We start from the raw sequence: 121,896 nt of genomic DNA, 5'->3' as shown, positions 1-121,896 counted from the left end.
AGCAATAACACCCCCTTCCCGGGCGAATTGGCTTTTATTGCTCTATAGAGTTTAGAAAAATAAAGGTTTTGACAAGTTTTGTTATGTTAAATATTGAGAATCAGCCGTTCATTCAGATCACTGTTTTGTGTCATTATTATTGCCGGTGATTCTGATGTTAATGTGTATCTTTTTCACTTTATTTCGCTCGCCTTTGTCCAGTTTGAGGATTTGCAGTAACTATGGGCCGGAAGGAGGAATATATTTGCTGGAAGAAACAAACCACCAACATCGCGGACAGTTTCCAGTTAATACATATACTGGGATCGTAAGTAGATGCATCTTGAAAAATGTCCCGGGGTAGCAAACCAATCTGAATTTAAAACGGTAACGCAGCAGGTCAAGAGGAACAAACGTTCCAGGCTGATGAGCTTTCAGTAAAACTCGGAGGCAGAGTCAGTAGCTGAAAGGTTTAACTGGATTTCTCTCTCTGCAGACCCTCTCTAAGTGCTTGGAGCATGCTGCGTTTTATTTAGGATTCTACCAGCCTCAGTCCAGATGCGCCAGTGCCTGTGTGGTGGGTACAGCTCAGGTGCAGTGACAGTCTTTATCTGTATCCTTGTACCTTCTGTGGTTGTTTATTGGCATCACCTTCTTCCCAGAAGGTTGGCTGCCCTGAATCTCCCACCTCTTGCCTCTCTTGTGCTGCCCGCACACATTCCACAGAGGTCAACTATCGTCAGTCCATTATTCCCATTTTCCCCTTGCATCCTTCTCCTTTGTTTTTCATAAATCAATTTCCTTCCAATAATTATCTCTAAAAAGACCAAAATGTTGTATCTTCTGCCCTTTGATATAATGCACTAATTTCCTCATTTCTCCAGCCATTTCCAGCACTTCCTCATTCGTCTTTCTGTGTAGGATTTGTGGAACATTCTTTGATTTTATTTTATTTATTATTGTCACATGTATTACTATACAGTGAAAAGTATTGTTTCTTGCGCGCTATACAGACAAAGCATACCCTTCATAGGGAAGGAAAGGAGAGGGTGCAGAATGTAGTGTTACAGTCATAGCTATGGTGTAGAGAAAGATCAGCTGTCCTCCTGTATGTCCCCATCTTGACCACATTCAGTTTGTCAATAGTCTCTTTGTTGGTTATGTCTCTGAGACGTATATCATAGAATCCCTATAGTGGCAGAAGGAAGCCATGTGGCCCATCAAGTCTGCACCGACTCTCTGACAGAGCATCCCACCCAAGCCCTATACTGTAACCCCACGTATTTACCCTGCTAACCAACACATCTTGGGACGTTAAGGCAATTTAGCATGGCCAGTGTGCAGTGAGAATGTGCAAACTCCACACAATCACTCAAGGCTGGAATCGAACCTGGGTCCCTGGCGCCATGGGTCAGCAGTGCTACCCACTGTGCCACTGTGCCACCCATAACATAGATGACAAAATATAGCAACTTAGCAATCCTTTCCTATCATTTAGTCTCAGTTTTTTGTACTTTTCCTTGTACCTACAAGCACTTAAAAACATAGTCAGATTGCCGGAGGCAGATATTCTCAACTGGATTGCCCTAATCGTGGACGCTATTGAATATAAATTGGAGTGCAGAGCTATCTTGTTTAAATGATAATCTGTTGTAATGTAGGCAATATAATGGTATTCCACTGTTAACCCATCCCGTAAAAGATACACTGCTCCTTCAAATGCCAAATTAATTCTTATTGCTTTTGAACACAAAAATGACACTTTTCAATACAGTTCACCTTCAAATGATGAATCAATCAGTTTATAATTTTTTGGATTTGATCTGTACAGATGTCTGTCCATTAACAATAAACACATTGCTACCTGGTGTGAATGGTCACATGTCAGGAACATGTCCTGCTCGATGGGTCAGCCCTGCTCAGCCTTGCAATATGTCAGCTATAATCAATCCTCTAAAATCTACTCTATCTGTGTGGCATCGCCCCAATATTGAGAAAGTGAGGGAAGATCATTGCAAAATCCCTGTCTCCAGTCTTCTCTTCCTGGCACATCAAATTTAAAGAAATCTAACCTTTTCAGGGTGCTATCTCAATAATAGAACGTCTTCAAAGTAACTCTAATCAGTGTAGAGAGCAGGGGATTTATGAAAATTGACTGCAGATTATTTCCTGATAAACCTGTATTAAAGATGTCAGTTGCCATTTATCCTCCTCTTTAATGTCACCATTAATCGGGAATTAACAGGCAACTGACATTATCCCTGACTGGCAAACAAAAACTCATTAGAATTTTAAAGGAATTTGGGTATTTATATTTTTTCTAAACTGTATCGGCCAGGAGTAATTAGAAGAAGGCAACCTAATCTGAAGCTTCGACGGACTGCTGCAAACTGTTCAAATGTTGTTCTTGAATTAATCCGAAGCTCTTAATTAGATTGCAAGCATATTACCACTTCCAGAGGCACAGAAACTTTACCTTCGCCCTTGAACTTGAATCTGCTGTGTCTGACTGTCAGATGTTTTCATTTAATCCCTGTGTCACAAGGACTCCTTCAGACTTTTGCCTTATTATCAGTTTTGCGGACGAACAATAATTCATAAAATAAAAATCAAAGGGATCAAACATCTTACAACAAACACATTGAACTGTCATGTAAATGTGTAGTTTGGGAGTTGTTGACTGTTGATTTAGGTAGCTCTGTAGAGGGTATGATAAGTAGTGCTCTGGGTCGCCAGGTCATGTGAGGACTGTATAATATTTGTGTGAGAAATTCTACTTAAACCTAAATATTAAAAATTCTTTATTCCTCCTTTGAGATTCAATTTTTCTCTGATAGTTGATTTTCCTTTTTGCTGTTGTTGAGACGTAGTAAGTACTCAAGATCAGGCCTTTCTCAAATGCTTGTTTTTTTCATCACTGTTTTGAATTTTCTATATATTTGTGTTTATGATCACATGAAAACACAAGCAGAAGAAGTACGTAACAGCTAAGCTGTTTTTGGATAATATACAATGCATGCTGGTATGAATGTCATTCATGTGTCACATGTTATACTGGAGATATGCATCCTTGAAAGACATGCACTATATTGGAGCAGTGGTACACATATCAGATCAGGACCTACAGATAAATACAAATCAAGCAATCCAGTTTTGTACTCAAATTGACTTCTTCCCAAAATTAATGACATTTTTTTCTAATTAATGACACATTGGGGTGTTTATTGGCCAAATTGGATTTGTCCATTTTCTGGACAGAACATCCCAGGACAATTTTCTGCTTTGTCAAGAGGATGTCTGTGTTGCAGCTAAACTGGAATAGTTTGGCTTGAGGGGTGGCTAGTTCTGGGGCATAAATCTTCATGTAAATCAGTAGTGGGCAACCAGGCGACATGCTGCCCATCTGGATTCTGAGTGTGGCCCACGGGACATTTTGTTGACCATTGCCCACAAGTAGGCTTGCCACGTTCCACTGATTTCTGTCTGTGTATTTTTTTTTCCTACCGGTATGACTGAAGTGATCAAGCAAGGGCAAATGAAATGAGATGTGTGCTGATTGCACACAACATTGACTACGAAAGCCACCATTTAAAGTTGATGATAGCTCTATTAATTTTTAAATGATTAAGTATTTTCTGCACTCATTATGAAATGTTTGGCAGGTATTGAATCTTATTCATGGGGTCATAGTTAGTGAACAAGCCAGATATTGAACTTGTGGCCCACTGAAATGAAGGAATGCCACACATGTAGCCCATTCACTAGCCAAGGTTGCCCATCGCTGTTATAAATACATGGAAATCTATTATGTATGCCAGTATATGTGGACATATTTCGGTAGACGTAGATCTTTCCCATTGCTGAAGCTTGGTACTTATGTTGTTTAATGAATAGTTTGTTCAGTTTCTTGCCATCTTCCAAATGTTGCCCTTCTACGCGACTACCTCGTTGTTGTGCCAGCCTTGGTCTTCAGTGCTGCAGCCAGGATATTTCTAGGACCCGGTGGCACGGTGGCACAGTGGTTAGCACTGCTGCCTCACAGAGCCAGGGACCCAGGTTCAATTCCGGCCTCGGGTCACTGTCTGCGTGGAGTTTGCACGTTTTCCCCGTGTCTGCGTGGGTTTCCTCCGGGTGCTCCGGTTTCCTCCCACAGTGCAAAGATGTGCAGATTAGGTTGATTGGCCATGCAAAATTGACCCTAGCATTGGGGGATTAGCAGGGTAAATATGTGGGGTTACGGGAACAGGGCCAATGTGGGATTATGGTCGGTAAGACCCAATGGGCTGAATGACCTACTTCTGTACTGTAGGGATTCTATGGATTCTATGACCCACGGCCTTTGTACATTCAACTGTTTGTAGACATGGGGGTGGTGGGGAGGGGGGCAGAAGATGGTGGTATAGTGATAATGTCAGTGGACTTGTTAACTAGATGCCCAGGCAAATGCTCTGGGTACACTGGTTCAAACCCATCATGGCAGCTGTTGGAATTTAGATTCAATGAATAGATCTGGAATTAAAAACTAGTCTTGGCAATGATGACCATGGAACCATTGTTGATCATTGTAAAATCCATCTGGTTCACTAATCCCTTTTAGGGAAGGAAATCTGCCATTCTTACCTGGTCTTGCCTATATTAGACCACAAATCCACAGCAAATGGCCCAGAAACCCAGTCAGTTCAAGGGCAATTAGAGTGGACAACAAATGCTGGCTTTGCAGTGATGCTCACATCCCATTAAAAAAATCATAGAATCCTTACAATGCAGAAGGAAGCCATTCAGCCCATGGAACCTGCATTAACAACAACCCTATGCAGGCCCTATCCCCATAACCCCATGTATTTATCCTGCTAATCCCTCTGACACTAAGGGACAATTTAGCACAGCCAATCAACCCAACCTGCACATCTTTGGACTGTGAGAGGAAACCAGAGCATCCAGAGGAAACCCACGCAGATACGGGGAGAATGTGTAACATCTGCAGACAGCCACCCGAGGCTGGAATTGAACCGGGGTCCCTGGCACTGTGAGTGCTAACCATTGTGTCACTATGCCGCCCTTACACTAATAAAAAAAATCCTCATTTCAATGGTGTAGTCTGTACTGCCTGTATAAATTATAACATTTGTGTGGCAGTAAATATAGCTGTATTTACTTTTAAACAAATCTACTAATAATATTAATAGCCACTCATGTACACACCATTAAGCCAATTTCTTCAAAAACCAAATGAGGACTCTGAAGGGTTGCATTAAACATGGACAAACGGGGATACATTTCCACGTTCGCCACATGGCCAGAAATCTGACATTGCAGATCATTCATCTATCATAGAATCTTCCTGATTTTATCCCTGTGATATCAATGAACGAAAAATGGAGTGGGAGTCTCTAACATATGACAATATTCCCACATATGACCGTCCACACAGTGAAGACAAACATTATTTCATAGTCTTATAGCTCTAGCAAATCAACAAATGAATTTTCAAATCATACTTATTCTTGGCTGAACAGTGTAGACATCAGTTCAAGCTTCCCAGTGGTACAAAGAATGTGAATCACATTCTTCCGCATAATAAATCTGATGAACTATTCTGTTATCTACACATGCAATATGAAATGTTTCTTTCATTCCTGCAGAGGAGCCTTTTCAGAAGTGTATTTGGCAAAAGAGAGGGCAACTGACAAGATGGTAGCTTTGAAGTGTGTTCATAAAAACAACAACAATGCATTAGAAACTGAAATTGCGGTTCTGAGAAAGTGAGTAAGATTACGTTTATTTCACTTACGTATCGCTGGCAATCCATTTCTAACCTGCGTCACTTAAACAAGTGCATTGGAGCAATCGCAGGACGATTGCAATGGTTTTACTCTATGTTTTGGGTTTCAGGGTCAAACATGAGAACATCGTAGCCCTAGAGGACATCTATGAAAGTCCCACTCACTTCTACCTAGTCATGCAATTGTAAGTAGGCATTTGAACCCGCTTTACATCATATGAACTTCTTTCTATGATTTATACTTCACATCGTTTCATGAATTACTATGGGTGGGATTTTACAGCCTTGCTCGTTCCGAAACCGTAAAATCCTCCCCGAGGTCATCAGATCTTCCATTGTCCATCCCACGCCCGCTCCGATTCATGTGGTGGGCAGGGCGGTAAAATTCTGGCCATTGTGTCAGTGATGAATGGCACGGATGCAAATGGGAGCACTGTGTTTTGCTTTGGCAACAACCACAGTAATTTGAATTTTTATTGTGCCTTTAACCTGGCAAAACATTCCAAGGTAACACCTTTAACAAATTTGACACCTAGCTACTTGAGATATTAGGATGGATGACCAAAAGCTTGGTCAAAGAGGCAAGTGAAGAACGTTTTAAATAGGAGAGAGAGAGGTAGAGAGGAGGCAGAGAGGGTAGAGTCGTAGAGTCATAGAGGTCAACATCATGGAAACAGGCCCTTCGGCCCAACCTGTCCATGCCGCAGGGATGGAATTCCACACCTTGGGGCTGGACAGCTGGAAGTGTGATACCATGGTGGAGTGGTGAAACCCAGGCATGCGTAAGGACCACAACTGAAGGAACTGGTAGGATCTTTCTGGAGTTTATCCCCAGAGGATTAGCTGTATGGTCTATTGGAAGGAACAGGGATAGCATTTCATTTCATGCTGCCACTGGAGATCCTGACTTTCTGGAGGAGCATGTCAAAAGTTTGAGCATGAGCAATGCTTGATTTTCTGATTTAAATCTTGCATTGCATGTAAACAAATGCCATTATGCATTCCTGAGAGGCAAGATACCCTCCAGCAGCACAGTGTTGTAAAATTATCCCTATCTGCATTACCTGGCAAAGTAATATTTGTCACTCATTGTGGTGCCATTTTGAAGTTGGTGCTGTGGAAGTTAATGGATGAAATTCTCTATGTTTGAAATGCAGTAGGCAGCCTGACAGAAATTGACCAATACACCAGTGATACCAACAGTAAAACCTATCATTTATTCAGGCTTTTGACAGTTGGGCTTTGAGAGTGTACCAGCCATGTGTAACAATACTGTGCTTTTAAGAAAGATATTTTAGTCATGCTACTGGGCTGAATGTGTTTACTAGCCTTTTCCATTTCATCCGAGCCATTTTGTCTGGATCCAGCAGCACTGCATTGTTTTAGCAGCAGAATAATTGATCTTAATTGATGCAGTGTTTGTTTTGATCTGAATTTATGAAGGGTTCAGTTGTTTTGTGTTTTCCCCTGGGATATTGCAGAGTGGGGCTTAATCAGGTTGATTGACAGGTAAGATCACGTGACAGGCTAAAAATAGATTTTCATAGAGAACTCAAGGCAGTCTGGTTTTGAGATTTTTAGAGAGAGATTGCTTTCTCGGTATCTCTTGCTCTGTCTGAAGTCACAACTGGAATCTGCTAAGAAATAGGCCTATTTCTCTAAGGTTCTACATTGGGGCGGGGTGGGGGGGGGAGTTGGGAGTGGAACTTCTCTGGAAGTTTCTGCATGTGAATTATAAATCAGAGATCTGTCTGGATCACTCTCCAAAAGTGTCAAAAGGCTGGAAATCTAATACCTATGTAAGCATCTTTAGTTTCTGTGCAAATTGGTTCTAAAGATGGGATTTATGTCTGTGGGGGACACTGCGAAATTGGAACAAGAGAGATAGCCAGCTGATAAGAATTATATTTTGTCATGTTTAAGTATTTTAATTGGTAAAAGTTATGTTAATTCTTTTTGTTATATTCTAACTGCGTCCTTAAATAAAGTTTATTTTGATAAAAGCTTCCAAATGGGTCACTTGAATCATAGCTGGAGTGAAACACCTTATGCTCACCCTAATGCCAAAATCAAATATAAATGTTAGGGTCTGGGCTAACTTCACAAAGTACCTTGGAGTTTCTGATCTGGTCTTGAACACATGGCTCAGTGGATGCCCCCCTTGACTTCTAGCCTAAATGTTTTGTTTCAAGTCTTACTCCAGCACAATATTTATGCTGACACTCTAGTGTAAATACTGCACTGTTAGGTGTGGTATTTCAAGTGAGGTGCTCATTTGAAATCCACCATCCCTAAAAGTGGATTAACTGATTATTATCACATTTGTGTTAATGGGAGCTTGCTGTGCACAATTTGGCTGTCATTTCTATTACAAAATCACGATGACTTCGTGATTTGGCTGTGAAGTGTTTTGGGAGTTTCTGAGATTGCAAAAGGCACAATGCAAGGCTATCTTTTCCCTTGTATCTGCAAGATTGTTATAAAAAGCAATGAAAATAGTGGATTCACTGGTGTAGGTGTATCTGTGTAGAATTTCCAAAGAGATCTCCAGTTTCTCTTCGTAACTTTGGTGGGAAATTACAGAAGCTGCAGAGAAACTACGTAAATGTTCATTGTGTGGATTCTCTGGCATTTCTGCTGAAGTTGTATTTGGAAATCAGGAGAATCCCACTTATAAGTGACTGGCACTTGTCTTTGTGGCATTGTGAAATTGTTCTAATACCAGAGTTCACAAGCAGATAGATCTCACAGGACTTATCACTCTAAGCTTCATTGAAATAGTAACAATCGGACTAGAGAGTTGCTGATTGAGATTCACAATCATGGGGAAGGAAGGTCACAGTTAAGGATGTTTTGCCAACACAATGTTGTTGACTGTGGGAGAATCTTATGAGTGATGCAACATTTCAGCATTATCATCACTGCACCTTTTGTGACATCTGTGATTCCTGCAGGAATGTACCTGCTGCAACCTGAAAGGATTAACCTGGTCAGAGGATTCCGTGACATGTTCTGCCAAGGAATAAAACAATTGTTTTACATATTGTTAATTGCAAACACACTCATTGTGAGCGTGCATTCCATTGCGTTCTGTTTCAGACTGGCTGTTATATTTAAAACATGCACATTCATATTTATTTCCAGTGTGTCGGGAGGAGAACTTTTTGACAGAATTCTAGAACGTGGAGTTTACTCAGAGAAAGATGCCAGGATTCTGATTCGACAGATACTCGATGCTGTGAAGTATCTTCACGACAATGGAATTGTGCATCGAGACTTGAAGGTATTGATATGATTTTGCGACCAGAATAACTTTGTTCACCTAATTGCTGCAATATTTATTCATTCATAGCCCAGAGAGATATGGGCCAAACTCAGGCAAATGGGACTAGTTCAGTTTAGGAAATCGTGTTGGCCTGGATGAGTTGGTCCAAAGGGCCTGTTTCCGTGCTGTATATCTCTATGACTCTATGTGGAATTTTACAAGAATGATTCTAAGCTAGTGTGAATATGGGAGAGTTGCAGATCCATTTTTTGGGTGGGTTTTCACACCCAATCTTGTGCACATAGTGCATGGAAAATGGTCTAGACCATTTTTAGCTGCTGCAGGCAGTGGGCTGGGCTTAATTCACCAGCAAGCCTGCAGAGAGAGCTATTGCACATGTGTAGACCTCTGATGTACGCATGCACATTATCAGCAGCAGAGGTCTGACAAAAAGAGAGAACTGTCAAGCCCCTGCTGCTGCAGGAACCTGAACAAACTCCCTGCAATCGCGGGGGCCCACGGCCAATTGTGAGCCACACACTGCCCAACATGCAGCCCCCACCGCCCATCGTGCCCCCCCCAACGATCACGATACAATGTGGCAGTGGGCCATCCTCCCCCCCCATATCGATCAGACCTGCAGAATGGCAGCAGTTCCCCCCTTCCTGTCCCTGATTGGGCCACCCCATCAGCCCTGCCCCAAAAGCCCTGCCCCATCAACCCCGCCCCCATAACTCCCGTCCCTCCAGGCCCCACCCCCATGGGCCCTAGGGGGCCTCAATTGCCTCCGGTTCTACCGGTGAGGGCAGCAGCGCTGTTCCCCATTCATGGGGAGCAGGTGTTTTCCTCTCCGGAGAGAATCTCTCCCAGCGAGGTCATAAAGGCAAATGAGCCCGGACAATTGAAAATTTATTGAAAAATAAAAATAAAATAAAAATTGGAAGTCCAGCACTTGTAAGATTGTGAGAGCTGAGAAATTGGGCGTGATCCTGGTTTCCCAGCACTTGCGCAGTCTGCCCAGTGACTCTATAGCACAGACCTTGTACAAAGGCAAAAACCACGTGGGTTTTCCTCGGGTGCTCCGGTTTCCTTCCACAGTCTGAAAGACTTGCTGGTTAGGTGCATTGACCCGAACAGGTGCCGGAGTGTGGCGACCAGGGGAATTTCACAGTAACTTCATTGCAGTGTTAATGTAAGCCTTACTCGTGACTAATAAATAAACTTTACTTTAAAGATCTGTATTGGTTTTATCTGAGGTAGATCTTAATATCCTGAATATCAAAGCAAACTACATAAATAAAAACGTAAATTTGAAATAATAACAGAAAATGCTAGATATATTCAGTGAATCCGGTAGCATCTGCGAGAGAGAGGATCAGAATTAATGGCTGAAGTTTTCCCAGCCCCTTGGTGATGGCCTTGGAGAGAGGAAGGCTGGAAAAGTGGCACAGTTTGACATTGGTGGGAGGGTGGGAGAGGGGTAGTGCCTGATATTCTCACCGCTGCCATTGACATGAGAAAGTTGGCAGATCGGCCACCTGCTGGGCAGCTAATTAAGTCACCCAAGTGGCCACATGCCACTCTCCACATCATGGCAGGTGGGCCCAGTGAAACCTGGCAGCCTCCGAGCAGGTCCTGTGGAGGACCCGCCTCTGTGGGAAATCTATGGCCTGTGGAAGAGCCTCCAGATAGGCAATGGCCACCCTCGCTGGAATGATGCTGTTGGCATTGTGTTTCCACCTTCTCCCCCCATCCAGACATCAGGGTCCTTCCCGAGCTCTACTTATCTTTTATCAAAGATGCCTGGCCACTGAGGAGCCATCACCTGCTGATGTAGCTTCAATGGCCTGCATTAGTGGTGGCGCTGCTGAGCCGCTGACCTCTGTTTGGGACAGAAACGCCCATTTAATTGGCTTCTGAAATAACTGCTCAGAGGCAGGTGTTCCTTCACCAGATTCCCTTTATTTGCAAACTCTATTCCACTCCTAGAGTGCTTCAGGTGAAATTCAAATGGACCTGACACTCCCATATTTACATACAGGCCAGACTCCCTGATTGGGCTGGCAATTATAACCAATCTTTTCGGCCAACCAAATAAACTAAATCAAATTAAAATGGGCAGCTCCCAAAAGCAGCTTACCAAAACAGAGGACAAAGTAGAAAGGAAACTTAAAGCATCAAATCAAAATGTGATTAAAGGGGTCAATAATGCATCCTGGTCCCTGTGGTGCCCAGCGGGCATGGAAGGCGTTAACTGTATCCTCGGACATGGCATGCTCCTTCTCCAGGGATACCCGGCCGCGAATATAGCTGCGGTAGAGAGGCAGACAGTCAGGTCGGACGACTACCTTGGTCGCCCACTGGCTGGCAATTATGACCTCAATCAGAGAGCTCATACCCCAAGAGCCCAACCTCATGGGTCTTGTTGAAGTCATTACAGCTTCCACCATTATCCCTGAATCATGATTCCCATGTTGACAATATCAGCTAGATGTTGCTGGTGTGGGAAATGGGAGTAATGCCAGAAAGGTGGGGCATGCTTTTCCCTGAGGTTAGTTCCTGAGGTAGGGCAAAATAGAGTGAACGTTATTGTACATCTAAATCTCCTACACTTGGCAGAGAGTTTTTGATTCATTCTTCAGCAGTAACATCCTTTATCTTGCTAAGCACTGAAATCATATAGAAAACAAATCCATAAAATAATGTTGATCATCTCATCTTTCAATGTGAATTCCCCACAGTGAAACAAGGATATAATCCTCATATCTTAAAACACGGGATATTCCTTATTCTTTTTGGAACTTTCTCCAAATGCAACTATTTATTTTTCAAAGTATTCAAATAAATATTATGGTGTTCAAAATGTGGCCTCACCAATGATACTAAAGCAGGAGAGGTTATTATACTATTAATAATGTTACAATTTCTTTCACAGCCTGAAAATCTACTGTACTACAGCTCTGATGAAAACTCCAAGATTATGATCAGCGACTTTGGCCTTTCTAAGATTCTGGACATGGGTGTGATGTCTACAGCATGTGGTACACCTGGCTATGTGGGTAGGTGCAGCTGTTCTGTCAATTGAATTATAGATGGTAAAACCTCAGTAGCTGTGAATATCGTGATAACTAATGAAATAAGAATGTTACATCTCTGACTCTGAGGTGACATCATCACTCACCAATCTTTATTAAATGTAGAAAATCTAACGCTTTCTTCTCATATCAATTTTTTTTTCTCAAGAATTGAGCTATCTTTGGAAAGAAAAAAGATTCCATTAAAGCAATATTTCCTCATGAGAACATTTTAAGGGGCTTTAGAGTCAATTAGTTGCTTTGAAGTGTAGTCATTGTAATGTAGACAAATGTTTACATGACACAGATGGATGGCCACGGCAATGTTCATTCAGTCTTATGAGTCACGTGAAGGGCCAGTTAGCCCTGTTGGCTGGACGGCTAGTATGTGGATCAGCTTAAAGATAATACCACGGTATACGATCTCTGTTCCAGCTGAGGTAGACTTGGGGTCTACCTCCTTGCCCAGCCCATAGTAAAACATCATGGCGCTTTGCTGTGGTCTGGCAAATAACCTCCAAGGACCTGCCTTTGGACAGAGAACTCAAGAAGACGAAGGTGAACTATGTCCCTTTCCCATGTCGTCAAACTGCCTACACTGTGATCCTGTTCTCTGATTAGCTGAACTCATGTTAGTGTGACCTGATATTTATAGCAATTATGTATGAGTGGTAGGGGATCCAACTAAGCACCGTAGAGAGGAAGATTGGGGAATGGTAAACAACAATTATAATCCAACAGCAAGCACACTGGTGACTCAGAGCTGCACAAAATCACATTGCCTTCCTCTGCTCACATTGTGTTAAAATAGGGCAGACTATAAAATAGGACCTACCTAAAGTCATGATTAATTTAACTTGCAGACAAGTTTTAGTCTTAAACAAGATAAAGCCCCTCAAGTTATATAACCAAATGTCTCTCTCTCTCTAATGGAGACAGATGCCTATGACCCTTTGTGGACTATGGTTAACTGCTTACTTACTTATATTGATAAGAAATCTATTCTGTTTGTTTCAGTTTAAGCAACTCTTCAAAGGAACTAATACATTTTATCTCTTCGAAGCCCCTGAAGTTCTTTACCAAAAACCATATGACAAAGCAGTTGACTGCTGGTCCATTGGAGTAATTGCATACATTCTGTGAGTATCTTAATATATGTGTAGAGTTTTGACCTGATATCCTTAGCAAAAACATTGTTCACAGAACAGATATGGGCCACCATATCAGTTGGCCTTTGAAATTGACCATTGAAAATACAAACCTCACATACAACTGGCTTTGAAGCCACTAAGAGTCTTCATAGAATCCCTACAGTGCAGAAGGAGGCCATTCAGCCCATCACGTCTGCACTGATCACAATCCCACACAGGCTCTATTCCCATAACCCCACATATTTACCCTGATAGTCCCTCTGACATTAGGGTCCATTTAGCATGGCCATTCAACCTAACCCGCACATCTTTGGAGTGCGGGGAGAAACTGGAGCACCTGGAGGAAACCCATGCAGACACGGGGAGACAGTGACCCAAGGCCGGAATTGAACCTGGGTCCCTGGCACTGTGAGGCAGCAGTGCTAACCACTGTGCCACCTTGCTGCCCAAGTCAATACAAAATCCACTGGTAGCAATCTTGAAACTAAAGCCTTCTATGTCTGACACCTTTTTTAAGCTTAGTGTCTAAATACGAGTAAATTAGTTGGATTAGCCATGGTAACTGTCTGGGGTTATGAGAATAGGGTAGGGAGGTAGTGGTGATGGGGGGTGGGGGGGGGGAGGTGGTGGGGAGGGGGTGGTTGGATAGGAGGACAGTTAATGCTTTTCAGGTGAGTTGGTGCAGAATCGATGGGTTGAATGACCTCCTGCACTGTGGAGGTTCGGTGGTTCTATGGCAAACTCAACCCCTGATTGATGTACAGTCCAAATGATTGACTCAATAACTATGTGCTAAATTTGCTGTGAGGTTTCAAAATCCATCCTATCATATAGTGGCTATCCAGCCAACATATCAGTGATCATTCTTAGAATGGTGGTTGTGATCCTTTGACATTACTTGATAATCTGGAGTTTTATTTGAAAGCTGCTCTTCAAATGACATTCATAATATGTAACTGATCTGCAGAGAGATCACAGTTATTGATGATCACAATCGACTGTGAACAAGATCATGCATTGTCAAAAATAAAGCAGTGGCATGCCGTTTAAAAAATTGCCTTAAAATTTTCGATCAAATGAAAAAAAATCCCACAAAATCTATCAAAAAGCACCACTGTTTCCAAAAGCTGTAACTCAAAACCTTCATCATAGAAAGTTAACAATTCAGAGGGAGACTGTTCGGCCTGCAGTGTCTGTGTTAGTTCTCTGAAAGATCAGTTAGATCCACTCGCCACCCTACCCCCATACCCCTTTTCCTTTCAGGTGCTTATCCTGTTCCAATAATAGAAACAAGCCAAAATGAACTATGCTAACAATGAGAAATAGTTTATTTGGATGTCAAAATGTAACTCAAAATAACAAATAATGTAAAATTAGTGCAGTGCATATTTTCGAAAAAACTCTGTGATTTTTGAATTCACTGGCGACAAGAACACGTCAGAGGCTCGGAATCCTGTGATGAGTAATTCATCTCACCAGCTAATCGTCTCCTCCCCTCTCGTTCTGGCCAAAGCCTGTCCACCATCTATAAAGCCCAAGACAGGAGTGTGATGGAATGCTCTCCACTTGTCTGGATGAGCGCAACTCCAATAACACTCAAGAAGCTCAACCAGGACAAAGTAGTCCGCTTGATTGGTATCCCCTCCATACACATTCACTCTCTCCATCACCAACTTACAATGGAAGCAGTGTGTACCATCTACAAGATGCTCTGTGGCAATTCACCAAGACACCTCAGACAGCACCTTCCAAACCCATGACTGCTACCATCTAGAAGGACAAGGGCGGCTAATACATAGGAATGCTAGCACCTACAAGCTCCCCTCCAAGTCACATACTACTTGGAAATATATTGCCGTTCCTTCACTGTCGCTAGATCAAAATCCTAGTACTCCCTCCCTAACAGCACTGTGGATGCAGCTACACAACATGCACTGCAGCGGCTCAAGAATTCAGCTCACCACTGCCTTTTCAGGAGCAATTAGGGTTGGGCAATAAATGCTGACCTAGCCAGCAATGCCCACATCCCATGAATGAATATTAAAAAAACCCTAATTGATTTATAAAGAAAACGAAAGCCATATTCTAGTGACTTGGGACCACAGTCAAAGATGACTGCATATGTGCATCTCTGTACTTTCTTCATTCCAAAACCATTGACATGAAGACAGCCAGCCTGCAAAGCTGCACCAGGAACAATTGCCTTGACATAATATAAATGGGGACCATCTCCTATCCCATAAACAAAGCATAAGGTAATCATCAGGGTACTCAAGAGGGTGGAGACAAACCATTAGGTATAATCACTTGGACAATGGGGCCCTGGTTGAGAAAGGAGTTCCCAGTCATGATCTAATCAAGTTACAACTGAAATCTGCTAGCTGGGATACGGGACAGAAGGGGAGAGAGAGAGGATCAGTCAACACTTTGTGTACTTAAGCACATGTTTGCTCTAAAGATCATAACAGCAACTAAGACACTGAAAGACCAAGGACGGATTTTATGATCTCACTCGTCCCGAAACCGGAAAATCCTGCTTGAGGTCAATGGACCTTTCTATGGTCTGTCCCTTGCCTGCTCCGATTCCTGTGGTGGGCGGGACAGTAAAATTCACCCCTAAGATCCTGAGTGTTCTCTTTCTCTCTCACTCCACCCAACTTAGAAGTTTTGAACCCAGTCTTCTGATTTTGATTATCCATGTGCGAGAGACGTAGATTTTTTAAAAGAAGTCAACTGCACAGCTGTGACCTTCATGCAAACAGATAAATTGTCTCTCTGGATCATTAACTGCCTCAGTGCTAATCCAGAAGGACAACCAAGTTCAACCTGAAGGCAGCAAACCCACCAACCTTCAAGAACCATAATCCCTTTAACTTTACTGGACTTAAAATTATTTATTTGTTTATGTGCATGTATGTGCGAGCATGTGTGTGTTGTGTGAAAGTTGGAACACTTTAAAACATATTTTATTGGGCTGGGTTTATTACAATAAAAATGATCCTTTTCTTTTTTCAAAGAACTCAAGGAAACCTGTCTGTTTGTATCTTTTATGGCCATAGCAAGCAAGCAGTTGAATACTCACTCAATTGGCAAACATATTCTTTGAAACAAAAACCCCCTGCTGCAATCAACTGAGGAGTTGGAAACAAGGACAGCCATTTTGACCCCTCCTCACTTGATCGTAACAAAATGTGAAGGTGACCCAGCAGGCCACGCAAGGTCTTTTTAAACATGAAAATAATGTTTTTAACAAATGGTTTCACAAAAAGTTTGTTCTCGTTCCAGCCTCAATCTTTCCTTCAGTTAGAGTCATACAGTTCTGCAAAATTCGTACCACATTCATGTCAGAGATTTCAATTTGGATTAATATTGAACATCTTGGTGTGAAATCTTTGCTGCTTTTAGGGAGAAATTTTTGTTTGCCGGTCCTTTAATTTAAACGCATTTCAATGTAGATTGAGTTGTAAATTGGGTGCAGTGTGACACTGAGATACCAATTCAGAAAATGGGGATATAAAATTGATACTTAAACTTGGGCTCAGGTTAGGGGGGGTGGGGAGGGAGGGGGTTGATAGGAGGAGCCACTTTAAGCAAACGTGTGTGACAGGAAGCTGCTGTGAGTGGATCAGGATTGAAATCACTGGAGATTAAAATTGGGCTGATTGTGAAACTGATCCAGTCCTATCTGCTCCCCTGCAGGTGGGGATGCCTCCCTGCATGATGTCCAGTTATAATTTCTCTCCTGGACTTTGAAACATTGAACAGTTCCTTTCCAAACATAAAAAACTGACAGTATATTTTGTGTCCACCATGGTCACAACACAGATGATTGAAACAAAGAATTTTGTTTTATTTTTACAGGTTATGTGGTTACCCTCCTTTCTATGAAGAGACAGAGACTAAACTGTTTGAGCGAATTTCAAAGGCTGACTATGAATTTGATTCTCCATTCTGGGATGATATATCTGAACACGGTGTGTGAACGATACAAGTAAAGGGTGTATATATCTTCATACATTGAATGACTGTGATGTTCTATCCCATTAGAGAAGGAGATTTTGAATGGGGCTGTAAAGATGAAGGGCAAAATTCTCCCAGAAAAATTCTAAGTGTTAAATTCGTGGGAAAACTGGAGTAATACACCCTGGCTTTTTCAATCGGAGTTCAGACTAGAATCTCCCACACTCTGTGCACTGCAGAGGCCACCAGCGTGAAGATCATTATAAATCAGTGGGTGGGGCCTATTCCCACCTAGGAAGCTGAAACTAGCGACATGCACAGTGGCCCTGAACTGTCAGCCTCCCGTTTGCTGCCCAGCTGTATCGCTGGTCAGCCCGGTACCCCCCCAGTGCTGCCCTCCCAACACTCCCATGGCCCGATCGTGGCCCCTCCCCTCGGCCATTCATGGACCAACCATGACCCCTCCCCATCCCAGACTGCCCCGATCTCCAGCCCCTCACAACCCCCCCCCAGTGCATCCCGGACCCCCTCCCCGACAGACCCCTATCCCCAGCCCGTCCCGATTGCTGGCCTCTCTCCCACCCCCACCAATCCCTATGCAGAGAGGCAGCGGGACCCCCCCACCCCACCAATCACCTCCTCGGCCATGCCCCCAATAGGCCCCACCCCAGCAGAGGAAAATAGGCACTAATTTCTTTGTCTATTTATTTCCATACCCATTGCTGAGGCACTTCGTTGTAATAAAAATCAAACTGCTTATGATCAAATTTCCAAAGTGTGTTAATGTGCCAGAAAATGATCCATCTTTCTTCAAGAATTGAGTTTTCCTAAAATTGGCTTTCCCAATACATTGGTGGAATGGATGGAAATAAAGAACAAAGAATGATGAACAATACAGAACAGGAACAGGCCCTTCAGCCCAACAACCCTACGCAGATTCCTAGTCCTTATTTAGACCCACTACTTACTGTCCATAAGAGGTTTCTATCCCTCTGTTTGCCTCCCATTCATGCGTCTATCACAATATGCTTTGAACTTGCTTCCACCACCTCCACTGGCAGTATGTTCCAGGCACCCGCTGTGAAAATCTTTCCTCACACGTCTCTCCTAAACTTTCTCCCTCTCACCTTGAACCTGTGCCCTCTTGTAGTTGACTTTTCCAACCTGGGAAAAAGTCTCTGACTATCCACCCTGTCTGTGCCTCTCATAACTTTGTAGACCTCCAGTCTACCTCCATCTTTCCAGTGAAAACAATCCGAGTTTATCCCACCTCTCCACAAAGCTAAAATCCTCTGGACCAGGCAACAACACCTGGTAAACCTTCTTTGCACCCCTCTCTGAAGCATCCATGCCCTTCTGAAATGCAACAACACACTGTCAATAAGCTCTGTTATTGAGCTGGTGAGTGGATACAATAATGCTGTCTTATTACCAATTGTATTTCATTTCTCTTTCCTCATTTCCACAAACAGCAAAAGAGTTTGTCAGGCACTTGCTGGAGAAGGACCCAAGAAAGCGGTTCAGTTGTGATCAGGCATTACGACACCCCTGGTAAAATATTTTAAACATGATGGCTTTGAAAAGAGTGTGAACTGTTTTAATTTCGCTAAAAAGATTATGAGGGGCATGGACAGGGTGGATAGGCAGCCGCTGTTCCCCTTAATTGAAGGGTCAGTTACAAGGGGACACAAGTTAAAAGTGAGGGGTGGGAGGTTTGGGAGAATTGGAGGAAAAACTACTTTACCCAGAGGGTGGTGACGGTCTGGAATGCGCTGCCTGGGAGGGTGGTGGAGGCGGGATGCCTCACATCCTTTAAAAAGTACCTGGATGAGTACTTGGCACGCCAAAACATTCAAGGCTACGGGCCAAGAGTTGGCAAGTGGGATTAGGTGGGCAGGTCAGGGCCTTTCTGTATCAGTACAGACTCGATGGGCCGAAGGGCCTCTTCTGCACAGTAGTATTTTGTGATTCTGTGATAAATAACTGTAAAGAAGAGAATAATGTAAAATTAATATCGCATATTATAATTGTAGAGCATTAATATCGGCTTTCATTGAATAGACCAGGTTTCGTGACTTTCTGTAATGCTGTATGTGAATCATATCCATTCATCCCCATTCATGTAAAAATGATAATGGAGAGTATTAAAAAATAGAATGTATTAGAATTCAATGTGGGGGAGCAGTTTTTGGTCCGAATTAGAACTTCACGGTTTGCATCAGCTGCATTTTATGCGGAGTTCCTGAAGCTCCACAAAAGATTTGTATTTCTTAGACATGCTCCAGCATCAAGCTAGAATACATTAATGAAATACAATGCGCAACCCCCCTCCACCCCCACCCATCCTTATCCAGCCCTTCATGCTAGTGGGATCTTCCAGTCCCCCTGACGTGAAAGGAGACCTCAATGGCTCACCAGCCCCGTCGCGGGTTCCCAAGACAGAGGAGCGAAGGCTTTAAGAATTTAAAGATTGGCTGAAATTGCAAGAGGTGAAATGTGCTGTGCAAAGAATGAGGATGCATGAAGGGAGGCAGCGGGACCTCATGACCTCCCTTCAGTATCACCTCCTGACAACACCGTCAGATGTTCGTCTTTATTTCTGACACAAAACCTTGTTGCAGAGATCTCGAGCATGGTATTAACCGCGCACAATGAGGTTTTGTTAGTGTTTTATCAAAGACCTGGACAGTATAGTGCAGCTACACAAAAAAGAAATAAATACAACTGTGAAACTAAAGGAAGGAAAGGTATTTGCAGTGGACCTGTGGACAACAATTAGTGGAAACTCTGATGTCAAATTGTTAAGTAAACATTGTTTAAAGTTTATTTATTAGTGTAACAAGTAGACTTACATTAACACTGCAATGAAGTTACTGTGAAAATCCACTAGTCACCACACTCCAGCGCCTGTTCGTGTACACTGAGAGAGAATTTAGCATGGCTAATGCACCTAACCAGCACATCTTTCAGCACTCGGAGGAAACCCATGCAGACACAGGGAGAACATGCAAACTCTGCACAGTGACCCAAACCGGGAATCGAACCCAGGTCCCTGGCGCTGTGAGGCAGCAATGCTAACCACATTGCAAAACTTAAAATGATTCTGCAAATCGCACCACCAAACTATCTCCAATAATAAGCCAACAATGTTTGCGGGGGGAGAAATGTTGATTTAAAAGAGGATCAATTGATTCTTGTTCGTAATGGTAATCTGATGCTTTGCGACCTCACCTACCAGTTTGAATTGTTTCTCTTTGATTTTTGACAGGATTGCAGAGAACACCTCTTCATTACGTGAGAGCTATCGTTCTGTCAACATTCAGCTTGCCAAGAACAATGCAAGAAATAAATGGAAGGTGAGTTCCTGTGGAATACATTTCAAAACTGTTGTTAAACCTGCCATTGTATTGGTTTTGCTAATTTCATTACACAGCGTTATTGCGTGCATTATGTGCACATTTCGTCATTGCTCTATCCTTTCAACCTGTGTATGCAATTCAGAAAATATTCAAATTTTTTTGTTATGTAATTTTGCAATCTGTGCAAAATAATAAACAGGTTGTCCGTCCAAGTGGATCTTGTGATTCAGATGATAAAGAATCCTAACTTACCATAGTTACAATTTAAATGTAGCACAAGGAGGATGTGGAAAAGGCACAGCTTGAGTTTTGACATCAAAATGGATCTTACTGGTGAAGCAATAGTTGGAAATGGAAATGGTCATTTTAGATGCTTAAAGAAACCGTACTTTAAAATCAGGATGACAAGGATGAACTTTTGCCACCATTGTATTTAAAGAAGATGATTTGAAAGGAGGCAGCTAACCTGGGATACCAGAAAGGCAACTCTCCTGAGGAATTAAGAAACGTGTAAATTCTAGCACAGGAAGAAGTTACTACACTGAAATTTTCGACCACTTTTGGCAGCAGGTTTCACACATTCCTTTCTTCCTTCTTTCTCCCCATACTATTTTACATCCCTGTACAATTCAGTATCTGTTTAAATGTTGTAATCAATATAGCATCAATCATCACGGTGACAAAGCATTCATCAGGCGGTTAACTTTTCCAGTGATGATGTTTATTCCAATCACTCTAATATGTGAGAGAGTTTGTTTTCCTCAGAGCTACTCCCATCACCGTTAATGTTATTCCTTCACTCTGGTGGGAGTGATGCAGCTTTGTTTGGATATTAATGTGCCACTGCAGGACATACTCAGTAAATTGAGTATAAGTGTGAGATTAAAGATGAATGAAATTCTCTCAGTCATATTGTGTATATGTTATCATTGTGGTACTGGTGAGCACTTTCTCTTCAGCCTGGTCTGTTCTTTCTTCGGAGTATCTTATCCAGTGTTGATTTCTGTACCTTGTGACTCATTCAATCTTTTTCTGTTTCTAACAGCAAACAATCAACATTGTGGCAATAGTGAACTATATGAAAAGGTTACAATTATCTTCAGAGCAGGAATCACAGGCGACCATTTTCAGTTACTCCCGGAGTGACTCCAGACTGGCATGTTCACAGGTGTCTAGAAATCTGAAGCAACATTTGGCCACAAACGTTTCAACAACGAATGGGCCAGCAACATTGGACCCATCAACAAATGAGCCGGCAACCCTGGAGCCATCAACAAATGGGCCAGTAACCCTGGAGCCATCAACGAATGGGCCAGCAACATTAGTGACTAGCAAAAGTATCAAACAGAGCACGGCATCAAACTGTACTGCAAAGGAACCCCCTCACCAAAGGACTAGTGAAACTGCATTAGTTTGTGTAACATCCGGTGTGAAAAAAAGCAGTGGACCATCTAAACAGGACAGGGCTGCTCGCTGTGCAGTAAATGACAATGTGCGCATTGAGCCTACCACGAAAAGAAAGCAAGCAGAGGTCCCTAGTGCCACAATCAAAACTCTTCCACCGAGTAAAATCAATGGTAACGACCAGTAAGTAGTGCATGTTTTGCCCCTATTGTTCACAATGCGAATTGATTTTACTGGCACGCCCGCCCCGAAATTGGGGCGTGTGAAGCTCGCAGAACGGCATTTTCTGTTGGCCTCAGGTGCGATCTTACAAGCCTCGGGTGGGCATGCCAGTAAAATTCCAGTCTGAGTTTTCTTAAGGTCGCTGAGTTCATTTTTGAACATCGAAATGTGTGTGATAATGAGGTATCAGTCTGAGGCTAAGGCTCCACCCTCTACTTTCAGGCTTGCTGCTTGTCGTTACCTCTCCTGGGGAGGTTTCTGGGCTCTGCTCTGTCCCCCTACACTGAGGAAGGTAAATGAGAGGGAGATTCCTAATAGGTTGCCAGTAGCAGAAGCTTGGGACTGGTCATCCATTTAATCTCCTGTTTGCAGCAAGGACATGACTTGATGATAAAATGGCAGAAAAATAAAGGGATTTCTCATCTTGAATAAATACAACAATTTGCTCACAATACCCCCTCTCCAAAATCATGAAACATACACTGAAACTTTGGGATTTTCCGGCCGTGCTCACCCCAAGGCCAGATCTCGCACCCGAGGCCAACAAACCTTTGCATAGTCTGTCCCGTCTGCTACGATTCCTGTGGTGAGTGGGACGGGGATATCTTTGCATACTGAATATAGAAAATGTTCATGAGGAGCACAGAAAGTAAATATACTGCAGTTTGTGAGTGACTTATTCTAATTCAGAACCGAGTAATGCTATGCATCTGGCTCCCCTATACTTCTGATGTGGAGATGCCGGCGTTGGACTGGGGTAAGCACAGTAAGAAATCTCACAACACCAGGTTAAAGTCCAACAGGTTTTATTTGGTAGCACAAGCCACAAGCTTTCGGAGCACTGCTCCTTCATCAGGTGAGTCGGAGCTGTGTTCACAAACAGCCCTGTACACAGCTCCCACTCACCTGATGAAGGGGCCGTGCTCTGAAAGCTTGTGGCTTGTGCTACCAAATAAACCTGTTGGACTTTAACCTGGTGTTGTGAGACCTCTTACTATTCTGTACTTCATCAGGAGCATTTGATGCTGATCCCAAGGGGGCGATCTTACCAAAAAAAATCTAAGTCCAGGACAGGCGGGAAAACAGGAGAGTTTCAGATCCGTTTTTTGGCTGAGTTCAAAGCTGCTATCTTATCCACTGAGTGCAGGAAAAATCAGAAACGGTTCCTTGCCCGTAGGGGGAGAGGGAGGGGCTTAAGCCACCTGAACGCTGGCTGAGAGCAGCAGAGGGCGCCATTGCACATGTGCAGACCTCTATAGCAGAGACCTGTCAATCAGCCTCTCCTACTCTCAGCCAGCCTCCATGGCCTCCACAAAGCACCCAACCTCATGATGCTCCATCAATCGAGCAAAGACTAGTTTGAATGCAAGAACAAATAGGCTTTTATTAGCAAAAGACTTGGAGCACACCCATGCCGATGAACTGGTCCAGACTGAGGCAGGGGGGTGGGGAGCTGTCGCCTTTATACCTGGGCCGGGGGGGCGGGGGGGGGGAGGAGTCTCAGGTAGGGCCGGCAGGGATGTGTCCAGGCATGTCACATATACAGGTAATAAGCTAACAGTGGTTTACCACACCTCACAAACATAGCAACTCCCCCAGCTACCGTGGGGGCCCACAGCCTGTCGTGACCAACCCCACCCGCCCAGACTATTACCCCCTCTCTCCACCCTTCCCACAGTCAGCCGCTCACCACCCCCCTGACAATCGGCTGCCCAATCCCCCCCACCATGGCCAGCCCCAATCATCCCCCTCCCTCCCCATACCGATCCCAAAGCAAAGTCGCTGCAGGTTCCTCCGAACCCCCAGTAGGTCCCACCGCCTCAGGCCCCACCCCTTGGCACTGCCAAGGTGCCTGGTGGGCACTGCTAGAGTGCCTGGTGGGCACTGCCAGGGTGCCAGGCTGGGGCAACCCCCTTGCCCCTGACCTCCTCAGAGGGGTCTCAATGGCCTCTGGTTCTACCAGTGAGGCCATCACGACTGGTGCCCGTTGCTGGGACCAGCTGTGATTCTCACCGGAGAGAACCTCTCCCAGCGAGGCTACAGAGGCAAGTGAGCCCGGACGATAGCATCCCAGGCTCATTAAATCAATGTAAAAACAGTTTTAATTGTATTTAAATAATCTATTTAGCCTTGCTCTGGAAATCCAGCTGAGCTCACTGGATGTCGGTGCCGGTAAGATTGCGTGAGATGAGAAATAGGGCGCGAACCTGATTTGTCAGATCTCATGCGATCTTGCCAGTTCACCCCGCCCATTGGCCGGTGGGGTGTAACGGTGAGATCGCCCCCGTATCAGATGCATTCTTTGCCGTTTATCCCACCTTGCCAAACAGTCAAAAACTGTTACCTCCAGAATGTTAATAGTGCTACATAGATATTTAGGAAATGCATCAACTATATTTTAATCTTTGTACTTTGTGGAAGTGTCATCCTTCCTTCCTGCAACAATTTTCCAGCACACTTTGTTAACAAAAATCCTGTTTATGAAACAATGTCTGACTCAAAGCAAAAACCCAATTAGTTGGTCCATGGTTTTAAATAGAATGTAATTCAAAACAAAAATAGGCAAATTGGCTGCTGGTTTTATGTTAATGGCTAATGGATCAGTTCATCGTTAAATTTAGGGCCCGATTTTACCATTTTCATTCTAAGTGCTCAATCTGGGCGTAATGCAGATCCGATTTAGAAATCTGCTTTTAGGCGCCCCCATATGCACTCAGCCTGAAAAAAAAATCACGGGTCCCATTTGTGCTGTGGGCGGGGCTTAGCACGGCCAAAATGATCGGAGCCCTGACCTGCACATGTGCAGTTAGAAAAAAATTTGAAAAAGCGCGCTCGTGTCAGATCGCTCCCAGGCCACAGAAAGCGGAGAAAGCGGCCCGGGAGCGAAAAGCGGGAGTGATGGCTCCCACACACATCGTTGTCCCACTTATCCACCCCCCTCCACTACCCAGACATCGCTGTCCCCCTTATCCACCCCCCCACTACCCACACACATCACTGTCCCTCTTATCAACCCCCCTCGCTACCCAGACCGATCACCACCCCTGCCCCCCTCTCCCCCCCCCCCCCGCAAGGATCACCCGCAGAGTGGCAGTGGACCCCCGCGCCCCCACCAGAGATCAATCTGCCGCCCCCCACCAGTGAGCGATCGGGCCTCCCCCCTGCACCAGAGATACATCTTACCCGCCTCCCTCCTCCCCCCCAGACAACGATCTGACCTCACCCCCCCCCCGCCCCAGAGAATGGTCTGGCCTCACTCACCTCTCCCCCCAACGAGAGAATGATCTGACCTGCCTCCCTCCTTCCCCCCACCACTGATCTGAGTCAGGGAGCCGTTGGAAGCTCTGAACTCGCTCTTCAGCAGCTGGAGCGCCCGAATCAGACTTTTATTCAGCAGGTCCATTACAGCGCGGTTCCGGATTGGCAAAAGCTGTGGTAAAGGGGGAAATGCTGATAAAGTTGGGCGGGCAGTTCATTAATTCAATTTAAATGCATGCAAATGCATTTAAATCGCCGTTGCACCTGTTTTGGGCGCGAAGCGGATCGCCGCCATTCTCGGGTTTCGGTAAAGTGGCAATCTGTGCAGACACGGGCGCAGATCGCGTTAATGGCCTCACACCCGACTTTACCACGTTTCCGCACCCGAAAACAGGCACACCGCAATGGTAAAATCGGGCCCTTAGATTTCCATTCAGGAGCAGATGAGCAAATGATTTTGAGCTGAATTGGAGTCAGTAATAGTGTTAGTGACATCTTGTGGCAGAATATCAATACTGCACTAACTATTTATTATACTGAAAGGGGCATCTTTAATCAGATTAGAATCATAGAATCTCTACAGTGCAGAAGAGGCCATTCAGCCCATTGAGTCTGCACCACCACCCCCCACCCCCCCAACAGAACACCCTACCTTATGTCCTTAACTCCATGCATTAACCCACTAATCCCCCAAGCTACACATCTTGGGACACTAAAGGGCAATTTAGCATGGCCAATTCACTTAACCTGCACATCTTTGGACAGTGGGAGGAAACCGGAGCACCCGGAGGAAACCCATGCAAACACGGGGAGAATATGCAAACACCACACAGTCACCCAAAGCTGGAATTAAACCCGGGTCCCTGGCGCTGTGAGTCAGCAGTGCTAACCACTGTGCCACCTTGCCACCCAACATCAACACTCATTTGACACATAGGTCTGGCTAATACTCAAAAGGACTGGGTTCCTGGTTTTCGAGATTTTCTTTCATACGTTTGTTGAGTAAGAATCAAAGTCAAACAAAACAAGAGTTCATATCATGTATTTTGAAGGAATGGAAGGAATCCAGATTGAACCTAAGTTGAGATGAAACTATCATTAATAGAATGTGTCTTAATATCCACCAGTTTCATAAATCCATCAACACTGCTTACTAACTCACTTTGAGTCTGTTTGATCTGATCACTGATCCTCAGATATTTTACTCAGGCAAAAAAATCATCAGTTTGTTACAAAGTACTCCAATTCTCACAGGATGATTACAGTAATCAGAATGCAGTGGCACAGAAACGTTTTAGCACAGACTCATTGAAGAAGCACTCAAATCACTTGGGATATGCTTTTTCCATTATCTCCGAATTCTGTTCAAAGTTAGGGATGTAATGTGAAGCTTGTCTGATTTAAATGTTGCATAGTGGTTTTCTTTTTTTAACCAAAATCTCCATCTTTCACCTTCTTGACAGATTAACTTCACATCCCAAAGTGATTTCAAAGAAAAGGCATAACTTAAGGACCAGTGTGTGCTTCATTATGTAATATTATTGGAACGTGCATCCGTAAGTAGTTAAAGTTGTGTATGTGAAGTATTGCAACAATGGAGACAATCGTAACACATCCACTCATAAGAAGATGGTACATATAAATCTCAGTGGGGTTCACAAGTACATAAGCAAGGCAAATCATATCAGCTTCCATTATGAAGTCACAAAATATAAGTGAAGCATGTTTTAAATCAGAAAGTGAAGTAGCAAGGACAGTACTTACAGCACTTGGTAAATTTGACTCCCATTTCAAAGGCTCAAATTTGAATATTAGTTCTTTCATATTCTTATTCATGTTTCCGATGAGGGAGTCTTTATCAATTCATTTATCTTGTCTGCGGGAGTGTCGGAGAACCTTGCAGAGAGACACACAAAGCAGGGCGGCATGGTAGCCCAGTGGTTAGCACTGCTAGGGACCCAGGTTCAATTCCTGGCTTGGGTTACTGTCTGTGTGGAATTTGCACGTTCTCCCTGTGCCTGCATGGGTTTCCTCCGGGTGCTCAAGTTTCTTCCCACAGTCCGAAAGACATGCTGGCTAGGTGCAATTGGCCATACAAAATTCTCCCTCAGTGTACCCGAACAGGCGTTGGAGTGTGGCGACCAGAGGATTTTCACAGTAACTATCATTGCAGTGTTAATGGAAGCCTACTTGTGACAATAATAAAAAAATAAACTTTAAACAGGATGTACCTGTACTTTTCAAATGTGGTGTGTGGCAGGCTAGCTATGTATTGTTATTGAAAACAAGTACAGACGTATCTATGGGAGGTGGGGCGAAGGGGAGGTTTGGGGGGGAAATTTTGGTGCGGGGTAGGGTGGGATGTTTTATTCTTCCTCAGTAAAGAAGGAGAATGGACGAAAGACTAAAAGAGAAAAGAAATGCCATTACCTGAGGAAGCAATTCAACCTCTTTTCTTTCCTTAGGAAGGATTTATTTTCTTTTGCTACCATATTAAGGTTACCTGACAATGTGACTTAGCCCCCATATTAATTCCTATTTCCTGATGACCCAGGGAGTTCAATTTCCATGGGACTGTGTGCTGTTCCTGCACATCTTCTGCCAAACAGATGAACCCCACTGAGATTCACCCGCCTAACAGCTTCTTATCAGCAGATGTATTATGATTATCCCCTTTATTGAAATAATTTACATTCACAAGATGAAGAAATGCTTTGAATGCAAATAAATATTTTGTGTTAACAATATTAATCTGCTTTGTATTTTGTAGATATAAAGATATCCATGTGCAATGTATCAATTACTTGACCACACCTGTAAATTGACCCTGTTTTTAAGATCTATTAAAAAAATAATAATGCCAATGGAATTATATGTCCGAAATTCAGCCCTTCTCTTATTCAATTGTTGACTACTTTTTCATCTTAACTCCCTATTTCATCATCCTGTAATTCAGAATTCTTCGTGATACAAGTAAGTGCGATATGGCGTGGTGGCTCAGTGGTTAGCAGTGTTGCCTCACAGTGCTAGGGACCCGGGTTCAATTCCAGCCTCAGGTCACTGCCTGTGTGGAGTTCGCACATTCTACCCCGTACCTGCGTGCGTTTCCTCCGGGTGCTCCGGTTTCCTCCCACAGTTCAAAGATGTGCAGGTTAGGTTGATTGGCCAGGGAATTAGCAGGGTAAATATGTGGGGTTGCGTGAATAGGGCCTGGGTGGGATTGTGGTCGGTGCAGGCTTGATGGGCCGAATGGTCTCCTTCTGCACTGTAGGAATTCTATGATTCTATGATATAGACAGGTATAGGGTTATTTATCCAAAGAAAAACTAATGACATTTCATAATGGCAGGTCTAAAGTTAGGTGAAAAGTTATCATCTTTGTTAATGCAAAAAGGTTGAATTAAGTGCTTTAGCATGTGTTGATAGCGTTACATTATATTTTCCCACTTTGTTTTATAATGCACGTAATTTATACTGGCATAATTTATATATGGGTGTTAGCATTGTTACTGAGGACCTAACATCAGAAAATGCAAATGTCTGTTACTAATGTCCAATCTTATATGACGTGCTAACTGTTTGGAAGTTCTTCTAACCAAACTATATTCTTTATACTAGGTGGAACAAGCGGATGTTCAATAATTTCTGATTTTCATGGAGAGAAAACAATTGTAAACTCATGACTATAAAAGAAGATATTTTGGAGAAGTAAGCAAGGGGATGAACAACAACATTATAGGGGTTCACCTAGTGGCTGGTGCTCCTCATTATGTTGGAGATAGCTGAAGGTTCAGAATGAATAAAAGAAAGTTATTGAAATGGAGCATCCCATTAAATGAATGCACAAGATTGAATTGGACTGGGTTGATTGTAGCCAAGTTGAGATTTAATGTAAAATCTTCCTCAAATATTCAATTTAATTTGTTGTGTTAAATGTATTTTATTGAGCCATATCACTACAGTAGCAATATGGCTTTGGATATACACTACATTATTCTTTCAACAGCAAAGAAAGTACAATTGTGAAACATGTCTAACTTGCATTTTTTTTAAATTAAGAAACAAAATAGTGCATTTATGTGTGATAAGTGAAAAGCATTCACATTGAGATTCAATGGGAGTTGGTTCAGTCAAGTACCCAAAGCCACTGGCTTATAGTAGCTTTGTGACAAACTTGTGATTGATCAGAGAAACTTAGCATTACTCACTTGCAGGAGTGCTCATATTTACAACTGTGTTTAGCCTTACATCTTTGAGTCACCATACAAACATTGTAATGAATTGAAAATATGATGAAATGCTATATACATTTATTGTACTTAACTTGTATTATATAGTCACGTGACATAATAGTTATAAAATTTGTGGAGTGGTATTTTTGTATTTGTAACTACACTACTTGTGTGTCCAACAGGCCATCATAATAGACATATTGGACAGAATTCTCCCAAAAAATGACTAAGTTGTATAATAGTGGGGGGTGGCGGGGTGGGGGCGGATCGGGGGTGGAGGTGCTGGCTAAACATGCCTGTGAGCCCGGCTGCAGAGCACTCGGGTGCCGTTTCGCAGGGACGTCCCAATCTCAGAGTGCACTGGGAGACCCCCCCCCTTCCCCCACCGACATCGGGACCATCCCTCATCGGCAGCATTGTCCCCCACCTCTTCCCCAACACAGGTCATCAGCATCGGGGCCCTCCTGAGGGATCCCCCTGCCTGACCTCCAACATGTCTCCCCATCGTGACCCCCCTGCATAGGCCCCAACCTGGCCCCACCCCCTTGGCACTGCCCCTGGCATACTGGCAGTACCCGAATGGCAAACTGGAGAGGCCCAACTGGCACTGACGGGGTGCCTGGTGGCAACTGCTGTGATACCTGTTAGGCACTGCCAGGTTGTCCAGTAGGCACTCCCAGGGTATCCGATGGGCACTGCCAGGGTATCTGGTGGGCACTGCCAGGTGGACATTGAGCTTCCATAGTCCTCTCGGATAGAGAATTCCTAAAGATTTACAACCCTCTGTGCAAAGAAATTTCTCTTCATCTCAGTCCTAAGTGACATATGCATTTATTGTACTTAACGTGTATTATATGGTCACATGACATAATAGTTATAAAATTTGTAAGTGGTATTTTTGTATTTGCAACTACACTACTTGTGTGTCCAACAGGCCATCATAATAAATATATCGGACAGAATTCTCCCAAAAAATGACTAAGTTGTATAACGGTGAGGATAATGGAGTAATCTCCGCCAGTCTCTCAGGCATGCTCTGTGTGGGAGGTCGGGGTGGTTGCTGGCTAAACATGCCCGTGAGTCCGGCTGCAGAGCACTCGGGTGCCATTTTGCAGGAGCATCCCAATCTCAAAGTGCACTGGGAGACCCCTGACCTTGCCCCACAGATATTTATTTTGAAGTTGTGCTTGCCTGATTCCAGACTCTCCAACCGAGGGAAACACCTTATTTGCATCGACCCTGTCTGTTCATTCTAGTATTTTGTGGGTTTCAATGAGATCACCTCTCATTCTTTGAACCTCTGTGGTGAAGAAGAACAACTTTATATGCCACAGCAAAACCCTCAATGAACCATTCAGAGTTTCAGCAGAATACAAAGATCAAAGTCGAAATCCTGGCATATCTGTATTTTAATCTCCGTTGATATGGAAATGCACATTCAACTGGTTGAATCACAATTTACAAATGGTGCAATAATAATGAGACATGGGTGTATCAGTTCAAAGATTTGTACAAGTCTCATAAATGATGCAGTACCTTATATTCTTCAACCATTTTAGGATGTCTTGCATTCTAGACCAAGTTGTGCCCATAGCCACACAATTCTCCAATCATTTATCTGGGTAATAAATTTGTGGAATTTATAGAGATACTCAGATTAACATGAATCATTTTGTAAAATTAAATCATTTTTGTTATACATTGTTTTCAAGATGAGAGAGAGGTAGAAAAGTTGTTCAGGCGTCAAATTTAACTTGCACAAGAATAGGCTTGCGGCTCAGAAGTAAAACAAGCACTGTGGGCTCAGTTGCCCATTAAATAAAATGCACAATATTATTTTCCTTTATCAATTAAAATGAATCTGCTTTGGTTGCTTTGACAATCAGGGCTTGCATCCACTGAACTGGTGACAGTGGGCATGATTCTCCCAAGTACTTTTTGCAGGCTGAAGCCATTCACTTTGAAATGATGGATTTAATTGTCTCTCAAAGTTGCATCTTGTACTATTAATTTAAACAAGTTAATTATGTTTTCTCAATAGGCATCCTCTGTGTGTTGAACAAATCAGTGGCAAGTATTTTACCTGGGAAATATTTCTGTAGCTATAAAAATGAAAGTCTGTGAAATGAAATTTGATTTTGCATTAAAGGACTACAAACAAGTATTTTTAAGCAAATCTCTTGCGGTTTTGTTAATTTAAGATCTATGTTCCCCTTTTCTGTTCACAGTTCAAGTCATATAATTTACTTATGGCTACACCATTTATTCCTCTCAGGATTTCAAAAATCTAGAATCGTAGAATCCCTATAGTGCAGAAAGAGGCCATTGGATCCATCGAGCCTGCACAGATAACAATCCCACCCAGGCCCTATCCCCGTAACCCTACGTATTTACCCCTGATACTAAAGGACAATTTAACAGGGTCAATCCACCTAACCCACACATCTTTGAACTGTGGGAAGAAACTGGAGCACCCAAAGAAAACCCACACAGACTCAGGGAAAACGGTGCCTGGTATAGGTGTCTAGGTGTAGGTTATGTCACCATTCAATGTTCTTTTCTTCAATGAGAACAAGTTCAGGTTTATGAGTCCCTTCTCATTACTAGAAGTCATAAGACCACAAATCAGCCTTATTCTCCTGAGCCCTCCTAACGTATGAGTGGCATTTTAAAGGTAAAATGCCCAAAATGGCACACAACAGGAGCTAATTCCCACTCAAGTGCACCATTTGCTGGTCAGGAGTGTTAAAATATTTTTAGGTTCTCAAGTGCCCTTTGAGCTAAGCTGCCGCATAAGATTTTCACTGTGGTTTGTCAGTATCTGGCTAGCTGTAGCAGGCAGCCGGTCACCAGGGAAGATCTGATGAGGGGAGGAAGCAGATGTTGGGGGTTTGATGTGAATGGCCAGTAGTGGACCAGAGCATTTTTGTTTGCCCGGGGGTGGAAGTGGAGGGAGAAAAGAAACCTATCTTTATGGTGAAATCTCCAATCATAGAATCATAGAAACCCTACAGTGCAGAAAGAGGCCGTCTGGCCCAACGAGTCTGCACCGACCACAATCCACCCAGGCCCTACCCCCATATCCCTACACATTTACCTGCTAATCTCTCTAACCTATGCATCTCAGGACACTAAGGGGCAATTTTAGCATGGCCAATCAACCTAACCCGCACCTCTTTGGACAGTGGGAGGAAACCGGAGCACCCAGAGGAAACCCACGTAGACACGAGGAGAATGTGCAAACCCCACACAGTGACCCAAGCCGGGAATCGAACCCAGGTCCCTGGAGCTGTGAAGCAGCAGTGCTAACCACTGTGCTACCGTGCAGCCCCAATGATCCTGTAGAGATCAATGCCCCTTGATGCCAAAAAAAAGTTGTTTGCTCACTCCTCCATTTTATCATGGCAATCATAATCAATATTTTGCAACCGGTGTAGGACCCCAATATACATCTCTAAACTCCCCCTGATCTGCTTTTGGGAAAAGTATCATTGATGATTTACAGGCTTGTCTAGAAATTGATTCAAACAAAAGGGCACACAAGGAACCCGCCAAATGTTCTCTCCCCAGCAGCTAAAAACTGCCCCAGTTTTCCAAATATACCATCGTCGTGTATCAGAACAACTTCATTGTAAAGCTTAAAAAGTCACATTTTAGTGATGTTTGCAAATAATTTCAAGAGTCCCAGATTGCATACCAAAACCTTGTGATAAGTTATCATTTATTGAATTACAACAACATTGTGTCTAGACAGTTTCTCAGACAATTAAAATTGAAAATAAAGGCTCTTATTTTGCAGCCTGGTAAACCTAAGTCTTATTTTTATTTTCTGAAATTGGACTCATTAAAACGAAAAGATGGAAATGTGCAAAACATGTCTGTCAGGGTATTCCTTATTCATATTCGAGGACAAAATTGTTTCCAAGTGGGGCTGAATCACTTATTCCTCTTGAATCTCAGACCTAAAGGCCCAATAATCTTCAGACATGAAGTTGACCATCAAGGAAGTAACTTGTCTAAATCTCATGCAAAGCCCATGAATAGTTATGGTGTGCATTGGTCATAGTATTTCGCTTGAGATTCAATGTATTCCTTGATTTTAGTCACTTGATTCTGATAATCTTCCAGTTGAGCATATTTCATCTCCAGTTGCTTATTTCCATTTGCAAGGTCTTGCTCAATTTCTAAAATGAAAAAGAAAAGTCAAAATGTCAGGGTTATTGTTGGAGTTCAATCCATCAGGTATTAATAACTGCAATAATGTAAATTAAACTTCTTTTTTAATAAACATTCCCTTTAAGTGAATTCTTGTACCAACATTCCTGTTAGCCACTTTGCACAGTTAATTCTTGAGTTTCTGATAAAACATTTTAAGATAGCTATATCCATTAGAAATTAAGCCCTCTGTTTGGTGGTGCCCATTTCTTAATGAGTTTAGTTGATCGATCTTAAGCTTTCTTTTTCTTTTTTTGAATGCAGCTGTTTTTGGCAGGATAACATTTATTGCTTACTGGAGGGTGGTTAAGAGTCAACGACATTGAGGTGAGCCTGAAGTCACATCTAGGCCAAACTGAGTAAGGACAGCAGGTTTCCCCCAAAGGACATCCATGAAATTGACAACTTCAGGGACACTTTAACTGATGCCAAGATTTTTATTTTCCAGAATTAGTGAAAATACTGAAACATGTTTTTTAAAGTTTATTTATTAGAGTCACAAGTAGGCTTGCATTAACACTGTAATGAAGTTACTGTGAAAATCCCCTGGTTGCTACACTCCAGCACCTGTTCGGGTACACTGAAGGCGAATTTAGCAAGGCCAATATACCAAACCAACACATCTTTCAAACTGTGGGAGGAAACCGGAGCACCTGAAGGAAACCCACGCAGACACGGGGAGAATGTGCAGACTCCGTACAGACAGTGACCCAAGCCAGGAATCGAATCTGGGTCCCTGGCGCTGTGTGGCAGCAGTGCTAACAACTGTGCTGCAGTTGTGACTGGAACTCTAGTCTAGGTCTCTGGGTTACTGGTATAATAATATGTCCAGTACGTGCTGCATCATGCCATTTAAGGAGAGGCGATAATCAGAATGGCCATTCACAATACAATGACAAAACCTCTGAAAGGCTCTCACTAAAGTTTGAAGTCACAACTGACAATTTCTGTCGCAGGATGGATAGACCTGCCTCTTGATAGCTCTGGTATTGGACTGGAACAGTTATGGCCCAGTAAGTATGCTCGAGCCTGCAGGACTGACTGATGATAGCTCAAAAAGTACAGCCAATCAGGTTATGCTGACATTTGCTGTGTCTCACTCATGCAGTGCTGTTACAATGATACGCTGTGATTTGGGCGCTTCTGAGGAAGCAACCAATATCAAAGCCCATGAGATAGTCACATGTTCAAGTCATGTCATGACGTCGGCTGTCCTAGTGTTCTTTGTAAATTGGAACCATCTCATGTGCTATTCGTCTGCCAAAATGATGTGGTTAATCCCTGTACGGAGGTGATTCTACAGCTACTGGAATTTGGGTGCGGAACATTGTGCAGTCTGTCAGTCCCCCAATTCTTACAAGAAAATTCGGACAAGGGTATTCCCACTGAAAACCCCATTGGTACCAGGAAAGGTTCGGGGCCAAAACTATCAGAATAGTTGGCGGGAAAATCTCAGTGCCCACAAAAAAATCACAAAAGTAAACAAAATTATTACCCTACCCTGCTGGCTTCCTTCAATTCCAGCTTACCCTCTATGTTCACATTATTTGCACTGGACATCCCAGGTATCCAGCCTTGTCCCATATCCCTATTTAAATTAAATTTCAAACTTTTGCAGTTCCAGCTTCTGTACCAACCTTTTTTGAAAATGTATTCTTTTTTTCACAGATGTAGATGTTGCTGGCAAGGCTAGTATTTGTTGCCCACCCAGCCTTTGAACAGTGGCTTGGTAGACACTTTGCTGAGGGCAGTTAAGAATCAACCACATTGCTGTGGCTCTGGAGTCACATGTAGGTCAAAGCAGGTAAGGACAGCAGATTTCCTTTGCATTAGTCAACGAGATGGGTTCTTGCAACAATCGATGATAGTTGTCACGGTCACTTTATATTCCAGATTCATTAACTCATTTAAGTTCCACCAGCTGCTGTAGTGGGATTTAAACCCAAGTCTCCAGAGCACTGGCCTGGGCCTTTGGATAACTAGTCCAGTGACATTAGCATCATGCCACCTCAACTCCTACTGGAAGGTTGAATACAGTGGAAAATGGGTATGGATCATTCCTAACTGATCTGTGCCAAATTTCAAACATTTCGCTTCATTGCTTCTTTCCAAAACATATTCCAGAGCGCTAACCAACTGGGCCGAATTTAATCTTGGCAATCGGGGTCTTCCACACAAAGGAAAACTGGCAGAATTCCCACATTGTGTCCATGCCCATCAGGTACTCAAATAACCAGCATCAGGCATTCCCTGTCGGCAGATCTGAGGCCAACAGATATATATTGCCGGCAGCACCCTGGGGGCAGTGAATGCTACCGGTAATGCACCCAGAGAAGCCGAGGATCACCGAGAGACCCAGGTCAGTGGTAATGAGGGCGAGATGGGGAGCATGAGGAGGAGGTTGCCAGATGAGGAGAGCGAGGGCAGGGGTGTGGCAGGGCAGGGTGGCATGGCGGCACAGTGGTTAGCACTGCTGCCTCACAGCGCCAGGGACCCAGGTTCGATTCCGGCCTTGGGTGACTGTCTGTGTGGAGTTTTTGCATGTTTTCCTTGTGTCTGTGTGGGTTTCCTCTGGGTGCTCCAGTTTCCTCCCACAGTCCAAAGTGTGCGGGTTAGGTTGATTGGTCATGCTAAATTGCCCCTTTGCGCCAGAGGGACTAGCAGGGTAAATGTGTGGGGTTACGGGAATAGGGCCTGGGAGGGATTGTTGTTGGTGCAGGCTCAATGGGCCAAATGGCCTCCTTCTGCACTGTAGGCAATCTGTGGTTCTCTCAGTGGCTTTCCCCTTCCAAATATCGGATCTCCCAATTGGGCACAGGATGCCCTTGTAACCCACTCTGGGAGGCTGCGAGCAAAGCCAACAGGGTTCTCAAATGGCAAACCCCTGCCTATTATTGGTTGACTACCAGTGGCGATGGTCTGGGGCCATTGCCCACTTAAAAGCTTAATTTAGCATCCGGGAGGGAAGGCTGTCTATGAATCTTCCCACCCTAGACTTAATCGGTGGAGGTGGCAGGGTATCCACGTTCAACCTCACATCCATGAAATGGAGTTCCACTATAATATTATTTATAATGAGTTTGCAACACTTGTGGGCTCCCTTCACCATTTTTGATCTTCTCAACTAGCTGTTTCTTTCTAAACTGGAATTGAATGATCAGCAACATCAAAACAATTTGCCCACAACACCACAACATTACCAACTGACCTTTTCACAAAATCAACCTGACTTCAGAGTAAATGATTTCCAATAACTTACTTCCAATCTCCTGCATCCTCTGTTGAACATCTTTAAAGTAATAATCAGCCTCGAACCGAACTTTATTTACTCGATCTATCAGCTCTTTTGGCAATGATTCCGGAACCTTATTTTGTAGTTCTTTGTACAAGGAAATAAGATGTTCCAGATCCTGAACAAGAAGCAAAAAAAAATAATAATTTCAACACATTCCCTCTTGAGCTTTAGAAACACACAAGACATACAATGCATACTGGAGTTCATCACTTCAACTGGGCAACTGTTGTTGGTTTCCCCTCTATATCGCAGTTTCTCAAAGGTTGTGTAGCTTTAAAAAAGTAACCTAAACAAGCAAAAATTGATAGTCATCAAATCATTTGAAGTCCAGCTTGTCGTTTTCATGGAGTTTATCATTCTTGTAGTAACTAGGGGTGGGATTTTCCAGTCCTGTGGCCCACTCAAAATCAACAGACCTTTCGCTAGTCTGTCAGATTTTCCATCCTGCCCACTACAATTCCTGTGGCGGGTGTGGTCAGAAAATCATGCCTGAGAGTTTTGCATAGTTTCAGAAATTAAATGTCCCTTTGAAATTATATTCTGGTAGAGTCCATATGGGTACGATTTTAACTGTGCAGTTAAAGTATTTTTGAGCGAGTTAAAATCTTGCCTCATAAATTGCAACCAAGTATTATAGATCCACTGTGTATAACTGTGATTCAGATCATGTCTTTTATTTGACACAACTCTCCCCTCCCTCTCTGTTCTTTAATGCTCACGTTCCCCACCTTCAGTATCATAAAGATGAGGAGACAGAGAACATTTACCATTTTAAAAACAAAGCAGAAACTCCATATAATATTATTAAGATTGTAATGCAATTCTGACTAAATTAAATTATGACACAAAGCTAGTCAGGCTGTGGGGAGTATCCATGGAGGCTGCAAAGGGATATAATTGGTTAAGTGAGTGAGCAAAATGATGGAACCCAATGGAGAGAAATGCCAAGTTAATCATTTTGGCAGGAAAAATAGAAAAGCAGAATAGTTTTTAAAAATGAGGACTGAAAATGCTGGTATTTAGAGGGATCTTTGTATGTGAATTACAGGAATCTAACTTGCAGGTACACCAAGTAATTCGGAAAGCAAATAATATGTTAGCCTTCCGCCTGGATTCTCTGATCTCGTCTGCCTCGCTACCATTACCAGTGAGAACGGAGAACTTGGCACTTAGCCAGATCTTCATTAACAGCAACGGAACTGGAGAATCCCAGCCACGAGTATGACCGGGGAATTCTGGCCTTTATTACATAAGGATTAGACTATAACAGTAAAGAGGTCTTAATGCAACTAAGTAGGATGGTAGGGCTTTGGTAAAACCACACCTAGAGTGCTGTGCACAGTTTAATCCTCCTTACCTGAGGAATCTGTCTTATAGCAAGTGTATAAATCTTCACTGCACTACTTCCTGGAATGAGGGGACAGTACTTTGAAGGGAAGTTGAGCAAACTAGGTTTATATTTTCTACAGCTGAGAAGAATGAGATTTGATCTCATAAAATTGTGAAAGGGGATTGACAGGGTGGACGCCGGGGGTGGGGCAGGGGAGGGAAGGAGTTTCCTTCCAGTTTCCCTTGGTCGGCGAGTTGTCACAGGTTCAAAACAAGGGTATAGTCATTTGGGATCGAGAAGAGGAGAAGTTTCTTCCCAAGGCGGATTGCGAATCTTTGGAACTCTCTACCTAAGAAAGCTATGGATGCCCAGTTGTCTTGTGTATTGAAAACAGAAGTGAATAGATTTTTGGATGCAAAGGGAATCAAGGGATAGTGGACAGTGTGGGAAAGTGAGGGAGGAGATCAGCATGTAGAATAAGCTCAAAGGAATGAATGGCCTTCTCCTGCTGCTGCTTCTTATGTTCTTATCCTGGTGTCAATTGAAACCTTGTATGTAGATACTACCTGAAAGTGCAATCATTTTATAGTTGATTTTTAAAACTTTTTTTTATCAAATGAAACCTGTCCTCAGCTACATCACATCATAGAAAGGGACAGGAAGCGTCACATAGTGCACTTTGTTCAGATGACATTAAACAAATTTCATTCCAATAAGCAACAGAAAATCTTTTGGCATTTATATAAAGAATAATTTGGGACGTAGACACATTGTTAAAATATGAAATTAAAGCTAACAAGAGGCTGTTTGAAAAAGACATTTATCAGTTTGCAATGGAGGCCTATTCTGTGTACTCCTGGATCAAGATTAGTAGTTTAGTTGGACAGTAAAAAAGTTCTATTAGCTTAGCTATTCGATGCAGACTCGATGGGCTGAATGGCCTCCTTCTGCACACCAGGGATTCTATTCTATTCTAAAATTGTGAAAGGGGTTTGACAGGGTGGATGCTGGGTGTGGGGTAGGGGAGGGAAGGAGTTCCTTCCAGTTTCCCTTGATCGGCAAGTCTAGATCGAGTGGTCACAGGTTCAAAACAAGTGGATGGTCATTTGGGATCGAGAAGAGAAGTTTCTTCCCATGGAGGGAAGAATTAAGAATTAGGCACTAGAATTAAATACATAATAACAACATGTGAAACAGAATAAACCCCATTAAAATATTTGTTGTTATCTATGTAATTCTATGATTATCTACCTGTTCGGCCCTGTCACCCATGCTTCGTGAATCAAGAGCTCTGGTTTCTAATGTTGTGGCCTTCCTCTGATTAAGATCATTTTGTCCCTGCAGGTTGTTGATTCTATTGCTGAGGTTCCTTAGTCGATCTGTTATTTCCTGCAGATTAGTTTCTGTGTGAGAGAGCTTGTCCTCAATCTGAAAAACAGGTACGATATGAACATGTTATTGTCAAAACCCAAAAACAGAACCACGGACAATTATTATTGCACTGTTCTTTGGATTCCACATTTAGAATACAAGTTCTCTGTAATACCAGCAGACATGGTTCTCATGACAGAATTGCAAGGCTTCCTTGCAAGTTAGGCATGGTGGGAAAAAGTGACTGATCGCCTCTAATTCCGAATTGTCCTATGTTCCCTTACTGTAACACACCAAAAACAAATCTTTGACGTACCTAGACCTTGGTGTACAGGACACAATTTCAAAATTTGCAGAGGATGCAAAACTTAAAAACATTGTGAACTGGGAGGAGGATAGTGCACAAGGACAAAAAAAATAGAAGCAAGGATACAAACGTCCAGAGAATGGAAGATCTGGACTGATTTTTGTTCCACCACAAATAGATGTCAATAAAATAATGATAAATGAACCACATGCTCATGTGTGGTTTGTCAGTAATGTAAATGGTAAAATACTTGGTTTGTGATCAGAATATTTTGGGGTTCAAATTCTGAAGCTAATCGTCAACGAAATTCATCTGCTACAGTCTGCTGAGCTGCACTGGGAAGGGTCAAAAATAAGGTGCTCCGTCACTAAAGTGTAAGGAAAGAAAAATGTTTGCTCAGTTTAATCTCGGTTTGTGTAAACTGAGCATGGAGCAATATCCTACAATCCCTACAGTGCAGAAAGAGGCCATTCGGCTCATTGAGTCTGCACCAACTCTCCAACAGAGTATCTGACCCAGGCCCTATCCCCATAACCTCCATAATCTACACATCTTGGGACACTAAGGGGCAATTTAGCATGGCCAATCCATCTTACCTGCATATATTTGGACTGTGGAAGGAAACTGGAGCACCCGGAGGAAACCTGCGCACACATGGGGAGAACATGCAAACTCCACAAAGACAGTCACCCAAGGCCGGAATTGAGCCTGGCTCCCTGGAGCTGTGAGGCAGCAGTGCTAACCACTATGCCACTATATTGAGGGGAAATGTGGAGACATTTGATAGTCAGACAGTTGGTGTTCACTATCAAGGAAGAACCTGTGTCATGGTGAGGAAGAAAATACCAAAACATTTAATTACATCTATTTTAGGGCTGACATAGTGCAGAAATATTACTGTTATTTTAATTACAGTTGAAGGAGCTTTGAAATTATAACATGCTTCATCTACCTTTGTGTTTTTTGCCTGGATGGTGTCAATAGCCTCTCTGGCATCTTCAATCATGTCATCCACAATCTTGAGGGTTGTATTGGCATCTGCTAGAGCATTCTGTACTTTGTTGATGTTACCCTTCACTCTGCTAGCTCTGTCCCTGGATCACAACAGCAATGGATGAAGAATGAGGACATCTTAATTTGAATGTACCTTTAATCATATATCAAAGATAATAGAAACATAAACTCTTTAAAGAATAGAAAGTGTAGAGAGAGCCCTTTCAGGATTGAAGCTTAACTTTAGGTGTGTTTTTCCAATTTTGATGATGCTGTGCCTTTAAGAAATGTATTTATATCATGCTTCTTCTGAGGGGTATGTTTAAAATTCAGCTCTGGTTTACCAGGTATTGACCTGTCTGCAGTCCAGGCAACTCCATGCTGAGAATGCAGGAGGATAACTGCTCCTAGATAATGGGGTGTTTGTTTTAACCTGAGCTAATGCATTTTTTGCTTATTTTTGGTTTCCCCTGGAGCAGGGCTTTGATTAGGTTGATTGATAAAAGACGGAGTCATGTGAAGGGAAGGAGCTAAGATTACAGAGAAAAAAGAATAGTTTTCTGCTTGATCTTGAATGAAGCAAGAGGTGCTTTTCTCTCTCTCTTTCTGGAGGCTGTTGTTTGAGTGTCAGAAGACAGGTGTCTCCTTGTATCTCTGTCCTGAAGTGTTCAAAGGCTTGAGGACTGGCAGCCCACGTACTAGCATGTAAGCCTGTGTTTTTGCTAACCGGCTTTGAAGAGGTGCTTTAGTCTATGAGGAATATTGCTTAAATTGGAACTAGATATATTAACAGTTAAGAATTGTATCTTGTCATGTTTAACTATTTCAATTGGTAAAAGTTCAGCTAATTCATTCTTTATATTTAAACTGTATTGTTAAAATAAAGTTTGTTTTGATAAAAGCTTCCGAGGGTGTCAATAGAATCACACCTGGAATGAAACACCTTATCCTCACACTCACGTTAAAATAAAAAAAGTAGTTGGAGTCTAGTCTAACTTCATAATATACCTTGGGGTTTATGATCTGATCCCTTACACATTTCCTACCTTATTTCCGATGACTTGCTAGCAAGGGCAGTATATCAAGATGCAATGCAATTTTGAAGATTATTGGTGAATGAATTTATATTGAAATATATGTTATTCCAAAAGAACTGAAATGTTTAAAATCACCTTCATGCAGGAACACATCAATTGGTTCTAGATTTACAGTGGTGAAGCACAAGAGGTTTGTCTCTCTCTCCCAAGCCTGATGATGTTTAAAATGAGATTCACTTAGTACCTGGCTTCATTTGCATCTTCGAGGAGAATCTTCGCCTTGGCAACATCACCCTGTGTATTTGCGAGTATTTCAGTTACATCAGGAATTCCAGCTGCAATGTTTCGTAAACTGGCGATCTTATCTCTGATGGTAACTGCATCAGTGGGAAGTTGGAGTGCGAGAACATGCTCACTAATTCTTTGAATTTCATCTGGATCTGCTTGAGTTGCTGTAAAAATTGAGCGATATGTAAATCGACAATGCTATTATAGCACCTGTTAAAATATCAATCCACCCTGTAAACAACATTAAAGCTTCATGATTTAGAATCACCCACCCTTTGGTCATGGTCAAAGATACAGGTCTTGTTTCCCCATAACTATCTTTTGCTATGAGTTCTTTCACAATCTCACACCACACCGAGTAAAGTAAATCTGAAGTGTATCTTAAGTAAATAAACTCTACAAAGTTGACAACACTGGAACCTCAAAATGGCTGTTGATGACCTCAACTCAATTGTATGATCATAGAGTCATAGAATCCCTGCAGTGCAGAAGAGGCCATTCAACCCATCGAGTCTGCACTGGTTCTCTGAAAGAATATCTTACCCAGGCCTTCTCCCCTGCCCTATCCCTGTAGTGTCATAGAGTCATGAAGGTTTACAGCATGGAAACAGGCCCTTTGGCCCAACTTGTCCATGCCGTCCTTTTATTAAAAAAATCCCGAAACTAATCCCAATTGCCCGCATTTGGCCCATATCCCTCTATACCCATCGTACCCATGTAACTATCTAAATGCTTTTTAAAAGATAAAATTGTACCCGCCTCTACTACTACCTCTGGCAGCTTGTTCCAGACACTCACCACCCTCTGTGTGAAAAAATTGCCCCTCTGGACACTTTTGTATCTCTCCTCTCTCACCTTAAACCTATGCCCTCTAGTTTTAGACTCCCCTACCTTTGGGAAAAGATATTGACTATCTACCTTGTCTATGCCCCTCATTATTTTATAGACCTCTATAAGGTCACCCCTCAGCCTCCTACGCTCCAGAGAAAAAAGTCCCAGTCTATTCAGCCTCTCCTTATAACTCAATCCATCAAGTCTTGGTAGCATCCTAGTAAATATTTTCTGCACTCTTTCTAGTTTAATAATATCCTTTCTATAATAGGGTGACCAGAATTGCACACAGTATTCCAAGTGTGGCCTTACCAATGTCTTTTTCAACTTCAACAAGACGTCCCAACTCCTGTATTCAATGTTCTGACCGATGAAACCAAGCATGCTGATTGCCTTCTTCACCACTCTGTGCACTTGTGACTCCACTTTCAAGGAGCTATGAACATGTACCCCTAGATCTCTTTGTTCTGTAACTTTCCCCAATGCCCTACCATTAACTGAGTAAGTCCTGCCCTGGTTCAATCTACCAAAATGCATTACCTCGCATTTGTCTAAATTAAACTCCATCTGCCATTCATCAGCCCACTGGCCCAATTGATCAAGAAACCCCAAACATTTACTATGGTCAATTCACCTCGTATGTACATCTTTGGACTATGGGAGAAAACAGGGGACCAGGAGGAAACCCACACAGACACGGGGAGAACTTGCAAACTCCACACAGACAGTGACCCAAGGCCAGAATCAAACCTGCATCCTGCAGCTGTGATGCAGCTGTGCTAACCTTTTTTGTATTTCTTTGTCAGTGGAGCTGTTAACTGACAAGAGTGAACAGAAGAATTCACTCAGTGTTGCCCACTAATATCAGTAAAAATATTTTTTATTACGTGTGAGTTCTCGAGTTTCTATTGGCTCAGGTGCAACCTTGGTGGAATGAAAAGGGGAATATGTAACATTCAAGTAGGAATGATCAGCATTACTGATCTTCACTTTTCAAAGTGATATGCTCACATCAATATAGCAGCTATGCAATTGAATGACAGCATGTAGTGATAATGCTGTTTACTCAATCTTACTGTATTGCACCTTGCACTAAAGTCCAAGCTCACAATGTGGCTTTGTTAGTCGAATTCCAATGTTTGCGATAGACAGATCATTCATGAGTTTTAGCATAACTCACTTCCTGATTTGTGACAGTAGAATCAGTTAACAGGTATTGGGTGGGATTCTACGATCTCGTTTGCCCTGTCACTGCTGCCAGCGTGAACGGAGAATTTGGCGCTCAACCAAACCTCCTTTCACTGCAGCGGGACTGGAGAATCCCAGCCTCGGAGAATCCCGGCCGTAGAGTACAAAGGATGAGGTTGCGGAAGAGCACTGCACGCAAATTGTATGCTAGCTCTAGACAGGAACCTGCTTTTATTCCCCTTGTGACACAGTGTAAATCAATCAAAATAAATTAAATCAAGGTTTTGGACAGTTGATCACGTACATGTCAGGAAATCTTTGACTGTGGCAATGAGGGCCTTGATGTCTGCAATGTTTTTTTTCATCTGATCATTGGCTGAGACAATTTGATTTTTCAAACGCAAGGTGTTGCTTTTCATTTGTTGTGCTTTTTGATCTGTATTTTCAAGCTGAAAGTAAGTGAGCGCAGGTTAAAATACAGCACATTCTCCATCACTGAGGCTTTCACAACCAGTATCAATGTTAACACCTTCCCATTAAAAATAGCCAAATATTTATAGGAATATTGATAAATAAAAATTGAAATATTAATAAATAATGAGCCAAATTACATATAACTGCTGCCAAAATTTAATTATTGAAAGTAAAATTTCCAATATTTCAATTGTCCCACAAAAAATTGTAGGGAAAAATTATGGCAATAATTAAACCTACATATAAAGTAAAGTTTATTTATTAGTCACAAGTGAGGATTACATTAACGCTGCAATGAAGTTAGTGTGAAAATCCCCTAGTCGCCACACTCCGGAACCTGTTCGGGTCAATGCACCTAACCAGCACATCTTTCAGACAGTGGGAGGAAACCGGAGAACCCACGCAGACAAGACTCCACACAGACAGTGACCCAAGCCGGGATTTGAACCCTGGTCCCTGGCGCTGTGAGGCAGCAGTGCTAATCACTGTGGTACCGTGCTGCCCACATATAAGAATTCCTGTGCTGTTTCATGTATCACTATAATTTCTGAACATTTTAGGAAATGTTTTTACCCTCTTGGCGAGTTGTGTGATTCTGTTGGAGACATCTGGTATAGAAATACTTCCTCTCTCGGCATCTTCAATAGCTTTCTTGGCCAGATGAAGTGTCCCCTGGCAATTGATACCTTCGCATGTCTCTGGACAAAGATCGCCTGGACACCTTTCTGCAGTGCAAGGTTCCGTCCTAGAGCCACCACAGACCTGGAGACAGATCATAATCGTATTAGTTGAAAATCGTAATATATCTTCATCAAAAATAATCTGCATTAATAAAATTTAAAGCAGGTTTTATGAAGTCCTATAAAAAAAACCTACCAGATTTTCACAGCTCCTGGGTGTGTGAGTACAGTCGAGCTGCAGTACTACAACTGTTAGGAATTACACAGAACCTAAGTGTGAATCTCGGTGAGGTGCAGTGACTTGTGGCAAGGTTCCGCAATGTGCTAATGCACCACTTTGATATTGCACAGGGAGCAAACTCTTGTCACCAATTAAACAATAACGCTGTATTTCAGTAATGGAACTGTTTGATGTTGCACAACCATTTCTCAGGCCAAATGACAAAGTCACATTTACAGCTAATCTCAGGACTGCTCCCTCAGGTAGCAATTGTCTGGACTCCCTTTGAAATTCTAGAAATACAATGGGGAGGCGATAGCCTAATGGTATTATCACTAGATTATTAATCCAAAAACTCAGCTAATGTTTCGGGGATCCAGGTTTGAATCCCTCCATGGCAGATGGTGGAATTTGAATTCAATAAAATAAATTTGGAATTAAAAATCTACTGGTGACCATGAAACCATTGTCGATTGTTGGAAAAACCCAACTGGTTCACTAATGTCCTTTCGGGAAGGAAATCTGCCGTCCTTTCCTGGTCTGGCCTACATGTGACTCCAGAGCCACCGCAATGTGGTCGACTCTCAAATGTCCTCTCAGGGCAACTAGGGATGGGCAATAAATACTGACCAGCCAGCGACATCCCCGTCCCACAAATGAATATAAAATAAAATGGTTTTACACTGCATCACCGCCCTGTTGAAATTGAAGTCTTTGTAAAGAATAAAATACTAATGCCGGAATTTTACCACCTCGCCCGAGGCTCGTAAGATCCCACCCAAGGCCAACAGAGAATGCCATTCTGCGAGCCTCACCCGCCCCGATTCCGGCATAAATCGCAGATCAACCCAAATGTAATCAGGGATGAAGACAGAGAAGGCCTTCTGTGATGTTATAATTTTGCTGAGGCGCAAAATAAGTGGATTATATAAGAGGAAAATTATATTTAAATACACATTGGCTGGGAATTTCCACTCCTGTTTTTCGGGTGTGCTCTGTGACGGGGGCGGAAAATCTTTCGGGAGGTTGAAATCGCGTTTCAGGTCGATATAAAAATATGATGCGATTGACTCCTCTCCCTGTGAGTGACATAGCACACTTCTTGATGTTCACCATCAGGAATAACGTTTGAATCCATTATGATCTCACTATCAGGCTTCTACGCCTGAAGCGTTCCATCCCCCTGCACCACCCTGTAAGAAAATCCATTCACGGTCTGTATGAAGGCAGAACAATGTGAAACCTGACTGCTCTCCCAGAGCGTGCATCTGGCGAGCAGACTTCCCGGGGAGCTCAGATGAGTGCATCACTCGGGGGATGGGGGGGGTGGTCACTGCCAGGAGGCAGTGCTGATGGCGGGGAGGGAGGGGATGCATGGGGTGGGTGGGGTGGCGGGGGGGGGTGGTTCCTGGTGAATGATTGTGCATTGGGCAGCCTTTGAAAATGGCGCCCCGATGTTGGAGGGACTAAGTTGCTGATGGGATGGGCTCTGATTGCCAGCGTTACATCATGGGACCTGTCCCTATATGTTATTGAGACTCAGTGTTGAATGATGCGACAGAATACTTGGGTGGGACTTTACAACCTTGCTTGGGCAAGATTGTAAAATCCTGCCTGAGGCCAACTGAGATTTCCGTTCTGGGCACCTCACCCACCCCAGAATCGGGTGGGCGAGGGGGTAGAGTTTTCGCCATATGTTGCCATTGCTACCAAAGGCTTCAGTCCTGCTTTTGCTGCCTGTTATCGGTCTTTGCCAATGCCCAGGGAAATTTTGCCCAGAGTGAATTGTTGGTTAGCAGAGTTGAAATGTAAATGTCCAAGGATCCTTAAACTCAGATGGAAAAAGGAAACCTACACCTTGCAAATGCTATGACATGTCTTAATTTGTCAACTTTTTTCCAGACTTAGTTGTTTCAATTCACTTATAACAATCAGAGAGGTCATAAGTGAATACGAACGGACAATCCCACATCCACCATGGCTACAAATTCTGCCCACGATCACAAGTCTTTTCTTGTGCTAATTCACATGCCCCATTGTTAACTTACTTTGTTGATGAGAGGGTTTACATTGGGAGACTTCAGACCATTCTTCAGCTTCTCCAGTTTATTCCTGTTATCTGTGTTTACATGTTTAATAAGTTGAGTTGCAGTTAACCGAGCTTCTCTAGATTTAAGAATGACGGGTTCCACGGCAACAATCCTGTCCTTTGCTTTTCCAGACCGTTGATATGATGACAGAATGCTGTTGAAAGTACCTGGAGGAAACATAAACCATCGGTCACTCTGATCTGAATACATTGTGTACGGGAGAGTTCAGGAGACAACTTAACATGTTCAGATAGATTTTGTACAATTATTAACCGATCCTCTTCGTTTTGTAAGTTACCTTCTCTGGCATTCCTATAGGCTTCCTATCCACACGATCCCGCAGGGATTCTGGGCAAGCACCATATTCCCTAATATTGGTCAATATTGTTCAAATGGTGGCACAGTGGTTAGCACTGCTGCCTCACAGCACCAGGGACCCGGGTTCAATTCCGGCCTCTGGTCACTGTCTGTGTGGAGTTTGCACGTCCTCCCCCTGTCGGCGTGGCTTTCCTCCGGGTGCTCCGGTTTCCTCCCACAGTCCAAAGATGTACGGGTTAGGTTGATTGGCCATGCTAAATGTCAGGGGGATTAGTAGGGTATACATGTGGGTTATAGGAATAGGGCCTGGGTGGGATTGTGGTCGGTGCAGACTCGATGGACCTCCTTCTGCACTGTAGGGATTCAATGATTCTATGTTCATCTAAAGAGTTGGGAGGCAGCGAGATCGAGATGCAGGAAGAATCTCCTCCAATTTTCCCTCACTTTAGTGAAAGCCTCCTCCTGCTGCCCTGGCTCAGACTCAAAGCTCCTGTTAGGAGTCATAGAGTCAGAGGGCGGGATTTTTGGCCTTGCTCGTCCCGAAAGCGGAAAATCCCTCCTGAGGTCAACAGACCATTCCATGGTCCGCCACTCGCCCACTTCGATTCCCGTGGGAGGCGGAATGGTAAAATTCTGGCCATAGAGATATGCAGCACGAAAACAGGCCCTTTGGCCCAACTCATCCATGACGACCAGGTTTCCTAAACTGAACTAGTCCCATTTGCCTGTGTTTGGCCCATATTCCTTTAAACTTTTCTCATCCATGTACCTGTCCAAATGTCTATTATATATTGTAATTGTACCCGTCTCTACCACCCCCTCTGACAGCTCATTCCAATAAGCACCACCTTCTGTGTAAAAAAGTTGCCCCTCAGGTCCCTTTTAAATCTTTCCTGTCTCATCTTAGTTTTGGACTCCCCTACCCTGGGGGAAAAGACCTTGACTGTTCACCTTATCGATGCCCCTCATGATTTTATAAACCTCTAAAAGGTCACCCCTCATCCTCCAATGCTCCAGGGAAAAATATCCCAGCATTTGCAGCCTCTCCTTATAATTCAAACCTTCTCTGACCCACTGGCACATCATAGCAATATCCAGTCCCACAAGATGCAATACCTTTAAAAATATCCCTATTTTCCAAAGCTGCAACTTCAGGTTTCAGTGTGATTTCAGGTGTGCCTGTTATTCTCTGATATTTACCATGTACCTTAAAAGTTTAAAGTTTATTTATTGTCACAAGTAGGCATACATTAACACTGCAATGAAGTTATAGTGAAGATCTCGTAGTCGCCACACTCTGAAGCCTGAAGGGAGAATTTAGCATGGCCAATGCACCTAAACAGCATGTCTTTTGGACTGCGGGAGGAAACCAGAACAGCTGAAGGAAACCCATGGAGACACGGGGAGAACGTACAGACTCCGCACAGACCCAAGCCGGGAATCGAACCCAGGTCCCTGGCGCTGTGAGGCAGCAGTGTTACTGTCAAAGTGAGTTTTGATTGTGAAAGTTTACCAGCTGTTTCAGTCTGAGTGTGTGGATCTCACAGCCCAACTCCCAATACTGTCCTCATTTAACATCCGCACACGTGCACCTTCTCCTGGGACTTAACAGACAGTGAGCGTTCTGCAGCAGAAAAACTGGCTGATTTACTGTTACCTTCTTAGCCAGCAACAGTTGATTGAGATTAGCTAACTCAGCACAAACGTGGATCAACCTGGAACCTTCCGGGTCCCTATGAATCAACCCCTTCTTCTAATCTAAACCTTGCCTTGTATTCATGATGCACTCTGACCTTCCCATTTCTGGCTCTAAATGATCTGTCCTCAGCAAAGACCTCAGCTTCACCCCCTTAATACCCCCACCTCAATGAGTTTTGAACTGAGGACAACTTTGAGTTCTTCTTCAATCCTCTTTGCCTCCCCACTCACTTCTTTGGCCATTGTTCTTCCTTCACCTGGGCCTCTCCCTCTGGCCACTTACCCTCTTTAAATCTTTTAATTGAGAACTGCTGAAGTGACATTCTGCACTCTCTTGTTTCCTTCTCTATGAACGGTATGCTTTGTCTGTATAGCGCGCAAGAAACAATACTTTTCACTGCATGCTAATACATGTGACAACAATAAATCAAATCAAGTCAAATTAAAAATAAATCAAATCTCAAGTTCTCTCTCCTCCCTTCAATCACTCTAACCTGATACTCTCCTACCCTCCTGGTCTGTTCCACACTGTTGTTAACCATCAAAGTTACAACACCATCTAAAATGACACAAAAACAGAAAATGCTGGAGAAATTCAGCGGGCCTGATAGCATCTGTGGAGAGAGAATAGAAGCCAATGTTTCGAGTCAGGATGACCCTTTGCCAGAGCAGATTTAAAATGATACTTCAGTCTGAAGCTATCTGCACACATGTCGAAAATCAGATCATTTACTGCAGCAGAATGCCAGCGTGGATTCACCTTGTGTGCCCTGTGAGCCTTCATTGATGAATATCTCCATCTTTTCCTTTGTGCTCTGCAGTTGACTGTTGATGTTTTCGATATTATTGTCCAAGACATCCATTTCATTGCTCAGGTGATAACTTTGATCCACAATATTGGAATCAGGTTTGATCCGATCAGCTTCCATCCTGCGTCCAAATATAAACAAACAGGTTGAGGAATAAAGTCCTGGTTTTACTGTGACGCCGAAGCGTAGGGAATGGTGAAACCCGGATTCTACAGAACCCTGACAAGTATTATTATGGAATTCTCATATTTGTACTTTTGGCTCCGCGGGTCTGATCCAGCTCCTGGAATTTCACCCACCCGAGGCTCATTAGATCCCGCCCGAGGCCAGCGGAGAATGCCGCTCTGCGAGCCTCACCCGCTCCTATTTTAGGGTGGGCGAGATGGTAAAATTCCGGCTAGCAAGTCAGAGCCTGAACATTTTGACTTAAATCAGACTGATCATTTCATAGGTCAAAGCTTGATGCTGAGTCAAAAGCGGGAATCAGTCTAGATTCAGATGTTTCATTCGGCATTGCAAAAGGTGGAGGCCCTTTGGCCCATTGAGCCTGCTCTGCCATTCAATGAGATCATTTACCTCAGAGCCACTTCCTTGCACTATCTTGATGTCATTAGTCTCCAGAAACCCATTGATTTCGAACATGCTTGATGATTGAGCTCCCACATCCCATTGGAGTAGAGAATTCCAAAGATTCGCCACCCTCTGAGTGAAGAAATTCCCCTTCTCATTTTAAATGGCTGGTCCCTTATTCTGAGACTATGTGCCCTGGTTTTAGAGTCAGCAGCCAGGGGAAACATCCTATCCACACCCACCCTGTCACACCCCGTGAGAATTTTGGAAGTAAAGGCTTGTCGCCTTTCCACTGCACTTTAAACAAAGTCACGGTTAGGAAAGTGGATCCGCACAGCAACGCAATCTTAAAAGCAACTTCAAATATCAGTGAAATGCGTTATTAAATCACTAAATGTCTTGGGTATTGCTGAAAAAAAGAGACGTACGCTGGAATTCTACCTCCCCGCCTGCCACAGAAATCGGAGCAGGTGAGAAGCGGACAATGGGAAGGTCTGTTGACCTCAGGTGGGATTTTCTGGTCTCAAGTCGAGCAAAGCCATAAAATCCCACCCATACTATCCAAGAGTTCACTGATTAGGACAGCACTGTCTCTTTACAGCAACACTACATTTCTGTACCATTAGCAACTGTACACATATTTCTACTACAGACATAGTTACAACATGATCCTGGGGATACATATCTCCAGAGTAAGTTCATTATTTTTGTGCATCTTCCCACTCATAAATCTTATAATTTATTTATACTACATTAAAAATGAATTTATATCACCCCTTTTGTAACTCCAGCGTTTCGTGGTTAATGAAGTACTTCTAAAATGTGATCACTGCTTTCATGTAGAATAATAGAATCCCTACAGTGCAGAAGGAGGCCATTCAGCCCATCAAGCCTGCACCGACAACAATCCCAGCCAGGCCCTATCTCTGTAACCCCACGTATTCACCCTGCTAATTCCCCTGACTCTAAGGGGCAATTTAGCATGGCCAATCAACCTAACCCGCACATCTTTGGAGTGTGGGAGGAAACGGGAGCACCCGGAGATGCACAGACACGGGGAGGACGTGCAGACACCACACAGAAACACACCTGAGGCCAGAATTGAACCTGGAGCCAGCAGCAGTGCTAACCAATGTGCCACCGTGTTGCTCCTTTATCAAACAGCAATAGGGAATCTTTTACACACATCTGAGAGGCAGGGAGGGCCTCGCTTTAATGCTGCCTCTGAAAAATAGCACCTCTGACAGTGCAGCAGTCCCTCAGCACTGCACTGAAGTGTCAGCCTAGGTTATTTGCTCAAGGAGCGGAGCTTGAGTTCAGGACGTGGTCCGTTAATTCAGGCACTGAGAAAAGGATGAGAGTGAGTGATCAGTCCCTGTCAGGTAGAGGGTTGTTTACACCGAAGTGCCCCCAAAGAATAGAGTAATAAGGTGAAAACCAAAATCCTGCACTGAAAAGAAGGTAAATCTGCAGAAGTACAGAGTGACAAATAAATTAACATTTGATCAATAATTCATCCATCCTACCTGAGTTGCTTGTAGTTGTTGTACACCTCTGTGACTGTGCTGTCTGTCACGGCTGGGTTGTCAATTATTGCCTGTACCTGTTTCAGTTTATTATCGAGGGTACCAATCTCAGAATCGTAATGATTTCCCACTTGAGCTGGCAGCTTTATGTTCACCAGGGCTTTGTGTCGAATATTTAAGGTGCGTAGTTGGTTATCCACAATCTGGAAACATGGGTGACACTGTTTGCAGTTCGGAAAATCGGCGCAGTAACCACGGACCCGCTGGCACTCGTTACAACGCCGCCCCGTAAAGCTTGCGCGGCACAGGCATTGCCCAGTACTCTTGTCACATCGGCCGGTCTCGCTACCACTCTGGTCGCAATCACATCCTATCAAGACAGCAAGTTTCAAAGAGGATTGATTCTTGACATTCAATTATGCTACATCCATGTTAACACACAATCGTAACATCATCAAGACCAGATCAACATGGTGGAGGGGGGGTTGGGGGGAGGGGGGGGGTGCGCAAACCTGATTTAATTTCCAACTGTGGTGGCACGGTGGCACAGTGGTTAGCAGTGCTGCCTCACAACACCAGGGACCCGGGTTCAATTCCGGCCTTGGGTCACTGTCTGTGTGGAGTTTGCATATTCTCCCTGTTTTTTCTCTGGCTGCTCCGGTTTCCTCCCACACTCCAAAGATGTGTGCGTTAGGTTGATTGGCTATGCTAAATTGATCCTAGTGTCAAGGGGATTAGCAGGGTAAATATGTGGGGTTACGGGAATAGGGGCTGGGTGGGATTATGGTCGGTGCAGACTCAATGGGCCGAATGGTCTCATTCTGCTCTGCAGGGATTCTATTCTATGACTTACATTTGCAAATTTTCCCCCTTTGTTTCCATCTATTTTGGGGCCTTCAGGAGTGGGAAATGGGACAGGTAGTTGTCCCAACACCCCCCCTGGGCTCTGCTACTACTTCTGAAACATTCTGTTAGCCGTATGACCAAGATTCAATAATGTTACGAAATGCATTAGACGTATTCTGTCAGCAACCTACAATGTGAATACACGTACCGATATTTGGAGGATGCATTTAAATGATTGTTTAATGGCATATTTGTTGTTTGGGCGAAGCTATTCTGTTTAGTATTGCTATAGAGACAGCAAGGGATTTAAAAATTAAAGGGTTGGGTGAAAAAGAGACATATTAGAGGGTGTAATGAGAAAACAGGAGATTGGAAGGAGTCTTGATGATTTGTGTGAAAAATAACACCAATACAGATTTGATGGGCTAGGGGTTCCTGCTTCTGCGCCTGCCAGGTAGTTATCTACTCATTCACGGTAATGAGGGGAATAATGGATGATAGAATTTTACCAATGATTCCTATTAATCTGAGGATTCAAGTTTGAACTGCAGCTCTTAATCTAGACCCCTAGATGGAGCTCCTGTGCAGGCAAAGACAAACCATCAGGGAATGATTTCCAATGTTGCAGCCCAGACGTGTTTGTGCCTACTAGTCTCACAACACCAGCTTAAAGTCCAACAGGTTTATTTGGTAGCAAAAGCCACTAGCTTTCGGAGCACTCGCTGGAGTCTTGATGATTTGTGTGAAAACCAGAATTAAAAGATTTAGAATAGTGAACTGGAATGACAGAATACAAATATAACACAACGCAAGAGAGAAATCTGAACGGGCTGAGTGACCAGCTGAGAACATAGGCCTAACCTTTATGACTTCAAATCTTAAATGTTGCACTTACCTTCTACATGACAGAACATGATGAGGGAGTGGGGTATGTTAAATTATCCAGAGAGTGAGGGGTGCAGGGGATGGTGGGTATGGTATATGTGTTCATCATTGGCGGAATCCTTCCATTTGATCACCATTTTGGCAGTGATCTCCCTGTCTCTGCCTGATGTTTGCTTCTCTCCAAACTGTAGGATTCTGTTTCAATCTCTCAGCACCTTCCGTCTATACTTGCCTTGGCTAGTCACAAGCTCTCTGTGTCTCATTAATTTCTTTTAATGTTTCATATTAATATCACCTCAGACATTTAGCTATCTCCTGTTTCCCTTTTAAACACCTAACAGTTTGTTCTCTACTTACTTCCAGTCCTGTTTGTGTGTGCACATATGTTTATGTGTGTATATATATGTTTATGCATGTGTATATGTTTATGTGTACATATATATTTATGCATATGTATATGTTAATGTGTGCATATGTGTTAATGTTCACATACATGTTTTGGGTGCATGCATGGCTATGCGTGCATATATAGTTATGTGTGCATATATGTTTGTGTGCATATGTGTTTATGTTCACATGTGCATATCTCTTTATGTGTGCATATATATTTATGTATGCATACCTGGATCTGCATCTGAAGTGTTGTAATGTTGTAACCTGCAAAGTTATGGACCAGGTGCTGGAAACTGGGACTAAAATGATCGGCTAGTTGCTTTTTTTATCTTTCTTTGGCCAGTGCAGACATGACGGACTGAATGGCCTCTCCCTGTGTCGTAACTTTTCTTTGGTTCTATGGTCTATGCGCTCTGTATAGTTCAATACAGAGGGTAGGTATAGACCATAGAACCATGGGTCAAATATTGAGAAATGGATGGAGATCATAGGCCGAGGTACTTGATTTGATTAATCTATAACACTCCAGTGTTCACCATTGAGGCTCCATAACAGCTTTTCCTGTTACATTGTGTTAGATAAAGTGAGAAGGACCTGTTTCAAAAATCTACAGGAATTCAGAAGGATCTTTTAAAGTTTTTTTACTAGTCACAAGTAGGCTTACATTAACACTGCAAATGAAGTTACTGTGAAATTTCCCTAGTCGCCACATTCTGGCACCTGTTCGGGTCAATGCACCTAACCAACACGTCTTACGGACTGTGGAAAGATACCAGAAGCAACCCACACAGACACAGGGACCCAAGCTGGGAATCGAACCCAGGTACCTGGAGCTGTGAGGTAGCAGTGCTAACCACTGTGCCACCGTGCCAGGACAGGACAGTTAGACGAAAAGATCTGAAGATGTTTCAGTCAGGGAAAATATATTTGTTTTTAATGAAAAAAGGCTTGCGATACTTACGTACACATTCTGTACCCAAATTGTAATAGTTGTCTGGACATTCTTGTAAATTTGCACTGTCGCATGTTCTTCCACTATTCGTTGTCCTGCAAGGACACTGTCCTGTGACCTGGTCAGGACAAGGTAGTAACATATCAGTATTCTGTTACATCTAGCTTGGGTGAAAAGACCTCAAAACATGCACTTTCTTGGTCTAAAGGCATACTGTAGGCATTGTGTGCAGGATGGCACTGAACATATCAGCAAGATGTCATCAGAGATCATCCAAGATAAAGCTGCTCTCAATCCCAAGAATAAAACTGTACATTTCAACCAACATTGTCAGGGCACAAGCCCATGGATGTCAACTAAAGATCTCAGATTGTGTTAGGTAAGGTTCCTGTTAATGGGATGTTAAAGGTGCTATGTAAATGCCAGTTGCTGTTGGTGCTTAATTGAGTCGCACTTGCATAGTATATTGCATATCCTACATGCTCTAAAAACTGGGATACAAATTATAGAAACATAGAAATTAGAAGTAGGAGTAGGCCGTTCAACCCTTGGAGCCTGCTCTGCCATTCATTTTGATCATGGCTGATCATCGAATTCAATATCCTGATCCCGCCTTCCCCCCATATCCCTTGATCCCTTTAGCTCCAAGAGCTATATCTAATGTCTTCTTGAATTCGCACAATATTTTGGCCTTAACTATTTTCTATGGTAGTAAATTCCACAGATTCCACCACTCTCTGGGTGAAGAAATTTCTCCTCACCTCAGTCCTAAATGGTTTACCCCTTATCCTCAAACTATGATCCCTAGTTCTGGACTATCTCATCATCAGGAACATTCTTTCTGAATTATATCAGAGTATGAATAATCTGTTTAGTGAATCATATATCAAAACATATTTTAGGGAAATATATTGGTGTAAATTACATTTCATAGCTTTACACCTATACCAATTGCATATACCCCTTTGACGCAGTGGGTAGCATCCCTGTCTCTGAGCCAGAAGTTCTATGTTCAAATCCCAGCCCAGGACTTGATGGTCAAGGAAGGTGCGTTCATAACGTGGACACAGGATGAGTATCAAAATCCTTCCAATGCACGCCAGTGTCAGGCAGTAAGGGTGGGAGAGACTCCTGGACACCATGCTTGATGTGGAGTGGCACCCCTCCAGCTGTAAGCCTCTAGCGACAGACTAGTAACCTGTTCCAGGAAAAATCTCGCTATGGGAACAGCTGAAAGTCTGCCTTGTGTGGGAAGACAAGCAGCTTCAATGTTCAATGCCCTATGAAACCTTGGACTTAAGTTCGTGACTCGCTTTCCTCTGCCTGAAAATATAGCAAGAGTTTTAACAACACCAGGTTAAAGTCCAACAGGTTTATTTGGTAGCAAATACCATTAGCTTTCGGAGCGCTGCTCCTTCGTCAGATGGAGTGGAAATGTGCTCTCAAACAGGGCACAGAGACACAAAATCAAGTTACAGAATACTGATTAGAATGCGAATCCCTACAACCAACCAGACCTTAAAGGTACAGACAATGTGGGTGGAGGGAGCATTAAGCACAGGTTAAAGAGATGTGTATTGTCTCCAGACAGGATAGCCCGCAAGTCCAGGAGGCAAGCTGTGGGGGTTACTGATAATGTGACATAAATCCAACATCCCGGTTTAGGCAGTAAGGGTGGGAGAGACTCCTGGACACCATGCTTGATGTGGCACTCCTCCAGCTGTAAACCTCTGGCGACAGACTAGTAACCTGTTCCAGGAAAAATCTCGCTATGGGAACAGCTGAAAGTCTGCCTTGTGTTCAGTATTCTGTAACTTGATTTTGTGTCTCTGTGCCCTGTTTGAGAGCACATTTCCACTCCATCTGACGAAGGAGCAGGGCTCCAAGAGCTAATGGTATTTGCTACCAAATAAACCTGTTGGACTTTAACCTGGTGTTGTTAAAACTCTTACTGTGTTCACCCCAGTCCAACGCCGGCATCTCCACATCATGAAAATATAGCACCAGCCAAATCTGTAACTCCTTGCAAAAAGAAAATTTCAGAAAGTCGTTTCTGTTTCAGCGCAATCCCACACTCAGCTGGCCTTGCAGAGACACCCACGTCGTGTGAACAAATAATAAAAAAATCCAGAAAATTAATTAACAACAGGAATGAGACAGAATGCTGCTGAATTTAAACATGGTTTTAGTTGGAATAGTTAGTAGCATTTTCAGTGATGCGTACCGCGTCACAGCGCTGGCTGTAAGAGTTTCTGGAATCACAGCTACAAGGCTCACAGCCAATTCCTCTTCTCAAGTTCCAGTAGCCCTCGGCGCATCTGTCACAGTTTGAACCGATCACATTTGGTAGGCAATTACACTGGCCGGTGGTGGGATTACAGCTGCCACTATGTTGGGACCCCAGTCCATTGCATTTGCATTCTGAAAAATAAAGCAAATCCTTACAGTGTTCGCCTGAATATATCCTGTTTTTCCGACTTACGGGCCGGATCTTTCTAACTTGTGCTGGGCATGATGTGTGTGGGGGTGGGGCGGGTGGGGGGCGTTGGAAAATCAGGCAGGGAGGAGGGGAGTCTGATGGTGATACCAAAGCCTGCCTCATTTACATTTTGAACATTATGTTTTGACACCAAGATGGGGATGTCAATTTTGGGGAATGGACTACTTTTAGCTTGTTTTGCTCAGTGCTGGCATCAAACATCCTGATGTCTGTAGTAGAATTTTCCAAAGTACAACTCCCTCTGCTCTTCCTGAACTATGTGACCTAAACTCAGAAGATTATCTTCTCTCTACTGAGATGTCAGCTGTAGCTCAGTGATGGCATTTTTGTCTCACTTTAGAAAAGTGTGGATTCAAGCCCCCAGACCAAGAAACTAGAGCGTGTAATTGAGGCTGATACTGGGGGAGAGCTGCGATAAAGGATACCAGTTACAGACACCACGGCACCGACAAAATCCTGCAATGGAACATGATTAAAATACATTTCTTAAAGGCACAGTATCGTCACACTATGCATGGTCATAGCATTATGCTAAATTTTTTTGTTATATTTTAACTGTGTTCTTAAATAAATTTTGTTTGATAAAAGCTTCTCAGTGGGTCACTTGAATCATTCCTAGAGTGAAATACCTTATGCTCACCTGTACCAAATTCAAATGTAAAATTTAGGGTCGAGGCTAATTTCATAAAACACCTTGGAGTTTCTGGTCTGGGTCTTAACAATAGGTTTGGGGCGTCCTGGAAATTGCAGTAAATGAAAGTTTGACATGCTTGTATATATTTTTTAAGCAATATATTGGTGTAGAACATTCTTTACTAACACTGATTCGGATGCTATGTGGAATTCACTTACGAATGCAGGCATCGATTGCTGTAATATCGCGTTGTGGCCTGCGATAGAATGAGGGTTTGCATTTCTCACAGTTGTTTCCCATGGTGTTGTGCTGGCAGTCCTCACAGACTCCACCACTGATTCCTCCACTGGCTCGGTACACCTCAGGATCAAAGCGACACTTCTGGGAGTGGTTGTTACAGTTGCACTCTGCAGGAGAAAGGATGAAATGCAAATTACAGGTAAAAGCTGCAAGCGGTCATGACATGAATGTACCAAACCGTAAACAGAGCAGTGCACGGGATCTTTGTCGTTCCATCCCCCTGACCGGGAAACTACAGTGCCGGGACAGCATGCTTAGGAAGCCAAACTCCGATCAAAGACCCTGCCAGTGTCTATAGTATCCCGACAATCCAGAAATAGGCCATTTGGCCCATTGAGTCTGAACCGACTCTCCGAAAGAGCATCCCACCCAAGTTCACCTCTCCGCCCTATCCATGTAATCCTGCACATTTACCTAACCTACACATCTTGGGACACAAAGAAACAATTTAGCATGGCCAGTCCACCCAACCTGTACATCTTTGGACTGTAGGAGGAGACGGGAACACTTGGAGGAAACCCACGCAGACACAGGGAGAATGTGCAACTTCCACACAGACATTTGCCCAAGTCCGGAATCGAACCAGGATCCCTGGCTCTGTGAGGGAGCAGTGATAACTGTGCCACCGTGCCTCCCCTACTGTCCTATCTAAATAAGAAGATTTGTTATCACCAGTTACGTGGACTACTTTCCAATACAAAATTATAGAAATATACCACATGATTTAACTGTATACGTAACTGGAGTTTATAAGTGAACAATTTACAAATCTGTTCTCTCACATCTGCAATTCAAAAGGATGATTTTCCACTCATCGATTTTGTTAGCTGCAGATGCAGGAGTGTTTGTACCTGACTTCCAGGTGTGCGCTCCTGGTGTGCGAAGTTTCACAACAGGAGCAAGAATTTATAACATCACCCCTAAAGCAGGATATAAAGGATAAGAACACATTGGTGAGAGGAAGGGAACTAGTCAGGAGAATGTGTTAAGCATAGAACCAGGTGTTCAGTTGGAGGATGGGCTTGAGAGGCCAACCATATAATCCCCACTCCCATAGTCAAATATTCGATCCATGAAAGTATAGCCCAGCACTAGTTATCGGCATTGTTATCAGATGAATGATTAATGCTTGGCAATCTACTATCCCCTTTTAAAATACTCTCGGAAATCAGCATCATTGCCACTCTCCTCTAAATCCGGGAAATTCTTCCTGGGGATCACACAAAGCAGGGAGGCTAATTAATTACTCACTTTTGCATTGGTTGGCATTGTAATCATCAGCTGGCTTCCAGGGTCGGTCATTATAGAAGCTCGCGCACACCTCACAATTCTTCCCTGCGGTATTGTGCTTGCAGACACATTGATCTTGAATCTAAAAGAAATGGACAGCGCGTTACTGACAACACCACTTTAAAAATAAAAACAAGTAGCAGAGGCCAAATTCTGGAGTGGGCTTCTGCGTAGGTTTTTCAATTATTTGAAAACATTTAAACTCCATTACGATATAAACTCATGGGCAGAATTCTCCAGCACCCCCACCCCACGGTGGATTTTCCTGCATCTCGCCATTGGCAGCCAACGGGTTCTCCCGGTCCCACCCAAGTTGATGGCAGTTTACATTCCTTGCCTGTTGTGTGGTGGGAGTCAACTTCATCAGAACCGGAAGATTCCGCTGGTGGGAAGGGCTGGAGAATTCCGCCCATAAAGCGGAGCGTTGAACTATTTGAGTCCATTTTGATTTGAATCATGTTCTATTTAGGGTCAGCCTTGTTCACAGGACAAAAATCAGATCTCTCGCCAGGTTATGCTCTACATTTCTATCAGTGTAATCCTTCTTGAGTGCAAACTGAATGCCCTAGAATGGTGAGATATTGGCATGAATTTCCAACCTCGAGAATTAAAGATAATGGGAATTATGTCTTGGAATAATTTTTACTCCCTAAATTGTTCTCCACTCATGTCCTTATTGTAAACAGAGTGGAAGACGTTAATTTCAAATCATAGAATCAAAGAATCCCTACAGTGCAGAAGGAGACCATTCAGCCCATCGAGCCTGCACCGAGAGCAATCCCACCCAGGCCCTATCCCTGTAACCCCACGTATTTGCCCTCTGACATTAAGGATCAACTTAGCATGACCAATCACCTAATCACACATCTTTGGAGTGTGGGAGGAAACCAGAGCACTCGGAGGAAGCCGATGCAGGCACAGGGAGAACATACAAACTCCACACAGACAGTCACCCGAGGCTGGAATCGAACCCGGGTCCCTGAGGCAGCAGTGCTAACCACTGTGCTACCATTCTTCAATTCTCAAACAGCAACAATTTGCAATTATATGGTCTCTTCATTAACCCCAGAGACTCTGGAGAAGAAGAAAGGGGTGCATGCTGAGCCTGGCAGTGGGTCTTAGGAGATGGCATTGAAAGCTTGTGGAAGATGAGGTTTTCAGCTCGCATTGCAAGATGGAGAGAGAGCTAAAAGAGATGAGTATCTTTAGGAAAGGAGTTAAGCTGAGTAAAGCTCAGAATTGGTTGTGACAGGGATGATCTGAAGGCTGGAATAAGAGAGGTGAAGGACATGGGAGAGGTGTAAGGCTGGAGGAAGTTACAGTGAGTTAGAGTTGTGGAGAGATTTATATGCAGGAAAGAAGATTTTAAATCTGACACATTGGAGGATAGACAATGAGGTAATTCGAAACTAGCAACTGCTTGTTAAAGGAATTGTAACCCTACATTCAGTATTGACATAATGCTGAGTTTGAACATTTACCACACCTTCTACAGAATTGACATAGAAATCCTATAGCATGATTAAAAGGAGTAATCGATGCTATTGAAAAAATATGAAGGATAAGGTTTATGTTAACTTTCATAGGCTACAAATGGCATTCCAGGTGGAATTGGGTTTCATATTCCTGTTCCTATACAATTCTCTCAATCTTATTCGTGCATCCCTGTGAATTTCCTTCCCAGTTCTGGTTTGTGACCCATGTGAATTTTCTGAAATAACATCCAATTAAATTGTTCTGTACATGAAAGCAGGGCAGCAATCAGTACTTTCAACAAAGGTGTACAGTAAAGATTGTCCGTCTGTAGCTTTTTTATGTAGTATCTTAGGGATTCTCACCATTTTTCTGGGTCCTTGTGGAGATTGCACAGAGTTGTCTTCCGAGGTGCAACTAGATGCATGTCCATTACAGAAGCAGCTGCCTTGAACCTTCATGTCATACACAGCATAGAAGTGATTGACATTATGAAGCTCACGGGATAAAGTTGGCTCGTACAGTTTCACAAAATTAATCCTCAGGTTTGTGAATGGTGCCATGTCTAAAGATGGAGAGAGACGATGTTTGTTTACTTAAAATACAGCAACATTCTTGTGATTCTTCTGGATGTGGTGAAACTATAATACATTTTAAATCATGACTGTGAGTGCAATTTATTGTTAAATAATAGTCCTTTTGCAAATTTTGAAGTATCACTGAATTATAGAATCCTACAGTGCAGAAGAGACCCATCGAGTCTGCACCGACTCTCCGACAGAATATCTTACCCAGGCCCTCTCCCTCCACCCTATCCCCATAACCCCACACATTTTCCATGGCAAATCCATCTTAACCTGCATATCTTGGGACACTAAAGGGCAATTGATCATGGCCAATTCACCTATCCTGCACATGGGACGACATGATGGCACAGTGGTTAGCTGCCTCACAACTCCAGGGACCCTGGTCCAACTCCAGCCTTGGGTGACTGTGTGGAGTTTGCATGTTCTCCCCATGTCTACGTGGGTTTCCTCCGGGTGCTGCAGCTTCCTCCCACATTTCAAATTTAGCCATGCTAAATTGTCCCTCAGTGTCCCAAGATGTGTAGGTTCGATGGATTAACCATGGGGTTACGAAGATAGGGCAGGGGAAGACTGCTTGAGTAAGATATTCTAGAGAGTCGGTGCAGCTTTGATGGGCCGAATGGCTTCGGCATTGTAGGGATTCTATGATTCTATGATCTTTAGACTGTGGGAGGAAACCAGAGCAGCCGGAGAAAACCCACAAAGACACGGGGAGAAAGCGCAAACTCCACATAATCACCCAAAACCAATTTCAAACCTGGGTCCCTGGTGCTGTGAGACATCTGTGCTAACCACTGTGCCACCATGCCGCCCATGTTCACCTTGCCACCCACATCAAGGCATTTAAACAGACTGTACAAGTTCCTCACACTGAGTGTACAAAACAAAAATGATTGTAAATATCTCCAATAGTAGATATGTCCGGTGTACACCTCACTTTCTGTTAATATTTGTGTGTATATATCTGTTCACGAAGAGTACTGGTATATTAGACAGCATCTCTGCCAATGCAAATATGATTAGGAACTCACTATTGATAAGTAGACATTCTAATTAGTCTGATTACTGTATCTCTGTACGAAGGCATCATAAAACTCAGAGTTCATTTAAAAGTTGAGAGATCATATACACTAATTGGAAGAATTAGGTCGAAGAAGTTCCTTACTGTTAATCTTGTCACTCTTGGTAGCACCGATATAATCAGTCAAATTGAGTGGGTTAAATGCAAACTGCAGTCAAAAATGGAAAGAAGGAACACAATTAAAATGCTTTGTTTAAATAATGCTAGTTTTCATAGGTTGTAACTTAGCAACATATTCAGCAAATAGAAGTGCTGATGTGCCTGACGTTCAGTCCACTGATTTACATGTCGCAGCTTATACGCCAGCAATGTGTTTCCCAGCTGAAAAAGGATGTGAATAGTTGGAAAGTACAATGAGAATCATGGCTGTACCTGATCATCTGGTGCATCTTTATTCCGGGGCTGTACCCGACAGCGCACATCGTCAAAGCTGCGAGGTTGCCCTGTTGGGATTTGAGGGAAGGAGGCAGAACAATCATCAGCAATGTACTGGTATGGTTTCCAGGTTTGACCAAAGTCTGTGGAGCGCTCAATCATCATGGCTGCTGGCCGTGGAGACTAAAGGTAAAAATAGATCAGAAAACATTAGAAACATTCTCCTCTCCATTAAAATCATTTGAGCTCTGAGTTGTAAGGATGAATACATTTGTGTCAAGATAAACAAGCTTATAATTTCTGATCATTGTGTCACACTCCTAGTCATTCCCTGAATTTATACAATCCTAGAATCCTACAGTGCTGAAGGAGGCCATTCGGCCCATCGAGTCTGCACCGACCACAATCCCACCCATGCTAACGTAAATGCATGGGGTTATAGTCTGATTACTGTATCTCTGTACGAAGGCATCATAAAACTCAGAGTTCATTTAAAAGTTGAGAGATCATAAACACTAATTGGAAGCATTAGGTCATAACCCCATGCATTTACCTTAGCTAGTTCCCCCTGATACTAAGGGGCAATTTAACATGGTCAATCAACCTAACCCGCACAACTTTGGAAGGAAACCAGAGCACCCGGAGGAAACCCACGCAGACACGGGGAGAATGTGCAAACTCCACACAGACAGTGACCCAAGCTTGGAATCAAACCCAGATCCCTGGCGGTGTGAGGCAGCAGTGCTAACCACTGTGCCACCGTGCCACCCAAATTTGATTTGATTTGATTTATTCTTGTCACATGTATCAGGATACAGTGAAAAGTATTGTGTCTTGAGCGTTATACAGACAAAAACATACCATTCATAAAGTGCCCAGGGGAGAAGGAAAAGGAGAGGGTGCAGAATATAGTGTTGCAGTTACAGAAAGGGTGAAGAGAAAGATCAGCTTAATATATGATAGGTCCATTCAGTCTGATGGCAGCAGGGAAAAAGCTGTTCTTGAGTTAGTTGGCACATGTTCCACACTTTTGTATCCTTTTCCCAACGAGTATGCTACCTAAAAGTAGCCTGGCTAAATGAATCAAGAGATGCAACTGGGAACATTAACTCAGTCAGTGGTGGAAGAGGAAATCAGCATAAGTCAAGGAAGGGACAGCATTGGTGGTGGCCTATAGCATATTACAAGTTAACTGTAACAAACAAGGGCACAAAGCAAAGAAAGTGGACCAGAACACAACTGGAAGTACAGAGTAACAGCAATAAATGAATATGCATATTTAGCACTATTCAGAAGGGTCAAAATTTTTGGTTGCTATTATCTGAGCAGTGAATACAGAATCTAGAAACCATTGCTTTGAATTTCACCGATTTTCAGCGAAAATTACCTATCCTCTGCGTTTTAGATATGTAAATGTTTTGACTGGGAGAGCAACAATGTGAGAGCTGGGATTCCTAAAGATCTGAGTTTGTCTTCCCACCTCAACTGACATTTGCACTTCAGCCTCCTCTAACCAATGGTGTTGGCCTTGAATATCTGTTAGATGGAGAGCAAGTTGGTGACTCCTCACGCTGAGCAAATGTGAGAAACCTGGTCAAGGCAATATCAATGAATTGCCTGCTATTGTTCCATCCTACTATCCTGCTGAGAGCCATATAACTATAGGAAGAAAATAAACAGTAGAACACAAAACACCCACATGGCAAATATATTAAAGAGCGTGTCTTACCTTGAATCTTAGAAGAATATCATTAAGTTGAAATTTCCCTTCCATGTCTAACTGTATATACACTTGATCCTGATCTGTAAATGTAGCGATCGAGACAGTGTCAGAAGATATCAATGAAATATATTACAGCACAGATGTCATTCACCATATCTTTTCCGTACTAGCTCTGCCAGAATGATTTAAAATGTATTCCCTCTGCCGACATTCTTCCCTTGATCCAGTTTTATACATAAAACTGCAACAGTCTCCACCATTCCCCGTGGTAAATTATTCCATGTTAAACTAACCTAAAAAAATATATTTTTCTTCACGTTCTGAAGAATTTCAAATTGATGATTCCTCATCATAGACTCATAGGCCAGGATTTTCCAGCTTGCCCCGCCCATCGATGGACAGAGCGAGCTGGTAAAATCACGTGACAGCTGAAACTTTAGGATCATGCCTGATTTCTCGCGATCTTATGAGACCCAGATTTCCGGCACATTTAGCCTCTCACTGGCAATGGGTAAGAGGCTGAGATAATTAAGATAATTTATTCTAATGTTAATTTACATGTCTTTAGTGTGCCCAGTGCTCAATTGTCCGGGCTCACTTGTCTTTATGGCCTTGCTGGGAGAGGTTCTCTCTGGTGAGGAAAACACCTGCTCCCCATGAAGAGGGAACAGCCATGTTGGCCTCGCCGGTGGAACCGGAGGCCATTGAGGTCCCCCGGGGAGGCCGAGGACAAGGGGGTTGCCCCTTGAGCAGTACCAGCCTGGCAGTGCCACTCTGGCGCTGCCAGCCCAGCACCTTGGAAATGCCCACTGAGCATCTTGGCACTGCCCCCTGAGAACAATCACGACCATCTTCCTTTACACTCGGAGTGACTCCTGACTCCAATTTTACTGAGGTTGCTTGATGCCACACTCAGTGATGTCAAGAGCATTCACTCTCACCTCACATAGGAAATATTTTGTTCATTTTTGGACCGAGGATGTAATGAGTTCTGGAGTCAAGTGGCCCTGATGGAAGACTAACTAAGCATTGGTCAGCATTGGTGATTAAGTACTGCTTGATAGCACTGTCGATGACACTTTGCTGATGGTTGAGAGTAGACTAATGGGATGATGGGGCATGATCGGTCAAGTTGGATTTGTCCTGCTTTTGATCTGTGCTTAGTCCCATTGCCCTCTGTTACTATAACATTCTCCAGCTCTAGAATCATATGAGAAACCTCTGGCCAGCGGCTCCACTTTGAGGCCCCTTTGTGCTTTCCCTCTGCATCAGCAGCATCTAGCTCTCCCAGTGAGACTGCCAGCCCTGTGGGTCCTCCCATTGGGCCTCCCCACCCCTATCGTTAATTGGATGATGAAAACTGAGGCAGCCTGAGATTCCAACCAATGAATCCCGAATTTGGAGATTTCTTACTGTTGACCCAATGATGCATTCATTCATCTGACCAGTTAATTTGGCTCAGATTTCTTCTTATCTCACTGAACTTTATCTTTTCCAGTCAAAGTCTGTTTTTTTTCAGTTGAGTGTGATGTCCTTGGAGGTGTGACTTGTGTTGACAGTTTGCCACAATTATTTAAGTGAGGCCAGAGGACCAATTTCTCTCAATCCATGAGCCTTCCTGCCCTAAATGCCGAGATTGCTCCCTGCAGCCATTTCCCATTTACAGACCAGCTCAAAATAATTTCTGGTCCATTGCGTATACATCTGTTCAGATGCATTAGCCATTGAACTCACTGTGTGTCTGAGAATTATCGAAGCTCAGCCAATGAGAGTGAGCAGGCTTCAAAAGTTAATCAGCTTTAGTATTCCAAATCATGATCTTACTTGGCAGCGTGATGCTGCCCCTGTTCTATCCATTCCATAGGGAAGTCCTCATGGGCTTTCACAGTTTCCAAGATGGTCAGTGAGTGCACTGACTTGGAATCATAGAATCCATGTGGTGCAGAAGGAGGCCATTCGGCCCACCAAGCCTGCACTAACAGCAATCCCACCCAGGCCCTAACCCCGCAACCCCAAGTATTTACCATGTTGACTCCCCCTGACACCAAGGGACAATTTAGCATGGCCAATCAACCTAACCCACACATCTTTGAACATGACTTACAATGGGATCTTATGTTACAGTATGGTGAAATCTAAACTAAATATTTGGAAACTAAGCTAACAACATTGAACTTAAAGTTAATAAGTTGTCTGCTACAGTGCAGGGCTTTGGAGTACTGCTGGCTATTCCAACAATTGCACCCACTTCAAACATGATCTCAATCTGATTCTGCTTCTAACAGGATCTTTTTGGTGTGAGATTGTCAATATAGGAATATAACTCTGTGAAAACACGATGCCTTATTCACTGTTCTCCTTAGATGAAATGAAGTGCTAATCTTACCATTTTCAGATTGCCACCAGCTCCTCAGTGCACCTGAAGAAACCACATTCTTAATCCGATAGCTGTTTGTGAAATATACAGGATTGTATTCATTCCTAGAATCACAGACGCAGCACTGCAGTACCTCCTGAGGCAACAAAGGTAAAGCCATTTCAGTGGATTGTTTCACTTTTTATTCTGTTTTTTTATTCCAGACAGATGGTAAAAAAGACAAATGTTTTATTCAATCTTTATTGAGTTTTCTCCTTCAGCAAATGTGATGTTGGCTCAGAATTGCTGTAATTCATGAACCATTAGTGCGCTAAAGTAAACAAGAATTGGTTTGTACTTTTAACCTGATGATCCTTGTATTACAGGAATGTTGCAATAGTCAAAGATGGGTTTGTGAGTTAGATTTTTATCCATACAATTCTACAGTGCAGAAGGAGGCCATTCAGCCCATCAAGTCTGCACCGACCACAATCCCACCCAGGCCTTATCCCCATAACCCCATGCATTTACCCTAGCTAGTGCCCCTGACACTAAGGGGCAATTTAGGATAGCCAATCCACCTAACCTGCACATCTTTGGACTGCAGCAGGAAACTGGAGCACCCGGAGGAAACCCACGCAGACACGGGGAGAACGTGCAAACTCCACGCAGACTGTGACCCAAGGCCGGAAATTGAACTCAGGCCCCTGGTGCTGTGAGGCAGCAGTGCTAACCACTGTGCCACTGTACGGATATTTTAAGTAGTTAACTGTTCCTATTCTATATTCTTATTGGGGTGAGCCTATTCAGCATTTCACGCCTCTCAGAGTTTTTATGGAAAATTCTGATACTTGAGCAATATTATCATCAACGTGAAATTAAAGAATTGTGGGGTCATCAACTATTCCAAATCATCTGCCCCAAACCTGATAAATTGCTGATGCATTTTTAAAATATATCTGCATGGCTCCCAGAAAGTGTTTTTCTTGTATCTGTACAACACACTTATGGCTTGCATATACTTTTTTGCAAAGTAATTTGGATGACCTCCCTCTGTGGATTGCCATCTTGCTTTGGTGGAAAGGCTTATGTGCTCTGAGACCCCTTGAGAGATGCTGTTGGGAGCTACATGCTCCTGGTAGAGTCACCTCTGGCAGCATGATTGATGTGTGTAGGGAGGAGGTGGGGGGGAGGGGGGTGGAGGGGAGGGAGTGCGGGTGCAGAGTGGGTACCAGGCAAAATGTAATCCAAAAAATTCCTCACCTATAGAATGGGTGGAGGAAGCCTATGTGTCTGCTTGGCTGCAAAGCTGGAGGAATGCCGCAACAGCAAGGTGGCTCCAGGCATCCTGTTTTAACACACCACCAAAATCTGGCCACCAACCTTTCGAGGTGGTGTGGGCAATGATGGTGCCCAAAGGTGTCCTCATTAAACAAAGTCATGTGTGGTCAATTTACAAGTGTTGAGGTGATGAAGAATTGGCGACAGGGGAGGCCTGTGAACCTGGGAGTAACGAGTCAAGAATCTTTACACATACACAGATTTATGGAGGTATTTGGACACCTGTATTCGGACAGAGGTGTCCTTAGGCAGCAGCATCCATGACTGGGCACTCCTCTTGAGGATGCCTCTTGCTCATCCCAAATGGGGAGGGGGCTAGAAAAAGTGCCCTAAGCAGAGACTAGGGAACCACCATCTACTGGTTCACCATCTTTTTAGTCAAAAAACTAATCCTATCTCAGTAATACCTACGAAGTTCCTGTCAAGTTATGTTCGTTTATTGAGGATAGCTCGAAGAAAAATATACAACCTTTGTTTTACTATTGCTCAGATGGCGTTTTATTGAAAGTGAATTCCCACAAATGGGAGAGTAAGATGGTGTGTGACGTGGAGGAGAACTTGGTGGTGATTAAAGGCTCGCTCTACCACATTGCTGATGTTCGTTTGAAGGCAGATGAGGCAATACTTGGTCCTGTTATTCGTGGACATACCCAATTTTCCCATTGCTGGGTAGATGCCACAGCTTGCTTAGCTACACTAGAATACTTTGTTTTGGTGCACAAGTATTCAGCATTACATCAATCAAATGGTCAGAGTTTATGCTCTTCACTGTGTTCAGCATACTCAATCACTTCTTAATGTTCCGTGGAGTGAAACAAATCATTTAGATACTGGTATCTATGATGGTGAAAACCTTGAAAGGGGTTCAAATAAGATCGCCAACTTGGCACGTTTGAATGAGGATAATTACAAACCACTCAGCCTTCTTACTCGCGTTTATATGCTAGACTCCACCATGGTTGAGGATGGGGATGCTTATGAAGACCCACCTTTAATTAAGAACAAAGAACAAGAAAACTACAGCACAGGAACAGGCCCTTCAGCCCTCCAAGCCTGCGTCAATCATGATGCCTGCCTAAACTAAGACCGTATGCACTTACAGAGTCCATATCCTTCCATTCCCATCCTATTCGTGTATTCGTCTAGTTGTCCCTTAAATGCTGCTATCATACCTGCTCCCACCACCTCCTTGGGCAGCGCGTTCCAGACATTCACTGCCCTCTGTGTAAAAAACTTGCCTCGCACGTCTCCTCTAAACTTTTCCCCACCCACCTTAAACCTATGCTCCCTAGTACTTGACTTTTCTACCCTAGGAAAGAACATCTGACTATCCACTCTGTCCATGCCACTCGTAATCTTGTAAACCTCTATCAGGTCACCCCTCAGTCTCCGTCATTCCAGTGAGAACAAACCGAGTTTATCCAATCTCTCCTCATAGCTAATACCCTTCAGACCAAGTAACATCCTGGTAAACCTCTTCTGTACCCTCTCCAAAGCATCCACATCCTTCTGGTAGTGTGGCGACCAGACTTGTCCACAATATTCTAAATGAGGCCTAACTAAGGTTCTGCACAACTGCAGCATGATTTGCGAATTTTTATACTCAATGCCCCGACCAGTGAAGGCAAGCATGCCATACGCCTTCTTGACTACATTACTAGCCTGATTAATCAGCAGCATTTTTGACTAGAAGTGATGCAGTTAGAGACCTGATCCATAAATTACCTGGGACCTTGGGGAGCCTATAGTTCCCTCTTGCTTTCTCCATGGCTACTCTTTGGCCAATCCGAGTTGACATAGAATCATAGAATCCCTACAGTCAGAAGGCGGCCCTTCGGCCCATTGAGTATGCACTGACAACAATCCTACCCAGCCCTATCCCTGTAACCCCATGTATTTACACTGCTAATCCCATGACAGTAAGGATTACACTGCTAATCCCATGATAGTAGCACTTTCAATCTACGTAACCTGCACATCTTTTGAGTGTGGGAGGAAACTGGAGCCCCTGGAAGAAACCCAAGCAGACATGGGAGAATGTGCAAACTCCACACAGACAGTAATCCGAGGCCAGAATTGAACTCGGGACCCTGGCGCTGTGAGGTAGCAGTGCTAACCACTGTGCCACCAATTCCCAATCAATCAGCAGCCTTTTTGCCTGCGGCATAAATTATGATCATTTGAAATTTGGCATTCTTGCGCTTGTCCTGATGAGTGTAAGAATCATAGAATCCCTACAGTGCAGAAGGAGGCCATTCGGCCCAAGTCTGCACCGACCACAATCCCACCCAGGATCTATTCCCATAACCCCACATATTTACCCTGCTCACCTCTTGACAGCAGGGTCAATTTAGCATGACCAATCAACCTAACCTTCACATCTTTGGAATATGGGAGGAAACTGGAGCACCTGGAGGAAACCCACACAGACACGGGGAGAATGTGAAAACTCCACACAGGCAGTGACCCGAGACGGGAATTGAACCTGGATCCCTGGAGTTGTGAGGCAGCAGTGCTAACCACTCTGCCACCGTGCCACCTCTAGTCAAAGTGGAGAATGTGGGCATCAATCCCACTACCTCTCACATGCGAAGCGAGTGCTCTACTGTTTGAGCTAATTCCCTGCGGCTACTATGAGGCCCATCGGAGTTGACATAGAATTATAAGATGAAGGCCAGAATTCTCCAGCTCTTCACATCCAGCAGCGCACCCTGCCTACAGGTTTCGTGGCGGTGGGGAGGGTGACATCAATGGGAATTTCCATTGACAGTGGTGGGACCAGAGAATCCCACCGCCAGCAAGCAGCATGCTGCCTTCCACCGCCAAGAAACACTCAGCTGGGAGGCCAGAGAATCTTGCCTGAAAGATTTCTGCAACATGTCTGACTTTTCAGTGAATTTCAGTTTTGCTGATTACATGGGCAAGAATTGCAGACAGCAATTTCAGCCAGTTTTATTTCCAGACGGTCATGGTGAAACATATTGAAGAAAGTTTAATCTTTGCCCTATAACGTTAGTGGCAAGGCCATTTAAGCTTGCCACTCCATTTGACTTGCTTCCAATTACAGTGATAGTCTGCTGAAATCTATTTGTTCATTTTCTATAAAGCAACTTTGCCATGGGAGCAGTGAACTAGAGTGCCTCAGACAAGTAATTCTAATGCTCAACTTATCTCGTGCAATCCAATTTTCATAAAGCAATGTTAGGGCATAATTGCTCAAGAGGTTAAATGCGCCTACGCTTGTTGAAAAGCAGAGTAAAAGGTTAGTCTGAGCCTCCTGTGGGGGTGCAATCATTGCAAGTATTTTTGTTACTGCAAAACTCATTCCATACTCGCATGCTGCCTCTTGGTTTTTCCCTTTTGAAGGGATCTACTTTGAGTGAGCCTAGTTTCTTACAGTGCAACAATGTCCTCATTGAACCTTATAAGTCCTTTGTCGATAACATAGAGAACATACATAGAACAGTACAGCACAGAACAGGCCCTTCGGCCCACGATGTTGTGCCGAGCTTTATCCGAAACCAAGATCAAGCTATCCCACTTCCTATCATCCTGGTGTGCTCCATGTGCCTATCCAATAACCGCTTAAATGTTCCTAAAGTTTCTGACTCCACTATCACTGCAGGCAGTCCATTCCACACCCCAACCACTCTCTGCGTAAAGAACCTACCTCTGATATCCTTCCTTCCTATATCTCCCACCACGAACCCTATAGTTATGCCCCCTTGTAATAGCTTGTAATAACATGTGTCATCAACCTTCAGCAGGTCATCGACAAGGCCCTGGCACATGGTCCTTATGTTCCAATTTACAATGCAAATGACTGCTTTTGTTGAGTTTGTCTTGCCTGGTGCACAGATTAGCAAAGCCGCCTGAGAGATGACTATCCAAAGCAGACCATGATGAGACAGCACCTAACTGACTGGGGACTTGCTCAGTTTGAGGAGGATGGTAGCTTTCTATTGAAACATGATCATCGCTTCCACCTTCGGAAGTAACCTTTGGCGCTTGTGCCCTATGCCAGTTGAGCAAGAGATTATATATGATAATTGTTACTTCCTGCATTGTGCCAACTTAACCATGAATCTGGAGTGTCGTCTCCAGAGGCAAGATACCAATTTCTTTCATTTGCTATTTGCGGTGATTTTCCCTTTAAGGGCAATACAACAGAGTAATGGTCACCTGGCCTGGGATTCAGAGTGGTGAATCACTCCAGGGGAAGGAGTTTCACCTGGACAGAGGTATTCTAGAATTAGCTGCAAACATGCTGCTGCTCTACACTATCTGTTAACAAATCTCTTGCTGTTCACTGATGAAGTCTCTGAAAGTACACCATTATACTATTCATAGAATCGTAGAATCATAGAACCCCTACAGTGCAGAAGAGGCCATTCGGCCCATCGAGTCTGAACCGAGTCTCCAACAGAGCATCACACCCAGGCCCTCACCCCCACGCCATCCATATAACCCTGCGCATTTACCATGGCTAATCCATCTAACCTACACATTTTTGGACACTAAGGGGCAATTTACCATGGCCAATCCATCTAACCCGCACATCTTTGGACTGTGGGAGGAAACTGGAGCACCTGGAGGGAAGCCGTGCAGACACAGGTAGAACGTGCAAATTCCACACGGTCACCCAAGGCCAGAATTGAACCCGAGTTACTGGCGCTGTGAGGCAGCAGTGCTAACCACTGTGCCACCATGTGGCCCACAACATAGTTCAGCAAAATTGGGGAAGATTTTTCATGTCACATCTCTCATAATCTATATGTGGATAACTACATCAAAATCAGCAAGAGTGAGGAGTAAGCTCAGTGGTCAGACCTAACCCACAGGATTTCTGCTGTCAGATTATTAACTTGAACCATGATGCCAGCATTTTAATGTGAGCTGTCTTCAGTTGCTTTTTTAAAATTCATTTAGGGGACATGGGCATTGCTGGCTGACCAGCGTTTATTACCCATCCATAGTTGCCCTTGTTCAGAGGGCAGTTGAGAGTTAAACACATTGCTGTGGTTCTGGAGTCACATGTAGGCCAGACAGAGTAAGGATGGCAGATTTCCTTCCCTAAAGGACATTAGAACATAGAACATTACAGCGCAGAACAGGCCCTACGGCCCTCGATGTTGCGCCGAACAGTGAAACCAATCTAAAGCCCATCTAACCTACACTATTCCAATATCATCCATCATTAGTGAACCAAACGGGGTTTTTCCCCACAATCGACAATGGTTTCATGGTCATCAATAGATTCTTAATTTCAGGTATTTTTTACTGAATTCAAATTCATGTCACATCTCTCATGCCATGGCAGGATTCAAACCCGGGTCCCCAGAACATCAGTTGAGTTTCTGGATCAACCATAGAACATAGAACAGTACAGCACAGAACAGGCCCTTTGGCCCACGATGTTGTGCCGAGCTTTATCTGAAACCAAGATCAAGCTATCACACTCCCTATCATCCTGGTGTGCTCCATGTGCCTATCCGATAACCGCTTAAATGTTCCTAAAGTGTCTGACTCCACTATCACTGCAGGCAGTCCATTCCACACCCCAACCACTCTCTGCGTAAAGAACCTACCTCTGATATCCTTCCTATATCTCCCACCACGAACCCTAAAGTTATGCCCCCGTGTAATAGCTCCATCCACCCGAGGAAATAGTCTTTGAACGTTCACTCTATCTATCCCCTTCATCATTTTATAAACCTCTATTAAGTCTCCCCTCAGCCTCCTCTGCTCCAGAGAGAACAGCCCTAGCTCCCTCAACCTTTCCTCATAAGACCTACCCTCCAAACCAGGCAGCATCCTGGTAATCTCCTCTGCACTCTTTCCAGCGCTTCCACATCCTTCTTATAGTGAGGTGACCAGAACTGCACACAATATTCCAAATGTGGTCTCACCAAGGTCCTGTACGGTTGCAGCATAACCCCACGGCTCTTAAACTCCAACCCCCTGTTAATAAAAGCTAACTATAGGCCTTCTTCACAGCTCTATCCACTTGAGTGGCAACCTTTAGAGACCTGTGGATATGGACCCCAAGATCTCTCTGTTCCTCCACAGTCTTCAGAACCCTACCTTTGACCCTGTAATCCACATTTAAATTAGTCCTACCAAAATGAATCATCTCACATTTATCAGGGTTAAACTCCATTTGCCATTTTTCAGCCCAGCTTTGCATCTTATCTATGTCTCTTTGCAGCCTACAACAGCCCTCCACCTCATCCACTACTCCACCAATCTTGGTATCATCAGCAAATTTACTGATCCACCCTTCAGCCCCCTCCTCTAATTAATAAAAATCACAAAGAGCAGAGAACCAAGCACTGATCCCTGTGGCACTCCGCTTGCAACCTGCCTCCAATCCGAAAATTTTCCATCCACCACCACCCTCTGTCTTCGATCAGACAGCCAGTTACCTATCCAATCGGCCAAATTTCCCTCTATCCCACACCTCCTCACTTTCATCATAAGCCGACCATGGGGGACCTTAGCAAATGCCTTACTAAAATCCATGTATATGACATCAACTGCCCTACCTTCATCAACACACTTAGTTACCTCCTCAAAAAATTCTATCAAATTTGTGAGGCACGACTTGCCCTTCACGAATCCGTGCTGACTCTCCCGGATTAATCCGCATCTTTCTAAATGGTCGTAAATCCCATCCCTAAGGACCTTTTCTATCAATTTACCAACCACCGAAGTAAGACTAACCGGTCTATAATTACCAGGGTCATTTCTATTCCCTTTCTTAAACAGAGGAACAACATTCGCCATTCTCCAGTCCTCTGGCACCATCCCCGTGATGTGGAGATATCCACATCACAGATATCCACACACATATCCACTCCATCTGACGAAGGAGCTCTGCTCCGAAAGCTTATGGTATTTGCTACCAAATAAACCTGTTGGACTTTAACCTGGTGTTGTGAGACTTCTTACTGTACCATCCCCGTGGACAGCGAGGACCCAAAGATCAAAGCCAAAGGCTCTGCAATCTCATCCCTTGCCTCCCAAAGAATCCTAGGATACATTTCATCAAGTGATAGATCAACCATTTAGCGATAATACCACTAGGCCATTGCCTCCCATAATTATATGCCACTTGCAAACACAGTCAGAAGTTTAACAACACCAGGTTAAAGTCTAACAGGTTTATTTGGTAGCAAATGCCACTAGCAAATTGCTACCAAATAAACCTGTTGGACTTTAACCTGGTGTTGTTAAACTTCTTACTGTGTTTACCCCAGTCCAACGCCGGCATCTCCACACCATGACTTGCAAACAGAAGCAGAATGATGGAAATATTTCTTCTCTCCAACTGAGCCACTTTGAAATATATATTGTATTCTTTTCTGCATCCTGCGTAGGCTTAGACATTATGGTTTGAGTATACCCTATTGCATCATGTTGCACTTTGATAGTCTTGTGTGATCAATCTGGCTGGATAGTTATCCAAGCAATATTCGACACGTAGTCACTGATCAAAAGGGCAGCTTCCCAGCTGCTGCAAGCTAATTTTACAGAAAATTGACAATGCAGGGGTCTGAATTCTGTTGCAGCATTTTAGCAACTGTTGCAATTTTTCCTCAGGTGAACTTGTTCAAGGAATTCTCCATCAAAATGTGTATATGTGTCCTCAAATGTTCTCTAACCGACACTGCCAATCTGGCTGCGAAGGGCATTTCGATAGGATACTTTCAATGAGAAGGCTAGTAATTATATATAAATTATTGCGCACTTAATCAATTGAGCTTCTCCCCTCAACTCAAAAGTTACTTCATACAAATTATCCAAAAATTTACAATAAACTCAACATCTAATGCCCACTTTGCCAGGCTACTTTTGTTGCTCAATTAACATTATTGAATTATTCAATTATACTTGGGGTTGTTTGTAAGCAATGCAGGATTGTTACCTAAATTTAAGTCAGTGGGAGATCTGCTGGTTAATTTGCACTTGCAAGGTTATTTAATAAGACTGAATAACTGGATCTGTGTATATTACTTGATACCTTTTAATTTCTACTGATGTTTTTTTTACATCTGCAGTACAGAGTATTATTTTAGCATTAGGTTTGATTTAAATAATACACAGAGGAATCAGGTCAAGACTTTGGGTCTTAACATGAAAGTGCTCATATGAAATTATGATATGGCTTTAAGTTTTTCTGCAAAGCTCTACAATAGTACCTTATACTCCTTCTAATTATAATGACAAGACCATTACTAATAGGATATTTTTCAATGCTCAGTTGCTCATGTTAAATAATTGTTCATTTCCTATGACAGAAATGATATGACTGCACAGTGCAGAATGGGTTAAACGGTTGCCAGTGAGCACGTTATGAATTGAAACATGCCTTTGCGTAGACAGAACTGAGACCCACCCTTGCTGATTCAATAGAAAGCCTCACCCATCGGACTGCATTTATTTCCTTTAATGCACAGCAGAGTAAAAACAAAAACGAGCTGGGCAATAATCAGATCAGAGAAACCCAACAGAAATATTGGGACACAACTTAAGAGTCATCCAGGCTGGCTCAAAGTAGAATAACAATGCAGGGTAGCTCAGACTGATAAATATCATTAAATTCTCATTACTGCCCAATTCCACGTCATGTACATTGTGTCTGGGTTAATGAAAGAACCACAGGAGTACGTGTATAGACTGAGCCAACTGTATGTTAACAAAAATACCTTCTGTGCATTTCCATTAAACCTCTGTCATTGTAAAAATGTTAAAGTCCGTTATAAAGGATGTAACAGCAGAGCATTTAGACATACGTAATACAATCAAGCAGACTCAGTTTAGCTTCATGAAGGGGAAATCATGCCTAACAAACTTATTAGAATTCTTTGAGGTGGTAATGAGAATAGATAAAGGGGAACCAATAGATATAATAGACTTGGATTTTTATAAGGTGCTCAGTAAGGTACTACATAAAAGGCTACTTAATAAGATGAGAACCCATGGTGTTGGGGATAGTATATTCGCATGGATGGAGGACTGGTTGACTAATAGAATAAGAAGTCTCACAACACCAGGTTAAAGTCCTGCAGGTTTATTTGGTAGCAAAAGCCACTAGCTTTCGGAGTGCTGTTCCTTCGTCAGGTAAATGGGATTTCTGTTCACAAACAGGGCATATAAAGACACAAACTCAATTTACAAAATAATGGTTGGAATGCGAGTCTTTGCAGGTAATCAAGTCTTAAAGGTACAGACAATGTGAGTGGAGAGAGGGTTAAGCACAGGTTAAAGAGATGTGTATTGTCTCCAGCCGTACGACAACGGACGAATGAACAATGTTCGACAATCACCAGGCAAGAGTGTTCTCTTCCTGTTGGGGAACACTTCAGCGGTCACGGGCATTCTGCCTCTGATATTCGGGTAAGCATTCTCCAAGGCGGCCTTCATGACACACGACAACGCAGAGTCGCTGAGCAGAGACTGATAGCCAAGTTCCGCACACATGAGGACGGCCTCAACCGGGATCTTGGGTTCATGTCACACTATCTGTAACCCCCACAACTTGCCTGGGCTTGCAAAATCTCACTAACTGTCCTGTCTGGAGACAATACACATCTCTTTAACCTGTGCTTAACCCTCTCTCCACTCACATTGTCTGTACCTTTAAGACTTGATTACCTAAAGACTCACATTCCAACCATTATTTTGTAAATTGAGTTTGTGTCTTTATATGCCCTGTTTGTGAACAGAACTCTCACTTACCTGACGAAGGAGCATGGGTTTCCTCCGGGTGCTCCGGTTTTCTCCCACACACACAAGGATGTGCAGGTTCAATGGATTGGCTATGCTAAATTGCCCCGAGTGTGTAGGTTAGATGGATTAGCCATGGAGGATGCATTGGGTTCCAGAGGTGCGGTAGGGGTTTGGGCCTAGGTGGGATGCTGTTCAGAGGGTTAGAGCATACTCGATGGGCCGAGTGGCCTCCTTCTGCACTGCTATGATTTTAACTTCTCTCGAGTTTCCTGCGTGGTTATTGATAGAGGATCGGATCAACTCCAAACTGAAGGGTTGGGGAAAATGTGCAACTACTTATAAAGGGGGAAATCAAAAATCAGGAACACCTTTCTATTTCTGGATGGGTAATGACAGGAGAAACCAGGGCTGTTTAAATTAATCCCCCTCCTGTCCGTAACAGCTTTCATCAGACTTTTGTCAAGTATTGGGATAACAATCTGGAAAATGCATGGGAATTATCAAGCTAAAGCATCCCTTCAACAACTGAGATATATTCTAAAGTGCTGCTTCATGGATGTCTTTGTGAATCAACTTAAATTGGCCAATAAGAATCTGTTACTTTTTACACTGGATCAATTTTGCAGACCAGAAAGGCCCTAGAGATTCCCGCAAGGGCGCAGTAGTGAGTCTTTGTGAAGATTAAAACAATTTTTCGCAACATAGCAATTGTATATATTTGAAAAAAAAATTATTTTGTGGTAAATATGGCCACTTGGTAGCCAGATTAATGGGGATGTTTAAAATAGTGCAGGCTATTAATGCTAGCCAACAACACAGGAACAAGTTATTACTATATTGATATTACTGACCCGTCCGTAGTACATCCTTGGGCTGCAGTATTTCTCAGATGCATAAAGACCACATGTAGATGAAGCTTGTAATTTATCCACTCGACCTATGACTAGGTCTCTTGCTGTGGGGTAGCATGCTCGTTGAGAGCAATCTGTCTGTGCTGTTACAGAACTGGCAAATACTGAAAGCATGGATAGTGAGAGTTAACATACAAAAAAGGTCCAAGATCATACTGAAGAAATGTTAATAATCATTGAATAAATAAGAAGCAAGTACATTGCACAACCTTTATTGGTGGAAAATGGTTTAGGATAAAAACATGCTTGTGGGAAGAGCCCTATACATTGAGGCACTGTGCCGAGGGGGAGCAAAGGGCACTCAGTACGAGCTAAGTGGTCATTTTTCACATGGGTATGTATTCGAAAGTTGGGGGCATTATAGCCAGATCCAGTCCAGTTCTGAAGAAGAGTCATGTTGGATTCGAAACAAGGGCAGAATTTTCTATGTGCTGGACCAGAAAAGCGATGGGCAGCTCACCAGCTGCTCAGTTGGCCTTTCTCGTCATATTGTCCAACACTTAAGAAGAAAAAACTCCTGGAGGCATGCCCCATACTGTCACGTTGGCAGAACGGGGCCTAAAAGAACCGGCAATGTCAGCTTTCCAGAGACTGAGGTGCCGTTTATAAAGGACATCCCGATGTCCAGAAAGAAAAAAATGAAGCAACTCCTGGTGGTCACAGAAACTCCCCACATGCACATGGGGACAACACCCACAGGGACTCCACCTACCCACATGTACAAGGGGACCCCCCCCCCCCCCACATGCACACAGGGAACACCCCCATGGGAGTCTCCCTGCCCATGTACACCAGAACCACCCCAGCACCCTCCCCCACCGACCCCCACTCCCCCCACCCCATTCCTTCCCCATGGAATTTCCCAGAGGAACCCCTGGCGCTTTGCCCAGGGCACTGGCCGTCCATGTCCCTCTCCCCACTGGGAGCTGTCGCTACCCTTGGCATGGTCCCTTTGCCTGGTTCACATTGCTCCAGGCCTGTTGTAAACCTCGCCAACCTGACGTCACGTCAGTAAGGGGGGAAGTCCCAACGTGGAGGGATGATATAATGAGGACACCCGCTAATGCGATGATGGTGTATTTAAATGAGGTTCCCAACCTTCCTGGGCAGGACCCTTATGTCAACGGTGGGGGTGCACAGGGATGATCGCACCTCAAGATCTCATCAGTGGGAATCTTTCTTCCGGCCTCTTGCAGGATTTATACCCACGTCGCCATTTTTCCCCATGGCAAATGGGTGCTCAAAATCCTGGCTATCAACTCTGTTTCTCTCTCCTCAGTTGCTGCCAAATCTGCTGAGTTTTTTCCAGAATTTTCTGTTTTTAATTTCAGTTTCCCTAAGAGTGGGCTGAGGAACCGCAAAATGTGGTCAAAAGTAACTCAAATTGAAGACAGCAGAGTTTATAGTCCACTCGAGATGCTTTCAAAAGTAAATATAGTCCTTCAATTGCCCAATGACATTATTGAAGATTCTAATCACCCAGAAATATTTACTGCTGTATTCAAGAATGTTAACTTTCAGCCTATTAGCATTGCCATTAGCTTCACATTTCTCATGATCACATTTGTATTTGTGGTGCATAATATCTGGAAAGTCAATGTCTTTTATATTCATTCATGGGATGAGAACCGTTGCTAGCAGGATGGGTACTTACTTCCTAACCTTAATCGCGCTTGAGAAGGTGGTAGTGAGTTTCCGTCCGGAACTCTTTTGGTCCATTTGATGATAGAACTGAGGAAGTCCCATGATCTGGACCCAGTTGTGATGAAGGACAATCAACATATTTGCAAATCAGGATTGGTGCATGACTTGGAGGGGGCCTTCGAGGTGATAGTGTCCCACTGACCTTGTTCTAGTTTGGCCAGCAGCTCTTGAAGATGGGGTGTTCTTATTTAAAGTTGGTCGCTTTGGAATTGTGAGCAGTGTGCCCCCCTCCAATAAAATCCACCCCAAGGGTAGCACTGTGCCTCAGTGGCTAGCTTGTTTCATCACAGTGCAAGGGACCCGGGTTTAATTCTAGCCTCGGGTCACTGTCTGTGTGGAGTTTGTACATTCTCCCCTTGTCTGCGTGGGTTTCCTCCGGGTGCTCCGGTTTCCTCCCACACTCCAAAGATGTGCGGGTTGGGTTGATTGGCTATATTAAATTACCCCTTAGTTTCAGAAGGACTAGCAGAGTAAATACATGGGGCTACGGGGATAGGGTCTGGGTGGGATTGTTGTCAGTGCAGGCTTGATGGGCTGAATGGCCTCCTTCTGCACTGTAGGGATTCTATGATTCTGTCACTCTGTTTCAAACAATGAAGTCTCTGAGCGATATCTCCTCTCATTGATTGGTGCCCACATATAGATAAAGTTGGAATGAGCCACTTTTGTCTTTGTTTATCTTAATCCTTCAACAAATACCACTTTTTCAAAAGACAACCACTTTTCAGGAACATCCAATTAATCTAATACTGCTAGCAAAAATAGCATTGGTGTTGACTGTTCTGATAATTGTACTTTTCTTTTGTAACAGTGCTAACAGTTATAACTCACTGATAAGAAAACCGTCCGAAAAATGTACCTACAGCAGAACTATTGATAAGCATTTGTGTGTGGCCAATTCAATCGCTTACTGTTAGAAAACATGCCCAAACCAGCCCAGAACATGCATGATGCACAATTTGGAATGTTTTAAGTCTTTAATCTTAAAATATACGTATTAATCCTTTTCAATGATGAGTTAGCCCCCAACACTTGTTCATTTTCAAAACAAAACACAAGGTTAAAGAAAAGCACATCAGGTCTGCTCACTGACATAGTTAATTATCCATCTATTTGCATGTTCAACTTTATGTTTCTTAAGACTCACCTAGACTTAGGAACAGTGAAAGCATCTTCGCCTTGGAAGGGAAACTTTTTAAATTGTCACCCTAAAAGGGATAATCATAAATACAAATCAATATTTCAAAAGCGACAGCCCTATCTTTCCACTTTTAATTATATGAAGATTTTTAAAACATATTCAACCTATAGTAAATTGAATCAAAATTCAATTGCATCAGAAATTGAGCTCAAGATTTCAAGGTTTGACTTGTTACATGGACTTGAGCCTTTACAGATTTTTGTGGCTGATGAGTTCAAACATAATGAAAGAAGATCAAAGTCCTTATTCAGTTCCGTAAATTTATTAAGGTCAGCTGACAGTATTTCTTAGGAAAATACTTCTACTTAAAATCCAAATTTATCAGAAACTACTTTACACTAATTCTGGCAGTTTTATTATAAACATTATTAACAGTAAAATCTCTTTAACTTTGCATTATGCTTCCGCCACGCTGCTTGGTGTTCTTACCTGTCTCAGTTCGGAGTCTACCTCTGAATGTGGGAGTTTCTCTTTTAACTGACACCTTCACCTGGGAGTGTTTTAAATTGTATGAGTCTGCGGATGATGAAGGAATGTCTCAGAATTATTCATACACACACCCAATAGCATCACTATCCTCTGGTGTAATAGTGCAAACAATTACAAACTCTTATCTTACAGTCCTTATATTAAATATTAATTAGATTCTATGTTGGGTATATTCTTTCAAATTTGTGATTTAATGGTTAAATATTTTAAAATATTTACTTTTTCATTGTAATTCAAACTTTGCTTAAAGCTTCCTATCATAATTTCTCACATTTCCCGAACTTAAAAGTCCAGAAACCTTGCAATAACTTTCAGAACTTGGACCATATGGCTTTGGTGAAAAGCTTTTAAGCTTAGGTTGATTGGCTATAGTAAATTGCCCCTTAGTGTCAGGGAGATTGGAGGGTAAATAAGAGGGGTTAAAGGGATAGGGCCTGGGTGGGATTGTGGTCAATGCAGACTCGATGGGCCAAATGGCCTCCTTCTGCACTGTAGGGATTCTATGATTCTATGAAGCCACACATTTCACAAAGTCTTCTTTTTCAGGCTAGTACAAGAGAGATAGGTAAACATTGTTCATAATTGATGAAAGCAGTCCGTCAAGAATAGACTGGAGGGTATACCATTGACAGCCTGGTGATCAATGTTAGATAATATAGATTAGTCTTAAATGCATCTGCGATTAGCAGGAATAGTTAATTTCCAGATGTGTGAATCTAGCTGGCAATTACTGATGGTTCAACAATTGGGACTGACTACAGTACCTCCTTCTGAAGTAGCACGCTTACATATACTGTACTAATAAGTCAGCTCAGGAAAACCTAGGCGGCACGGTGGCACTGTGGTTAGCACTGCTGCCTCCCAGTGCCAGGGACTCAGGTTCAATTCCAGCCTCGGGTGATTGTCTGTGTGGAGTTTGCACGTTCTCCCCATGTCTGCATGGGTTTCCTCCAGGTGCTCCGGATCCCTCCCATACTCCGAAGATGTGTGGGTTAAGTTGATTGGCCATGTTAAATTGCCCCTTAGTGTTTGCGGGATTAGCTGGGTAAATATGTGAGGTTGTGGGGATGGGGCCTGGCTGGGATTGTTGTTGGCGCAGACTCGATGGGCCAAATGGCCTCCTTCCGCACGGTAGGGACTCTATGGTTCTGAGCTGGACCTGACAAGTACCTATTCCTAAATAGAGCTACAGAAAAAGAGACAAACCCCTACTTCAAAGTCAAGTGGGAAAAGCAGATATTCTATCCAAGAAAGTTGTCTCAACATTTTTTTTAAAAATCGACACAATTCTGTCACAGTACGCATCCCTGAAAGAAACAGTAGAAATTATTTTGATCTGAACAAGATAGGTCATGGACCTGTAACTATTTCACTGTCTGTGATAACCTGCTTAGAATAAATGATCTGTTCTGATGGTTTCACTCAGTAATTTCTAAATTACACTCCACAAGAGTGAAACTCTTGATTCTACACCTCTCATTCCAATAAGTTATAGGTCTCAGGCTAAATTTAGTTAGGCTCCGTGCTGCTGCTGATACCTCACACACACACACGGCACACTGGAAAATTCACAAATTTACCTCATTGAATATACAATCAGTATTTTCATAAAATAGTCAGAGAAAAGCATCTTTAAGAAGGAAAAAGAAAACCGTGGTGATCTCCATATTGATTCTTATTAAACTCACTACAATTTGTTTAAGATTCGTTTTTGATGACATCTCTGACTAATATTCACCTGGAGATTTCTGAGCAGCCTGTCTAGACAATCTCCTCGATTGGGTTCACATTGAACAACCCTTTGCTCATAAAGAAAACAGGCCACCGCCCTGCTGTTACAGCCCAATGAGACAGTTTTATAGGTGTTACAACTTGTCTGAGGAAAGTTACAGCAAAGGCCCGAGGAGACAGTTGAGCACATTCAGTAATCTGATCACTTTTGGAAAGGAAAGCTCATGTATCAAAATGCATCAGTTTGGAACTGGTGAATCCAGTAAATGGGAACTGGACATGAGAGAATGAAACTATTACGGAGGAAAAATATGTAACCTACTTAGACCACAATACATAGGAGCAGAAGTAGGCCACTTTGACCCATCTGGCAGGATCTTATGGCCTCGCTCACCCTGTGGGGTGGCACAGTGGTTAGCACTGCTGCCTCACAGAGTCAGGGACCTGGGTTCAATTCCAGCCTCGGATTACTGCCTGTATGGAGTTGCACATTTTCCCCGTGTCTGCGTGGGTTTCCTCCGGGTGCTCCGGTTTCCTCACACACTCCATAGATGTGCGGGTTAGCTTGATTGGCTATGCTAAATTGACCCTAGTATCAGGGGGATTAGCAGTGTAAATATGTGGGGCTACGGGAATAGGGCCTGGGTGGGATTGTGGTCGATTCAGGCTCGATGGGCCGAATGGCGTCCTTCTGCACTGTAGGGATTCTATGATTTCTATGAAAACATAAAGTCCCACCCGAGGTCAACAGACCTTCCCATTCTCCGCCCCTCGCCCGTTCTGATTCCCCTGGCTGGTGGACCTGTAAAATCCCAGCCATCGAGTCTGCTCCGCCATTCAATGAGATCATGACTGATCTGAAATGATAATCCACAACTTCACTTTCTCGCCTTATCCCCATAACCTTTGATTCCCTTACTGGTTAAAAATCTGCCTATTTCAGCCCTGAATATATTTAACGATCCAGCCTCTACAGCCCTCAGTGATAAAGAATGCGACAGATTCACTACCCTTTGAGAGAAGAAATTCTGCCTCATCTCCGTCTTAAAGGAGCGATTTCTTACTTTGAGGTTATGCCCTCTGGTCCTAGACTCTCCCACAAGGGGAAACAACTTCTCAGAATTTACCCTGTCAAGCCCTCCGAGAATCTTATATGTCTCAATAAGGTTGCCTCTCTTCTTCTAAACTCCAATGCATACAGTCTTTGAGTGCAAAGGACACAGAAATCACACGATGTGTATTTTGTGGCCTTGCATTTCTGTGTGGATTCCATTAGCCATTACCTATACGCTGTCCAATTGAAGCCCTTCTCAGCGTTTTGCTATTGCAACCAGCTCAGGCTGCTGTTGCCCATGCCGTGGTCTGCACTCTGCAGCAGAACTTTCCAGGCCAAACCTGTGGAAGTAATCCTCAAAGGCCATTTGCAGTAATCATCCACTGCAGGTCAGCTATCACCCTGCAGCCACTGTAGCAACTGGGGAAACCCAAAGAACAGGCAGAGATAAGCACTAAGGAAATGCACAGGATGATTCAGGATGTTTGCATCTCTGGGGGATAGGAGAAGCAGTGGTTTGGGGTAATCGGTGGCATGGTGGTTAGCACCGCTGCTTCACAGCGCCAGGGACCCGGGTTCGATTCCCGACTTGAGTCAGTGTCTGTGCGTAGTCTGCGTGGGTTTCCTCTGGGTGCTCCGGTTTCCTCCCACAGTCTGAAAGATGTGCTGGTTAGGCCCATTGGCCATGCTAAATTCTCCCTCAGTGTACCCGAACAGGCGCCGGAGTGTAGCGATTAGGGGATTTTCACAATAAGTTCATTGCGTTGTTAATGTAAGTAATGTGACACTAATAAATAAATTATTGCCACAGAACTGGTAATCCAGAAACCCAGGCTAATGCTCTGTGACAGGAGTTTAAATCCCACCGCAACAGCTGGTGAGGTTTAAATTCAATTTTATTAGGCTCAGGAATAGTGACCATGAGATCAACTGTCATAAAAACCCTTCAGTTCCTTAATATCTGTTCCAACCGGCTCTGACATGTGACTCCAGGTCCAAAGCAATAAATAGGTGGCATGGTAGCACAGTGGTTAGCACTGCTGCTTCACAGCTCCAGGGACCTGGGTTCGATCCCCGGCTTGGGTCACTGTCTGTGTGGAGTTTGCACATTCTCCTCGTGTCTGCGTGGGTTTCCTCTGGGTGCTCCGGTTTCCTCCCACAGTCCAAAGATGTGCGGGTGAGGTTGATTGGCCATGCTAAAATTGCCCCTTAGTGTCCTAAGATGCGTAGATTAGAGGGATTAGTGGGTAAAATATATCGGGAGATGGGGGTAGAGCCTGGGTGGGATTGTGGTCGGTGCAGACTTGATGGGCCGAATGGCCTCTTTCTGTACTGTAGGGTTTCAATGATTCAATATTGTTGACTCTGAAATGGCCTAACAAGTTACACCAAACTGCTAACAAAATCAAAAAGGAATGAAATCGGATGGATCACTCGACATCGACTTGGGCACTGAAAATGGTAATCGTTAATCCAACTCTGCTAGCCCTGAAAAATCCTCCTCACTAACATCTGAGGGCTTGTACCAAAATTGGGAGAGCTGTCCCACAGATGAAGCCTGACCTAGCCATCCTTACTGAATCACTCCTTATAGACAATATCCCAGACACCAGCATCGCCATCCCTGGGCATGTCCTGTGCCAGAGGTGGTGGCACGGTTGTACACAGTCGCCAGGGAATTGCCCTGGGAATCCTCAACATTGAATCTGGACACCAGGAATTGCCATGGCATTGAGTCAAACATGTGCAAGGGAACCTCCTGCTGGTTAGTACATACTGCCCTCCCTCAGCTGATGAATCAGCATTCCTCCATGAAGCACTGAGGGTTGCAGGGGCACAGAATGTACTCTGGAAGGTGGACTTCAATGTCCAGGTTCGGGAGTGGCTCGATAACATCAATACTGACTGAACTGACTGAGTCCTAAATTACATAGGCTAGAATCTTCTGTTTTGGAAACTAAGTGTGGTTGTGGGTGGGTGCCAGGGCACATGTCTCACTGGTCAGAATGATGGGAAATAGGGCCCAATTGTGTGCTTGGAGGTTCATTAATTATGCACAGGCAAACGCTCTCCGAATTGGCTGGGAACTGATTGGTCTGCTCTGCTGTTGCCTGGTGAGGTTGAAGGTTAGGTGACATATTTAAATGCCACCCAAGCACACACATTTCACTCTCTCCAGCCCAGTTGTCTCCTCGAGACACACAGAGATGTCTGGCAACCAGCTAAAGAAGGCTGCAAGCCATAAGAAGGTGGCTGCACCCCACTTTAGTCCCAACACTTCCAAGACCTTGATTCGAGGAGTGCAGCAGCATTGGGATATGCCACCCCAAGGACGGCTCCCAGAAGTAGACCAGCCTCACCTCTCCAAACTGGGAGGTCATAGCAAAACCTACCAGTGCGACTGGCTACCACATTCACAACACCATCCAGTGCAAGAAGAGGATGAATGATCTCATCTGCTCCACTAAGGTAAGTCATCCTTTAGCTCCCTCCCTCATCATGGACTCAAAGGGCTCTCCTCTTCAAGGATCTCGCAACCATCAGCAAGGGACACATACCCCCACTGACTTGCTCACAGAAACGTTCACATCACAACCATCCCATCATGATTACTTTCCTCCCTTCTGAGAGGACTCCCCACATACACCCATGCGTCCCAACCTCTGCTCCATCCCTTCCCATCACATTCCTTTAATTTGTCTTCATCGATGGCAAGCAGGCCCACAATGGACGGGAAAGATCCCAGATCCGGGGAAGGATGGCTGACATCTTACCCCACCACCAGGTTCGAGGAGGATGCCGCTGAGATGGCTGGGGAGGACAGGGTTCGCTCCTGTGAGGAAGGGGAGAACAACTTGTCCCAGCAACGCAGTATGGATCACACCACCATCAGTTCATCACATCATTACATTCACAACAAGTCACGTGCAATATTTTAATCCACGTGAAGTAAAGCTTTCTTATCTGGTCTAAACAGATGAGGGGGGCCAGCATAAGCCCTGGCCCCCAGACCACCTCAGATGAGGAAGTTGAGGAAGCCACTGAGGAAGGACTGTCACTGCACTCGCCCACACCTCCCAGAAACACACACCTCGGTGGTCAAAGCTCTAGATTAGGCTTGGGGTCTAACTGGATAATATCTCACTGACACATCCCCAAACTAGCTGGAGGCAGGGATAGCCCAGGTCTCCGGCATTTGGGAAGCTGCTGGTGGTCGACCATCACTGAGTCAGAGGTGAGCCTCTGCGAACAGTCACCAACACAATGCAGGAGATACAATGACTGGCGGAACATCAGGCGGTAGAGCCTCAGTGACTTCCCTTCCGCAAAGGTGAATGACTAACTGTGAGATGTTGTGAATTTCTCCAGCTGCAGCTTTCAGGAACCAGCGACATGAAAGTTTGCCATCATGGTCATCTTCACAATCACTGTCAATGAGGTCTATGTCCTGCTCTGAAGTTTCAGTTGTGGCTCCATTAGGTGGTAGTTTGCAGTGAGGATGCCCTTACTGATGCACAGATATCTCCCACAGATATCACCACAGTTGGAGAACCTGTGAGAGATCTGGGCCACTTTTCTCCGGGTGACCTGATGTTGCTACATTTCAGTCAGGCACTTTGCCGGGCAGCACCTGGCCTCCTGTCCAATTAAATCCCCAATAGGGCGGAAATCCTGTCCCCGAGAGCTCCAGCCAATCAGAAACCAGAAGGATTCCAGTACCAGCAGCATCATCAGGAAAGATGGCTTCTACTACAATGGGGTCTACTTTCAGTATTGCCGATGGATCCCCAGATAGAAGTGAATGTGGCAGGATGGTAGTTGTGGGGTCTGCCTGTGAGGGAAGAGGGGGAGTCAGAAGGAACGGCAAGGATGTAGCTTCCTGCGAAGGCCCCCCTTCCCGATGCTGGGTCTCATGATCAGGCACCAAGTGCCAGTGAGTGAGTGACTAATCCTGGTCAGTTCCTGGCAAACCCAACAGAGGTTTCTGGGTGGTCTCCCTGGATGGGAAGACCCCCCCCCGCCTGCCTTTGGGTGAATATCAGCGGTGGTGGATTGAGGCCCTGAGGTGGTTCTTAAGTGGCACACTGGACAGGAAGGCCACCTGCAAGACTTAGAATCTTAGAAATCCTACGGTGCATTCGGCCCATCGAGTCTGCACCGTCAACAATCCCACCCAGGCCCTATCCCTGTCACCTCACATTTTTACCCCGCTAATCCCTCTAACCTACACATCCTGGAACACTAAGGGACAATTTAGCATGGCTAATAAACCTAACCCGCACATTTTTGGACTGTGGGAGGAAACCCAGAGCACCCAGAGGAAACCCATGCAGATACAGGGAGAATGTGCAAACTCCACAGAGACAGTGACCCAAGTCGGGAATCGAATCCAGGTCCTTGGAGCTGTGAGGCAGCAGTGCTAACCATTGTGCCACGTGCTGTTTGGACTGTGTTTGATCAAGGAGAGGTAGGAAGGCAGGATTTTCACCCCACGCCCTCCTGCCCGATCACACAATGCCCTGCCTGCGAATCACCTTGCGAGGTGCGGGGGGTTGGGGGGGGGGGGGGCGGGGGGAGATTAAATTCTGCCCATTTTTCATCCCTGAGGTTTAGGTAGGAGAATCGTTCCCTGAACATCCTAGCTGGATATGGCCTCATGTTGAGACCCTCTCACCTTGCTCCTCCTCCTCCTTCTACCAGCTTGTCCTGCTCTGTGTGACATCTATTCATTCATCAAGTCATGTTGTTTTCACAGGGGAATGCCCTCTTGTGGACCCAAGTCTGAGAGCAGGTGGTTTATGCAAAAGCCTTGAAGTTAGCACCTGTCACACCACTCTTTTGCAACTTGAATCGAGAAAGCACAAAACACTTGTAAAATTGAAATAACATCCAAAAGAAATCAACTAACGATTACCCTGTGAGTTGGTTGTTGAAGATCATTATAAATAGCACTGGTGAGCAATCCTTCTTGTTGCTGAAAACTCAACTCTGCATGGTGTTAAATAAGACTCCTGGTAATAAGTCAGTATTTCGTGCTGGTTGGTGTCATGATCCCACCTGCTCTGCATAATGTCAGCCGCTGTTCACTGTGCCTGCGCTAACACCCTGCCCAATATGCTGTCCCATGCAATTTGTCCTAAATGCATGTGCACACACCACTGGAGCTCTGAAGGGCACTGATAAGCTTGACAGTATTTTAGAGGAGACTTAGCCATGAGCTTGGCTGACTCAAATAGAGTATGAAACCTGTAATGAAGTGTTGCTCTCAACCATTCCTTTCTGATATATATGTTACTAAAAACACTGTTTCAGCACTCAGTCTACAATACAATACATGTCTTGGCAAAACAGAATCCCAACAAGCAGAGGCCAGTCAAATTAGATCACAGGTTGGATATTAAATTCCGGATGGCAATAAATCTCATTACAGAATAGAGCATTTAGGTAGACTGGAATCCCTGTGAAAATTACAACGTATCTATGAAAACTAGGGAATTAAATATAATTCCTAGTTTAAAGCATCTTCGTTACACAGATAGGTTCAAATTGCCAAATCTGCTTTGGAGAGAGATAGGTTTGGAGGTGATTTGAACTTGAACGAAGAACAAAGAGCAAAGAAAATGCAGTACAGGATCAGACCCTTCGGCCTTCCAAGCCTGCACTGACCATGTTGCCCGACTGAACTAAAATCCTCGACCTTTCTGGGAACCATATCCCTCTATTCCAATCCTATTCATGTATTTATCAAGACTCCCCTTAAAAGTCACTATCTGCTTCCACTACCTCCCCCGGCAGTGAGTTCCAGGCATCCACCACCCTCTGTGTAAAAGACTTGCCACGTACATCTCCTTTAAACCTTGCCCCTTGCACCTTAAACCTATGCCCCCTAGTAATTAACTCTTCCATCCTGGGAAAAAGCTGATGACTATCCACTCTGTCCATGCCCCTCATGATCTTGTAGACTTCTGTTAGGCTGCCCCTCAACGTCCATCATTCCAGTGAGAACAAACCAAGTTTCTCCAACTTCTCCTCATTGCTAATGCTCTCCATACCAGGCAACACCCTGGTAAATCTTTTCTGTACCCTCTCCAAAGCCTCCACATCCTTCTGGTAGTGTGGTGAACAGAATTGAACACTATATTCCAAGTGTGGCCAAACTAAGGTTCTATAAAGCTGCAACATGATTTGCCAATTTTTAAACTCAGTGCCATGACCTATGAAGGCAAGCATTGCCGTATGCCTTCTTGACCACCTTCTCTACCTGTGTTGCCACTTTCTGTACACCCAGATCCCTCGGCTTATCAATACTCTTAAGGGTTCTGCCATTTACTGTATATTTCCCATCTGTATTAGACCTTCCAAAATGCGTTACCTCACATTTGTCCAGATTAAACTCTATCTGTTATCTCTCCACCCAAGTCTCCAACTTGTCCACCTTAATGTTTCTCAAGACCCCCAATATCTCCTCCTTTTTGATCTCAGCATGACCCAAACTATCCACACACCCTTCCCCAGCCTCATCATCCACCCAAGTCCTTCTCTTTGGTGAATACTGGTGCATATCCTGATGTATCTTCTGACGGTCCTCATCGCTTTCCGCAATTACACTAACTTTTGTGTCGTCCGCAAACTTATTAATCAAACCAGTTACATTTTCCTCCAAATCATTTATATATATTACAAACAACAAAGGTCCGAGCACTGAATCCTGAGGAACGCCACTGGTCACAGCCCTTTATTCCGCAACGCATCCTTCCACTGCTACCCTCTGTCTTCTATGACCGAGCCAGTTTTGTGTCCATCTTGCCAGTTCACCTCTGATCCCATGAAACTTCATCTTCTGTACCAGTCTGCCATGAGGGACCTTGTCAAAGGCCTTACTGAAGCCCATGCAGACAACATCCACTGCCCTACCCTCATCAATCATCTTTGTGCTTCCTCGAAAAACTCAATCAAGTTAGTGAGACACGACCTCCCCTTCATAAAACCATGTTATCTCTTGCTAATACATCCACTTATTTTCAAGTGGGAGTAATTACTGTCGTGAAGAATCCTCTCCAATAATTTCTCTACCACTGATATAAGGCTCATCAGCCTGTAATTACCTGTATTATCCTTGTTACCCTTCTTAAACAAAGGAACAACATTGGCTATTCTCCAATCCTCTGGGACCTCCCCTGTAGCCAGTGAGGATACAAAGATTTCTCTTAAGACCCCAGCAATTTCCTCCCTTGCCTCTCTCAGTATTCTGGGATATATCCCATCAGGCCCTGGAATTTGTCTACCTTAATGTTTCTCAAGACCCCAATTCCTCCTCCTTTTTGATCTCAACATGATCCAAATTATCCACACATCCTTCCCCAGACTCATTATCCACCAAGTAATTCTCTTTGGTCAATACTGATGCAAAGTACTAATTTAATACTTCACCCATTTCCTCTAGCTCCACACATAGATTCCCTTCCGTGTCCTTGAGTGGGCCAACCCTCTCCCTGGCTATTCTCTTCCTCTTTATATATGTATAAAAAGCCTTGGGATTTTCCTTAATCCTGCTGGCCAATGACTTTTTGTGACCCCTTTTAGCCCTCCTGACTCCTTGCTGAAGTTTCTTTCGACTTTCCTTGTATTCCATACTTGCTTCATGTGTTCCCAGCCTCCTAGCCTTGACAAATGCTTCCTTTTTCTTTTTGACTAGGCTCACAATATTTCTCGTTATCCAAGGTAACTTGCCATACTTATCCTTCCTCCTTACAGGAACATGCGGTCCTGAATTCCTATCAACTTACACTTGAAAGCCTCCCACATGCCAAATGATTGGTTCATTCAAAGATGGAAGAATTACAATATGTTTGTGTGGACAGCTTTTTTCAACTTGAATAAGTTACAAAGGACTGGAATCACAATCCCAAGTCATGTGAAGGCAGAGCAGGATAACATCGTCGGTGGTTACAATACTGGAGAATAATGGGACAAATGACCAGCTTGTACGCTGAATGCTGCTTTGCTGGATTCTTTTAGGTGAGAGATGAAGCCTGCTTCAGGCTGGGATGGTGATCACCTTACACAAGGTGTAGGTACCACTGGTGAGGTGCATTGACCCAAACAGGCGCCAGACTGTGGCAACGTGGGGCGGGGGGGGGGGGGGTGGGATTTCACAGTAACTTCATTGCAATGTTAATGTAAGCCATACTTGTGACTAATAAATAAACTTTACTTTACTTTATATATCGGTAAGCATGGCTTGTTTGATCTCCTGGGGTTAGTGATGGATTAATAGGCTTACTGATGGATTTTCAAGAATTTTTATGCCCTAATTGGTTTAGGTTTTTATCTGGTCTGTCGCCTCTCCCAGGAGATCCAATGGTATCTGGGTGGGACAGGATGTCTTCACAGTTGTGTGGGATAGGCAGGATGGATCAATATGCCTGGCATATTTAGTGTGTTCATACAAAAAGATCTGATAGACTTGTTGAATGGTTTGGTGATTAAGTGAATCATTAGTTGTGCTACTGAGCAATACAAACCAGGAGGATATTAGGTTTGATCCCTGGTCAGTACCCCAGGGCTACAGAGGAGGGAAATCATTGACTCGTTTGTTGCTGATGATAACCCAGTGACCACAGCTGCAAAGTGAATATATGGATGTGGAGGGAGAATGGAATCCAATGTAGCTTCAACCCATTTTTAACACAATGCAAAACATTTCCAATAACTCTCAGCCCACCGTCCCCATCTCGTTACAACCCCCCAACCTCCCCACCCCATCCCTTAAAACCCCCACACCCTCCCCACCTTCCCTATTCCCTAACACTCCCCACACCCTTCCCAACCCCCATCCCCTAACACCCCCCACCCCCTTCCCATGCCCCCATTCCCTAACACCCCCCACACCCTCCCACCCCCATCGCCTAACACCCCCCACACTCTTCCCACCCCGTACATCCTCCCCACCCTCACATTCCCCAACATCCACCACGCCCTCCCCACCCCCCCATTCCCCAACACCCCCCACCCCTTCCCGCCCCCCCATCCTCCTAACACCCGCCACACCCTACCCGCCCCCCCATCCCTCTAACACCCCCCACATCCTCCCTACCCCCATCCCCCCAACACTCCCCATCCTCCTAACACCCGCCACACCCTCCCCGCCCCCTATCCCCAATAACCCCCCACAACCTCCCCACTGCCCCATCCTCCACACCCCCCACACCCTCCCCACCCCCATCCCCTAATACCGCCTACACCTTCCCCACCCCCCCATCACCACTCACACCCTCCCCATCCCCATCCTCCTAACACCCCCCACACCCTCCCTACCCCCATCCCCAATAACCCCCCATACCCTCTCCACCCCCCATCCCCAGTAACCCCCCACACCCTCCCCACCCCCCCATCCTCCACACCCCCCTCACCCTCCCCACCCCCATCCCCTAATATCACCCACACGTTCCCCACCCCCATCACCCAACACGACCCACAACCTCCCCACCCCCCATCCCCTAACACCTCCCACACCTCCCCAGCCCCCATACCCTAACACCCCCCAGACCCTCCCCACCCCCCATCCTGTTACACCCCCCACATCCTCCCCACCCCCCATTCCCTAACACCGCCCACACCCTCCCCAACCCACTATTCCCTGATGCCCCCCACACCCTCCCCACTCCATGCCTTAACATCCCCCATCCCCTCCCCACTATCCCTATCCCCTAACAACCTCCCACGCCTCCCCACCACCCTATTCCTTCATACACCCCCACGATTCACCCCCCCTGTCCCCATCCACGAACAAACCCCACACCCCCCCACCCCTATCCGCAATACCGCCCACGCCAACCCACCGCCCCAATTCCCTAACAGTCCCTCCATTCCTCCCCTCCACTACTCCTCACCTGCCCCAAAAGCCTTCAGGTTGGACTGTTTCTGGCAAGAATTTAATTCAAAAACAGTGAATACTCATCTAATACATGGAAAAATGGGTTGTCTTTCTCTTGGGTAACTATTCCCCCACCCCACCTCCACCTCCTTCGACCCTCTCCCCTCCCCTCTCCCCTCCAGAGAGAATCCACTCTGATATCATCCAAGAATTCACCTCCCCACTCCCAAAACTGTGAAGCTATAGAACCATGACATACTGTAGCTCTGAGGCTTTTCTCAGTATGTATTTAAGCAGATATTCACTGATACTCCAACAATTGGAGGAGAGGGTATAGATCCCCCTTGTGGTGCCGCAATATAATTGTTAGTAATAATAACCCAAATCTTGCTGAGAAAATAACAGCAATTTGCTAATTGTTACAGCCAGGTGAGAAGGGCTGACTGGCTCCTCTTTATTCCACTCCCTCGCTGATTGCAACAAAGATTTTTTTTAACTTATTTTCCCTGTAAACACCTTTTTGAATCCAAATGTATTTACTTTTTAATAAGAAGCCAAACAAACCAGGTTTTCTTGAGTGAAAGAAAGAGCAAATTTATTAGTTACTAAGCCCGAGAAAAATAATAATATGCAACAGCAAGATTAAGTCCTTTGCTTGTTCGTGAGGAGTGGATTATTGAACTTTGCAGTTATCTGAAGTTAGCTGGCTTCCTTTAATATCCTGGAATTGAACTAAAGTTCAGGTAACTGCATCACGGTGACACAATGGTTAGCACTGCTGTCTCACAGTGCCAGGAACCTGAGCTTGATTCCTGGCTTGAGTCACTGTCTGTGTGGAGTTTGCATGTTCTCCCCGTTTCTACGTGATTTTCCTCCGTGTGCTCCGGTTTCCTCTCACAGTCCAAAGATGTGCTGGTTAGGTGCATTGGCCGTGCTAAATTCTCCCTCAGTGTACCTGAATAGGTGCCCGAGTGTGGCAACGAGGGGATTGTCACAGTAACTTCATTGCAATGTTAATGTAAACCTACTTGTGACTAATAAATAAACTTTAACTCAATCTTAGCTTCAGAGCGAGAGGGAGTATGAGAGCAAAAGATTCCTTACTGCTCCCTTCAGCAATGTTTCCAGATTACTTTGATTTTTAATTTCTGTTTCTGGCTTGGTGAAACCAATTCTTAAACCTCTTGTCTGTATATCCCAAGAATAAATTTGATTAACATACCTTGCTGTCATTGTTGTGTTTGATCTTTCATCTCAGAAAGGTTTTACACATTTCAATATACTAGAAACCAACAGGAGATGGGGAATTTCATCCTCCACAGAGGGTTTTGAGTGTCTGTTGGGTATCTGGCTAATTAATAGTTCCCATTGTCTTCGCAGAATTACAGTTAATTAAAGTCCTGCATTTCTAATGCTTTCCTTTCAAGAGTCACTTTTTGACACCCCCCCAGGTGGGGCATTCCATGAACAACATATCAGCAGTGCAATCAATATAGTAACTTCTCAGAAAAGATCATCTGACAATTCCAGACATCAGGTGAGTCATGGCAGCTGTTTTTGGTTAGTGTCATAGAATCCCTACACGACAGAAGGCCATTCAGCCCATCGAGTCTGTACCGACCACAATCCCACCCAGGCCCTCTTCCCGTGACCACACACATTTACCCTGCTAATCCCCTTGACACTAGGGTCAATTTAGCATGGCCAATCAACCTAACCTGCACAACTTTGGACTGTGGGAGGAAACCGGAGCACCCAGAGGAAACCCACGCAGATACGGAGAGAACGTGCAAACTCCACACAGACAGTGACTGAGGCTGGAATTGGACCTGGGTCCCTGGTGCTGTGAGGCAGCAGTGCTAACCACTGAGCCACCATGCTGTCCCTAGGGTATTTTCTTCTACTTTAAAAAAAATGGTCCTCTTTTAAAGAGTTCAATATTTTTGGTCAACTGGCAAAATGATAGATAGATCTCACTACTTCCTGTGTTGTGACAAAATGCACGCTATTTTTCATGAGCAAATCACTTAGCAAGTTCAGACAAAGTGGAGGTATAATGTGAGTACTGAATCACTGTAATTTGCTGGCCCATTTATGTTGCTATGTTATTTGTCTATTGCAAATAGCATTTTGCATTTAGCCTCCCTGTTATTTCTAAAAATTTGCTGGGTTTGCACATTAAACTTCAATTTAACTCACTGCAAAAAATTAGTGTTGGTACTCAGCAGCAAAGGTACAACATGGTCATTGTTAACATAATTTTAATCAATCTCCCCAACCCAGAAAGGGAACAATTCCAACTGTTGATTCACATTCCTACGTGTTGTAAATTCTCCTTTGAAACTTAAAAAATTGAAGTTTTTTAAAGTTTGCTTATTTTTCCTTTCTGCTTTCTGAACCTTAATCTGATCTTTCTTTCCCTATCTTTATTTCTCTCTCTGTACCCGATTTGATTCAGCTCACTCTCCAGGTGGGATTTTCCAGCTGCACTCGCCCAAGGCTGGAAATTTCCGCCCAAGATCAACAGACTTTTGAATGGTCCACCCCCTCCCGTTACGATTCCCATGGCAGGCGGGATGGGAAAATTCCATCTTCCTTCTCTGTTGTTCTTCCATTTCTTTCTCAGCCCTTATATCTCGTAGTTAAGGAGATAGACAGTTAGTTCAATCATTCACAAAGATTCTCGATGTCCTGTTGCCCTCGTCACACCATTACCAGTTCTTCCAGCAGTTTTTAGGGCAAAATCTTTTTCAAATTGAACAGCACATTGAAAAGTGTAATGCATGGCGCATACTACAAGATGTCCATCTCCAGTATTTTTTGTTTAATTAATATAGGGATGTGGGCCTCATTGAATAGGCCAGTATTTATTGCCCATCTCTAGTTGCCCTTGAGAAAGTGAAGGTGAGCTGCCTTCTTGAACCACTGCAGTCCCCATGGTGTAGGTACACCCACAGTGCTGTGTTGTACCTGTTAATTCTCAGATACTTTCAACCAGTTTACTTACTCCAAGGTTTTACCCCGGTGCCCTTATTTGCAAGGTGGACAAAGGACAAACACAAGTAAAGGTTCAACAAGTTTATTAATAATAACACTATTAACCCTTAAATTACCCACATAAAACAAGAGGATACCCCAGATTCAAGTATACTACCCGTAAAGATGGCTTGGTTAAACTGCAGGCCCGATTCTCTGAGTCCCTCTGGTCTGTCGTCACGAAGGTGAGTCTCGATGGCCGCTTCTTCCTTCCTTCCTTCTCTGGTCAGTCTTCTGAATGGTCACGGCTGTCTCCCCTGTCGAGTCTTCGCTGCAGTGTGCCTCTGAATGTGTCCCTTTATCCCCAGCCTGCTTGCCTTTCCAGAAACTTCTCTGGCTTCTGGCCAATGAGGTCCCAGGAGGGGGTTCCGATACCCAGTGGGTTTCTTGATGTCTGCCTGACAGGACACCAGGGTCCGCCCCCCAGGTGTCCATCTCCATGTTGTTAAACTTGTTATCAGGTAAGGTTTCTACAGGATCTCTTGGTGACAGAAAGTCTGGCCCGATCTGGGCTTCTAACAATAGACCGATGCATTTCAATGAGGTGCCATGATCTCCTGCTAAGTCTCAAGTAGAGTGTAACGACCTTTGATGGGTGGTTGATGGGTCAGGCCCAGACACATTTGTGTATTGTACAATTGGCCTGCCTGAGGTGTGACTGTGTTTGATTTCAAAATGCTCAATTCTTTAATTTAGGATATCCAATTTTATCAGCCTTAAAACTAGGCCCTGTTTATATCACCACAGCTGTTATGGAGGGAGTTCCAGAATTTTGATTCAGTGGCAGTGATGGAACAGCAATATATTTCCAAGTCAGGATGGTGTGTGTCTTGATGGGGAACATCCAGGTGGTTGTCTGCTGACCTTTCACTTTGAGATGGTAGCGGCCATGGGTTTGAAAGATGTTGCCTTAAAATGGGGCCATTATCTATGTAGCAACTGCTTTCATAGGATTGCATCCTGTACGGGTTTACCAAGTCTGCTTCACGGCCAAGTCTATTCTGCATTGTTAATAAAATTCATAACCAAATTCTCAATCAGTAACGCAACTTCCATCCTTTTAAAACACGTTGACACTCAGACTGGATGGTGCACAGAGTAGGTGGTAAATACTAATTTGATGGCTAACAATAGTGCCAATAACTTCCTTGTTGCATTCAACATATTTTCAATTAACATATTGGAGAAATTAGATGTATGCCCACCATTGGGTTTACTTCAATTGTCATGCAAATATTGCACAAAGGTTATATTTTTAAAAATTCATTCATGGGACATGGTCGTCGTTGGCTGGCCAGCATTTATTGCCCATCCCTAGTTGCCCTTGTTCAGAGGGCAGTTGAGAGTCAACCACATTGCTGTGACTCTGGAGTCACATGTCAGTAAGAAGTCTCACAACACCAGGTTAAAGTCCAACAGGTTTATTTGGAATCACGAGCTTTTGGAGCACTGCTCCTTCATCAGGTAACATATAGGCCAGACCAGGTAAGGACAGCAGATTTCCTTCCCGAAAAGACATTAGTGAACCAGATGGATTTTTCCGGCAACGTACAATGGTTTCATAGTCATCAGTAGATTCTTAATTCCAGATATCTTTTATTGAATTCAAATTCCACCACCTGCCATGGTGGGATTCAATCCCGGGTCCCCAGAACATTAGCTCAGTTCCTGCATTAATAGTCTAGCGATAATACTAGGCTATACCTCCTCTAATGCTAAAATCTCAGGGGTTATTCCACTGCTGCTCCAGAGCCATTGTGATCTTTCGGTCTTTGCACCAAAATGTGACTGCCCTCAGGGTGCCAAGGACTGTACAGAATCCTGCAAGACAAAGAATAACTTACACTGGGATTTCAGTATAAACTAAACAGTACATTGCTCTTTGGATTATTGCAGCAGCTGTGATTAGCTAAATCCCCAAATTAAAGGTGCCACATCAGTCATTCCTAACAGCACAAATGACATCTTGGCCAAAACCAATCCACAAACCACTAACTAACCGACCATTGCCCATTCGTTCCTCAATCCCTGATCCTTTTGTGCCCTTGCCGAGATAAATTGAGAATGGAAGTCACTGCAATTATTTTACTGCTTACAGCGGGTGGAAGATTTACTGTCTGATATCCCTTTGATAATGATGATGGACAGGGCAGGGGGAGTGGGTAATGTGGGGTAGCATCTAACAAATCACATCTGGCATTCATTGCTGGTCAGGTATCACACTGACAGTGAGATAGTTATCTTGTAAGAGAGGGTTCTTGTATCTAGCCTCTGGACAACACCTCACAGCAGTGGTCATCTCCAACCTGACTTTCTTTAGCACAGTGGGAAATTCTGCAATGTCAGCCATCTTGAAGTTCTAGATGTTCTGTGTCACGGATCAGGTTTACCAATAATCAGTTGCTTAATCCAGGTCGTCTTGTGAGGGTCTTTGCCCACCAGGAGGCTGACTTGCTCCAGAATACCTTGTGTCAGGTCAGCAACTCCCTGCAGTTGCTCCCCTTTTTGGCCATTAAGCCACCTCATGGCTTGCTCGTCGATCTCGCACATGAACTGGAGGATTCACTTTTATTGAATATCCAGGACCTCTGAATCATGAAGGAAAACTGTTAGGAGACAAGTCATACATCACGGACAGAATTTTACTGCCCCGCCCGCCACAGGAATTGAAGCAGGCGAGGGGTGGATAATGGAAAGTTCCATTGACCTCGGATGGGATTTTACGGCTGTGTGATGAGCGAGGCCATAAAATCCCACCCCACATGCTTCACCTGCATTGGGATTTAGCCAGCAATTTTAAATCACCACTGTATATAAAATGACATAGAAATTACAACATAGAACAAATGGCCTAAACATATCCTATACAGGAGCAGCAGTCACAATCCAAATGCCTGCCCATTTTGCAGCCTCTGTTACGCTCCTTAACTTCAATCATGTATTTAACCTATTCCTAAATGGTTAATGGAGGGTAAAGTTTGTTAATGCCAGCAGTGTGAATCAGGCATCGATAGTGAATTGGTAGTCAATTTTTCCACTGCAGTCAATCTTGAAGTTCACAAAATGCTAGTTTAAAGTCTTTGTGGAGTTTCACTTGCAAGTTTCATTGTCGCTTTTACTTGGTTTGAAATGAAATACCTCGGCAATGTTTTCTAAGCGATTGGAAAATAGAAACTGGCGAGGTGAAAAATTGACTTTGATTCACTCTGAGTCATTTCCACTCCATCTGACGAAGGAGCAGCACTCCAAAAGCTTATGGTATTTGCTACCAAATAAACCTGTTGGACTTTAACCTGGTGTTGTGAGACTTCTTACTCTGTTTCCTGCTACAGGCATAGACAAGCTTCACCCCTGCATTCCCAATTGCTAACTCCGGGAGCCTCACAACTGTCCGTGTAAGAAAGTTTCATCTTTGCAATTTAGGAAGCACGGCAGTCAATGTACACATGGCAAACTGCCACAAAACAGCAATGTGATACTGAGGGATAATCCCATCTTTTTGTAGTTTTGATTGAATTATAGGATATTGGCCAGGACAGTGGGGATAACTCCCTCTTTTTCGAAATAGTTAAGGATGAAAAAAAAATCTGTGAAATTCCCCTCTGACTCATCGAGTTGATGGTAACTGGTCTGGAAGATCCCTCCAGTCATGAATTTCCTGCCATGGCTATCTTTTATAGGTAGTGATTTGTGTCCCAGTCAAAAACAGGCCCAACCCTCGCTTGAAGCACTTCATTAAGTTTATTAAGTTTATTTATTGGTGTCACAAGTAGGCTTACATTAATACTGCAATGAAGTTACTGTGAAAATCCCCTAGTCGCCACACTCCGGCGCCTGTTCGGGTACACTGAGGGAGAATTTAGCATGGCCAATGCACCCTAACCAGCACGTCTTTCGGATTGTGGGAGGAAACCGGAGCACCCAGAGGAAACCCAGACAAACATGGGGAGAATGTGCAAACTCCACACAGACAGTGACCCAAGCCGGGAATCGAACCCCAGTCCCTGGAGCTGTGAGGCAGCAATGCTAACCACTGTGCCACCGTGCCACTCACTCACCTGAATAAATCATGCTCATTGCAGGAAGTGGCAACCTGTTCCAGAGGTCAACCTATTCTCTGGGAAAGGGACTATCTTCTGACATTGTCTGAAAGCACAGCGTTAGTTCTCAAATGTACACTGACAGCATCCTGGTCTCTCCTCCACAAAATTATCAGACTGATGATCATTCAGTACTGGATGAGTAGAAATTTTTCTAATTAAACATTAGAACGGCTGAAGTAATTGGGGGTAATGCTGATGGGAGTGAACCTGAGTCTAATACATTTGAATATATTTACATATATTAACTATCTCCCCTCTCCACCAGATAGTGAACCCTCATCATTTCTTCAAACCTCACTGCCATGCCGTCACATCAGCCGATTTACAACAGCTTCACCCAGACGTGAACCTGTCATGAGGAGTCCCTCCAGGGGCATAAAGGTGAATATAGCCTCTAGTGAGAGGGACATGGCCAGGCAGTGACCTGGTAATGCCCCCTGGCACTGCCGCTTGGCACACATTGGCATTGCCGGGTTTACACCATGTCCATGCCAACCTGGGCAGTGCCAACCAGGCAGTGCCAAACTGTGTCAGAGGGCACTGCCAGAGTGGAACCTAATGGGAGCCGCATGTGGAGAAGGGGGGTGAGGGGGGATTTCATTTATTCGTGGTGGTGGGAGGAAGTGGACTTGGCAGCTCATTGCAGCTGGGCTTTGCGGCATGGTTAGGCCCAGCCCTCAAATTGTCCTAAGATCCGGAGAGCAAACCGATGTGTTTCTCAGAGAAACTCGCCGGTTTTCAGTCAGATCCTGACATTTTGCCATTTTTTGGTTAAGACCGGCCCCAGCGCTTTAGGCCCCACCAGTTCCAATTCCAATTTTCTTCCCGTGCACTAAGGCTGACTAACATCTGTTTCCATAGCTAGTAATTGTTGGAACAGGTCACTAGGCTGTTGCCAGAAGCTTATAGCATGAGGGGCGCCATTCCGCATCAAACATGGCTGACGAGGAATCTCACCTGCTCATCCCACCAGCCATTGGTGTGTTGGAAGGATTTACAGGTTGATATTTAACTCTTTGGCCATGTTCGGACCTCATCTTCCCTGGCCATAAGGTCCAGGGGTGGGACTCGAACCCAGAGCTTCAGGCCCTGAGGCAGAGCTGCTGCCCGCTGCGCAACATGACCTCTGTTCCCTAGTTACCAATGTCATTCCTCTCACTGGCAATTGTCTGAGACTAAACCAGTCTGTTTGGAATAAAAACTGAAAGTGTTGGAAATACAGCATCGATGGAGAAAGAAACGCCCTTGGGGTGTAATTTTATGAATTTTTTTCTAAGTGTCCAGCGGGCGTGAAAACAGGAGAATTCCTGATCCGTTTCACGGGTGAGCTTTCACGCCCAATCTTACACACTCAGTCTTTGAAAATATGGGCTGGACAGTTTCCAGCCACTAGAAGCTGTGGGGCTTAATTTTCCAGACAACCAGCAGCTCAGATCGGAGCACAAACTGCGCATGCACAGGAAAAGCAAAAAATAAGCAGTTCTCCTGGGCCAGATACAGCCTCCCCCTCCCCCACCATTGACATCAGGGACTAGCCCCCCCCCCCCCCCCCCCCGCCAACATTATTGACTTCCCCATACCCCCCCCAACCCTCTCCCCCGGAGCCCCTTGCACTTAGCTCCCTCTTCACCCACCCCGGTCCTGATGGCTGACTGACTTGACCTTCTCTCTCCCCTGACCCAATCATCACAGAGGCACAAATCCACCCCAACCCCCGCCCCATCAGCACACTTGCAACTGCTGACTTGGCTTCCCCTCCATGGTAACAAGGCAAACCACTTTAAACTTGCTGGAATGCTCTAACGGGCGCGTGACCCGCCCAAACTTCCTGCAGCTGATCCGCCCTAACAAGGGACAGCTCCATAAGAACCACAAGGATGGACAGACAGGCAGGCAGTGCAGGAAGAAATGGCTGCCAGGAAGAAAGCTCCCCATTTTGTGGTTGCAGATCTGGCCAGGTTGCTGGAGGTGGTGGAGGCAAGGACACCATCCCAGAGGAAGTGATAGAAACGCAGCCTGGGAGGCGGTGGCAGCAGGCTTTAGTGCCAGGACACTGGCAAGGAGAACCGGGAAGCAGTGCCGCAAAAAACTGAATGACCTTGGTGGATTTGCGGATAGCGATGAGGACCATCAGAGGTTACAGCAGGATATAGATCAGTTGGAGACTTGGGCGGAGAGATGGCAGATGGAGTTTAATCCGGACAAATGTGAGATAATGCATTTTGGAAGGTCTAATACAGAGAGGGAATATACAGTAAATGGCAGAACCCTTAGGAGTATTGATAGGCAAAGGGATCTGGGTGTACAGGTACACAGGTCACTGAAAGTGGAAATGCAGGTGGAGAAGGTAGTCAAGAAGGCATACGGCATGCTTGCCTTCATCGGCCGGGGTATCGAAAATTGGCAAGTCATGCTGACGCTTTATCGAACCTTAGTGAGGCCGCACTTGGAATAGAGTGTTCAATTCTGGTCGCCACACTACCAGAAGGATGTGGAGGCTTTGGAGAGGGTCCAGAAAAGATTTACCAGAATGTTGCCTGGTATGGAGGGCATTAGCTATGAGGAGAGGTTGGAGAAACTTGGTTTGTTCTCACTGGAGTGACGGAGGTTGAGGGAGACCTGATAGAAGTCTACAAGATTATGAGAGGCATGGACAGAGTGGATAGTCAGAAGCTTTTTCCCAGGGTGGAAGAGTCAATTACTAGGGGGCATAGGTTTAAGGCGCAAGTTTTAAAAGAGATGCATGAGGCAGATTTTTTGCACAGAGAGTGGTGGGTGCCTGGAACTCGTTGCCGGGGGAGACAGTGGAAGCGGATATGGTAATGACTTTTAAGGGGCATCTTGATAAGTACATGAATGAGATGGGAATAGAGGGATATGGTCCCCAGAAGGGTAAGGGGTTTTAGTTAAGTCAGGCAGCATGGTCGGTGCACGCTTGGAGGGCCGAAGGGCCTGTTCCTGGGCTGTAATTTTCTTTGTTCTTTGTTCTAATCCGGGCAGCAAGGGTGAGTATTTAACCTCATCTAGCACCTTGCCTCTAAATGCCTTCCAGATTCCCTCAACCTCAGGTGGGGGGAATAGGCACGGGCAGCGTTGTGGGGTCGCAGGGCCGGCCAGCGATCGAGTTGGCCAACGATCGGGAGACCGGCAGTGCGGGTCTACAGCGCATGCACTGATCTCGGCACTGACAGATCAGCACGTGCGCAGTGGCCCGCACAGCGCTATGCTGCCGGCTCTCCAGCAGGGATAGGCCCCACCCCCTGATTTTCAGCGTGAATTTTCCTGAGGCACTCTGCAGTGCTCAGAGTGTGGGAGATTCATTTTGAAAATCCCACTAAAGAAACCAGTGGGAGTTACACCCGTTTTTCACAAATTCGGCACTTAGAATGTTTTTGGAAGAATCTGGCCATATAGATTGTTGTGTGGACAGGTAACATAGACCTGGTCTTACAAAATTGAAAATTGAGGTCCAATCTTTTTAATATGCAATTCCAGCCACAAATGCCAAGTTGGAAAATTAGCCCTGATAGTGTTAAAAAAACATTAAATGAGTTTATTGTTGGTTCACAGACTGTGAGCTTTTCCTTCTGGTAGGGATCAAGGATAAATTATCCATTAATGAACACCATCTGATTACAAGTGCAACAAGATGCTAACTTTGAAATTAAAAACTCAAGGAAGAATATGTTGTAAAAAGATTATATTGTAAAATGTGAGAGGCATGTAAGGGTTTCAGGCAAACTACAAAGTACAGAAAGCAAATAATGTTTTTTGACCTTGGAAGAGCAGCATTGCAAAACATCAGGGCCGGGGGAAAAAATGTATTTGTTGATCACCTACTGGAAGTGAAGTTGGCAACTGTTAAAAATGCTTTCAGTTGCTTACAAGTTGCTTATGCTCAATCATTATGATTGATAAGTTCTGAACTGAGGAAACTATGGGAAAGGTGAAGGTTTTGAGTGATTCAGCATCAAAGCTTGAAGTTTGCTTGACTTCTGACTGAGAAAGATAAACTGCCCTGGTGTTGTAAACAGAGTGGGACACGTGGTGTAACTTATAAATATTTACCGTTGATCATTGGAGATCCTTCAATCACCCTGCGTAACAATTAAGGTGAGATTTAGCACTGGAACTAGATATTTAAGCAGAGCTGTTGCTACAGTGGTTGTGACAGAGCGAATCCAGTCTCTGTACAAGTGACGAAATTGTGTTGTACAGCCACTATCCGCATAGAAATGGGATAGGCAAGTGACACTTCCTAAACTGGCTGGTTTCAAAACCAAAGTTAGGGTTTCTTCTTTAAGACCATCAATTGAGACCAGGAGCATGCTATCTGGCAGAGAGTGTGGGTTGGAATGCTTAAGGCACACATTTGGGATAATTCTCTATCTTATGCTGCGGCTGAAGTCTCAGCCTGTAGGGATGTGTATTGCAGACTTGGATTGATGTAATATTGATTGATTGATTGATCATTGTCACATGTATAGGGACAATGAAAAGTATTGTTTCTTGTGCACTATACAGACAAATCACACTGTTCATAGAGAACATGGGGGTGAAGTAAAGGAGAGGATTCGGGATATAGTGTTACAGTCATAGCTAGGGTGTAGAGAAAGAGCAACTTAATATAACAAGTGGTTGAATAAGGCTGATAAACTAGTACAGATTTCCATTCCTCAGCACTGACACCTTCGTCCTGATTAAGAACAATATTTACCAAAATTTTAGTAAAAACTGTTGACTGTTTATCTTGGCACTCAACTGGGGAAGGACAAAGTTTGGAACTATTTTTAGCTGAACGTTCAAAACAGATAGCTTACTAAGTTGATTGCTAGTGGTTCAGGGACTTGTGCTCGATCAGTTTATGAATCCTATTTTGAGTGAACCTTATCCTGAAACAATGATTTTTGTGATGTGGCACTGTGGGCAGAGGGGATGTTCACTTGTTTCTCTCAGGTTCCGTTAGGTTTTCAAAGAAACTTGTTGACCACAAAAGCCATCCTTTCGGGAGTGCTAATGAGAATGATTTTATAAACTGGTTATAAGACAGTTTAAATCAGTGAAAACTGGGCAATTTTGTAGATTGGCATCAAACTAAGTCTATGGATTCAGAGCAGGCAATGTAGGCGATGCCATTGGATTCAAAATCTCCCAAATCAAAATTGGCCAACTGGCAAAAAGAAAATGACAGAAGGAATAGTCCCCACCATCTTTACCAGTGAGGGTATCACTGACAGGGGGACATCATCGCCATAAATGTACTTATCGAAGTATGGTGCAAGAAGAGCCACAAAATGGGCCTTGTAACTTAAACATTGGGGAACTCTTTATTACAGGTGTTACTGTCCCACAGTCAGGGACGGCACGGTGGCACAGTGGTTAGCACTGCTGCCTCACAACGCCAGGGACCCGGGTTCGATTCCTGGCTTGGGTCACTGTCTGTGTGGGATTTATGTGTTCTCCCCATGTCTGCTGGGTTTCCTCCGGTTGCTCTGGTTTCCTCCCACAGTCCAAAGATGTGCAGGTTAGGTGTATTGGCCATGCTAAATTCTCCCTCAGTATACCCGGACAGGTGCCGGAGTGTGGCGACTAGGGGATTTTCACAGTAAGTTCATTGCAGTGTTAATGTAAGCCTACTTGTGACTAATAAATAAACTTTAGATCCTAGACTGCTTAAGCAGGTTCCACACTGAGTGGAGCTCAGGGGTCATGTGACCAGCACTCCTAAAGGGGCAGTACGCACCCCAAACCCCCAACATACATATATCACAATCAACACCTCCAAGTTCTGCTCCATGTCACGTTCCATCCTGATTTGAATATACATCACCATTCCTTAATCATTGCTGGATCCATGTCCTGGAATTCTGCACCGAATAGCAATTTCACCACAAAAACAGCAGCAGTTCAAGAAGGCAGCACATAACCACCTTGTCTGGTCATTAAGGGGGGGGGCGATCTTACTAAAATGATTCTCACTGCTGAATGAGCGTGAAAACAGGAGAGTTTCAGACCTGCTTCTTCAGCCAGAGAAAAATATCGAACCTCAGGACACTTCGAAAAAATGCAGAGTGCGCAGCCCCCACGTGCTGCCTCCCCTTCAGGCCCTATCCCTCCCCTTAGGCCCTGCCCCTTGGCACTGCCTGGTGCCCGTGGGCACTGCTAGGGTCTCAGGCTGGCAGTGCCAGGCCTAATTCTAATCCTAACCCTAACCCTTCCCAGGTGCGAAGCTGATTACGCCGACAGATCGGGGCTGGTAAGACTGCGAGAGACGAGAAACTGGGCGCGAGCCCGCTTTTTTGCCTCTTTTGCGATCTTACTGGCTCGCCGTGATGATTGACCAGTATGATGAGCTGGTAAGATTACCCCCCTCAATCGTTTGCACTTAACCTAGTAGTCAATTAAGTTCTCCGTCTTAGAGAATTACAGCAGTTGACTACATTGCGCAGTAGAGTTAGGCCTGATCCTGTCGAAGTGAATCACAAACGCACACTTTCCAACAGGTGTTATTACATAGCAATTGTGTCCACGGACACTGAGGTCGATAATAATACCCTGACTCTTGTCCCAGCTGAGAATAGCTAAGCTCTCCGCTAACGCTAAAGTTCAACCAAGAACACTAAGTGAGCGACTGTCCTGGGCAAGGAGCGATGAGGAACGTACTGCTGGCCCTATACCCCTACAGCAGTCGCAAGCAATTCTCCAACTGGAAATAAAGAGAGAAAAGGCTGGAAATACTCAGCGGGTCATGTAGCACCTTTGAAGAGAGAAACAGAGTTAATCTCTCAGTACGATCTCTTTCATCAGATGCTGTCTGACATTTTGGGTGGGATTTTCTGGTCCTTCCCGTCGGCGGAATCTTTTGGTCCAGTCGAACTCGATCCCCCTTGTGGATTCCCCAGTGATGTAGGGGAGCTAAATTAGGTTAATAAAACACATAATCAAGGGTTTAAGAACACTAATACAATACTGTAAGAGTGAATGATCTTAGACTATAGGGAGCGCTGACAAAAGGCTGTCGCTATAAAAGACAGCTCCAACTCTTAGAATCATAGAAACTCTACAGTGCAGAAAGAGGCCATTTGGCCCATCGAGTCTGCACTGACCACAATCCCACCCAGGCCCCAGCTCCATATCCCTACATATTTACCCGCTAATCCCTCTAACCTACGCATCTCAGGACTCTAAGGGGCAATTTTTAGCATGGCCAATCAACCTAACCCGCACATCTTTGGACTATGGGAGGAAACCGGAGCATCTGGAGGAAACCCATGCAGACACGAGGAGAATGTGCAAACTTCACACAGACAGTGACCCAAGCCGGGAATTGAACTCAGGTCCCTGGAGCTGTGAAGCCACAGTGCTAACCACTGTGCTACCGTGCCACCCAGAATAACTGAAAAACAAATATTTTTCATTTAAAAGATGAATTTTCAATTTATAAAATGGATGCAGTTTACTTTTGGAGTACATTTGTGAAACTTCAGCCAACAGCAAGATACAGCAGGGCTTGATGGGCTGAGACAGTAGACAGGGCCTGTATTCTGTAGGACAATAGTTTTAGTGAATACGGCTACTTTATCAGCTGTTGTCAGGAACAAAATGGCTGCCAATGCCAGTTTGATGAATAGAACTATACAGCTCTAAACTGATAACACAGGTGCAGGGTAGACATAAAGATTTTCTCAAGGTTGGACGAGTGCAACATGGACTTGATTCTCCCATTTCACTGGCCAGCGTCCTGTGTTGCTGTGCAACCGAGGGAGGGATCATCCGAAATTAAGGACAAATAAGATCCCATGAGGTCAGGATGTAAATTGCTATTTGCTGGAGTTGATGACAAGGATGATTATTGACTGATTTGTTTTAGTGTTTGCTGAATTATGCGCTCCAGAAAGGTGGGAAATGTGATTTTGGAAATGTATAATTGCCCTTGCATTGTTTGTGAGTGATATTGGGCATTCTCTGCCTGGAGTGCTGGGCTTCTTTATATCATTCTCCCAGGTTTACCCGGCTGATTCCGGGGATGGCGGGACTGATGTATGAGGAGAGATCGACGAGGTGAGGATTGTTTTCGCTGGAGTTCTGACGAATGAGGGGGGGATCTCAGACTTAAAAAATCTAGTCAGGGTAGATGAAGGGAGGATATTCCTGATGGTGGGGGAATCCAGAACCAGGGGTCAGAACCAGTCTGAGGATTCAAGGTAGACCATTTAGGACGGAGATGAGGAGACATTTCTTCACCCAAAGAGTGGTGAGCCTGTGGAATTCATTACCACAGAAAGTAGTTGATGCCAAAACATTGAATGTATTCAAGAAGCGGCTGGATATAGCACTTGGGGCAAATGGGATCAAAGGTTATGGGGAAAAAGCAGGATAAGGCTATTGAGTTGGATGATCAGCCATGATTGTGATGAATGGCGGAGCAGGCTCGAAGGGCCAAATGGCCTCCTCCTGCTCCTATCTTCTCCCATTCGATCCTTTGGTTAATAAAGTTACGTCTTAGAATCAGTACACTGAGTTTCATGAGTCTCCGTATTTAGCTTAAGTTTCGCAATACATAGCCTCGGGAGATAACCCTCATCAACACCCGGTGACGGCAGGTGAACAATGCAAAATTTGGCAGGGGTCAATGGTAAGTCACTTCCTGCTCTGTGGGGGAAATGAAAATTCCAGTCTACGAATATTCCCAACATTTTCTCCTTTTATTTCCAGCAGTATCCTGCTTTCCCAAACTGTAAACGTTGTCGTTATTGGTTCAGGATCACTACATAAAACAAAATGGATTAGGATGCATCAAAACTGAAGAAGATGAAGACAGACAGTTTAAGTATAAGCTTATTCTTTTGACATTATCGAGATATTGGCCAGAATTCACCGATGTTGTTCACCCCGCCACCGCTGTCAGCGGGAACGGAGAATTTGGCACTCAGCCAAAATTCCATTCACAGCAGCGGGACTGGAGAATTCCTACTGTAGACAAGGTCGGTGAATCCCAACCATTATGTTTTCTATAGGAAAGGAAATTCTCAAGCAGTAAACATTTGGTCAGCTGTAGAAATACCCTCAAACTCAGCAATCTAACCCAGCATCAAGTCATGTTTACCCTCAATTCAGTGGTCATTATTAGTTTACTTCCATGTAGAGCATGTGGGAGGTGGTGGCGTAGTGGTATTTTCACTGGATTAGTAACCCAGAGACCCTAGGCGAGATCTAGGGACCCGGGTTCAAATCCCACTATGGCAGATGGTGATATTTGAATTCAATAAAAACCTTTAATTAAAAGTCCAATGATGACCATGAAATGATTGCCAATTGTCATAATAACCCATCTGGTTCACTAATGTCCTTTATGGAAGGAAATTTGCCATCCTTATCTGGTCTGGCCCACATATGACTCCAAAGGCACAACAGTGCAGTTGACTCTCAAATGCCCTCTGAAACAGAGGGCAGTTAGGGATGGGCAATAAATGCTGGCCCAGGCAGTGACACTCATATCCCATAAATGAATTTTAAAAATGTGTTAGTAACAAGTTACGTGCAGGGAAAACTAACTGAACAGTAAACATTGACTCATTGAAAGGTTATAATTCACAAAGTATAGATCTCAGTGTCAGTATCTACTTGATGATAGAACCCTACAGTGTAGAAGGAGGCCATTCAGCCCATCGAGCCTGAACCGACAACAACCCCACCCAGGCCCTATCCCTGTAACCCCACGCATTTTCCCCGCTAATCCCTCTGACACTAAGTGGCAATTTACCATGGCCAATCAACCTAACCTGCACATTTTTGGACTGTGGGAGGAAACCGGAGCACCCGGTGGAAACACACACAGACACGGGGAGAACGTGCAAATTCCACACAGACTGTGCCCCAAGGCTGGAATTGAACCCCGGTCCCTGGTGCTGTGATGCTAACTACACTGTGCCACTGTGCCGCCCCGATGTTACTCTCTCTTCTTAACATTGATACAATGTTAAGAAGTCTTAAGCAGAGTTACAAATTGGACAACTTTTCCCACAGTGTTGTGGATATGTCGGTTAGAATCCCAGCAAAAGTATTAATGTCGTGACAGTTAGCAAATTATTTTGGATAGGCTGGAATTAAAGGGACAGATTTCCATTTTTATTATCTGGGAATTGAATATAACCTGGACTGAACTTTTAAAGGTAAAATTGGCAGGAAGATTCACAGGCTTAACTCAGCTTGGCCAACCGTCCTACAGCTGAAATGAAATGGACAGAAAGTCCAGCAACTTTGGTGTAGAACATGCCATTCTGCATCTTGCACACTGTCCATGCCATGCCCAGCAAGAAAGACAAAAATATAAAGATTGGACATGGATTTACAAATGTTTTAAATGTTTCTGTACTGTTGCAAAGACTGAATAGTAACAGAGAAGATGACTATTCTGTCCACAGTGTGACGTTAGTGTACCTTTAAGAATTAAAAAAATAAATCATGTTCTCTGCAGTTAAACAGTTTGGGGTTTTTTTTGTTGCCAGGTGGTCTGGTTTGAAGTCCTATTAGTGTTGCTTCAATGGTTTAAATGGGGTTTTGTTAATTTTCACTCAGGGCCTCAGGTACTTTCTGGGATCTTTCACCACCTTGCATTGTGAGAGGGAAGATTGATTGACAAGTCAAAGTTAAATGGTTCCTCCCCAGAAAAATCCAAGGATTCATTTTCAGTTTTGATTTTAGAGCCAGAAGCTGTCCTGGTCGTCAAGTGGAAAGGAGTTTTTCTCTCTCTCCCCTTGATATTGGAAATTCTGCTGGCTAGCTGGAAGTGGGGCTTCCTGGGTTCGATTCCAGCCTTGGGTCACTGTCTGTGTAGAGTTTGCATGTTCTCCCCATGTCTGCGTAGATTTCCTCCAGGTGCTCCGGTTTCCTCCCAAAGTCCAAAGACATGCAGGTTAGGTGGATTGGCCATGCTAAATTGCCCATTAGTGTCCAAAGATGTGTAGGTTAGATGGATTAGCCAGTGGGGGAGAGGGTCAAGCAAAGTTTATTTATTAGTATCACAAGTAGGCTTACATTAACACTGCAATGAAGTGAAAATCCCCTAGTTGCCACACTCCAGCACATGTTTGGGTACACTGAGGGAGAATTTAGCATGGCCAATGCAACTAACCTGCACATCTTTGGACTGTGTGAGGAAACTGGAGCACCCGGAGAAAACCCACGCAGACATAGGGAGAATGTGCAAACTCCACATAGTAAGAAGTCTCACAATACCAGGTTAAAGTCCAACAGGTTTATTTGGTACCAAAATCCACTAGCCTTCGGAGCGCTGCTCCTTCGTCAGGTAAGTGGCAGTTCTGTTCACAAACAAGGCATATAAAGACACAAACTCAATTTACAAAATAATGGTTGGAATGCGAATCTTTACAGGTAATCAAGTCTTAAAGGTACAGACAATGTGAGTGGAGAGAGCGTTAAGCACATCTTAAAGAGATGTGTATTGTCTCCAGACAGGACAGTTAGTGAGATTTTGCAAGCCCAGGCAAGTCATGGGGGTTACAGATAGTGTGACATGAACCCAAGATCCCGGTTGAGGCTGTCCTCATGTGTGCGGAACTTGGCTATCAGTCTCTGCTCAGCGACTCTGCACTGTCGTGTGTCGTGAAGGCCGCCTTGGAGAACGCTTACCCGAAGATCAGAGGCCGAATACCCGTGACCACTGAAGTGTTCCCCAACAGGAAGAGAACACTCTTGCCTGGTGATTGTCAAGTGGTGTTCATTCATCCGTTGTCGTAGCGTCTGCATGGTCTCCTCAATGTACCATGCCTCGGGACATCCTTTCCTGCAGCGTATCAGGTAGACAACGTTGGTCTACCTGAAAGGATGTCCCGAGGCATGGTACATTGGGGAGACCATGCAGATGCTACGACAATGGATGAATGAACACCACTCGACAATCATCAGGCAGGAGTGTTCTCTTCCTGTTGGGGAACCCTTCAGCGGTCACGGGCATTCGGCCTCTGATCTTTGGGTAAGCGTTCTCCAAGGCGGCCTTCATGACACACAACAGCGCAGAGTTGCTGAGCAGAGACTGATAGCCAAGTTTCGCACACATGACGACGGCCTCAACCGGGATCTTGGGTTCATGTCACACTATCTGTAACCCCCACGACTTGCCTGGGCCTGCAAAATCTCACTAACTGTCCTGTCTGGAGACAATACACATCTCTTTAACCTGTGCTTAACACTCTCTCCACTCACATTGTCTGTACCTTTAAGACTTGATTACCTGTAAAGATTCGCATTCCAACCATTATTTTGTAAATTGAGTTTGTGTCTTTATATGCCCTGTTTGTGAACAGAACTCCCACTTACCTGACGAAGGAGCAGCGCTCTGAAAGCTAGTGGATTTTGCTACCAAATAAACCTGTTGGAATTTAACCTGGTGTTGTGAGACTTCTTACTGTGTTTACCCCTGCTGGCATTTCCACATCAAAATTCCACATAGACAGTGATCCAAGCTGGGAATCAAACCCGGGTCCCTGGCACTGTAAGAAACGCTGTCAGAGAGTTGGTGCAGACTTACTAGGCCAAATGGCCTCCTTCTGCACTGCAGAGATTCTATGATTCTAAGTTCCAAGAAACATGTTAGTGAAATTTGAAAAGCTCAGTTAAACCAGTTGCTGATGATATTTGAATGTATTTAAATTGACAACTCGCCTCTCACAAGAGGTTTCCTTACATCCAGCTGAACACAGACAGTTAAATATAGAGGTTGGTGGGTTGCAGCCAGATTCCCATCAATTTCAGCTCCCAAGCCCACCCACAAACTTTGTTAGGATCAAATCCCCATCCCACCCCCTCTTCTCAACACCCCTCCCCCCCTCAATTTTCAGACAAATCCCAGAAGAAACTCATTTTACTGTGGTGAAGTTTGGGATCCCCGATAAAAGGCTCGTTGTTTTAAAGTTTATTTATTAGTGTCACAAGTAGGCTTTCATTAACATTGCAATCAAGTTACTATGAAAATCCCCTAGTCGCCACATTCAGGCACCTGTTCACGTACACTGAGGGTAAATTTTAGCATGGCCAATGCACCTAACCAGCACATCTTTTGGACTGTGGGAGGAAACCGGAGCACCCGGAGGAAACCCATGCAGACACGGGGAGAATGTGCAGACCCTGCACAGATAGTGACCCAAGCCAGGAATTGAACCCAGATCCTTGGTGCTGTGAGGCAGTAATGCAAACCACTGTGCCACCGTGTCGCCCTGTTGTGCACATTTAATCACAAGAAGTATGCCAAAGGTAGTTTACCAGCTTCTTCGACCTGCCTCGGGGTGAATGAGTTTATTTATACTAATGCACAGAATGGAAATTCACTGTTGCTGGAAATAAAGCAGTGGAGATAGGGATCAAATTCTACTCTATACAAAGTATGACCCTTCACCTACTTTATTGCGTTTTTATTTAAATGCATGATCCCATTTTAAATGGGTCAGGCAAACCAAAGCAACAACATCTGATTAAATTAGATCTTTGTTATAAAAGAATATGAAATTATATTCAATCACAGGATCATTATCCCTTGATTGAGGGCAGCTCTAACTTTTTACAAACTCTAAGATAGTTTTATTAAGCTGTTTGTTTTTATTGCTTTGTGGATTATATTTATATACAGTATTATCATGTCCCCAGTGTTACATTGTGACAATAAAACATATATAGCTGGTATGTTGCGATTGCTGAACGCAAGGCTCAGATTTTAAAAAGAATCAGAATATGTTTCACCAAGGCAAGTCAAAGATTAGATACTTTATAGAAATTATGCCTTTTTTTAACTGAAATTCATTACATTTATTTTCAAAATACTCTTGGCTGAATATCCTGAGCACATAAACTAGGCTGACACTCTAGTGCGGTACTGAGGGAGTGCTGCACTGTTCGAGGGACTGTCTTTTTTTTAATTTGTGGGACATGGGCGTCACTGGCTGGGCCAGCATTTATTGCCCATCCCTAGTTGCCCTTGAGAAGGTGGTGGTGAGCTGCCTTCTTGAATCGCTGCAGTCCATGTGCTGTGGGTTGATCCACAATGCCATTAGGGAGGGAATTCCAGGATTTTGACCCAGCAACTGTGAAGGAACGGTGATATATTTCCAAGTCAGGATGGCGAGTGACTTGGAGGAGAACTTGCAGGTGGTGGTGTTCCCATGTATCTGCTGCCCTTGTCCTTCTAGATGGAAGTGGTTGTGGGTTTGGAAGGTGCTGTCTAAGGGTCTTTGGTGAATTGCTGCAGTGCATCTTGTAGACAGTACACACTGCTGCTACTGAGCGTCGGTGGTAGAGGGAGTGGATGTTTGTAGATGTGGGGTCAATCAAGCAGGCTGCTTTGTCTTGGATGAGACATTCAACCAAGGCCCCATTTGCCCTCACAAGTGGACATAAAAGTCTCATAGCACAATTCGCAGAAGAGAGGGTGCTTTCTCTGGTATGCCAGCCTATATTTATTCCTCAATTGCTATCTAAAAGAATAGAATATCTGGTCTTCTTTTTCATTTTTGGAGGGCCGAAGGGCCTGTTTCCTGTGCTGTACTGTTCTTTGTTCATTGCTGTTTGAGAGACTGTGCTATGTGTAAATTGGGTACTGTGTCACTACATCTCAACAATATTTAGCCTTCAGAAATCCTTCAGAAGTATTTCATTAGCCGCCAAGTGTTCTGAAATGTTACGAAGTTGTAAAAGATGCTGTATGAGTACAAGTCTTTCTTTTTCTATTCTGACCAAAGCTCGCACTAAAGGGACACACAGAGGTAAATGGTTAGCTTTGTATGTCTTATTTTAGGATAAAGTTGTTATTTCAGGACATTGTGGGAGATTGAAAAGGGGGAACTGTGAAGATAGAAGTATTGGAGAACCAGAGTCTCAGTGGCCAGTCATGCGCACCCCAGAGTTAGGACCCGGAAGCCTCTCCCCTGCCTCCTCTTGCTACTCCACCTCCTGAGGGGGCCTCTGAATACCTGGTGGCAAGGTTTGTGCCCTCATGTTGGCAAGGTTATGGAGTTTGCAGCTGACCACTATGAATTTGACCACCCACTCTGGCGAGTGCTGGAGGACTCCCTCCAATCCTGCCCCACCATCAACACTCCGCCCCCCAACCCCACTTTCCCAGGCAGTTCAGGCAGTGATTTACTGTTCCAGCACATCTGTGGTTTGTCCTATGATGTTCCTTGTGACTGCATGGCTTTTGTTACAGGCGCGTTGTTTTCACACAGTAGGTGAAGAAGGGGAATCATGAGCCAGGTGGATAGAGGGCATCCCTTGTCTCCAAGCAGTCATCCTCTGATTTGAAATGATGGCTCAAAGACAGTGGCCAACTCTGCCAGGACTACTGCATATTTATGGAGTTGACATTCTTATTGTTCCTTCACCTCTCCCTGTTGCTATGTGGTGCCTGCAAGTTCACATGGCCATGGTCAATGGAATATCTCCCTGTACCATTGGAAATTCCACTACCCTGGCTTTCCTCCTGTTACTTACTGGTTAGGCCGAAGACTATGAAGAAGTCTCCTCTCTTGACGTACTGGCCCTCAAGCAATCCCCCCCCCGCCCTCCAACCCCACCCACCCCTCCACCACGATGCAGCGATGGACAGAAAGAAAATGATGGCAATGTTGCCAGCTCCGGAAAGATCTGCTCATGTCAGGATTCAAGGCCACGGTGAATCTGACAGCAGCACTGTCCACATCCTGCTCTATGGCTGTGGGTCCTGTTGGAGAAAGTGGCACAGTTCATTGACCAGCTGTTGCTGAAGTACGTGCATCCTAGATACATTTCCTGACTGAGGTGGAGGTAGAGGCTGTAGTCCCTGAAAACCCTTGGTGGGCCGGGCTTTTAGTGGAGCGCCCTCCTTGTTTTCTTTCTGCGCACAGCTGCCATTCTCTGCAGCCCGTCCTTCATCTGTCTGTCATGTTGCAGCCTAAGGGGGATTGTGACTGCAGCCCCCCCTAACTCTAATAGATCTTCTATTCAGAAAACTCCTCTGAGACCCGTCAGGATGTATCGCCGTCCCCTTCAAAATGCAACTATTCACCAAATCTCTTCCAAGAACACAACATAAAACTTATGCAAATTTTGCAAGGGCAAATGTAGGTCACAGTCCCTCATCTGCAAGTGGAATGGTGGGCCCTTTACATAATAATAGTGAAAGGTAGACGTGGAGAGGTGGGTTGGGGGAGTCCATTGCCAAGCTTTTTAAAAATTAATTTGTGGGGTATGGGCATCGCTGGCAGGCCAGCATTTATTGCCAATCCCTAGTTGCCTGAGGGCAGTTGAGAGCCAACCACATTGCTGTGGCTCTGGAGTCACATGTAGACCAGACCAGGTAAGGATGGCAGACTTCCTTCCCTAAAGGACATCAGTGAACCTGATTGGTTTTTCCAACAATCGACAATGGTTTCATGGTCATAAATAGATTCTTAATTCCAAATATTTTTTATTGAATTCAAATTCCACCATCTGCCGTGGCAGGATTTGAACCCAGGTCCCCAGAACATTTCTGGATTAATTGTCTAGTGATAATACCACTAGGCCATCGCCTCCCCTTCACTGAACGCGTGTTTGGCTGGGAGCAATTATGGGAGGGCGTTAACTAGATCGTGAGTCCAAATTTAGCACATCCTCTTGAAGCTCAAGATCTGTGGTGATTCTAGATGGCGAGAAGCAGTAGTAAACATATGAGATTCAAGAGTTGGCATCAGTCCAAGCTTTGGGGTGAATGGGTTTATTTACACTCACCAACTTGGCCACAGTGAATGGCATTTCACTTGTGCAAACAATGAGGAATAGATTGGATGCTAATTCTCAGTTCCGAGCACAAGTGTTGGAATTCAGTGAATCAAGCCCAAAACAAAATAGGCTGGCCACAGTGATATTCACCTAGTCTTGGAGATTGTAGTTCCCATCACAATTCATTTACAGGAACAGCTCCAATTTGTGTTTAAAAGTAAGATCTTTACAGATGTCTATGCAATTAAAACAAAAGTGATTCACATAAGCTGTACTATTAATTATTTCAGGCTGTTCTTTTGATTTTAATATTCCATAAAATATGTTTCAAGACTTATTTGCCCAGTTGTTGTACTAAGAATAGCAGTGAGGCTAATAACACACATCATTATTAGAGAGTAAATCCGGCAATAACTTCCGGAGTCCAAACAAACATAGTTTAATGCAGAAATCTGGAATTTGCTATATAATGTCACCTCCACAAGTTGTGCTCTGCTGCAACAGACTCAGTAAGAAGTTTAACAACACCAGGTTAAAGTCCAACATATGGTTGGACTTTAACCTGGTGTTGTTAAACTTCTTACTGTGTTTACCCCAGTCCAACGCCGGCATCTCCACATTGCAACAGACTCAAGCATGGAAATCCATGTTAGGGTGCGAAATCGCTGTACATATCCACTAAACACATCAGAGAAAGTTAGGACTGGTGCATTCAGGTGGAAGTGAGTTTTTAATGGTGCGGTAAGTCTTAACAACCTCTCTGGCCTTGAAAACTTAAATTTTGAGTTGCTGCTCCAAAGCCTACAACATGCTTGTGGCTAGTAGTAAGCATAATAAATGATGAGCGCTATTCCTTTACCACTGACTGCAAAATCTGCGCCATTTTTAAAATATAACCTTTGTCCTTGGTCTGCTACAAGACCCAGATCCCTACTTTTTGACCTGTTCGTCAGCTGTGATCTTTACTGTGCTTAGAGTTACCAACTCTAGTTGGAGGCATCCATGTGACACCTGACAACATTGTCACATTTTGGCCAATCACTTGGTATCCAATCATGTTTCTCCTGACCATGCAATGTTAAATCACCTGACATCTAATCATGTGACATCTGGGTCAAAATCCTGGAATTCCCTCCCTACCGGCATTGTGGGTCAACCCATGAACTGAAGCGATTCCACCACCTTCTCAAGGGCAACTAGGGATGGGCAATAAATGCTGGCCAGTCAGCGATGCCCGTGTCCCACAAATGAAAAATAAATCTGCAAATGCATTGACCCTATAAAGGTTGGGTTCCCTGTGGCTGAGTTTTTTAATTTGCTAATGCTTTCATGCCAGCAGTTGTGCGGGAAATTCTGAGAACTAGAAGGTAGGCATAGGAGGGAAACTGAGGGTAAATAAGAGGGCAAACCAAAGGTGGGGGTGAGATTTGTAGAAGTGAAATCAGAAATGGAAGGTGATTCTATAAAAAAAACTACAAGAAACTGAAATCCACGTTGCACCCATAACTAATGGTGAAACTGGTAATATACAGATATCTTCATAGCCAACACTAATACTCTCCGCTAGTTAATATGTAATGGACTAGTAATAGCTGTAATACTCCAGTATCTTATCTGTAATTATTACTACTCATATAAACCACTGAC

The 121,896-nt window shown here is 44.1% G+C and overlaps 2 protein-coding genes across 2 annotated transcripts; one reads left to right on the top strand and one right to left on the bottom strand.

The window, feature by feature from the left end:
- The first annotated feature begins 221 nt into the window (after window positions 1-221).
- Window positions 222-26,990, top strand: LOC144479260 (calcium/calmodulin-dependent protein kinase type 1D-like). Its single transcript, XM_078197931.1, has 12 exons — window positions 222-307; window positions 5,622-5,741; window positions 5,872-5,946; window positions 8,906-9,044; window positions 11,962-12,085; window positions 13,164-13,239; window positions 17,113-17,225; window positions 18,684-18,762; window positions 20,480-20,567; window positions 21,616-21,774; window positions 21,868-22,157; window positions 26,918-26,990. The coding sequence occupies exons 1-12, from the start codon at window positions 222-224 to the stop codon at window positions 26,988-26,990; spliced, it is 1,422 nt and encodes a 473-aa protein (XP_078054057.1).
- A 6,385-nt stretch (window positions 26,991-33,375) lies between these two features.
- On the bottom strand, window positions 33,376-83,668 carry lamb3 (laminin subunit beta 3). The gene is made up of 22 exons (XM_078242214.1): window positions 83,640-83,668; window positions 83,157-83,217; window positions 80,246-80,409; window positions 68,352-68,478; window positions 65,972-66,045; window positions 64,240-64,425; window positions 63,952-64,015; window positions 62,565-62,764; window positions 60,688-60,808; window positions 59,355-59,543; window positions 58,227-58,423; window positions 56,012-56,120; window positions 52,927-53,296; window positions 50,782-50,951; window positions 47,964-48,172; window positions 45,589-45,777; window positions 44,846-44,990; window positions 42,479-42,686; window positions 41,157-41,298; window positions 39,778-39,954; window positions 37,161-37,311; window positions 33,376-33,870 (listed from the first exon to the last, which is right to left on the bottom strand). Exons 2-22 carry the CDS (start codon window positions 83,179-83,181, stop codon window positions 33,731-33,733), a joined length of 3,357 nt encoding a protein of 1,118 aa, XP_078098340.1. The 5' UTR covers window positions 83,182-83,217; window positions 83,640-83,668; the 3' UTR covers window positions 33,376-33,730.
- Window positions 83,669-121,896: the final 38,228 nt, after the last annotated feature.

This window comes from Mustelus asterias, chromosome 25 (genome assembly GCF_964213995.1).
Source record: "Mustelus asterias chromosome 25, sMusAst1.hap1.1, whole genome shotgun sequence".
NCBI lineage: Eukaryota > Metazoa > Chordata > Chondrichthyes > Carcharhiniformes > Triakidae > Mustelus > Mustelus asterias.
The sequence above is the reverse complement of the archived record's forward strand: the minus strand, read 5'-3'. Positions and strand labels throughout refer to the sequence as shown.

Excerpts from the sequence above, each read along its gene's own strand:
- LOC144479260 (XM_078197931.1), top strand. The coding sequence starts at position 222 with ATGGGCCGGAAGGAGGAATATATTTGCTGGAAGAAACAAACCACCAAC. Across the intron at positions 9,045-11,961 it reads TTGTGCATCGAGACTTGAAG|CCTGAAAATCTACTGTACTA; the intron begins GTATTGATATGA and ends TTTCTTTCACAG. Across the intron at positions 17,226-18,683 it reads GGATGATATATCTGAACACG|CAAAAGAGTTTGTCAGGCAC; the intron begins GTGTGTGAACGA and ends TTCCACAAACAG.
- lamb3 (XM_078242214.1), bottom strand. The coding sequence starts at position 83,181 with ATGCTTTCACTGTTCCTAAGTCTAG. Across the intron at positions 50,952-52,926 it reads AACAACTACAAGCAACTCAG|GATGGAAGCTGATCGGATCA; the intron begins GTAGGATGGATG and ends ATTTGGACGCAG. Across the intron at positions 44,991-45,588 it reads TCACACAACTCGCCAAGAGG|CTTGAAAATACAGATCAAAA; the intron begins GTAAAAACATTT and ends ACTTACTTTCAG.